Raw genomic sequence first — 144,179 nt, 5'->3', positions numbered from 1 at the left:
TCTACTTCTTAACATGATCCTTTTCGTGTATGAGACTACCTCTAGGAATTATTGTAAACGATAACAGTGGAGGGAGAGAAAACACTCAGTTCTCTCAGCCTCTGAGAGAAAGCAAGGACATAAGAGAGGCTTTCTAGTTTTGGTCTTTTGTATTGAAAATCTTACTTGAGTTCTGCTTTCACCTTAGTTATTTCAAATATTAGCCAGACTTATTTATATCATTCCATTAGAATTTTATGACTTTATCCCTCCTTTCCTGGTCCATCTATGTAGGAAAGTGTAGACAATCCTGCATTTGGGAGAGAAGAAGGTTTCTCAAAATTCCGTCTACATGCCAACTCCCACCCAGAAGCAGTCAGTCCTGAGAAGCATGGGTACATAGACTAAGGTTTTCTTTATTCTCCTTATTCCCTTTTTCTGTTTTGACCTGTCTTCTTCCCTGTTCTTCACTTTGTTCCCTATAGACTCCCTAATTGGGTACCTCTTCAGAAACCTAATATTCAAAGACAAATTTCATACTTGGTCGTTTGTCATTGTCAGATGCTACTTATATCTGACATCTAGGTTAGCAGCTAATTTATCTGCATTGAAAAATTTAGGTTAAAATTTCTTTGAATATGGTCAGTATACAGTGGGTCAAAATTTAGATTCCTGGATGCTGTTCTAGACTTACTGAATCAGAATTCTGAGAGCGCCAGGATCCAGAAACTTGTGTTTCTAATCATTTTTCTCCCATACTAAACAGCTGGCTTAGTTAATAACAATTTACAGTGTTTTCCAAAAATAGATATTTGTATTTTAATATGGCAACTCCTAGCCCTAGATGCCATTTTCCACTGGTTCTAGCACAGTCTAGAATGGGGTGTTAACCTGGACATTTAAACCTTTATATTAGGGACCTTGGAACCTTTGCATGAAGATTTAGTACAGACTTCTTTAGCCCTGGAAGCTAAAGTCCTTAGGTCCGAAGGGCTGTGAAGTTGGGCTTCACAATGGGTTGCTGAAAGCAACATTTGGGCTGTTTATCTCCATTCCAGGCAATTTATATAGACCACTGAAATAATGAGGTTGTTGATATTGAGATCTAGAAGTTGTGAGGCTAAGGTGTTTATGGGTTCTTTACAAAAACTGATGACATCTGGGATAGAAATAGGACATGGAGGTGAGTAGAAAACTGGGAGACCAGGGGAAATATAGTTAGTCATTCCTCAGTTGGAGAGTCAGTGTGGGATAGGAGATGGATAGATACCTAGTGTTCCTCTAAGTCTGACCACCCCCAGAAATGTCGCAGTAATTGAATGACCCATTATCAAACATAAATCATTTGAAAACTTCTTCTGATTTATGTAAAAGTATTATGGAATTCAGTGGTTGCCAAATATAGCAGCAATCAGAATCATAAAAAGTGCTGATAAGAAATATGAATTATTGAATCTCACTCCAAATTTACTGAGCAAGAATCTTTGAAGGTGAAGCCCTGGAATATCTATCTATCTATCTATCTATCTATCTATCTATCTATCTATCTACCTCTTTTATCTATGTCCACTTTTTAACTATTTATTTTGAATTTATTGTAGATTCATAAGTTGCAAAAAAACATTAAGGGAGATCCCATGTATGCTTCAGCCAGTTTCTCTCAATGGTAACATTTTGCATAACCATAGCACAATATCCAAACTTGGAATATTTATTTTTATAAGCTCTCCAGATAATGATTAGTCTGTTAGCTGGAAATTGATTGAATAAATGAATGAGTAATTGTTCAAGGAAATGGGATAACTTGGCTATTTTAATCCTGGAAAATTTAGCAACCTGATTATTTACTCAGAGATTAGGCAGTTCATTCATTGCTCTAATTAGAGTAATAATTCAGAATGGTTTATTGAAATCCTTTAATTAGTAATCTCTTTCTTCTTCTTCTTCTTTTTTTTTTTTTGAGGCTTTGTAACCCCTCATTCAATGAACAGCCTGTACTGAAGTATTTTCTGAAGTTTCATTTTCACCTCCCCCCAATACTTTGCAGACTGATGGAGATGTATTAGAATAGTGGATCTGTTTTGATCAGCACTCTACAGATAGCTGCTGAAATCTTTGCTCCTTTCCTTAAGAGAGAAATTAATTATCTCTTAAGGAAATTTGTCTCATTCCATCTTCCTCTTTATTCCCCCATGTTATAATTACATGTTAATAGTGGCATTAAATTAAAATGACCCCTCCCACCCCACAAATCACTCAACTATTAACTAATTCAGTTCTTATCAAGTTGGTATAATTTTAAGCATTAGGAGACATGGATGCTTATCTTAGTTCTGCCATTTGCTGGTTGTCTGACCAACAAACTCAACCCATCTGATGTAATGTTATTTTTATAAGAGAAAATAAATGCCAACTTCCCTGCTATTACACAGACTTATTTTGTGTCATCCATAACATGTTGTGTAAATGATGAAATAAACTAAATAAGCATTAGATGATGAGTTTGAGAATAATAGTAGTAATGGTTAGGAATTTTCAGCAGGTACCTCTTTACTTCCAGGGGTGGGAGTTCTGTTATTGCTGTTTCTTTCTTTTTCCTTTCCCATGTGTTGAAAAATAAATAAACTTGAACTAGAAGTTCTTCTGAACTTTATGGCATGCAGTTTTGGAATAGAGTTTGGAATGCTATTTAAATTATTTTAGTACTGCTTCTCTTTCCCGTGTTATGTAAAGCACCCATTTATTTAGGGATTCCTTCCAGTTGGTAGTGACAAGAATGGTCATGAGCGGTTAAACTTCACAAAATGCCTAAATATTATTCTACTGAAGATACGCCTTGAAAGCTGTAAGCTGCAACAAAAATCTTTTCAGGTAGCATGTTAGGAAACTGAGTTAGTACCACTCTCGACATCATTCTGATCATCCTCAGTGGGCACCACAGAGGCAAGGGGATGGTTTCCTGAAGCAGCTGAGCAGTGGCTTGCTACTTGTGACTGGCCTCTGATACTAAATTGAGTTCCTCTGCACAGAACATACCAGAAATTTGTCTTTGCCACCTCCACTAAAATTGCTATCGGTGTGAAAACACTGAACATCTCACTGATCATTATTTTAGGAAGAAGAAGCTTTGAAAGCCCAGATACCAGGAAGGTGAGATCTATGACCCAGGGATACAGAGCAGCACAAAGTTGAGCATAAAGCTATGGACTCACAAATTCTGCCAAAAATAAAAGCTGTTCCTCTATTCCAGGGCTACCTCTGCTCTGTGGTTTCTCTCACAAATGGAGTTTATCCTCACAAATTGGTGTTCTAAATTTCTTGCCAAGAACCTAATTAAATAACTGATACATGAAAAAAACAAACACGAGGGTATAGTTGATAGTATTCAGCAGATTCATTCTTTCTTTACTGGAATAAGAAAGGAGCCTTAGGAGAGGCAGTTAGGTGGAATGACTTTGAAGCCCAAGAACTTGATAGGTTAGAGGAACATGTGAGAAATATTTTAATCAACAGTACATTTCATGGTTACCACTCATGGAAAAGGTGGTGCACCCTGTTTCCTTAAACGGATTCCCTGCTTTCCCACTTGCACCATAGGTCCCAGGCACAATGATGCCTTAAATGCCTTCATGGTAGATGTTCTCATCATTCCGTGAAAACAGCCATGACTGTGGGAGAAGAGCATAAGTGGTATGAAAGGTAGATAAGCATCTGTATACCCTGCTAGGTGTATCTTCTGTGTCTCTCAATCCTTCATTTCACATAAAAATTCAGAAAATGTTTAAGTAGAGGTTCATAGAAATAATCTATTTCTCAGGTTGAAATAAACAAAGGAATAAAAGCAAGAGAATTTATATAATATAAAGATCTGTGATGGTTTTATTTTAATCCAAAATAAACATGAAGGAACTTTTATGGATACCCAATTTTGGAATCCTTTATTCAATAAATATTAGATCAATTATTTCTAACATATTCTTCCATTTATGTATCCAATTGTCCTAAGAAATATTTTATATTTATTTTTTAGTCATTTACTTTAAGAATTTATATTAGTTGTCTATAAATGTATAATAAATTACCCTAAAATGTAGCAGCTTAAAACTCTAAACATTTACTATTTTGATTCCTGAGAATCCAGGATCTGGGTGCAGCTCAGCTGGGTGTCTCTGGTTCGTAGTCTTTTAGTCTTTTCACAAGGCTGTAATTAAATGTCTTCTGGGATTGCAGTCTTCTCAAGGGTTACTTGGATAGTATTGGTGGCTTTCAAGCTCACTCGCGGTTCATGTATCTATTGGAAGCCGTCAAGGGCTCTCCTTCCATCCTCTCCTCCTCTCTCACCTTCTCTTTCTCTTGGTGATAATTTAGATGTGTCCTTGACTGAGACAAGTGATTTTTTGGTCTTATAAGGTAAAAGAGAGATGGTATGGCTTAATGGAGCATTTCCCAAAATATGTTTTGTTAATATAAACATATTTACTAAATAAACAAAAAATACTATAAGAAATGATGCCGAGTTAAAACAAAGTTTTTGTTAGTGTCTTTAATTGCAAGACTTCACAGAACCTTTAATGTGTACACTGTTTATCTCTGGAGGCACGTTTAGTGTGGGAAATTACTCAAATATATTTTAGTAAGAAATTGTTTTTACAAAGACATCTCCTGGAATCCATAGGTAATTCTTTTAAAAAAAGCTGATTTAGTGTTATTTTATCCTGGGCAGAGATCTAATTCTTGTATGTTCAACACCTAACTAAGCTTTACTCTACCTCTAGCCTGTAAATGAAAATAATAAAACCTGGCTTTCACTATCCTCTGAGGGGATATTATAAGATTCAACAAAATAAACACAGCAAAACATAAAAAAAATTTAAAAAAAGGTATTATTCTTGCTCCCTGTTGGATCTTCGATAGTAACATTCCACAGAGCAATATGTCCTAGTGCTACTTTTTAAGTAACCTAAAAACATAAAAAATCAGATTCTAAAATCCACTAAAACTACCACAGTGTATTTAAAATGTATTTTACGAGCGCCTGGGTGGCTTAGTCGGTTAAGCTTCCAACTTCAGCTCAGGTCATGATCTCAGGATCTGTGAGTTTGGGCCCCGCGTCAGGCTCTGTTCTGACAGCTCAGAGCCTGGAGCCTGCTCCAGATTCTGTGTCTCTGTCTCTCTCTCTGCCCCTCCCCGACTTGCCTTCTGTCTCTCAAAAATTAAAAAACAAAAACAAAAACATTAAAAAAATAAAATGAATTTAGAGAGGTAGGAGACAGAGATATACAATTGCATGTAACCCTGAGAGGGAAAGACCAAAAGGAGAGAAGACTACCTCTGAGTGTCTTTTTTTTCTTTAACCAGTTATTTCTGCTTCTCTATTTACTTTCAACTTTAGTTTCTTTCAGAGACTGCCTCAGGACTGAGGAGAAGGGTCACCTTGAAGAACTATATTCTACTGAAAGAGGAGTACTCCTCTCCAGTGCCCATTCAAATCCTGCTGAGGCATTTTGTCTAACAAGACTTCTTTTTTTTTATTATAAGCCTGTCTATTCACTAATGAACTGAGTGAACTATCAGTTGACTTGAATGGGAGTCAACCAATACTAAATCTAGTAACAAGAATCGAAAGCTAAATTGAAAGAATAAGCTTAGAGGTGAAAGTACAATTCTTACTGGCACTATATTTGGAGGTGGTGGAACATGTTTCTATCGTCACCCACCACAGGAAGATTTTGGAGCAATTCAGTAACTGGCTTCAATCTCACTTTGATAGCATTTGTCTTCTATCAGAAGTGAGTCCAATTGTAGCTCTGCTGGTGACTGGGGACTTCATCTCTTTAAAAATGAAGCTTTGCCCACCCTGCAGAGTTGTTGTAAGAACTAAATGAAATACCGTAGATTATCCAAGGGTACTTAGTAGTCATTCCCTAAATGGGTTTTCCTTTAGATTAGACAGGGTTATCAGATAACACACTTCAGGCCTAACCTTTGTGGCAACTCTAAAATCTAACTGCTCTTTGACAATACAAAGGTGGACTTCTTTTCCTTGCAAGTTTGCCCAGTAATTTCTGTAGTAATTATTTCTTGATTAGTGCATTTTTATTTTTCTATAAAGAGTTAAGACTATGATTTCATATGCTTATTATTCAAGTGTGGGCTTTATTTTAATTTAGTCTATTTTGTGTAGCAGAATAACTCTTCCACATGTGTACTTTTTGAAATATGTATGCATTATATGGTAATTATTTTTGTGGTTTTTGCCCAATTAAGGTATTACTAAACCGTGCTCTTGTAATAGACATGCCTTAGGTGAGACAGAGGCTGTGATCTGCACCTCTATCATTTACTGAGACAGAGGGTCTGAGAAGGCTGGAGTTTGATTTTTTGCCCAACCCCAAGGGCCACGCATGTCCAGTGATTGTACTTAAGGAGAAGAAACTATATACCATAGACATGTAAGTGAGAAGATGGGAGAAATTACATAGGTATTGATTTTGAGATATCAAGTCAGTGTGTTCTACCTCCCAGCCATCCCCATTTTTCAGTTGTCCAACTCTCCAAACCACTGAATCAATAGTGTGCATTCCATCATGGAGAAAGTATGGCCCAGTTGCAAACAGGAATGCACTGACTTTGAATTTAAAAATGGAATTTTATAGGGTGCCTGGGTGGCTCGGTCGGTTAGGCGTCTGACTTCGGCTTAGGTCACGATCTCGCGGTCCGTGAGTTCAAGCCCCACGTCAGGCTCTGTGCTGACTGCTCAGCGCCTGGAGCCTGTTTTGGATTCTGTGTCTCCCTCTCTCTCTGCCCCTCCCCTGTTCATGCTCTGTCTCTCTCTGTCTCAAAAATAAATAAACGTTAAAAAAATAAATTTAAAAAAATGGAATTTTTTTCTGTAGTCTGAAAGCAAGCACTTTGACCACTGAAAATGCCTGGCTTACTTGAGAAAGGAGTGATTTTCTCAGAATTCCAAGACAAACACTCAATTTGAAGAGGATCAGGGAATTTATAAGATTGGACTAAAGTATAGGAGAAAAAGGGTGCAATGCAAGGACATTTATTGGCACATGGGAAGAGGAAAACCTGTCTGATTATTGAGAGATGGAGGCCCCGGAAAGAGACAAAATAATAATAATAATAATAATAATAATAATAATAATAATAATATCAGGTACTAGGGTTTTGATTTTCCTTAAGGACAAATCCCAAAGAAGGAATTAATGATATCCAAGCAGATTTGGGGATTCCAAAGACCACTGGGGCTGATGTCATGCTTTCTTGGGCATGGTCTGGGAAAATGGAAAGTTTCATTAAATCCCATGCATTTGAAATATCAGGAGAATTTATACATCACCAGCTGAAGGAAGTATTAGAGGGGGTGGGCCCGAGTGAAGTCCCACTTTGGTGTGTTGTGGAGGAAGCAAATAAAAAATCTTAGGCCCCCAAAGCCATTCATAAGTGCTACATACACTACTGATCAATATGAGGACTCCTGTAACTATATGGACAGTAGGGTGTGAGATCCTCGTGACTGGAGGCTAGGGTGAAGTCCATGGACATCAGCAATGGTAACCAGATGCACTCTAAAGATCAAGCAGGACAACCTAAACTCAAAAGGATACTCAGGGCCACATGATTACATCACTACAGAAGCAGACACAACAGAAGTCAACTCAGAAACCAAGCAGGGTATGATATATCAACTAGAGACTTGGATGTTCCACCCCCATGTCAGCTTCCTTCTGCACCCAAATACTATATTTGGAAGGAAAAGAAAAAGAATTTAAACCAGGAGAGAATCTTAAACATAAGATAAGCATATATATTCTGACTTTTATGGTAAGGGGCCTTCCAGAGCAGATAGAATAAGATATTAGTTATAAAACTAAACTCTGTTTTTGGTAAATGAATGTATACTTGCTAAATTCATACCTTTCCTGCAGGCAAGAGAGCTGTGAAGCTGGGTCAGCCTTTTTAGGATAGAATTTGTCTTTGAACAAGAATCCTGAACTATGGAAAATAAGCTAAAATATATTAGGACATTCTATAACTGATGTCTTTCATTTCCTCCTTGGAATTTTAAAATTATCCACTGTGTGCCAGGGTAGCTGAGGCCTGAGTTTTACAAGGGAAATTAACATCTTCCTACAGGCTACATATGAGCTGGTAGGACAAAGTGAGAAAATGCTGATGCCAACACTATAGTCCATGGAAGCACCTTAGGAACTTCTCCTTTTGTGGAATCTCTTAGAGCTCATATTTGCTCAATCTTGAAGGGGTTTGCATGCTACTTATTAATGGAAGACATTCCTTTAATGGAATGGAAGACATTCCTTCACGGCAATGGTGTCCTCTTCTCTAGCCATTAGAGTAGTACTTCTCTAGCACACTAGTCTCTTGAGAGAAGAGAAGCCAAGAGTTATTGTAATACATAGATGGCCACAGGTCTCTATTGACTAGGAGAACCCAGAAACTGAGGTCTAGTTTGACATAGGGGGTCTGGAAAATAACAGGCCTAGGCAGGCAGGTAAGGTAAAATCTAGAAAACTGTGCTAAGACAGGGAGAAGTAGCCAAGTATTAGGGAAGTCTAGCCCTTAATAGATCTAACTCTAGCTGAGAAATTTGGATAGTGGGCATTGATTTAAATTTAATACTAAGCAAAAGGCTATGGGAAGCAGGTGAACTCCAACTTGCTCAGCTGTAGGGATAGATTGAGTGTGAATGGATCTGAGAGAAAAAATACCAGAAATGAGGCATAAACAGTGGCATACTGTGTACACATGGTAAACGGCATCTTTTTGTTTTATTCCAAATGGTGTGTTTGGAGGCATGAGTTAATTTGCATCCTGCTTGAAGGCAGACATCCTTCTGGACCATTATGATCTGCTCTCCAGATAAATTTCTGCAACCCATTTATACTCTGGTTGTTGACCAGTGCCTGCCCTGTATCTGTTCCCAAGGCTGATTAATAGACTTCCGCCTGTTGTGCCTGAAGCCCTTTATTAGTAACTGCCTCCTCCGGCTGTATTCTACTTCCATAATTCTATTTTGTTCTTGTTCTAATTCTCCCCAGTAACTTCAGCCCAGCCCTCAAAAGTTTTTGTACTTGGCGTTGATAGTGGTAGTGGTGACATGTCCTGTTACCTAATGCTTTCAAACTCATAGTGGTTATGACATTCAAATGAGATTTTACATGAGAGGACTGGAAAACCAAATCACTATATAAATTTTTAATTGTTCTGTGATGTTAACAGATAAACAACAATAGCTTTAAAATTCTGTAACAATAAGCTCGTAAAAACTGAAGATTCAAGTGGTAAACATATCAGGGTCATCAAATAAATCAATGACTGAATAGTGATTAATTTAGACTTTTTTTTCAGAGTTTTAAGGCACCCCTTTGTTTTTTTTCGGAAGGACACTTTTCTTAAAAAAATTAATGTCTGTTGGCTACTCCTAACCCTCTTTCCTAATTGTGAAAGAAAACCCAACAGGAAGTCACAGAACTCACTGCTTCCCTTTGTGCCAACTCTCTTAGACCACACAGAAGCAAAAGCTAGATAATTTGGCAGAGCTATCAGACTTGAGGAGAGATTTGGCAATGTGACAAGCAGAAGAGAAGCTGACGTGGTATCACTAGGCCAGGACTGAAGAGTGGTTACAGGCAGTGCTAGTGAACTGCCTATACCCTTAGTGGAAAGCAGCTGGGTAGGGGATTTGTCCCAGTGGGTGGGGAGAGAAAACATGTTGGTTCGCTTGATGTCAGGACGAAATGGAAGTTGGCATTTTAGGGAGTTATTGAGACCACAAAGATTGCTTGTGGAAGGAGAAGAGGTAGACATGGTAGGATGCTTATGATATATTGTAGGTTGCTTTAAATACCTAATACTGCCACTTTCTAGGATTAAGGCCATGTAAAACAATGTTGTCTGCATATTTTGTTGGGATCAAATCCCAACTTAAAAACAAAACAAAATTTTAAAAAGAAAGCAAAAAAACCTAGATGCCTTCCAGACTAATATATATTTATATTATGATTAACTTTGAAGAAAATAGATTTATTTTAAAAAAATTATTTTTAAAGCAAGGTCATATGTTGGGTAAGGTAGATCCTATAAAGGCATAGCATTATTGTTATGGTTATTAGAAGCAAACCTTGTAAGTTTAAAAAATTTATACTAGCTAACTTTTATTGAACATTTACTATGATCCAGGCACCATGTTTAGTGCTTTACATTCATTTTTTCTTCAAAGTTTAAAACAAAATCTGAGAAATGTACTGTTTTTATTGTGACTTAGTAGAAGGGAAAATTGAGGCCTGGAGAAGGTAAGACAACTTGCTGATAGTCACACATATAGGAGGTCCCAGATCTGGGGTTCAAATCCATGTGTTGACCTATTGACAACCCTGCTTAACTAGGATTCTCAGTTGCTAATCTAGTCCTCTGCAAAAATAAACTGTTTCCCAGAAGCAAATTAGAATCACAATGATAAACCACTACATATTCACTGAAATGGCTAAAATTTAAAAAGACTTACAATACCAAATGTATCTAGAATGTGGTGCAACTGAGACTCTTATACGTTGCTGGTGTAGTATTAAAGGGTACAGCCTGTTTGGAGAAGAGTTTGACAGTTTCATGAATAAGTAGCATATACTTACACAACTCTACAATTCCATTCCTAGGTATTCACCAAGAGAAATGAAAATGTGCTGGTATACAACTGTTCATATCAGCTTTATTCATAATATTCAAAAATAGAAACAATTCGGGGCGCCTGGGTGGCGCAGTCGGTTAAGCGTCCGACTTCAGCCAGGTCACGATCTCGCGGTCCGTGAGTTCGAGCCCCGCGTCAGGCTCTGGGCTGATGGCTCGGAGCCTGGAGCCTGCTTCCGATTCTGTGTCTCCTCTCTCTCTGCCCCTCCCCCGTTCATGCTCTGTCTCTCTCTGTCCCAAAAATAAATAAACGTTGAAAAAAAAAAAAAAGAAACAATTCAGCTGTTCTTCAAGTGGTGAATGGATAAACCATTTGTAGTGAATACTTACAATGGAATATTACTCAGCATTACAAAGCAATGACTACTAATACTTATAGCAACATGGATAAGACTCAAAGTATTATGATTAGCAAAAGAGGACAGGCAAAAAAGTGCACATACTGTATGATTTCATTCATGTGAAGTTCTAGAACAGGCAAAATTAATTTTTAGTGTTATAAAGCAAATCAGTGGTTGACTAGTACTGGAAAAGTAGGGTTAACTTCATAAGGGCATGATTGAAATTTTGGATGATATAAATGTTCTATATCTTCATTTCATAGTGGTTACACAGATTTATATATTTGTCAAAACTCACTGAATCATATACTTAAAGTGGTCTTAAACTGTATGTTTAAATTACCCCCTAACAAAGTTGATTTAAAAGTTTGCTGTTTTGGGGGAGCCTGGGTGGCTCAGTTGGCTGGGTGTCTGACTTCGGCTCAGGTCATGATCTCGCAGTTCGTGAGTTTGAGCCCCACGTTGGGCTCTGTGCTGACAGCTCAGAGCCTGGAGCCTGCTTTGGTTTCTGTGTCTGCTCTCCCCTGCCCCTCCCCTGCCCCTCCCCTGCTCATGCTCTGTCTCTCTCTCTCTCAAAAATAAACATTAATTTTTTTTTTTAAAGTTTGCTGTTTTCTGTAGTTAAGTCCCTACTGCGCAGGGATTCCCAGACTTTACTTCTTTTAATTTGCAGCCTGTTCCATCATATTTATTTAAGCATGTGTATGTGTATATGTATAGTAGTATGTATTAATTTATTTATGAGATCGTGTACCTAACTGCTTAGAGACTACATTACGTTACCAAATTGAAATATATATATTTTTGTTTAGTGTTTTCTTATGTTTGTCTGTTTAGTCTTTTTTTTTTTTTTGCTGACTGAATCAGTAAAACCCTTTTTATTATTCTGATTGTGTGAAAAACTATGCACTTTGCCAGAATTTTCAAAATATAGTGCATAATGCTAAATGTTCAGATGGAAGTAAAATGAAAATTTGAATCCAGCATTCATATTTTTTAACTCTGTTTTGATAAAAAACCTCTTAAACCAGTACCTCACAATGGTGAGCTTGAAGTGTTAGCTTCTGAATCATCATCTAATCATCCCATGCAGATTGAATTGTAGTTTTTCAAGTTTTAGTTTCAATTGAAAGTCAGGATGCCATCGTGGGAAGAATTTAAATGCTGAAGTCGGGTGGCCTGATTTGAATTTGAATTCTAGTTTTACCACTTACCTGCTGGGTGACCACTGGCAACTGCCTGACTTTTGGATTGTCCATTTGTTTAACTGAAAGATAGATATAATCACATTGAATTGTGACAAGTAGGGAGAGTGTAAGGCATATGGCAGATGCTATTATCTAATATCCACGGTTCTTGTCATTTATTGTATTAAACGTAGTACAGTAAGAAGAAATCAAGTTTTCAAATTAGAATCAGTGGTTTAAGCCCCTTTACTCACCAGCTTGGTGCCTGAGGCAAGCTCCTGGACCTCTTTTATATGGACCATTTGTAAAATGGTTATATTAACAACCTTGGTTTATTTTGCAATTTAAATGAGACTTTATAAATACCCAGTACAGGGTAAGACACTGTAAATATTCATCGATTTGAAATCTAGTTTTTATTGAAACTCTCATATAAAATGTATAATAAATCTATTCAATAGAATATTAATAATAGTATTCCATTCACCAACCATGCCTAAAGATAAGTATTTGCACAAAGTTACCTTAAGAAAAAAGAAACACTGAGATCATAGAATGAGCTTTTCTTATTTTATCCAAATCTTCAACACAGCTAAAGAACTGGCCAGATAATGCAGAAGGCGTTTTATGAGCCTGTATTCCAAATGTTTGTTTGTCTCTTTTGTTAGATTTCTATGAAAATCTAGAAGGTGGAACCAGAAGGCAATGCAACTAATAATACTACAGCACTGATTATTTCTTTTGACAGCACAACTGTTTCATCATAACTTGGTTATTAAACAGATGAATTAAGCAGATGTCAAAATAGACTTGAAGCTCTAGGGACCTCAGCTCTGCAAAATTATGTTATGAATTATTCCTCCTCCAGGAATACTTTTTTCCAATTGGATATTTATTATCGCAGGTAATACAAAGCTATGATAAATAACAGATAAAATACTCACTTGATCTTAGCCAAAAGGCCGAGAAGTGATGTATAACAGATAAAATAAATGAACACATTTAGTGAGTAAACAGATAATAATTATTGTTTGAAAACAAGAAAGTAGACTCTAAGAAAATAAGGCATAATAATAAAACTATATATTCTTTAAAAAGTGAACATGAAACTATTAACACACTGTAAGAGTGTAGGTAGCAGCATATCTTCCAAACTTTTGAATGAGGAAACAGTGTATTACCTGGCTTATTTATTCGTCTCTGCATGTCAAGGCACGAGGCCAAGCCGACTCTACATTTCTGCATGATACTCTATCTGCCTACCTGCAGGTTTAATTACTCTGATTTGAGGATCAATATATGGTTCAATGTCAAGATTGGCATTGGATATGGCACAGCCATGATTTTTAGTCAAATACACATGTGCGTGTGACACCTTCTAATTTCCAAGAACTTATTTTTCATATTTAATTAAGGAAATATCTTGTATCTATTTTTTTAAATCTTGTCTGGAAACTTGACTTTATTTCAGATGAAATGATGGAAGGATAACTAGTGGTATTTAAAATAACAGAGGTTCGTTCAATTAAATAATTTAAATTCATTTAAATAAGAATATAAGTCCCACATGTAATTATTTTCTACATAAATTATCAAAATAACAGCTTCCTTCATCAGTTTTCTTACTACCTTCTATTACTTTCTCTGCATTACCGAAAAGGTCAAACTACAGTACAATATATTAGAGAATACAGAGCAGTGTGGTGTGGTCATGAATAAGTTACATAATAAAATAATCATAAAGAGTTAATGAATCATGAAGAGTAATAAATTCATCAGAACAAAATGACTGAATAATAACAAAGCACTAACAAGATAAGAATTTCTATGTCAGCAGAAGTACAAATGCATTAGGAGAAAACCCTTGATTTGTAAATTTGTGTTGTGTTTAATGACTACTTTCCATACAATATCCTTTCAACTATTGTGCAAATTTTGAGGATAATTACTTGCCCCAGAATTGTGTAGTTATAATGAGGTAAATTTTTGTTAAAACCAAAATATTCTGACTTTATGTTTGCTATTCTTTTTACTCTGTTGGGTAAAATTCCAATCACACAGAACTGGGATTGCTTATTTAATCAATGGATTATTCATCTCTCTAAAAATAGAGAATTTATGTTCATCAAGTAATTTTGTCAGGTTCAAATTTACTATCTAGCCAGTAGCTTATTGATTATGCTCATAAACATTCACATTTAACAATCTACCTTTTTCTATGTTTATAGTTTAAATGCGAATGTTTGATGTTGAATCACTGGTGATATTTGAATAATGGAGTTTTATCAGTGAATTAAGTTACCACAGTGAACTCTCACAAAAGGTTCATGAAAGGCTTACCTGCTGTTTCTCAGTACGTTTTAGTGATAAATTTTTATGAATTAAAATCACCCAGCTGTTGTCTAGACCTGAGAAAAATGACTTTTAATAGTATTTAAGATAAAAACTTAATGAATTGCCTATGAACAATCCAAATATAACTCAATAACCCTGACTTGCACCTAGTTCCACAAGATTTTAGAGTACGAGCGTAGCAGATAGCTATTGCGTGTTTACACATCCAGTATCCATGCCCCTTTCTTCTGGTACAGTAGCATCTGGATTTTCCTTGGGGGAGTCACCCTTCCCTACTGTAGTCTAGGCTCCAGAGGTGGGCACTCCAGGCCTGCTCACTAAAAATTCTTCTGGTGCTCTTAGGAAAGAAGAGCTCTTTCTCACACTGGGCTTGCAAAGATGGAGGAAACAGCCTGAAGCTGCTGAGGCCATCTTGCTACCAGATGTTGAGAGCTTGCTAGTAAATGAAATCAACACAGAGAATAGGAAAGCTAAGAAACTGAATAATATAGATTCCTAGTGTTATATCTTCACACCAATTATAGCCAGGTTTTACTTTTGGACTTCAGTGAAGTGAGCCAATATTTCATTCATCCATCCATTCCTTTAGTTATTTCATAAGCCTGTCCAATTTGTGTTTCTGTTACTTGTAACTGAAAATGTCCTTTGGGCACCTGGTGGCTCAGTCCGTTAGGCGTCCGACTTGGGCTCAGGTCATGATCTCGGGGTTCGTGAGTTCAAGCCCCGTGTCGGGCTCTGTGCTGACAGCTCAGAGCCTGGAGCCTGCTTTGGATTCTGTGTCTCCCTCTCTCTCTCTCTGTCTCTCCCCCACTCAAACTCTCTCTCAAAAATATATAAACATTAAAAAACAATGAAAGAAAATGTACTGATTATTACAACGTGTGGATGGATTATTTTAGTCCAAGACATTATTGAGTTCAAAGTGAACAACTTTGAAAATTTCGTGAAGGCATGTTGAACCTCAAATATGAATTAGGGCCTTAAATATGTTTTTGTGCAACAAGAGGGACTCATTTACTCAACTGTAGCTTCCAGTAATGAGATACATGAATACCTATGCTAGTGTGCCTGTTTAGTGTTACACACACAAAAATAGGAGGATTTCCTTTCAGAATGGCAGGTGAAGTAGAGAGTGATCAAATTATATGAATTAAGGATGAATCAAGTCTAGTGAATGTAATTTATAATTAAAATTATATGAGGTTTTTTCTGAAAGTTAAGTCCAGGCTTACTCTTTATATCAAATAATATGAAAGAAATATGTTCCCCTAAAAAGGCCAAAACTTTTTTAGAACATACCTTTAATTTCTTCTTTAAGATAGTGACAAGAGATTTGCTCCTTTAAAAGTGACAGCCTTTTTGGGGTGCCTGGGTGGCTCATTTGGTTAAGTGACCAACTTCAGCTCAGGTGGTGATCTCACCATTTTGAGTTCGAGTTCCACATCGGGCTCTGTGCTGACCGCTCAGAGCCTGGAGCTGGCTTCAGATTCTGTGTCTTTGTCCCTCTCTGCCCCTTCTCCACTCATTCTCTCTCTCTTTCTCTCTCTCCCTGTCTCTCTCTCTCTCTCTCTTTCTATCTCAAAAATAAACATTAAGAAAAAAAATTTTAAAAAGTGGCAACCTTCGTGTTCAATTTCTGAGCCTCTTCTCCTTCCCTTTTCTCCCTCCACAAACATTTATGGTGGTACTGTTTCAGACACTGCTCAGTTCAAGTGTTGCAGGAGCAACAAGTTTGACATGAATCCATTTCTTGTAGATAACTTGTAAATTTTATCATAAAGTTGTTACAGAAAAGGTACAAAAGTGTTCTAAGGTTTACCAAAATTATAGATGCGTCCATTCCCTAGACAAGACCATACTGTAGGTATTTTATGCCAGGCAATGAGGTAGGAACTGCATGACACCATTTGCATTATAGTCAGGTCAGGAAACAAATCCTTAGGAAGCTTCCTTTTAAAAAATAAGATGGAAGTTTCATTTATGTTCCCTTCCCTAACAAATTTAGTACCAAGTAACAACTCTTGTCACTGCCACTGCTTCTGCCTTTTGTCTCAGAAGTCCCTTTTCAAGTATCTGAAAAGTTCTGGACCCTGAAAGGTGGCACGGCTCACTTGGCCATGGGGATTGATGGCAAAGATTGCCCAAGTTACCCTGAAAACACAAACAGAAAGGCTTACCAAGAAACTGACCTTTTTTATTCATCTTTTTAGGAAGAAATTTTGGTTTAGGTGGCAGAGAAGTCACAACTTATTTTTAATAAATTTTGGTACCGATAAGTTTCACCTATTCTATTAAAGTGACTTAAAAGGCAAACAAGAAAGTAAGACTGCTGGGCAAAGTGAAACTTAATTTTTTTAATTATTTACTTATTCATTTATTTTTGAGAGACAGAGAGCACAAGACAGCAAGGGGCAAAGAGAGAGGGAGAGAGAGTATCGCACGAGGTACAGATAGAGAGGAAGAAAGAGGGAGAGAGAGTGTGAAGCCCAGTGTGGGGCTGAAGCTCACGAACTGTGGGATAATGACCTGACTAAAGGTAGGTGCTTAACTGACTGAGCCAGCCAAGATCCCCAAAATGAAACTTAGGTTTATCAAGGATTTGTAGTGTGCTATGTTATTCTTCAGCATTGACTATGTAGGCTATTTCTAGGAAGGGTCATACATAGTTCTTGACATACACAATTGAAGGACAACAGACAGAATGGCTGTCTGTTCTGTGGTGGTCAATCTCATTAGTTTCCTTTGATAGAAAAGGTACCCTGTATATGATAGTGTAAGGGAGTTAGGTCCTTTGTAAAAGATATCCTCAAGGATTTCCTTTGAAAATGACAGCTTCAAGGGCACTTAGCTCATGCCTGGTGAATGGTATCTCTAGTCTCTTGACTAAATCTGTGCCAATTGACCTTTATCTAATCGTGGGTTAAAGTGTTTTCTCAATTTCTCTGTTTACATTAGGACTTCTCAGATAATTAACTATGTTGGGGCACCTCAGTGGCTCAGTGGATTAAGCGGCTGACTTTGGCTCAAGTCATGATCTCACAGTTTGTGAGTTCAAGCCTCACATTGGGCTCTCTGCTGTCAGCACAGAGTTTGCTCTGTCCCCCTCTCTCTCTGCCCCTCCCCTGTGTGTGCATGTGCACTCTTCCTCTTTCTCTCTCTCAAAAATAAACATTAAAAAAAGATTATTAAATATGTTAACACAAATAGTCAGTGACCAATAGAGATAGTATGTAGCATTTCCCCAAATTATTTGACCAATGACATTACATTTTTCTCTTGGAATTTATTAGTACTAGTGCTCTGCACAATGATTTTCGTGAAGTTTATTGCTGATCTAGAAATGAGCATTTTCTCTGCTAAAATCAGTCAACTGGTTTTATTTATTTTTTAATTTTTTAATGTTTATTTATTTTTGATAGAGAAAGAGAGAGAAACAGAGCTTGAGTAGGGGAGGGGCAGACAGAGAGGAAGACATAGAATCTGAAACAGGCTCCAGGCTCTGAGCTGTCAGCACACAGCCCGTCGCGGGGCTTGAACTCCTGGAGAGCGAGATCATGACCCAAGCCGAAGTCAGACACTCAACCGACCGAGCCACCCAGGTGCCCCAACTGGTTTTATTTCAAATAGTGTCTGGAGAATTGTCACATTTAATGTGAAAGTTAATAGACTGTATGAAAGCAATGGCTATAATTTCTTTGTTATTTTTTTTCAGCTTTATTAAGAAAAAATACACATGAAACGCTATGTAAAATTAAGGTGTACAGTGTGATTTGATATACACATATATATGAAATGATCACACCAGTAAGGTTAGTTAAAACCTCCATCACCTCACATAACCTTTTGTGTCTGTGTGTGTGTATGGTAAGAACATTTAAGACTTATTCTCTTAGCAACTTTCAAATATATACTACAGTATTGTTAACTATAGTCTCGAAGCTATACATCAGATCCCCCAGAACTTACTCATCTTACAACTGGAAGTTGTATCCTTTGACCAACATCTCTCTTTTTTTTTCAAACTGCAGCCTCTGGCAACCACCATACTACTCTCTGTTTCTATAGGCTCGACTTTTTTTACTCTACACTTAAGTGAGATTCTTCTTTAAGTCTCTGTCTGACTTATTTCACTCAGCATAATGCCCTCAAGCACATCCATGTTATCCTAAAAGGCAAGATTTCCTTTTTTTTTTTAAGGTTGAATAATATTCCATTGTATACATACACATTTTCTTTATCTATTCACCTGTATACAAATACTTAGGTTGTTTTCATGTCTTGGCTACTGTGGATAATGCTGTACAGAACACAGGGGTACAGATATCTCTTTATGCATGTGATTTCATTTCCTTTGTATATATATAGCCAGAAGTAGGATTGCTGGATTATATGGTAGTCCTTTTTGAGAAACATCTAGATGGGTTTTTATAGTGGCTGTACTAATTCACATTTCCACCAAGAGTGCACAAGAGTTCCCTTTTCTCAACATCCTCTTCAACACTTGTAATCTCTTGTCTTTTGATAATAACTTCTAATAGGTGTGAGGTAATATCTCATTATGGTGCTGATTTGCATTTCCCTGATGATTACTGTTTTTGAAGACCTTTTCATGTACCTGTTGACCATTTATATGTCTTTGGAGAAATATATTTTCAAACCCTTTCCTATTTTTAAATGAAATTGTTTCCTTTCCTTTCCTTCCTTCCTTTCATTTTTGCTATTGAGTTGTGTAAGTCTATTATTTATTTTAGATGTTAACCCCTTATGAGATATATTATTTATAATTATTTTCTCCCTTTACATAGGTTGCCTTTTCGTTCTGTTGATCGTTTCCTTTGCTGTGCAGAAGGATTTTAGTGTGAAGTAGTTTCATTTATTTTTGCTCATGTTGCTTGTGCTTTTGGTGTTAACCAAATATTATTGCAAAGTCCAATGTCAAGAAGCTTTTCTCTGTTTTCTTCTAGGAGTTTTAAGGTTTCAGGTATTAATCCATTTTGAGTTAATTTTTGTGAGTGGTTTAAGATGGAGGTCCAATTACATTCTTTTGCATGTGGATATCCAGTGTTCCCACTACCATAACTAGGCTCTTTAATGAAGAGTCTATCTTTCCCCGTTGAGCATTTGTGGCTACCTTATAAAATATTATTTGACAATATTTGCATGGGTTTGTTTCCACACTCTCAGTTCTGTTCCATTGGCTTGTGTGTCTGTTTTTATATCGGTGCCAATTTCTTTTTATTACTATAGCTTTGTAGTGCAGTTTGAAATCAGAAAGTACAAGTTCCTTAATGGCCATCTAGAAGAAACTTTAACTTTGTTAAGGGACCCTTTCTTTGGGTTGTTTCTAAATATCAAATCTACTTTAAAAAAATGTTTATTTTTTTGAGAGAGAGAGAGTGAGTGAGTGAGGCAGGGGCAGAGAAATAGAGAGGGAGAGAGAGAATCCCAAGCAGGGGATGACAGCCCAGAGCCCAAAGCAGGGCTCCATTTCAGGAACTGTGAGATCGTAACCTGAGCCAAAACCAAGAATTGGATGCTTAACTGACTAAGCTACCCAGGTGCCCCTCAAATCACTTTTAAAAGAAAGATTTGGTTTTCACTTCTCACCAATTTGGAAAAAGAGGGACCAGATTATTTTCTCACCTGCCTGGAGCTTATTCCTTCTGATGCTGCTGCATCTGGACTCTCTCCCTTCTGCCTCTGTTCCAGAGTGCTATCTTTTTCCATATTTAAAGTCTATTTTTTCTTGAAACATAAGAAAAGCAGCCTTAGCAACCTCCACACTAAAGCATTTCACACACAAGCTCTCTCTCATTCTTCTGACTTCCTCGCTAGAATGGAGGTAGGTGAGAAGAGATGGAGGACGGGGCACCCTATAGTTTCTTAAACACGGTAGATTGAAATGACCTTTTGTAAAGAGGAAGAATAAATAAATGAGTAGTAATAAGGTAATACTTTTGACCCTTCTTTTAAACTATTTTTGTATTTGCATTTTTGGTCTTGCCCTTCAAACTTGTTTTGGCTATGACAAACAATGAGCCTTGTCCTGCTGATATTCCATTGTGTGTGCCTGTACAGGCATACAAAGCATGAGCAGGTCCTCAGAAATTCTAGCCTGTCTTTCAGTTTCTGGTCTTTGTTATTTCCTCCTTGTAAAATATTCTGTGCCTCACTTTTCACTTACCAGCTCCTATCCTTCCTCCAGATATCAGCTCAGATATCACTTCCTCCGGGAAAACTTACAGCTTAAGATTGGGATAGATGTTACTCTTGTGTGCTCCCAAAATACTCCCTGGTTAACATTGCCTATAGCCCTTAAAATTCTGTATTGAAATTGCGTATTCTTTTCTGATTCTCCTGTTAAATTTTAAACTTCTTTGGGCAAGGATTATATCTTGTTCACTCATGTGTACCCAGTGCTCAGCATGGTGCCTGGAACATGAAAGCTTCTCAAAAATATTCTGGCTATTAGTCCAGGGTTACATAGCGAATGAGTGGCAGATCTGGATTCAAATCTGTGTACCTATGGGACATTTGTTTTGTGCTGTTATCCCTTACTCCCATACACACGTAGCTATTAAAAATCTAGTCTTAAAAGTACTGCATGGTACAGACTGACAGTTTTTGTTAGGGAATGATCCACAGCTAAAGAAAAATTTTCTAAATACCTTCACTGAAGTGTGACAAAAGTTGGCACCACTTGTGGTGTTTCTACTACAGTGTGCTTTGTCCAACGAATGGGCCCTGATGCATTTCTCATGTGATGGAACAATAATAATCCTACAATCGAGCCATTTGGAATGAATAGATCATGGGTGAATTGCACAAAATCTCCTTCTCCAATCAAACAATGTTATTGCATAAAATATATCTAAAAGTTAGCAATGTGTTTATTTAGGTTAGGAGGAATGAACTGTTTTGTGAGTGTTTCTAATAATGGAAGAAATTACAGTTTAAATCTTTTCACTTAAGTATATTTTAACTGAATTGTCATTATGTGTTGTAATTTATAATGTATTTGTGCTACAAGACAATGTGTCTTTCAGTCCCAGCTGCAATGATGAATTATGCAAAAGTCTCCAAGTGTTTTTTCTTCTTAATCATTTTGGTGTTCAACTTTTAGATTATGGTAGCATTACAGGCTGCTGCAGCTGAAGAGAGAAAAGAGAACTTGATAATCATTCCTACAGCTGTATGCAGTGTATTTTATACCCTTGTTACTGAGAAAGTTTATTTGTAATTCAAGTGGCACAGGCTGAACACATAATCTATTCACTGTATTTATTCACCCTTTTTTAATGGTTTGTTGTTTGAAGGCCTTAATTGCCAATATCTACCTAGAGTAGAAGTAGTCAATCACATGGTGGTTTAAAAGCAAATGAGTTAAAATTTTTAAATCGAGAGATTTAGTCTCAAAATACATATTTCTGAAGTCTGAAAAACCAGGCAATCTGGGACAGATGCCTGCCTGTGCAGCATAATCTCTTGGAGTGATATAGCTGCTGCCTGGTTCCTTTCAGTCACCAGTATCTCTAGTCCCTTACGCCCACACATTTCCCCCTTTTTTTGTTATCTCCTTGGCTCTCTTGACATTGATTCCTTTCTTTATTTCTTTTTTTTTTCCTGGCCATAAACATTCTTTTTTCAAGTTTGTATTTAAATTCCGGTTAGTTAACGTGGTGTAATACTAGTTTCAGGTGTAGAATTTAGTGACTCGTCACTTACATACAACACCCAGTGCTCATCAAAAGTGCCCTCGTTAATCCCCATCACCCATTTAACCCATCCCACCCACCTACCTCCCCTCCAGTAACCATCAGTTTGTTCCTATAGTTAAGAATCTGTTTTATGGTTTGCCTCTCATGGTTCCCCCTTATGTTCATCTGTTTTGTTTCTTAAATTACACATATGAGTGAAATTGTATTGTATTTGTCTTTCTCCGATTGACTTATTTCACTTAGCATAATATATTCTAGTCCATCCAGATCATTGCAAATTTCATTCTTTTGATGGCTGAATAATATTCCAGTGTGTGTGTTGTGTGTGTGTGTGTATGTATATATATACATATATACATATGTGTGTAATACATATATACATACATATGTATGTATGTATGTATATACATACACATATGTGTGTATACATGTGTGTGTATATACATACACACATATATACGTATATACGTATATATATACATATATACATACATATATACACACATATATACATAGACACACCATATCTTCTTTATCCATTCATCAGTCAGTGGACATTTGGGCTCTATCCATAATTCAGATATTGTTCATAATGCTGGTATAAACATTGGGGCTCATGTATTCCTTCAAATCAGCATTTTTGAATCCTTTGGGTAACTATCAATTAGTGAAATTGTTGGATCATAGTGTAGTTATATTTTTAAATTTTGAAGAGCTTCCATACTGTTTTCCAGAGTGGCTGCACCAGTTTGCAATCCCAGCAACAGTGAAAGAGGGCTCTCCCTTCTCCGCAACCTTGCCAACATTTGTTGTTTCCTGTGTTATTGATTTTAGCCATTATGACAGGTGTGAGGTGGTATCTCATTGTGGTTTTGATTTATATTTTCCTGATGCTAGGGGATGTTGAGTATGTTTTCATGTGTCTGTTAGTTTTGGATGTCTTCTTTGGAAAATGTGTATTCATGTCTTCTCCCCATTTCTTAACTGGACTATTTGTTTTTTAGGTGTTAAGTTTGATAAATTCTTTATATACTTTGGATACTAACCATTTATCAGATGTCATTTGTAAATATCTTTTCCCATTCTGTAGGTTACCTTTTAGTTTTGTTGATTGTTTCCTTCATTGTGCAGAGTTTTTTTATCTTGATGAAATCACAATAATTTATTTTTGCTTTTGTTTCTCTTGCCTCAGGAAACAGATCTAGGAAGAAGTTTCTATGGCCAACATCAAAGAGATTGCTGCCTGTCTTCTCTTCTAGGATTTTGATGGTTTCCTGTCTTGCATTTAGGTCTTTCATCCATTTTGAATTTATGTTTTGTGTATGGTGTAAAAAAGTGGTCCGATTTCATTATTTTGCATATTGCTATCCATTTTTCGCAACACCATTTGTTGAAGAGACTTTTTTCCATTTGATATTCTTTCCTGCTTGGTTGAAGATTAATTTGCAATATAGTTGTGAGTTTATTTCTGTGTTTTCTGTTGTGTTTCAATGATCTATGTGTCTGTTTTTCTGCCAGTACCATACTGTCTTGATGACTATAGCTTTGTAATATAAATTGTGATGCCTCCAGCTTTACTTTTCTTTTACAAGTTTGCTTTGGCTATCTGGGATCTTTTGTTGTACCATGCATTTTTAAGGACTGTTTGTTCTAGCTCTGTGAAAAACGCTGGTGTGGTATTTTTTTTTAATTTTTTTTTCAACGTTTATTTATTTTTGGGACAGAGAGAGACAGAGCATGAACGGGGGAGGGGCAGAGAGAGAGGGAGACACAGAATCGGAAGCAGGCTCCAGGCTCCGAGCCATCAGCCCAGAGCCTGACGCGGGGCTCGAACTCACGGACCGCGAGATCGTGACCTGGCTGAAGTCGGAAGCTTAACCGACTGTGCCACCCAGGCGCCCCTGGTGTGGTATTTTGATAGGGATTGCATTAAATGTGTAGATTGCTTTGGGTAGTACATACATTTTAACAATATTTGTTCTTCCAATCCATGACTACGGAATGTTTTTCCACTTCTTTGTGTCCTCTTCAATTTCTTTTATAAGTGTTCTATAGTTTTTAGCATATAGAACCTTTGCCTCTTTTGTTAGGTTTATTCCTAGGTATCTTATGGTTTTTTCTGTAATTTTATTTTTTTTATTTTTTAAAACTTTTTTTTTAATGTTTATTTATTTTTGAGGGAGACAGAGACAGAATGCAAGTGGGTTAGGGGCAGAGAGAGAGGGAGACACAGAATCCGAAGCAGTCTCCAAGCCATCAGCCCAGAGCCCGATGCGGGGCTCAAACTCACAGAGCTGTAAGATCATGACCTGAGCCGAAGTCAGGTGCTCAACTGACTGAGCCACCCAGGTGCCCCTTTTGGTGCAATTTTAAATGGGATTGATTCCTTGATTTCTCTTTCTGCTGCTTCATTATTGGTGTATGGAAATGCAACAGACTTCTGTATGGTGATTTTGTATCCTACAATTTCAATGAATTCATGCATTAGTTCTAGCTTGTTTTTGGTGGAGTCTTTCGGGTTTTCTACTTAGAGTATCATGTCACCTGCAAATAGTGAAAGTTTGACCTCTTCCTTGCCAATTTGAATGCCTTTTATTTCTTTTTGTTGTCCAATTACTGAGAATAAGACTTCCTGTATGATGCTAAATAGCAGTGGTAAGAGCAGACATCCCTGTCTTGTTCCTGATCATGGAGGAAAAGCTCTCAGTTTTTCCGCATTGAGGATGATATTAGTTGTGGGTTTTTCATATATGACCTTTATGATGTTGAGGTATGTTCCCTCTGTCCCTACTTTCTGAGGGTTTTTATCATGAAGGGATGTTGTACTTTTCAAATGATTTTTCTGAATCTATTGAGAGAATCATATAGTTCGTATCCTTTCTTAATGTGGTGTATCATGTTGCTTGATTTACAAATATTGAACCACCTTTGCAAACGAGGAATAAATCCTACTTGATAGTGGTGAATGATTCTCTTAATGTACTGTTGGATTCAATTTGCTACTATTTTGTTGAGAATTTTTGCATGCATATTCATGAAAGATATTGGACTGTAGTTCTCTTTTTTAGTGGAATCTTTATCTGATTTTGGAGTTGGGGTAGATTGAGGTGGGAAGTTTTCCTTCCATTTATATTTTTTGGAATAATTTGAGAACAAAAGGTATTAAGTCTTCTTTTAATGTTTGGTAGAATTCCCTTGTGAAGACTTCTGGCCCTGGACTTTTTGTTGGAAGATTGTTGTTGTTGTTGTTGTTGTTGTTGTTGTTGGGGGATTTTTGATTACTGATTCATTTTCTCCACTGGTTATCTGTCTGTTCAACTTTTCTGTTTCTTCCTGTTTCAGTTTTGGTAGTTTATACGTTTCTAGGAATTTATCCATTTCTTCCAGATTGTTCGATTTGTTGGCATATAATTTTCCTAATATTCTTTTAAAATTGTTTGCATATCTGTAATGTCAGTGGTTATTTATTTTCTCTCATTTGTGATTTTATTTATTTGAGTTCTTTCTCTTTTCTTGTTGATACATCTGGCTACAGGTGAATCAATGTTAGTAATTTTTTTAAAGAACCAGCTCTTGGTTTCATTGATCTGTTCTGTTTTTTTTCACTTCTATATCATTATTTCTTCTTTAATATTTATTATTTCTATTCTGCTGGCTTTAGGTTTTGTTTGTTGTTGTTTTTGTAGCTCCTTTAGGTGGAAAGTTAGGTTGTTTATTTGAGATTTTTCTTGCTTCTTGAGGTAGGCCTGCATTGCTATATACTCCCCTCTTATGACCACTTTGGCTGCATCCCAAAGGTTTGGGACCATGGTGTTTTTACTTTCATTTGTTTCTCTCTCTCTCTATATATATACATATATATATATATATATATATATATATATATATATATATATATATATTTAATTTTTCTTTAATTTTCTGGTTGACCCATTCATTCTTTAGTATGATGTTCTTTAACCTACATGTATATGTTCTTTCCAAAATTTTTCTTGTGGTTGACTTCAAGTTTCAGAGTGTTGTGGTCAGAAAATATGCATGGCATGATGTTGGTCTTTTTGTACCTGTTGAGGGCTGATTTACAACCCCATATGTTATCTATTCTGGAGAATGTCCCATGTACACTTGAAAAGAATGTGTATTCTGCTGCTGCTGCTTTAGGATAAAATATTCTAGATACATCTGTTAAGTCCATCTGGTCCCGTGTGTCATTCAAAGCCATTGTTTCCTTGTTGATTTTCTGTTTAGATGATCTGCCCATTGTTATAAGTGGGATGTTAAAGTCCCATAGTATCATTATATTATTATCAATGTGTTCCTTTATATTTTTATTAATTGTTTGATATATTTGGATTCTTCCAAGTCAGGGCATAAATATTTACAATTGTTAGATCTTCTAGTTGTGTTGTCTTGCTGCTCTTAGGATTTTTTTCTTTATCACTATATTTTGCAAATTTAACTACAATATATCTTGGAGTTGGTCTGCTTTTGCTGATTTTGTTGGGAACTCTCTGTGCCTCCTAGATTTGGATGTTTATTTCTTTCCCCAGATTAGGGAAGTTTTTAGGTATAATTTCTTCACATAAACCTTTTGCCCCCTTTTCTCTCTCTTCTTCTTCTGGGACTTCTGTGATATGGATATTATTACTTTTGATGGAGTCACTGACCCCTAAATCTACTTTCATGATCCAAAATTTTTCATTCTCTCTTTTTTCAGCTTCATTATTTTCCATAATTCTGTGTTCTATATCACTTATTCATTCCTCTGATTCTTCCATCCTTGTGGTCACTCCATTCAGTCAGTTTGGAATCTTGGTTATTGCATTTTTCATTTCGGCTTGGTTTTTTAGCCCTTTTATCTCTGTGGTAAGGGTCTCCCTGATGTCTTCCATGCTTTTCTCAAGCCCAGTGAGTAGCCTTATGTTTGTTGCTTTAAATTCTGTCTGCATTAGGGCTGGACTTAGGCCTGGCCACGGTGACTCTGACTCTGGCTAGCATTGTCCTTGGACTTGCCAGGAGACATCACACTGCTTCCCACCCTGTGATATGCCCTGTGTCTGTTTCCTAATAAAAGTAGAAAGTGAGAAAAAAATTCTGCATCAGGCATATTACATCTTTTTCAATTAGATCCCTGGTTGTAACCTTTTCTAGTTCTTTTTTGGAGGGAATGGATTCTTCCTCTTGGCATTTTGTCTAGCTCTTTGTCTTTTTTGTGTTAGAAAGGCCTGTTTTGTTTCCTGCTCTTGAGAATAATGACTTTATTAAGAAGAGGTCATATAATGTTCAGGACCTGGCACTTCAAGCAGTGTCTCTGGTGTGTGCTGAATTCACTCTGCTGCTGTGTTTTGGCTGCTCTATCCTTCAGGTCAATTGTCTGCAGAGATTCTCCTTGCCCAGAGTGGGGAGTGTTTGGACCTTGTCAAGAGTGTGGTGAGTTTTAACTAGTTGTGCTCTGATCTGCTTGCTAAAAGAGACCTGATGCTATTTCCCCTAGAACTGAAGCTTTGCAGAACACTATGGTTAGTAGACATGGTATCTGTGGGGGCTTGTGCTGGTTTCCTAGGGAAGGACCCTGCCACACTGGTTCTTAGGCACACCTGCCCGAGAGAAGCAGTACCCTGGCAGAGGGTAGGGGGTCAGGACTTGCTGTAAACAGGTTAGGCAGCTAGCATAGGCACTGTACTATTTAGTGAAGTTAGCTTATGCTGAGGGGTAGAGGAGGGAAATGATGCCAGCCGGAGAAGATGTCCCCGGAGAAGGGTCTCTGTGTTTGCTACTCTCAGGGAAACACTTTCAGAGGAGAGAATACTTTCCTCTCATGCATTATAGGCATTTATCAGATTGCTGTTCTCACACTGTCTGTTTCCGGGTCACTTGCTTGCCTGGAGCCCTGCAGCACACCTTGGGCTCTACCTTTGCTAGCCTGCTGACTTTTAAAATTGCAAACTTTAGGGGCCTGCTGTGGCAAAGACATATGCTGATCCTCTGGGAAGTGGTCTTGCCACTTCTGGTCATGCCAGAGCACAAGGCATGGGCTTTGGAGCAAAGAAGGCTGAACAGACAGTGTCTGGGTTAGCTGCCCTCAACAGGTGTCTCTGTGCCTATGCTGAGGGATGGGGAAGAGAAATGGTCCCTGCCAACCCTATTGTCCCCATAGAAACAATGCCATCTCTCATAGATGGACTCCAAAAAGTACAAACAGTCTCTCCTCATACAACTTAGGTGAACCTCAGGTCACACAGTTTGCCCTGGGGTTGTTTCTTGCCTCCTCCACAGAAACAAGGCACTGTCCTTAGGTCTGTATCCCAGCCATGCCCAAGGCCCTCTAAAACTCTAGTCCTTGAGCCCTACTGGTTGCAAAAACTCACAAAAATCAACCTTTCTCATTTTCCCAGCCAATGCCTTTGGAGAAGTGTTCTCCTTATGCCCCTGTACACTCAACTCTTTCTCACCTCTCTCTGTAACAAGGGCTCCCTCCCTCCACAGCACCCATGATCACTTTCTCCCCCAAATCATGTCTCTGCACTTCCTTCCTGCCTTCCTCAATGTGACCTCTTCTCTCTCTCTAGTTGTGCAATTTGTTCTATCAGTCTTTAGGTTGATTTCGTGGTTATTCAGAATGATTTCATAGTTATCTAGCTCTGTTTGAGGAACAAGGTAATCCTAGGGCCCTCCTACTACACCACCATCTTAGCTCTATCTCCCCCTCCCCTGCCTTTTTTTTAAGTAAGCTCTATATCCAAGGTGGGGCTTGGTCAAATCATGGGCATTGATTTCTTAATATCTGGGCTAAACTATTCCTGTTTGAGTAAATAATAACTTTGTCAACCAATCAAATGGATGCAAACAAAATCTATTTTCAAGACAAATAGTTATTGAGTTCTTTAATTTGTAAGTGCTGGGGGGCATTTTTTTTAAAAGAAGAAAGATGATATCATCCCTCAAATAAGTGAAATTTTGGCCACTATTATTTTGTATATGACTTACCTTACTCCAGTAAGCATGTATTGAACATCTATCTATGAAGCCCTGAGGATGTAGCCGTCTTCTTTCAAGGAATTTATAGATTTTCTGTACCTGTATCAGTCAATCTCAACAAAACAGTAAAAAGACTGTGGGTTTGGGGTGGGATGGACTTCAGCCTGTTCAATAAAACAGGGTTAGAAGAATTCAACTTTTAAGAGCTATTTAGAAACATGTTAGTTCATAAATAAAGGTCATGGAATTTTCATTAAAGTGAAAGGAAACATAAATCTTTAAATGATATTCTCTACCCCCACTTCCCACCTCCCCACCACTCCAAAAAAACCTAAATGTTTTATAAGTAATTATTTTTCCTCTTGGGGAAAAAATGGAGAGTCCTTGAAAAGTAAAGTTCACTTGTGCTCTCACGGAGCATAGTTGTAGAAAGTAGGTCATGCTTTCCTCACCAAATTAACTAAATATGTTAGCCCTTGAACTTCAACAACAAAAAAAATCACATTGTTAATGCTAGAACAACCATGGTGTTCTTCAAGAATCTGTTCCCTAGTTAGGAAACAGCTGTTTACATGTTCTTTGTCCCGGTTATTGCCTTCTAAATGCTTCAGTGTTTCTTCCACTTTCAAGACCGAAGGACACAGAGATTTGCCAATTCCTGGCACCAACTCTCTGGTGATAGCCCTAATATGGCATTTTGATTTTGACTTCTCTTATTAGTTTGATCTAATTCTCTACATTCATGGTAGCATAATGAAATGAATCCAGGATGAAAAGACAAAGTTATAAATCAGTTATCAAGCTTCAAGTCTATGAGTTTATTTTTTCCTCCAAAACTGCTTCTTAATTTCCCTTAAAAATCCTGTGATTTTGGGGGCGCCTGGGTAGCTCAGTCGGTTAAGCATCTGACTTCGGTTCAGGTCATGATCTCACATCTTGGGAGTTTGAGCCCTGCATCGCGCTCTGTGCTGACAGCCCGGAGCCTGGAGCCTGCTTTGGATTTTGTGCCTCCCTCTCTCTCTCTGCCCCTCCCCTACTCACACTCTGTCTCTCTCTCTCAAAAAATAAATAAACATTAAAATTAAAAAAAAATCCTGTGATTTTTACCACCAATAAATACCACTTTTAAGATGGTAGTGGTCTCATAAGTAAGTAGAAATTTCATACTTATTGGTTTTGCCCTATAGCCATGTTGACTTTCTTGAAGTCTCTACCAAACTCTACACACACAAATCAGTATTTTTGCTCCTGAAGTGCCTCTAAATGAAATCTCAGTACCTTCTTTCCATTCGATGACTTCCTAACTTTCTCAAACTGTAGCACCATTTCTGCTTTCACTATTCCATCAACAGATCTGCTTTAGCTGAGGTCTCTAAGGAGATGCACATTGCCAAATTCAATAGATTCTACTCAGTCTTTACATCTTTCTGCAGTGTTTGACTCTTTCCTTGGAACTGCTTTACCTTGTGACATAACACTACAGTCTCCTAGTTTCTTCTTCCTTTCCTACTTAGTTTCTTTCACAGATTTCTCTTCCTCTGCCTATTCCTTAAATAAAGCAAAACACACTTTATTTTTGGAACTTTCATGTACTTATGTGTTCCTGGAGTGACCCACTACATACTTATGTATGGAGACACACTCTTATGCCACTAGCTCTCAAAGCTGTATCCTTAGTATAGATCTTTTTTTTCTTTCCCACACTTTAATGTCCAACACTTGAATACGCATATTCACTTATAAGGACTACAGTATTTCAACTTCAGTTTACATTTTTGCATCCAAGCCTAATCCTACTTTTATCCCTTACCATTGGTGCCTTTACATATGCAAAACCCTAAATTAAAACCTGAGACTAATCCTGATCTGCTTTCTCTTAATATGGAGTTCAATCATTTAATCCAGGGAGGTGGAAAAGAGTTCCAAAGACCATTTGCTTCTGTTCCAGTGACCTGCTCTTCATCCTGCCTGTGGCCATCTGGGAATAGGCTCCCAGATCTTTACTTGGGTGATCTAATTATTCTTAGGATCTAATCTCAGGCTCCTTCTACCTCTACTAAAATCTAGTCAATGACTTCTTGAAACGTAAATCTGTCCAAATTACTCTCTGAAACAAACAAATTTCCCTTTCACAAGCTCATTGCCTATAATAGAGGTTTAGAAACCTTTTTTTTTTTTTTAATAAAGGAAATGTTATTTAGAAGCCCAAACAGTTAAAAGCTAAGAAACTTTTACTTCCAGGAAGCCCTAAGGAGACTCTATTCTATACCTTGAAAACCACTGGCTTATAGTATAGAGTCCAAATTCTTCCATATGGCAAACAAGCCCCTCTCTATCCAATCTTCCCTACCCTCATATTGTTTTTAACCTGCTGTGCACTGAATTGATCTCCCTACCTTTCCTTAAACTGGTCACTTTGGTTTGGGGCCTCTCTGCTGTTTCACATCCACTACTGGATGCCTAAATATTCTGCCTCAACTTGTATGACTGGTAATGTCTGGCTTATCTTTGAGACCCAATTAAACTGTCCCCTTAGAGGCATATTTCAATGCTCCCCCGTCCTGCTTATACCCTATATCCCCAGCAGCATAGATTGCTCCTGCTTCTGAGCACAGTAGTGTGTGTGTGTGTGTGTGTGTGTGTGTGTGTGTGTGTGTAATTTTTATGTCTATTTTATGTCTATTTTACATATATTTCAGGTTGTTTGTGAATTAATTTCTCCCTTGATACTATAAATTTCTTGAAAGTGAGCGCTATACTCATCTTTGTATTCCCAGCCTTTAGTGGAATGCTTGGATCAAATTCAACATCTGTTACTTTTTGCAGTGATTTTAGGTAATTTTCCTTTTTCTGGAAAAACATCTAATCTTTATCTTTAGAAGCACAAATGCACTTACCCCCTTCTGCACAATTCTACAGTGTCCTACTGTGGTTCCTTTAGTTACGACAACAATAAGTACCAGCCAAATGATTCACCTTCATACATTTTCATTTAAAATTTTAGAAGTTTTTTTAAGATCTCTCATTCATTTGTTAATATATCCAACAAGCATCCATTAAGAATCTATAGTATAGTAGGTACAGAGGAGAGAAAAGAAATGGGGAACGAAAGAGAAGCAGGGATATCCATTTTCCTATGTTAAGTCTTGCTGTCCATGGTGATAGCTTTCAAACTTAACACATTCTGGAACCTTTGAATTTGGCTTTTAATACACTAATCCTTAGAGCACATGGTGAAATTTAAGAAAGAAAGAATAAAGCCTTCACAATTCAGCCTTTACTTTTAATGTATCTACCATATTGAAGTCATTATCACTTCAGAAAGGTATACTTATATGATGTGAAACTATAGCCAGAATTCATTTTCTATCTGAAAATTCTGTGATGTCTTCCTTATATTAAGGTAACTATGGAAGTTTCTTTGACTTTCAGTATTTCATGTCTATTACTTGTGTAATATATGTGTAAAGTGGTTTTTCTCATTTGAGTATATTTGATACACAATGTTACATTAGTTTCAGGTGTACTGTTTAGTAATTAGGTAAATTTATACATTATGCTATGTTCACTACAAGCTAGCTACCTGTTACATTGTGTTACAATGTCCCATTATATTGCTATTACAGAACAAAGGAATTTTTATCCATTTGGGAGGCGTGTGTGGTTTGGTTCATGTGGCTGCAGGTCATTAAACTGAGAATCAAGAAGTGATTATATTATCTTTATAAAAAGTCCTGAGTTTATTATTGGGGAAAAAAAAAAAGACACTCTAATTAAAGATAACTCATGACTGCCAAACTCAAGCTATTTATTGCTTGGAATGTTCAAATTTTTATGCAATACACATAGAAAACAACTTGGCTTTTCTTGGATTGCTTTGCATTTTTAAGAAAGGAAAAAGGGAAACTAATATTTATTGAATGTCATTTATGTACTAGGATAATGTCAGATACTTTTCCTTTAATCTTTCCCATGAAACTTGAAGCAAGAGGTGTGACCTACATTTTTGCCAAAGTGGGAGATGGATCTCCGGGGAAGTGAGTAATTTCCCAAATTCTTCCCTAGAAATTGACAGAGTCTGATTTAGAATTCAGAGCTCCAAAGTCCATCCACGCTCTTTCTGTACGCAATATTGCCTTGGACACAAATGTTCAAGGCCTGTGATGAATAATATTACCCAAGAAAATGGGAAAAAGTATGCCGTTTTAAAGTGATAACATTTTAGGCCTGACCTTTTGCTATTTGTTTCAGTGGCACATTCTATCTATTTGTAACGATGACTCACTTTTCACTATTCATAGCTCATTTCTAGTTCTTTCCTAAGGCTGGGAAGCTATTAGAGTTGTTCTTATAGTGCAGTATACATGACCTATAAGTCTACTAACTAGAAATAACAATTTAAAAAATTATTTTGGACATCAGCATAACAAGCATTTGTTTTTCTTATTGAATGGAAGGGAATATTGAGTGAACATTCCCTTTTTCTGCCTTATTTGACCCTGATGCAAAAATTTCTTTCTAATTATCTGTTCTTTTAAATTATTATGTGTTTTGTGGTTACTGAGGCTTTCAGAAGTCTCACATTCTTTTGTCATTATATGGTACAATGTAGTCCAGTTTCTGTATATTATGTAAAGAGATTCGCTGTGCAAATATAAGATTGCTGCAAGGGAAGTCTGTTCTAGAACAGCAGACTTGGAACTAATGTGAAGTTTGATACTTTTTTATTGAATTAGAAATTTCATATTACAATTTTATCTCAAAGCTTTAAAATACATTGCAGTTATTACTTGAACAGTGGAATACTGTGTAAAACTTTTAAAAGATGTATGTTACCATGATTTCCATTATTTCTCTCCAGATCATATTACAGGTTTCTACACACTCAGATGACAACCAAATATACTTCATTAAACTTATTCACAAACTTACTACAGTGTCGTACACTTATCATAGCAGTAAGATGGCTACAGACTTTTCTTAGGCAAGCAAAAAATTAACAAATTGCAGCTTGTGCTTTTCAAATGAAGGCAGCCCATTATTAAAACAAATTGCAATCTAAAACAATGGAATAATGAATAGGAGGAATTAGATCTATATTTTAATATACTCACTTTTATGTTTCCATAAGCTTTAATAAAAGCTAAATTTAGCAATACTTCAAATTATAAATTAATAACAATATTTGAAATAACTGTATGACAGTTTTATTATTTTCTACAATTTCAATTAGATTTTGCTTTGAATTCTTACCAGTTTTATTTTGCAGAACAGAGAATCAAAAGAGGAAACTCGTATTTTTAAAGTAGTAACCGAATAACAAAATTGTGTCAATGCTTATCCTGTCCTGTATGCTAATCTAATAACTTCCTGGGTGTAAAGATTTCTTTAAAGACACTGGCTATCTCCCTGCCACTTCTCCTGCCCATCCCCCCACAACTCTATCCCATGAAACAATCTGAGTTTCTTAATAGACACTTAGCAAGAAATAATTTTTGGTGAATTGAATCAAACACAGAAAAGAAGATGCTTTTTTTTTTTTAATCATCTATGTCGTTTGACACAGATGAAAGCCATAATCTCTGCCTACATTGTTACATTTGGTGGCAGAACCAAGTCTAAAATCTAAACCTCGACTGATATTTATGCCACACCACACTGTTGCTTATACTGAATTCAACTAAGGATTTTCCCATGGTTTGTGCTGTGCATATAAGTATATTGCCTTGACATCTCACAGATTTTAGGGATATTCATTCATCCCACAGGTGTTTATTGAGTATCTACTATATGCTAGAGATACAGTTATGACTTAGATGAACAAATTCCTCGTCTTCATAGGGCTTACATTCTAGAAAGGGAGATGGACAATAAATAAACTGTCAGATCTATAAGATAGTAATAGGCATTCAGAGCAAGGTGGGGGGATAGAGTATTTTGGATAGTAACTTTGTGAGTGCATTGTTTGGGTAAATTACTTTTTTCAATGTTTATTTTTGAGAGAGAGAGTGCACACATGAGTGGGTGAAGGGCAAAAATGGGGGGGGGGAGGGAGAGAGGGGGGGAAAGAGAGAGGGACAGAGGATGCTAAGCGGGCATCTCTGTGCTGACAACAGAGAGCCAGAGACAAGAGAGCCTGAAGCAGGGTTTGAACTCAGGAACCATGAGTTCATGACCTGAGCTGAAGTCGGACACTTAACCCAGGTACCCCATATTAGTTTTGCAAGTAAGGATGGAATTGAGACTTTTGGGGGAATGTATTGACAGAAGGTATACTTTTAACAACTTTAGCCTTTGTAATCAATTCAGTATATTTGCATACTCATGGACACACACACACACAAAGTGGGTTAGTTAGATTGGCATGGCAATGGCTTTTCTGAAGAATTGTTAAAATGCTATTTTTAATACAGAATCATCTCTTTCATTGTGAGTGCTGCCATTCTCTTTTACTCCAATTAATTTCTTTAAAGAAACTTCCTTGTTTTTAATTTTTTTTTAATGTTTATTTTTTTGAGAGAGAGACAGAGAGAGAGAGAGAGAGAGCGAGCACAAGCAGAGGAGGGACAGAGAGAGAGGGAGACACAGAATCTGAAGCAGGCTCCAGGCTCTGAGCTGTCTTCACAGAGCCTGACTCAGGGCTCAAACTCATGAACCGCGAGATCATGACCTGAGCTGAAGTCAGGCACTCAACCGACTGAGCCACCCGGGTGCCCCTACTCTAGTTTATTTCAATGGAATTGTTATCTAACAATGTTAACACACCTAACTGTTGATATAAAACTTGAAAGGCCAAGAAATACAGAAAAAATACAACAGAATGACTTAACAAAACAAAAACCACACTGGGGTCTCTTCATACAACTGTGAAGAAACTTTTCCCATTCCTGGGGGACTCCAGTGTATTGTGGAGAAGAAAGGCCTTATGCTCCCTCTCATCCTGTTTTATCAGGAAAGAGTAATGATGCTATTCATAACTTCTGAATGTCCATAAAGCAAGTAGCAAATGTTTTCTTTTTATCTCCTCTACTTTTATCAAATATCTGAGTTTCCTTCTGCAACTGAAAAACAATCATAAAGTTGGTAATGATAATAGCTAACATCCAGCTAATATCAAGCTCTTACCACATTCTTAACATTAGCACTAGGAATTACTAATCACTAATAACTTCCTGGCAGTACATATGCAAGCATTTACCTGAATTATTTTACTGAATGAAAACAAAATCCCCATGAGCTAAATATTATTATGTTCATGTTGTGGGTAGTAGTCCTAAAAAGATTAAACATTTTGCTCAAGGTCACACATATAATTGGGGGAGTGGACACGGACCCTAGCAATTAGACTTACATTGTTAACTCTTAAGCAAAAGCCATCTATGTGAATCTTTTATTCTGATAAATAAACTTGTGGTTCTGGTTCTAAGTGACAAGTGGGGAAAAAATGAACTGCATGCCATTAAGCACAGAATGTCTGAAGGTGCTCACTGGTCATGATCAGTGCGTGCTCCACTGTGGTGAAAGATTGTGGTTTTTCTAAGTATCTGTCCACTTTTCCTGAGGGTGATCCCCATGAGCACTACAGAGTTTTTAAATACATAGGTTGATAGAAACAGAAACCTTGGAGAAAATTAGATAATTTTTTCCCTGTTGTATTTTAGACAAGTCCTCTGGGTAAAGCATTTCTAGAGTATGTTTGGAAAGACCAGGGAAAAGCCTCACAAATATCAACCAAAATCAAAAGAGTACTTGTGGTTGGTGGATACATGACTTTCTGGTTTCTGCTTCTTCTTCTTCTGTCTCTTGTGGCTACTGAGAGTGAAATTATTCACATTTGCAGACACTTTCCTGATCATCTATTTATTTATTCAACCAATATTTATTGAGCACCTACTCTATGTGAAGCATGGGGCTACAAAGTTGAGGTTTATAGAGATTCAAGAGCAAATTCCTACTTTAAAAGAACTTATGGAATATTCCTTCTCTCCTTCCTATAGTCATTAACACATCTTATGAGAGTAAATCATATGCAATATACTGCTTGGTTCTGGCTTACAACCAAAAACAAGGGAAAATATTTACCTGAGCTTGTACAGTAGGCATTCTAAAGACAAGACAAAATAATCAAGTAAACAAACACAGGCAGATTATGATTACTGCTATGAAGGAATTCAGCAGAGTGCTGTGAGAGAAAATAATAAAATGTCTCACTTTATGGAGGGGAGATTAAGAAAACCTCTCTAAAGAGGTGATATATAAGCTGAAATGGAAAGATGAGGTAGAGACAGTAATGGAGAAAGCCAGTCAAAAAGAAGTCCAGACAAAGGAAATGAAAGACTTAACATGGGAAGTAAGAAAAATAGGAGGAGGGGAATTTAGTGACTTAATATACATTAAGAAAAAAAATATTTGCAGAATCAAGAAAATCAGGTTTTCAGAGACTTATTCCCATGATTTCTGTTTTCCTCTCCTGTTTCCAAGACAGTAAAATGAGCATTAAATGGACTGAGGAGCCATGAGGAGGAAAAAATTCTTTCAAATTTTAGCTGGTCTTCAAGATACTAAGGGACAAATTATACATCCAGAGAATTAATAACGCTTCATAGAGTAATAATCAAGATAAAATCCTTAGGTTACACATTCTTCACTTGCAAAAATATGTTATTTCCCAATAGTTAATTGAGACAGTGGGATGGTAGATGTGTTGTAAAAAATTTTTTGAAACTTCAAATAAAAGGTTTTATTGAAAATATTTGTCATGACAGTACCCCACTTAATGCTTTAGAAAAGTCATTGTTGAGGTCAATATCTGTGGAAAAAACTGACGTTATTTTTGTTTCGGCTCAAAAGTAGCAGAAATAAGTTTTCGCTAATGATTACTTCCTTATTTTAACGAGGTACTTTTTTAGTATTGTCACCCTAAGGTGCTGACACCTCATTACTTGGCAAATTTATATGGTTTTCAGATCTCTGAATTGTCGAAAGAAGACTCTGTGAAGCCCTAATTTACTCAGTTTCATTATTTATATGACTGGTTAAAAATGAGGTCATGAGGGAAGCACTAACAATGTGACTGAAAGCCTGTGGTCAGCTGCTAGACTGTCAAAAGAATCCAACATGCACACACACGTATGCGGGCACACACGCCCAGACACACATCCTTGGACACAGACACACACACACGAAAGCCATGTTTTCATTGAGCGTGGGCATAGGAAGGACAAGACATTCACAAGCGCAACATTACTTCTTCATGCTTATGCTAGATGGTCCGAATACTCTTTCATACTTCACAGAGCATTGGAATGTCCCCACTCCCAAAGAGGAGTGCTTCAGGGAATCTTGTTTTCATCTCTCCTTTCTTTGCAGCCCCTTCAATTTCATTCTTTCTTTCATACCTAATTCTTTATATCCTGGCTTCTTAAGGTGAGATCTATCAACCAGCAGCATCACCTGAGAGGTTATTTGAAATGCAGAATTTCAAACCCCACCTCAGTCCTGCTGAATCAAAATCTACATTTTAACAACAAACATTATATGTATACTAAAATTTGAAGCTCTCCTCCTCTACATTCAAACATGCACAGATTTTCCCTGACAAAGCTATCATCAGGCCTTGCCCCCTTCTCTTTGCTCTAATTATATTTTTCCTTTCTCTTGGGATCATACTTCCATGTGCTGCTTCATATATTCCAATTCCTTTTTGCTTTCCCCTCCATAGGACCCTGGAATCTTCCTTCGTGTCCAACAGTAGTGCACACATAAACATCACAGCCCCTCTGCATCCTTTCACCTTATCTCTCCTGGCCTCCACTACTGCTCCCTTCTCAGACTATGGTGTTCACGCCCCTCCCCCAGGGTACAGCATAGGTCCAGGTTAAGTCAAATAGTCAACCACATTCCTCCCTGCCAAGATGATTGATGCCTACGATGGGACGGGCTTGTGACCACTTAGAGTGATTGAGGAACAACCAGACTTTGTTGGGACTCCTGCAGAGGGAGATTTCTTAGTCTATTTCTGTGAGGTTTCAAGATGACAGGATGTGAGTTCTTGAGCTCCTTCTGCAATCCATCCTGAGTTTAGACCCAGGTAGAACTGGCGTCTGACCTGGACCTTCATGCTCTGGTCTTCCCCCAGCTGTGCTTCTTAACACCAATCAAGGAATCTCTAAGGCCATGGGGAGGGATCAGGTTGTGCCCAAGACACCCCCTTATCTAGGAATCCAGGACTCTGGAATTCACTTTGACCCTCAAGTTGGCCTGCAAGGCTTGTGCATAAAGAAAAGTGCTTGTACACTTCTTGGACTATTTCCTGAAATGTATCTTGCTGCCGCTAGTGTTTGTACTTATTAGCATGAGTGGTGTCCAGGGGAAGTTTTCTGTGAGGGGTGTGGATAGAGCTTGCTCTTGTGGGCTGTTTGAATCAAGTCTGTTTGAATCCACTCCCTGCCCCTTCACCCCCTGCACCGTGGTGTAGGGTGGAGCCAGAGATGAAGAGTGGAATAGCTGTTAACAGCCATCATATTCATTTGCTGTTGGTAGCAAGAGATCCCTTCCACCATTTCTGCTCTGGAATGCCACCAATGACTTCTATGTTGCCACAACTTTCCCTCTGTTTTCATTTTCTTTGTATGCTTTTCCTCTTTTTATACTATTGACTCTCTTTAATCTTTGAAAACTCAATTTTGAAGTATTTGTATTGTGTACATGTTATAAGCCTGAGTGTTGGGTCCGGTCCTCACCTTTAGGCCCTTCCAATTAAAAATTGTTTTCAATCAGTCACATCTTCACATTCCTCACTGTAGATGTCATGTATTAGTTACTTCCTTAGATTTCAAACCAGCCCCATTCTTCTCAAATGCATCTTCTGTATAATCATGAGAGTGATCTTCTAAGAGGAAACTATTTATATATTTTCTCCTACTTATTAATCACCAGTAGTTCTTTTCCACCTATTGAATATACACAGTCTTTATGATGGCTTACAAATCCCTTCAACCTCTGTCCCTTGATTATATGTCCAACCTACTTCATTCATTAACCAAATATTTATTGAGTGTCCACTTGATGGTTGGCAGAATTCTAGGCAGTAGGATACTGTGGTCAATAAGATAGGGTGCCTGTTGTCAAGGAACTGTTAGGGTCAAATAGCTTGTAAACAATGAGCTAATAAGGGAAATTAGAAAAAAAAACAACATTAGTACACTCTCCTAACATAATGAAAATAGTTATTTGCTCTAGAATGACAAGGGGCTAAATTAAGCTATGTGATCTGTCTGAGAAAGTTTTATAGAGGTGTGACATTTAAGCTGAGACTTGAATGGCTAGAATGTATGTGCACCTGAAGTGTAGCTGAGCGAACCTCCTACACAGAATTCATAAAGAGTGCAAAGGCCCTAAAGGACCCCAAACCTGCAATTTCTCAAGCATGCCAGGCTATTTCAAGCCTCTGGTGGTTTTGCATATGGTCTATCTGCCCAGAATGCCCTATCCTTCATTCTTCCCAGACAATTAATAGTCATCTTTCTAATTCAACCCACCTGTTACCTCCTTTGTTAAGACTGCTTCGACCACCACCCTTTGCCAAACAGATCGAGGTATTCTCTCCTCTCTACTCCCGTCTCCTTGCATAAACTCCTGCTATAATAACCCTGTTATGGTATTGAAATTCTCTTAAAGGCAGAGAACATGTTTTATCACCTTGTTTTTCTGGATCTTTGCGTATGTTATTCACTCAATGAGTATTTATTGAAGTTGAGGGAGGAAATTTTCATTTCAAACTGTCTCATTTATTCAGATCCCCGTGACACTCTGTTTGATTTTTTTTTAAGAACTCCCAGACTTCCTTATTTTTCTTCTTAGTGGGCTCTTCTTTCTTTTTCTCCTCCCCAGCTAGTCTTTATGATTCTCTAGTACTGACGACTTACAGCTTTCTGGTTTGGAGATCCATTGAATTTTCAGAACTTGAACAACCACTTCTGTGTTGATTTAAATTTTTTTTTAACTTTTGATGAGATGCTAGTATTTTTTTTTTAATTTTTTAAAAATGTTTTTATTTATTTTTAAGACAGAGAGAGAGCATGAGCAGGGGAGGGGCAGAGAGAGGGGGAGACACAGAATCCAAAGCAGGCGCCAGGCTCTGAGCTGTCAGCACACAGCCTGACGCGGGGCTGGAACTCACGGACTGTGAGATCATGACCTGAGCTGAAGTCGGACGCTTAACCGACTGAACCACCCAGGCGCCCCAATGCTAGTGTTTTCTTTAAAAAATATGTGTTCTTATTTATTCAGTTGATTTTCATCTCTTTGTTTTATTCCTTGTCCTTAAGATCATAAACATTATTGAGAGAGGAAAAAAACAGATATTAGGCATAAATCAAACTCAGTGTGTATTTTCAAGGAATCCCTGATGTCTATACATGTGATAATTGTCAAACAGCTTTGAGTTAGACATCCTAACTGCTTTATAAGTGTGCACTTAACTTTCTCAAGGGTCTTATCAAGTAGGTACTTTTATTACTTACATTTTCCAGATACGTCAAATGAGGCTTAAAGAGATTGAAAATTTGCTCTCAGCTACCAGTAGCCTGTATTCTGACTCAAATCTATCTGATTCAACATTCAGCTAGTAGACCAGAAGAATACATAGGATGTGTTGTAAATATTAACCATTTTATGACAGTTCTTTATCTCCTCAATTTATCATTCTATAGCTATCTTTCAAGTAAAGCTAAGAATGCAATTCATCTTAAATTCCTGCAGCCATGGGGCAGCTGGATGGCTCAGTTGGTTAAGCATCCAACTTTTGATTTCTGCTCTTTCCGTTCAGGTCATGATCTCATGGTTTGTGAGTTCTAGCCCCGCATTTGGCTCTGTGCTGATGGTGCAGAGCCTGCTTGGGATTTTCTGTCTCTCTCTGTCTCTGTCTCTGTCTCTCTCTCTCTCTCTCTCTCTCTCTCCCCCTCTCTCTCTGCCCCTCCCCTGCTCTCTCTCTCAAAATAAATAAATAAACTAAAAAAAATAAGTTCCTACCACTACCATATCTATCTATCTATCTATCTATCTATCTATCTATCTATCTAATGTCTTTCTGAATCCAGCCACAATACTTGTGTTTCTTGAATACACTGAAACATTTTTACTACTGAAAAGGGCATGAATATGACTCAGATTGTGGCTTGGTAAAATACTTGTTATATAATTTAGAGGTTAGAAATTTGGAATTCACCAAGACTGCTAAGACAGGTACATTTTGTAAATCAAACGATGCTATAATCAGACTTCAAGTACACCAAATGGCTTCTTCCAGACAATATTTTTTGAGATAAAATATTTCTCCCCTGGAGAACTGTACTGAAATCTGACAGCAATCAGATTCCATGGCTGGTTAAATACTTAGTGAGCTTCACAACTTCACACTTAGCTCCCGGACAGGCAGGATGGAGGCTTATGTGGGGGCATCCTAGCAGCTCTCCTGAGAGGAGAAAGGCAGTTAGGCCATACCTGGTCACTATAGTAATTCAATTACACACTGTAGTAATTCAATAACAACTAACATTTATTAAGACATCGCCATCACATGCCAGACACTGTTGTAGGAACTTGACGTGTGTTAACTCTGCTAACCCTTGCAAAATCCACATGATATAAGTATTATTGTCATCACTTTTGAGATGAAGGCACAAGAGAGACATAGATCATGTGGATCAGGAATCAGGCAGTGCTGTGCAGGACTCCGACTTTAACCACTCTGCCATTTTGCCTCCCCAGCTCTGCAAGAACAACAAAATTCCTTCCATTTGAGTAGCAATTTATAGTTCTTGATGCATTATTTCATATCGGCACAAAAGAGATGTATAAATTAGAAGCAACAAGTATTATTAAGAAACTAAGGCTGAGCTTTGTATTCTGTAAGGTTCCACAGCTGTTCCACAGCTCTTCTATGACATGAGCTGACTTTGAGGGCAAATACTATCCAGCCTAGAAAGTGCTTACTTCTGAGTAGAGAAAATGAAAAATCCAAAGGCGAGTGAATCACAGAATGGAGAAGCCAGAATACAATCTAGGAAGTGTGAGTTTTACTTCCTAGATCTGCCAATAGACCAGCAGCTTCTTTGAGGTCTAGTCCTTGTGAGAGAAAGCCACTACTGATAGACCTCTCCATAGAACACAGTTTACCCTACAGTTTATCAGGAGTATAAATGTATTCAATGGGATTGAATTGAAGGAGAAAATGCTGCAGAGTTAGTGGGCATACAACTGCTTTGCCTCTCACTGCCCTAGGTGATCTGGCCTTGGGCATGCTCAGAAAATGAATCCATTTTCTCTGTTTTGCCCCAAGGAAGTTTTCTGGGTCACTTTGTATGAAGACAGAAGGGAATGACCATCCTTCTTCACAAAATGGGTTTAACTAACATTATATCTTTACTGTTATTATGGTTTAGTGATTAACAAAGAAGTGTACAAGAAGATGGGGGTTCACCCATTTATTCAACAAATATTAATCTCTGGTAAAGTGTAACATTTAAGAGAACGGGCTCTGGAGCGAGACCATGTTCAAGTCCTGTCTCTGGTTTTTACTGGCTGTGAGATTGATCAGTGTCACTGTTTCCTTACTTGTAAATTGTGGCTAATAATAGTACTTGGATCGCAGGGTTGTTATGAAGATAAGATGCCTGACACATGAGTGCCCTGTTCATGTGAGTGTACTATCTAGTGTCTACTCTGTGATGACACTGTTGTAGGAACAAAGTCATAATCAAGAGAGATAAAACCTCTCACTTCCCTTGTCCTGCATTCAATTATTCTAGTCAGAAAGACAGATATTAAGCATCAAGTTCAGTATACATTTTGATCTCAAGTTGTAATCTAAATTGCATAATGGAAGTACATATTCATATGTTTAACAATATAGATAAAATTAGATGGGTCACCTAGGTGGCTCAGTCGGTTAAGCTGCCAATTTTCACTCAGGTCATGATCTTATGGCTCGAAGGCTTGTGAGTTCGAGCCCCGCATTGGGCTCTGTGCTGACAGCGCAGAGCCAGGAGCCTGCTTTTGAGTCTGTGTCTCCCTCTCTCTCTGCTCCTCCCCTGCTTGGGCTCTCTCTCTCTCTCTCTCTCTCTCTCTCTCTCTCTCTCTCTCTCAAAAATAAGCATTAATTTTTTTAATATAGGTAAAATTAGATAATACTCTACAGTTTTCAGGCACCTCCCACATCTCTTAAGATCATTGCAGTTATTCATTGGCCAAGAACTTATTAGGTACATATTATTTTGAATCCTCCTAAATTCTAAAAGTAAGAAACTGAGACTCAGAGAAATTCACTGTTATGGTAAGTAGTCAAGATAAAATCCAAACCTGCATTTGTATCACTTTGAAGTCAAGGTCCCACACCTGACCTGTGCTGCCTCACAAGCCTGAGATTTAATGGGATGGAAATTACACCCATTTCCAACAGAAAATTGTGGTTCATGTTAAGTATTTTGGATCAAGGTCAAATAGCTTAGTAAGTAGAAGAGCTAGGACATGAATCCAGGTTTTTGGATTTCTTTTTCAGTTGTTTTATCTACTATTGCAAAATTGCAAAATTCCACAAGCATTTGAAGAATGGCTGAAAATGTTATCTAGTTCCTCAAACCACTCTCAAGCTTTGTTGTTATTATTCATAGCATTCTAAGGCTTAAACCATGTATACTTCAAAAAATCCCTATCAAATGTGCCTGGGTCAGTTTTTTGGAATGGGAATGTAGCTCCTCAAAGCAACAATGTTCAAATAGTGGTTGGGTTCACAGATCAGCCCACAAAAGTATTAACAACATTTAGGGGCATGCAAATACAAGGTTAATGAAACCACTAGATACTTATGATTTGGATTTACATAAGGAAAGTTTTCTTTCTGGGGCAATCTTAAAGGCGTGGAGTCAGTACTCAGTTGGGAAAGGGAATATGGAGGCTGATTGTAGAGAGGGATCACTCTGTCAACTGATGAGTCATTTTGTTAGGCAGAGAAGACCTGAATCTTCATTGTCCTGAAAAAATCCCATGATAGAGCGAGCATAGATGCTTCTGACTTTTGTGTGAGACAATAGTCATATTCTCTATAGTCCTTAATTGTTAAAAACTAGCATGACTGTATTCATGTCCTTGACCTCAAAGAGATTATATGTAGAAAGAGTCTTTGGAAATAACCTTCAAATTTACTATTTCTCTAGCACTCGCACAGTCTCAATGATGTTGGAAAAGGTGGCCGAAAGAGAGAACAATAGGCAAATCAATATCAGCAGCAGGGATATAAAAGGAAATTGTGTGGTGACACCACAAACTGTCCTCCTAAGGCTGTTAAATTGGCCAGAAACATTCTTTTATATTATGTGGTTTACCTTTTGGAAATACAAGCAAATGTATCCAGATGAATCCCAGAACTCTTTCATATTTGAGAACTTTTACTTTCATCTACCCACCAGTGAATATGAAAGGGACTTTTCTCTGTTTAATTTCTTCTTTGGAATCCTAAAGCATTTCCCTATAGTGTTTTTGATCCTCAAATACTTTTTTGAAAATTATTTTTCCCTTTTACTAAATGGTTCCTTTTAACCACTTAGATAAAAACATTTATTTGAAAGTAGGCAGTATTATGGTTTCCAGAGTGTTGGAACATTGACGATTCCAGGAAGATTATATTAAGCATCATGGTAAAGTGGAAACAACACTGAATTAAGAGCACAGAAAGCCAGTGTCCAGCTTGGTTCATCCACTACCACTCACTTAAATGCTTTGAGTTTATTTGTTTCAGTACCTACCTGATACATTTTTGTGAGTTATATGAATAAATAATGTAGTATGGGTTTACAAAATAAACATAGGTTTTGGTCTTGGATGGAATTGTTTCTCTACATTGTACACCTGAAACTAATGTAACACTGTATGTTAACTAATTAGAATTAAAATAAAAACTTAAAAAAAAGTAAAGGTAGTCTTAATTCTGAAAAATTCTAAGTAACTCTTCAATGTTACTAATCTCTTTTTAGACTCTACCCTAACATCTTTCTAATAATTTTCATAATACCCACAATGACTTGGGCATCATTTAAATCATGTTTGGCAGGATATTTCCGAGATAACTGGCAAACTATTATTTTTCTGCAAGGATGAATGGAATAGGAACAATCTATTTTATAAATTTAGATAATATCTATTTTATAGGTATAGACAACATAAGCAAATAACATTTTTATAATAGCACTAAAATTCACTGATTAGGTGTCTCCAAGAAGTTAATGCTATAAAGTGCTAAGGGAAGTTCAGAATAATTTAATTACACAGAGTAATTAATGTGAATAATCTCTGATTTTAGTCTCAAATTTGATATTTTGTCCTTCTTACATATATTAAAATTATTTTAGTCATGTTCATTTTAAAATGCCTTATTGATGACACCTGGGTCTTAAACACAGATTTGAATCTTAAAAATGTAAAATTTCTGTTGCTTAGTCCATTACTGAGGAATTGATTAATCAACTTCAAATGCAAATTATACCCTTTCAGTGAAAAGAAGCATTATTAGTTAAACAGCGTTTAAAATTCTACTCAAAGAACTTTAGTAACTTAAAAGAGTTAATATATGTCTAAATTAAGATAAATTATCTCCTTCTTACTGGCAGCATCAGTCCCTAGGATGACACCAAAAATTATCACCTTGGAATTTAGGGTGACACATTGCTTTAATCACTTGTGCGTGGGGCTGTTTAATTTCATTTCCCCGAAATACGATGAAATATGCAGGCCTGTATTTACTTAAAATGGCATCCATGACTTTGAACTCTGCCTTTGGAAATTCATAAATTTCTTTTCAAATGGAAATGGGGGGAAATCACTGTAACAGTGTTCCAGTTAATTATTTTCTTTCAGCAATGGGCATCTGGAAATGTGTCTACTCTCTACCCTAAGTATCATGTTAGGGGAATGTCCATGACATGTAATTTGGAAAAGATGAGCAACTGTGCCTCTTTTATCACTAATAATCTCATAAACAAGTACATTTTAGCAAAAACCTCATCTAGTCCAAGAAAAAAAGGATTTCTTTATAAATTTCCCTCCTAATAAAGACCTCACTTCCTCTCTATTTTGGGGGACAATTTTAAAGAAAGATATAAATCTTGTTTCCACTAAAATCTAGTATACAAAAGAATATAAATTCACCATTCAGTCATACATTCAAACTATGGTTAGCAAACACCTGCTGTATCCCACACACCAATGCTACCTGGGAAATTAATGGTGAAGAAACACAAAAACGGACCCTGCCCTCATGAATTTTCCCTGAACAATAAATCTGAAGCTTACCTGAGCAAGAGAGAAACGTTGGTTATGATGAACCTGAGGTTTTGGGGTTTTTTTTTAATACGTGTTAAAATCTGCTGAGAGATCAAGAAAGATGAAGACTGAAAAAAGACAATTGATTTTAGGGAAAATGGCCATAAGGAGAGCTTGATGGTAGTAAAATTCAGATTAGAAAGGGTTGAGGACTGAGAAGAAGGTAAGAAAACTGACAGCAAGTATATAGAGTTTCTGTCTACAGCTTATCAATGATGAGATGCAAAGATTATCACAGTTTCTTGGCAACAAAGTTTGCTGTTTTTGTAAAATGGGGGAGACTTAAGAGGTGTGTGTGAGTGAGAAAGGATTCTAATGAGAGAAAAGAGGTAGAATATGAAAGAAAATGCAAGAGAAAATAAGAGATAATTGACACTGAATATTTTTGTAATATAATAAATAACCAATGAAAATGAGTGAAAAAGAAACAATGATGGAAACTTTATTTTATTTAGTTAATTTCATTCTTCTGTTTTGTTCTCGATGCCATCTGCAAGAAAAGGCAAATTCTTAGCTCATCCTCTCCATTATGAGACTTTGGTATATTTAGAGTTAGCCCTAGGCAAAACTCTAAGTAATCAATTTCGTATTTGACTCTTTCATTAACTAGGCTCTTTCATGTTGCAAGAAATACAACACTGAGGGTGTGTTGAAAGGATAGAGAACCATGAAGGAACACAGGAAGTCACTGTGACATTTGTATGATTAAATGTAATTTGGGGCACAACTCAGTATACAACCACCAGAATATAGACACTATGAAGACATCGACTTCTGTCTGTTTTCTTCTCTGCAGTATTCTTAGCTCTTAGAACAGTCCCTGGCACATAGTAGACACTCAGTTAGTATTTGTTGAATGTGGGAATAACGAACGGCTCACCTTGCCTTGCCCTTATAAATGGGTATATCTCATAACTTGCAGTCTGTGATTCTGCCATTCCTGTGACTAACCTCTACTTTACTCTGCTTCTTTCTTTCTGTCACTGTCAATCACCACCCCTCCACCCTGCTGCTCTCTACTCCCACAGTCTCTGCATATTACTCAAGCTTTTGACTGGTTTGTGGTTTCTATTTTCCGTCTTGTCAAGGTGTTTATCTTGGTCTTGCAACACTCCAGAGCCCGAAGCTCTAGTTGAAGTTTTTCATTTGCATTCCATAAGAGAGATGATTTAATTGGTTAGTTAGTTGCAATCATATATGTGTGTGTGTGTGTGTGTGTGTGTGTGTGTGTGTGTGTGTGTGTGTAATTGGGCATAGCTCTCATGCCAGAGTACCTCATAAGACCACCATTTAGCTAGGTAGTTTTCAAATTTGCCCACAGGAAGCAAAACAATTTATATTTGATTCAATATTCAAACCCTCAAACACATGCACACAGACAACACTCACACACACTGAAATGAACACTTAATGAAATAACACTCACCATTTTTAGTTCAAGGTACTCACATCTATTCTTTTCTAGTGTCTTCTATTCATTCCATGCCATTTATCTGATCAATTTTATTCTATTTCATTTCCATATACTGTATTTCACTTAAAAATGTTGACAAATTGATTCATAAACCACAAACAGGTCAAACATAGGGTGTGAAAAAATGTGGCTTAGCTTGCATATGGACAACTTTGTTTGGACATCAATTTTCAATCCAGTCATGTATAATCAGTCATCGATGGTCGGTCAGAGCAGTCGAGACATCTGTTAAAAGGCATGAAAAAGTATATCTGGGGCTAGATTCTTTCATGAGACAGGAGAGACACTCCCCTTCTACATGGGTGGGAGAGGCACTTTGTATGGTATCTCTGATACAGGCTAACTCCTACTTTTTAATTTAAATCTGCCTTTAGTCCTCTTGCACTCTGTCCATTTCATAAACCATCCCTTACAAAATGTTGGCTAATGAATCTTTGTGGTGGCAATCCCTCTAAGGCATATTTCCATTTTAATATGGTCTTATTTAATTAATTGAATTTAATTGTTCTTGAGAGCAAATCACTTTTAGAACTGAATCATAGGTCTCTCAAAATTAGATAATGGGTGACTGCTGAGAAGCAGGTGATGTTTGGGTGGGGGTGGCTCAAGGCCTTTCTTTATGCCTCTTCAATTATATATCTTCTTCTAAAATTGGTTCTGTGTGCAAATAAAACTATTTTCTTTCAACATCAGTGGGAAGTCTGTACAGGGTCCAGCTCTAATCCGAAAATACTATATAGAATATTTCCCAAGGTGGTATACTGGTATTATAGCCAGAGTAATGGCCCCTCCAAGATGTCCACACCCTAATTCCTGGGACCTATGAATATGTTACCTGACATGGCAGGAATAACTTAGCAGATGTGATTAACGCTCATACTTCACGTCGGGGGGTTGGATATCCTGGGCTTCTCAGGTGATCTCACTATAATCATGGAGTCCTTTGCAGAGTTGCTTTCCCAGCTTCTGAGAGAGAGTGAGACAGAGAAACAGAGATAGAGTCAGATAGTGACAGAGAAAGGCAGACAGACAGAGACACCAAGAGTGGCAGAGAGACAGAAACAGAGATAAAGGGGATGCCAAGATTAGAAAGTTGTCACTTGTGAGGACTCAACCTGGTGTTACTGGCTTTAGAGTTGGAGGAAGGGAATCTAAGCTAAGGAGTGTGGATGGCCTCTGGAAGTTGAAACAGGCAAGGAAATGGATTCTCCTCCAGAGTTTCTAGAAAAGAATGTACTCTTACTCCCACCTTGGTTTTAGCCTAGTGAGATTCATGTCAGCCTCCTGACCCCCAGAACTGTAAGATAATTAATTTGTGTTTAAACCACTAAATCCGTGGTGATTTGTTATGGTTGCAATGAAAAACGAACACACTCAAATGCCCTTGTTGGCACCAGCCAAATGTGTGAAAATATAAGCAGCCAACATCATATAGGTTCTGACATCCCAGATGGGAATCCTTATAGGATAGTGGATAAGTGACTTAAGGCATTCCTTGTTTTCTATGTGAGAGAACACTGAATTTTTGTACCTTGTATAAACCTGTGTCTCTCTGGATTTCAATCTCTTAACCCCAAGTTAGAGAATAGAGACTGTGGTTCAATACTTATTAGGAACATGCAAGATAAGAGGCAGTATTCCCATTGTATGAAATATACTGCTACTTTATTACAGAGCTTCAAATTGAGAGAAAAATTAAACTATTCCTGAAAAATGCCAATGATGGTGTCCATAGCACATAGTGGTATGTGGATAGATCTTAACATTAAAAAATGTCTTGCGTTGGGGTGCCTGGGTGGCTCAGTCAGTTAAGCCTCCTACTTTGGCTCAAGTCATGACCTCATGGTTCATGGGTTCAAGCCCTGCATTGGGCTCTGTGCTGACAGCTCAGAGCCTAGAGCCTGCTTGGGACTCTGTGTCTCCATCTCTCTCTGCCCCCCTCCCACTTACGCTCTGTCTCTCTCTCCTTCAAAAAAAAATAAACATTACGGGGCGCCTGGGTGGCACAGTCGGTTAAGCGTCCGACTTCAGCCAGGTCACGATCTCGCGGTCTGTGAGTTCGAGCCCCGCGTCAGGCTCTGGGCTGATGGCTCAGAGCCTGAAGCCTGTTTCCGATTCTGTGTCTCCCTCTCTCTCTGCCCCTCCCCCGTTCATGCTTTGTCGCTCTCTGTCCCAAAAATAAATAAACGTTGAAAAAAAAATTTAAAAAAATAAATAAATAAACATTAAAAGAAAAATTAAAAAAAAATGTTTTGTGTCTTTATGTAAAATTTAGAAATATTCAAGAACAGGGGTGCCTGGTTGGCTTAGTCGGTTGTGCATCCGACTTCAGCTCAGGTCATGATCTCACAGTTCGTGGGTTCGAGCCCCGCATCAGGCTCTGTGGTGACTGCTCGGAGCCTGGAGCCTGCCTCTGATTCTGTGTCTCCCTCTCTCTTTGCCCCTCCCCTGCTGACGCTCTGTCTCTCTCTGTCTCTCAAAAATAAAGTGTAAAAAAAAAATAAAAAAAAAAGAAATATTCAAGAACACATATATAGTGAAGCATATTATATAAACCATATTAACAGATGAGATAGGAATATTTGCAATCCCCTTGTCTTGGCTTCTAGATTGTAGGTTTATAGAATAAAATTAAAAGTTGATATTTGACTCTCAAATAACTTACCATCTGGTATACCAGGAAGTCAGAGTAAACTCTTTTTCCCCCAAAGTACGCGTGCGCGCGCGCGCACACACACACACACACACACACACACACACACACACACACACAAAGTTACCTATTAAGTAAATGCAGAAAATCACTCTTTTAATCAAAATTCTACATTATTCTTAGGATTTAGTGACAAATATACACATATATACTTTGGAGAATTTCTGGAAAATCATGTAAGTTTGAGGGAAGTCGATGGAAAAACTGTTGAAGATTTTAACAAAAAGTGATTATGGGATAAAAGTGGCAATTGTGCCAATAAAAATATAGAGGAGTCAGCAAAAACAACTCTTTAGATTATGGTTAGGAGGCAAGTAATCCAAAGACATTCCAGAAAAAAAACTGTACAGAGGGTTTTCTGTTGTTGATTAGTAGCAAAAGGGCAGCATGGAAACATCTTATGATCATGCGAACAGTTGGCACATGTTTTTCTTGTGTGTTATCCTGAAAGCAGTGAACAAAAGAAAACAGTGATGAACTTCTCAACTTCTAAACTTCTACGGCTTGGTGGGGGTCAATTTATGGATGATTCATCTTATGGTTCAATAAGGAGCCAGAAAGATGTAATGAAGGAAAATATGAAATTGTAAGGACCATTTGGCTCACTTAATCTAGGGAAATAAGATCAATCTGACCTAAATTAACTTTGGCTGTAACATTTCACTATGATTGAGCTATTCACTGAAATTAACTGGTAAAGGCACAGTTATTAACTATTTTTGGAAAGTTACAGTGTGATCATGACTCAGGGACAAAGTGACCCAGAAAACGGATGTCACAGGCTGCCCAGGGGTCTGAGAGTTAGTACATACTGAAAGACGACAGAGAAAAAACTCCAGGGGGAACTTTCTTCTAAGCTTTAAATGTGGCCTTTCTCTCCAAGATAACCTCATACTGGGAAAAATCTAAGCATGTGGGGAATATGGCTGTTTCCTATCACTTTTTTCTTGTATATTTGTCCTACTAAGACCAAACATGAGTGACATTTAACATAGGTCATTGAAGGATACCAAGAAAATCCCCTTTTGATTATTAAGTAACACCCTGGGCATATTCAAACCACTTTTTGTGTTTGATTTCCCCCTCTGGATGCAGGAAATCACTAGCTATGCTCTCTTACTAGACACAGAGAGGGGATAAAGTCTAAATTCCAAATCAGCTGAAGAAAAAAAAATTAGCTTTGCATTAATAAGCTACTGACAGCTTCCATGTAGTCAGAGAATTATAAAGTTAGAAGGAACTTTAAGCAAGGCTTCCTTATTTTACTGGTCAGTTTAATATAGGTCAACAAATGTGTACCATGGCCAGGCACTGTGGAATTTTTGGTATTTAGAAATTAAATTAGATCCAGTCCTTGATCTAATGGAGTTTAATAATAGTAGAGTAGGCAGAGGTACTGTCTGTGTCATTAAAGTAAGAGCTGTGTTAGGTGTATGTATCAGTTGGAGTTTTTGCCTCCAAGCAATAGCAAATGAGTTTGGCTGATATAAATTGAAAAGTAACACACCCACCCCATAGTTTCTAGGAAGGCTGGAGAATCAGACACACAGCTTGTGAAGCCAGAGCAGCAGCCAAAACAATGCCACTGGATACATTCATTGTTTCTGCTAACCCTAGAAATCACAGTTTGTATGATCAACATGAAGAGTTCTGGACCCTGCTTTCCATGGCCATTACAGCCACATTCAGAGTGGGACAGTGTTTACACTGCTGCCCCTGTTCACCAAGAGAGTGGATTCTTCCCTGTTCCTGATTCTTTTTGTCGCCAGTTCCTAATCCCAGCTCCCAGATGGCTGTGTCTGATTAGGTATTCTAAGTGCTCTGCTCTTATCTGTCAGGATGGCTGGGTCAATGAATAACTGGCACTTCAGCTTCCATGTCGATTGTCACCATTAGATTGTGGATGGGGTGAAGCATATTTTAAATTCACAGTTTAGGACATCACAATCTTCAGCTTAAATATTCTTTTGGGTGACTCCTTTTAATTTTCAATTGCTCGTTTTCCTTAGTCTCGTTTTCTTTCCAAAATGGTACCTGAGTGTATGGCAGGAGGATAGACATAACATTCTGGTATGGTGAAAAGAAGGGGGGGCTGAAGCCCATGTGATGCTACTGGGTCTTGTCTGCTGCTGTGGAGTCCGGCTTGATTCTGGTGCTTGACCAATGGGCCTTTTGAGAACATTGTACAAGCATGGCATCCATCAGTGGATGATTCTTACCATTTTTCTAGAGTCGTAAAGGCATGGTGTAGCCTCTTTGCCTAACCCCTGGCTTCTGCATGTCCGCCTGGCCTCTTGGTACCTTCACATTTCCACATTTAAGGACATAGGTAGGAGCACCTGGGTGGATCACTTAAGCACCTGACCTCGGCTCAGGTCATGATCTCGCAGTTCATGAGTTCCAGTTCTGCATCAGGCTCTGGGCTGACAGCATGGAACCTGGAGTCTGCTTCTGATTCTGTGTCTCCCTGTCTCTCTACCCCTCCCCCACTCACACTCTGTCTTTCTCAGAAATAAATGAACATTAAAAAAATTATGAAAACAAAAAAGTATATAGGTATAGTTAGTACCTGCTTAGCTCTCCCAACTTGGGCAAAGCAGTACCTACCAATATGTTTCTATTGAAGCTTCCCTTAGAGTTCCATTCAAGCCTTTGTTTTGCTTTTTCACCACACACTGGGATCAATGGGGTTGGCTTTCCGTTTTCTATCAGTCAGGAAATATCATTTGTCCACATTCTACTTATTTTTTAGGTACAATAAATATCATGGTTGCAAGTGATGATGATTTCATGAGTAGATGAAAACGTATTGGATTAGCATGGGCAAAGTATTAATCCAGGCAGACATCTGTGTAAATCAGTACAAGAAAAATGTAAGGAGAAAAATAAAGGGTGAAGAGGTCAGAAAAGACTCTCTTTCTTTCTTTCTTTTTTTAAATTTTATTTATTTAATTAAAAATTTTTTTTATTAATGTTTACTTATTTTTGAGAGAGAGACTGAGCATGAGTGGGGGACGGGTAGAGAGAGAAAGAAGGAGACACAGAATCTAAACAGGCTCTGTGCTCTAAACTGTCAGCACAGAGCCCAAAGTGGGGCTTGAAAGTGGGAACAGCAAGATCATGACCTAGGCCAAAGATGGATGCTCAACCGACTGAGCCACCCAGGTGCCCCGGAAAAGACTTTCATAAGGAAAAAACACTGAGGTATGTGTTGAGGATGAACTCTGTGCCCAACTTTAGATAGCTTAGATTATGTTCTCATAGGGAGGTTAAGGGACTGACAGTCCTTATGACGTGCTAGAGGAGAGTAAAGAAGACTTTTCCAGACAACAGTCACCTTCACCAGCCTGCTTTTGTGTCTGATGGTCCGTAGACATATCATTATGTGTCAGCAGGCTCTAGAAGGTTTACTTCCTCTACAGTGGCTGATAGCTACAAGACACAGTAGCGTGTGGGGACCAGGAGAATCCCGTATAAGCAGAGGTGTAAGGAACTAACTACTGCTGAGACACTTCCCTTCCTTGGGTGAGAGAGATTAGTGATTAAGAGCTATTTAAAGTAGTCCCAAGTTCACAGCTATTTCTTCAGAGTGGGGAGATTAGATTACAGGAGAAATGAGCATGAGATTCTGGAACTAGTGATCAAAAATCATAGATGAAGGCAGGGCCCAGTCTCCAAGATGCAGTCATGGGGCTGAGGGCCAGTCTTTGGGAAGGTATTAGGAAAATCAAGGACATGACAGGGCAGAGCTGGTGAAACAATGAGTGCTGATCCATGAAAGCCTTTACTTCAGGAACTGTCAGTAGTTAAAATGATAGATTTAATACCTTACCTTTTTGCAAATAATGATTGTGGAAGCCACACCAGACTAGACCATGTGGGGCGGGGTTGGGGGGGGACTCTGATAACAGTACTCTATAGAGACATTTAGAAAGTTCTTTAAATGCGAATGTTTGTTTTCTGGGACAGATAGAAATGGTATTGGTATTAACATCCAGCTTAGAGTTAATAATATCTCATTATTTCAGTCACTGATTATTTATCTGAATTAGTAAAGGAGGAATAAAACAAGGTCTTGCCTTCATATTGGAAGGTAAGACTGCCTGTGTACACACACACACAAAACAATGAAACGAGGTATAAAACGTGTTATGACAAGACTAGATAGAATATTATGTAATTTATTAGGAAGGAGAGAAAGAAAGGAAAGAACTGAACATTTAAAGGTGGGCAAAGCATATTTTAGGGAGAAAAACACAGCACGGTAAACAAAATATATAGGGTTTGGGGAAGTGGGAGAGCCATTTGTTCTGGAAGGAACATAAATGACAAAAAGGAAAGTTAGGTTCTAGTCAGGAGATTGAAGGACCTGTGACAAAGGAAGGTAGAACATCTCAGTTTGGATTGTGGGACCACCCGAGGGGAAAGTTCAACAGAACTCTGTGTGAGTGAAGTGGCTTGGGCACGTGGAGCCCCAGTGTTCCCTAGGCAGGTAGCACATAGAAAGGGTAGAGGGGAAATGCAGAAAAGGGAAAAGAAATTTCTCTTTTGTCACCATTCAGCCACCTGCTTCCCATTATGTTTGGAGGCCCAGACCACTCCAGGGCTTGTCTATATCCATTTTCTGGATTTTGCCTGATAGGAAATGAAAGGCTAGAAAAAGATGCTGTATGAGCAAATGGAGGAAACACATTTCTCAGCTTTTGTGTGTTTCTCTTAACATTCTCTCTTCCCAATGTTGGAAAAAAAAAATGAAACCGTTATTGCACCTTTCATTTTACCCAAGTTTAAACATTTATTTTTCTTTTTTTCCCTTCAGTTTTCATGTTCTTGAGCAACCGGAAATAATGTGGAAACACACAGAAGGAAAACACAAAATTAGAAAACGGAAGGAAATATCAAAAAGGGTTTCATTTTGCTCACATTAAAAAAAATCCAGGGGATTTTTTGTAAGATGCAAAGGTGAAAGATCTCCACTGTGGCTGTAACATCTCTGAGTGACAATCACAGGGCTGATGTAGGAGAGGCTTGTCAGGCCTCCCCAGGGAAGTTCTCTTCACCTGCTCTACCAGGCAGTGAGGCATCCTTACCTCTGACTCACTCAAAGAGAATCTGGTGGTGCAGGTTCCACCCCTGCACGAGGATTTGTTTGCATGAGCAGCTCTTAGTCCTTGCCTACACCGAGGGAGCTTTCTTCTTACCTGGCAAGCATCAACCACTTTTGTTTCCTTTTATATAAATAGGTCAATATTTATAAATTATTCTTACATATACCCACCTGATCTGATTTTTTTTAATGCTTTACTTTACTGCTTTGCTTTTCCATTTACATACCCCTTTTTCCTAGGGTGAAACTGTAGCCATCCACTCTCTTCTCCCAGTTTCAGGTGAGAGGTCTGAATTGTGGGTATTGTAGTTCTTTTGCCTTTTAGGGTTTCTGGTTGGACAACCTTGGAGTCACAGTGGGAGGACTTCTAGTCCCAGGTGGCTCCATAAGCAGCAGGTCAGGCACCATACACAGAGGGAGACACGTTGGAAGAGAGTTCTTAGTTTTGGAAGAGTGACTTCCATTCACTAAAATAATGTTCCTGAAATGAAGAAGCTGGGGTTCATTTCCACAACTGTAAGTGTTGTTTTTTTAAAAAGGGAAGGTACTTGATATTCTGTGATTTTGTGGGACAGGGTTTAGAATAAACCTTGAGACAGAATAGAGTAATGCCTTGAGAAATGATTTTGAGTAAAATAATTTATAAAAAGAGGGGAAGAAGATATGCAACATTCAAAGTCAAATTAGAAACACACACACACACACCACTTTGGCTTGCTTCAGATACTTCAGATGGTTGAAATGCTCTAAAATTGTAAGTATTTCGAAAGACAGACAGGTGTATTAAAGACCGTGGGCATTGAAGTCAGATAAAGTTGGATTTGGTGGCCCCACTGCTTTTTAGATGTGTAACCTTTGGTAAGATGCTTCACCTTGTCAAGCCTCAGTTTCCTCATTTGTAGAGTCAATATGAAATCCACCTCATTGGGTTAATAGGGTGAAATTAGCATAATGTGCTGTACTAAATAGATGATTTGACAATAACTGAGGGACAATAAGCGTGGCTTTTTTAAATTAAGTTTCAACTAAGCCCCAAAAACAGATTAAAGAAAAAAAATACTGTATGATTCCACTTGTATTGAGGTATTGAGAGCAGGCAAATTCATAGAAACAGAAAGTAGAATGGTGGTTGCCAGGGGTTGGGGAGGGGAAGATAGGAAATATTTAATGCGTACAGAGTTTCAGTTTTGCAATTTGAAAATGTTCTGATGATTGCTTGTACATAATGTAAATATACTTAATACCACTTGACTGTACACTCACAAATGGTCAGGCTGGTAAATTTTATGTTACGTGTTTTTCAGCAGAATTTTAAAAAATAGATCAAAAAGCATATAGTAAAAATTCTGGTGCCTTCAATTTATTAATGTGTCCTTCATTCTTAAAAAAAATGTCTAAGTCCATTTTTATAGGGTCTAATTTCACGTTTGATATTGGATCACCTATGTTAGTATCTGGTAATCCTCTCCTTAACTTTATGTGATTATCTCCAATTTGTAATAGTGATGTTAAATATGATTTTATGGGTATTGTGCAGAATTTAGGAATTATGAAGTCAACAATTATTAGTTACAACTCAAATGCATTATTTAATTAGGTTTTCTCATCTTCCATGTAGTTAATTTATTTATTTTTATTTTTAATTTTTTTTAACGTTTATTCATCTTTGAGAGACAGAGACAGACAGAGCATGAGCAGGGGAGGGGCAGAGAGAGAGGGAGACACAGAATCCGAAGCAGGCTCCAGGCTCTGAGGTGTCAGCACAGAGCCTGACGTGGGGCTCAAACTCATGAACTGTGAGATCATGACCTGAGCCGGAGTCAGACGCTCAATCGACTGAGCCACCCAGGTGCCCCCCATGTAGTTAATTTATAAACAGATTATTTTTATGTGTCTCAAGGCAGGATCTGTTAAACGCCACCTTATCTTAAAATGTATTGGCTAATTTGGAGGACAAAAGATAATTTGGAATTATATTGATTTGAAACTTGAAAGTTTGTCACTTTTGAACTTTTGGAAATCTTTTCTTGAAAGACCATATGTATACACGCTGTCTATTAAGACTATTCCCTGTGGTATTTGGTGATAACTGAAAGTGAGAGCGACAAGTGTTTGTGACAAGTGTGTGAAGTTTTGCATGTGATATACCACATGAATTTAAATCCTCTCGGGAGCTATGTCAGCAAGTCCAGCATAGTACCAGAATAAACTTATAGGAGAAGAAAAGTTGCAGAAGCATTTGATAAATACCACCTAAAAGAGCCACATCGTTTTTGCCCTTCAATGCCATCTATGGCCTACTTTCTCTAGGAGGTGTCATTTACTTATTTAACAACTACTTCTATCAATCCTGCAATGTTCTCCCCCGGGCAAGGCCTGTAGTTAAAGAGTGACTGATGCATAGTCCTGAGGGAATCCTGACCTATTAGAAGAGAAATGTATTAATCCATTAATCATGCATGCCATTCATGCCATCACTGTTCATTAATTCCCCCTCCTTAGAAGGTGTGATGCTTAGTATCGGGAGATTAAAAAGAACTCCATAAATCTTTGCTTGAACTGTAATCATTAGAGATTAGAAAAAAATAAACTTCAAAACTTTTATGTAAGTCGGTCAATAGCAAAATGGAGTGAAGAGATGTGTACAGAGATTAGCCGAGAAAGGGGAGGCCATGCTTTACTGAATATTGAGAGAACACTGTGGGAAGTGCTGAAGGTCTGGCCCGGTCTGGAAGGATGTGCAGAGCTGAAATCTGCAGAAAAACATGAAGAGACTATCTCATCTAGAGCAGTATTTCCCAACTTTGCACGGATGAAATGATTTGGGACGATAGATAGACTGGACAATTAATAATATTGGGTAATGCTATGGGAAAGTTAGTGTATTTTAAAAATTTCTTTCCATTTTTTTCACGGACAAAATTTTATTGTTGTTAATATGACTTTAAAATTCTTTCAACACTTGTTTTCCATTCTCCTTTATAAGAACTATAAAGTAAGTAGCAAGCTCAATGATTTTAGCAGGCAAAAGGTATTTAGTTGTAATTTGCCTATTAGAATAACATTTATTTTTATACTTATTGCCCAATAATTCCAGTAGATGCTGTTTTTTCCCCATTTAAGATACTGCTAGAAATTTGCTTTTGCAATACTTATCTTAGCTAGAATGAGAGTGAATTTACAGAGAATAGTAAGTAAAAAATAGTTCAGATGGTAATTGGTAATGGAAAAATAATGACGAGGTGCCAGAATCCCTAAAGTTTGGGAAATATTGAGGTAGTAACTCCACTGCAAAATTAGGAAGTGAAATTGAATTAGTTATTTTTATGTATAGCTGGGAAGGAAGAATATCTGGTATTCTATGATATATTTGGATAATGATTCTGGAATAAAGTCAAATGTAGAAGCTTTAAAGAGATTTGGACTTCAGCTTCTATGTGATGGAGGGTCCAAAAGGGCCCTGACCCAGGCACATGTTGAAAATTGTGCTTTAGGAAGCTCATCTAATGGGGTGCTTGAGTGGCTCAGTTGTTTAAGCATCCAATCGGCATCACACAGTTCGTGAGTTCAAGCCCCGCATCAGGCTCTGCACTGACAGTGCGAAGGCTGCTTAGGATTCTCTTTATCCCTCCCTCTCTGCCTTTCCCCAACTCACTCTCTCTCTCTTTCTCAGAATAAACATTTTTTAAAATTAACGCCCAAATTAGTTAGCATATAGTGCAACAATGATTTCAGGAGTAGATTCCTTAGTGCCCCTTACCCATTTAGTCCATCCCCCCTCCCACACCCCTTTCAGTAACCCTCTGTTTGTTCTCCATATTTATGAGTCTCTTATGTTTTGTCCCCCTCCCTGTTTTTATATTATTTTTGTTTCCCTTCCCTTATAATAAACATTTTTTTAAGGAAAATAAATATATAAATAAACTTAAAAAAAAGGGAAGAACATCTAAGAAATGGCATATAAGGGGGTTGGAGCACAGGGAACATGAATGCAAACAGAGTACTTTGAAAATAAGTCTCAATTTTCTGAGCATGGGTAAATAACAGCTGATGGGACAAAATGGAAAAGAAGACAGAGGTGAAGAAGTCAATCAACAAAAAGAAAATTAAGTCATAATTATAAAAAGACCACCAATAAATTGCTCTTGAGTTGTTAAGTTTTGTGGCCTAAGAGAATTACAGTGACACTGAGGCAAAAGAGAAAGAGCTATTTTGTTGGGGAAATGATCCTTTGTGCTACAGCAGTTCGAAAATAAGATGAGTCAACCTCCCAGTGGAAAAGGAAACTGCATTGTTAATCACATGGTCCTGGAATTCTAGAAAGCCATCAGTGTTGGCCAGAGAAGTGGAGAAAGCAAGCGCATACCTCCTTAAAATGAAATTTAGCCCTGCTCTCTTTCCTGCCCCACTCAAGGACACGTGAAGAGAATCTTCAGGTATCTAGGGAAGGGAAGGGGAATGGAGAAGAGGTTGACTATTTACTCCCCAAATTTTATTTTCTCTTGAGAATCCTTTCTTAATTACTATAGCCACCACCTTGCTCAGAGATGGGGCTCCTTTATAGGGTATTTCCTGAGAATAAACAAAAATATCTTCATCTTTAGCCAGGAAAATAGTCAGTCAGTGGCTTGAATTTCTAGGAAGGGTGGAGTGGAGGTTTCTGTGGGAAAGGCACTTAATTTAGGTGTTTCCCTAATATGTCCAATACATAGTAGATGGATATTGAAAGATAGATATCACATATCCCCAGCTTAAATAATAAAATATTAGAAATTAAAAAACATAAAGCACTCTCTCTGATCCTGTTCCCCATTTTCCCAACTCAGAGGTTACTACTATCCCGTTTTTGTAGATTATCTCTCCATTATATGCTTTTATTCTCTCTGCCACTATGTGAATATGTCCAAATATATATATAACATTGTTCTGAGTGTTTAAATTTGTATACAAACATTAAATATATTATTCATCTGCAACTTGCTCTTTTCTCTCAACATTGTACTTTGGAGATTAATCCATGTTGATTTTGTAGCACAACTTATTCATTTTCATAGTTGTATGGTATTTTGCTGTGATAAGTAGCACTATAATAAATATTCTTACATATGCACCTACGTACAAATGTAAGAATTACTGTAGTGACTATATTAGGGAATAGATTTTCTGAGCCATAGGTATATGCATCTTCATTTTATGAGATGCTGATAATAAATTGGTATCCAAAATATTTACACCATGTTATATTCCATGCCAGAATGAATGAGAGTTCCTATTTCTCTCCATTCTCAACACATTTATTTATCTTAAATGTTCCACATAAATAATCTTTCCACATACAGCTGAAAACCAGACTCTTGTGGCATCTGAGAGAGTAAGATATATTTGGAACATTCCAATCTCTAAAGTATAATGCAAAAGTTTATTTCAAATTAAATTTCTTATTTTTTAACCTATGTGAAAAATTAACTGACTTGTCCATTTAACATTTTCTTTAGTATTAATTATATTAATAATAATAGTGATAATAATATTAACAACTGTTGATGTCATTGAATGCTTACCGTGTGCTAGGTGCTGTCCTAAGCACTTTAATTACATTGTCTTTTTAAGTTAATTTTGGAGGGCAGATAATGATATTATACCAATTTTAGAGATGAAGAAACTGGTTCACAGAAATATTACATCAATAGTCAGTATGTAGGGTTGGTGGCTTTAGTATATACTCAGTGCATTCCAGCTAGGACAGGTGAGAAAGGATAGGTGGGAACAGACTGGGAAGAGAGACATTAAAGTATCATAATCCTTAACTCCACAAAATTTAGAAACCAGTTAATATTTAAATTATATCAAAATAACATAAGTAATAGGGAGTCTCAAATGAGTGCTACATTTGTAGTGGGAGAATTTAATTTTGCCTAGGAAAATTGGAAAATGATTCTTATGGATGATCAAACTTTACTGAGCCTTGGAGGTGAGAAAAAAACGTTAAAGAGGCAAAAAAAGGAAGGGAGTAGCTTTAAAATTATTTTCAAATGTTGGTTTGTTTATTTATTTATTTATTTATTTATTTATTTATTTATTTATTTAGAGAGAAAGCGTGCATAGGGAACAGGGAGAGAGAATCCCAAGCAGGTTCCTCACTGTCAGCCCAGAGCCAGACATAGGGCTTGATCTCACAAACTGAGAGATCATGACCTGACCCGAAATCAAGAGTTGGATGCTTAACCAACTGAGCCATGCAGGTGACCCAGAATTAGCTTTTTATAAAGTATGAGGAAGTAGAAAGTACAAAATATATTTGGTACCGTTAATTTATCCAATCATTAATTCAACAAATAACTTCTGAACATCTGCTCTGTGTGAGGCACTGAGCCAAGTTTTGGGATACAGCACTAAACAAGAAAGACACCATCCCTCCCTATAGATAGGTGTGCTTGGAGATTTGGTATTTGGAGAAATGGAAGCAAAAATATGAAGATAATAAGACTGAAAAGACAAGTTGCCTCTATTACAGAGGATTTTCAAATATCAACCCTAGACGTATGCACATTTTTCTGAAGGCAGTGAGGAATCAGTATGAGTCACTGTGAGGTGAGTGGCATTATTCACTAATTTATTCAGTAAACATTTATCCTACCCATGCTTTGATGAGTGCTGGACATGTAGAGTTGGAGGAGGTCATGTGACAAAAGAAGTGACCAATAAGTATATAAAATTGATAGTACAGTATGAGAACTAAAATGGGTTTGCATAGGATAGAGATGCCTAACCCAGGCTGGGAAAGTGTAGCAAGGAGTGGGAGGGCCAGGGGGGGAAATACTTCAAGGTGGATTTGGGGATAAAGAAAATTTCCTAAAGAAATTGAATAACTATATTTAGACTTTTTTTTTTTTTTAATTTGAGTAGAGTTGACATACAATGTTACATTACTTTCAGCTCTACAATGTAGTCTTTGGACATCTCTGTATATTAAGCTGTGCTCACAAGTGCAGCTACTATGTGTCACCATGCAACCCTATAATAATACCATTGACTATGCTGCACCTTTTGTTCCTATGACTTACTCATCGCATAACTGGAAGAAAACCTGTGTCTCCCGCTCCCCTTCACTCATTTTGCCCATCCTCCACTCCCCTCCCCTCTGGTGTTCTCTGTATGTATAGGTTAACATATACTTATTTCACTTAGCATAATACCCTCTAGACCCATCATGTTGTCACCAGTGGCAAGATTGCATCATTTTTATGGCCAAGTAATATTCCTCTGTGTGTGTGTGTGTGTGTGTGTGTGTGTGTGTGTGTGTACTACACCTTTGTTCATTCATCTCTGAGTATAGTCTTTTATAGAATAGCATTTATTTGTATTTTTTTTCCTGATTTCAAAACTGTTGCATGTTCACTGTAGAAAACTTAAGAACCACAGTCATACCTAACAAGGATGTGCATCTTTAAGAATTGTGTGTATATCCTGTCTTGTTATGACTATAATCGGTATTAAGAACGAATAATTTATAAAAATGTTATGCAATCATTTTAGTTCACCTAATAATATAGTACACATTTTTGTGTCATTGTATATTTTTCTATATAATATAATTTTAAGTTGCTCATTTGTCGGTGATATTATAATTTAACCAGTCCTTTAGTGTTGAAAATGTCTGTTTCCCCCCATATTCGCTATTTTGAATAGTGCCACATTGAGCATTGTTGTACAAAAATCTTAGGACATATCTGAGTACTTTTAAAGATAAATTTGTAGAATCTGGATTATAGGTCATAATACCCACTAAAACTCCTGACCATATCATGCAAAAGAAGGAAAGTCCTCATATGATATTTAACTAGAAACTGAATTGATAAAACCTGCATTTTAGAAAGATTATTTTTAAAATATTGGGAATGGAGAATAGCAAAGATTGGAAGCAGCAAACCGGGTAGGATTTATTGCAGAAACCTAGGTGAGGAAAAAAATAGAGCCTACACAAATGAGGTGTAGTGTTGGGAATTAGTGTTGGAATATGGCAGACATTTTTAGAGATATTAATTTTGCAGCAATTAGCAGATTAGGGGGAGTGGCTAGGGGGCAGGAATGGGGTAAAATTGTGGATTACCTCCTTGTTTCTGACATAGGTAACTAACTGAATGGATGGTGGTGTCCTTGTTCCCTTAGATAGGGAAGATAAGAGAAATAGATTTGGGAGCATAGATAGGTGAATTCATTTGAGGCTAGTGGACTTTGACCTGCCTGTGACTATTCACATAGATAAATTTTAAACAGTAGGACAGGTCTAGGAGTCAGGGGTATAGATAAATCAGAGAAAGATGTGGAAGTCAGCGATCCTTAGACATAGCTACAGTCATGGGTCAGGGTGGGATCTCCCAGAGGTATTGAGGACTGCACATGAGAAGAGTAGGAGGTTCATGGTGGTGCATTCTGACATAATAACATAAAGGTTTAATCAAAGGAAGAAACAACCATTATGAAGACTGTGGAGAGGCCAGAGAAATAGGAGGAAATTCATTGGAGAGTAGAGTGAGTGAAGACAAAGGAGGAGAACTTCCAATAAAGGAGAAGTTAGCAGTGAGTGTCACATGTCAGAGTAAGGCCTTAACAATAATGAAAGGTGGCCTTTAAATTTCAGTGGATGTCTTGTCTAGAGCAGTTTCAATAGAGCAGCAGGGACAGACACCAGAACGCTAAGACTAGACCTGTGTTTCAATGACATGACTTCTATGGCAGTGGGCAGAATCATGCAGGAAGGGGAGAGACAAGAAAGTGGAAGACTAGTGGAGAAGGGATTGAGGTTCCAGAAAGGATGTAATAAGGCCTACCTAACTCAGGGCAGTTGCCATGGCATTAGTTAGAAAGAGAATGTGGCGGTAAGGTGTACCAAGTAGATGGATGTGATGTGTGTGAGAGATGATGCAGTTCAAGGGGGCTCCAAGATTTTAATTTGATATAAGTGAGAAGATTGCAAAACCATCAACAAATGCAGAGTTCCTGAAAAAAAGTAGGCATTTTTTTGGTGGAGATAAGGAAGGAGAGACGAGTTCAACCACGGATATGTTTGATCTGAGGCATGTATGGGAAGGTATAAGGCTATGGCAGTATTCATACTGAGATATTCTGAAGGTGGCTAATAAGGTTCTGCAGCTCATAGCAGAGCTCTAGTTTAAAGACAAAAATAACTGAGTTTTTCCCATAAAAATGGGACATTGGAATCATAAGGAAGGCTGGAATAGCTCAAAGAGATCACTGAGAGTGAAAAGAACAACACTAACAACGACAAAATAAAGGGACAATATTTAAATAAACAGGTAATGCAAGTGGAGCCACTGAAGAAAACATGGAAAGCAAAGCAGGAAAACCATGAGGAGACTAATTCAAGAAATTAGAGAGTTTTAGGAAGCCAAGGTCATGACCAAATCAGCTGCAGGAGGACAAGCAGAAAGAAGACCAGGGAAGGCCTTCGGGATCTGGGCTACTTCTAACTTTTGCGTTATCTTGAAAAATACATTTTAGAATATTTATATTTTTCTGATACAGGGACTTATGCCGTCTTCTAGGTGTTTTTCCCTTCTTAAAAATTTTTTTAATGTTTATTTGCTTGAGAGAGAGAGAGACAGAGAGAGAGAGAGAGAGAGAGAGACAGAGAGAGAGAGAGAGAGAGAGAGAGAGAGAGAGAGAGAGAGAGAGAAAGAGACAGAGAGCATGAGTGGGGCAGGGGCAGAGAGAGAGACAGAGACACAGACCCAGGAAGGCTCCAGGCTCTGAACTGTCGGCACAGAGACGGGCGTGGGGCTTGAACTCACAAACTGCTAGATCATGACCTGAACCAAAGTTGGACGCTTAATCGACTAAGCCACCAGGCACCCCCGTTTTTTTATCCCTTAATTTCTGTTTTTCCTTTTGCATGGAGTTAAATACTTAACTTTGTTTAATTCTATAACACACCTTTTGATTGCTCTTCCTGACTGAAGTTACAGGAAGTATTTTATGACCTCACTTACGATACTAGAAACTAAACAGTTTTGATCTCATGAAAATTTATCAAAGGCAAAATTTTATGCGGGTTTCTCTTCTTTTGCCATTTTAGAGAAAATAAGTTGTGTTAATTCACATATCAATTCATATACCAAACTTTTTTTTTATTTACTGAAGTTTCCTCCTTGATGTCTATAGCTAAGTTTAATTCTAGACCCTCAGACTAAACTACTAGGAGGGTCCTCTATCCTTGTTTGATTGAAAAATAGCAAGTCTCCAGCAAAGTGAGCAGTGTCTGCCCACTGGGTGATTCTCTTTTTGGATTATTGCAATAAACTGAAAATTCAGTAAAAAAAATTATTTGTCTTTGAATATCAAGAATCAAGCATCATTTTCCAGATGTAAAGTTAACTCCTCCGTATTTACACATAGCTTACAAACTTAAAGTGTGAATGTGGTTTTATGTTATGCCTATAATACAGTCTATTTTTCTGTATCCTCCTGGAAAAAGAAAGCATGCTTGTTATAGCTCACCCATTTGCTAAAAAATACAGACTCATTTATTCTGTCTTTGGTGTTTCAGTCAGGTTTCCAAAGGTTGATGTTATAAATGAGCTGGTTGGTTTATTTTAGGTAGCGCATTTCACTCTGATTAGCATTTAGACAAATCTGTGTTAGGATGCCAGGGCTAAAAAAAAAAAAAAAAAAAAAAAAAAAAAGTGCTAGAGACTGTGCCAAATGGAAAGACTTGAGAATAGTATTTTTAAAAAATTGGACAATCAAGAGAGGCTTTAATGTCTATTCAAAATGTATTTACAAGGATATTTAAAAAAAAACATAAAGTGATTCTTCCCCACAATGAAAAAATCCAGGTACTATATAAGCTGGAGAATGAAAAGTAAACTGAAACGCCAGATTTTGGGTTCCTAGTCTACAAACCCTCTCCCTGGAAGCACAGCATGGCAGTTTTCAGTTTCTTTTGAATTCTTCTAGGAGTAGATATTCTAAGCATATGGAGTGTTTGGTGCCCTTGATGTTTTTACTTAATATTTTGATGATTGACTCATATCATTGCATATGAAGATACCACACTCTTTTATTTTTTACCACAATGATCACAGATACGTCAAAATTTATTTATTGGTCTCCTATTGGCAGTTTGCACGTACCTCCTAGTCTTCAACTGTAAACACAGCTGCAGTGATCATTTTTACACAGTAACAGGATATTAAACTGGAAATTTTGGCTAAGATTCTAAGACAATTGATTTGAGATGCCAAGAAGAGGTATCTGACTAAAATTCCACCTGGGGATATTTTCACAGTTCTTGAGCTCCTCATTCACTTTCAGGTTATAAAGAAAGCTATAGGGAGAAAAAAAAATACTTGGAGGATTTTGTGAGAATGATTTTTAGAGAGCTACCCCAATGCAGAAGGGTAGAATATGAGGAACAGTACTTTTTATCTCAAGCTTTGAGGAAGTGGCTGTATTGCAAACTCCTGGAAAGCTTGATGTGTTTTTCTGGTAGAAAAACAGAGCTGAGGGAGGAGTAACTGACAGAAGAATTAGATGCATTGCTCATTTCACAAGTGGTGCAGTCATGAGTTTCTCAGGATCCCTTAGAGTTCACTTGCATGCGGATGCACGCACCCACATACCCCCTCACACACCCCACACAGTATCAGCAATAAATATCAGCAGAGACAAAACTAGCTTCCAGTCATACCAGTAGGGTAAAAATGCTCTGTTTTCTCTCTCCCTTTCTTTCCCCATTCTCTAACTTTGGAGACTTCAGTAACAGGAACTTGTAAGTTGGTGATGGAGGAGGTGAGGCTGGGAAAGAGAAGATGTGCACTGAACTCCCTCCCACAAAGGCTGTTAACCTGCAGGGCTAGGAGATCTGTTTTAAGATGGGAGATTAGTGTACTCATGAAAATATTGGATGGGACATTTTAATTTATGAAACAAAACTGCATTTTGCAACTTTAAGTAACCACAGGATTTTCTTTAGGTCAAGAGTGACCAGAAGATGCACGAGGCTAACTGGGGGATTTTTATCAGTGGTATTGGAAAAAACTCCCCCCAGTGAATACATTTTTAAAAGGAAAGTGGTAGACAGAAATGCAGTTGCATTCTGATTCATCTCATGATTGTATTTAAAATGGTTATATATCTATCATTGCCTATATATTAGGAACCATTCTTAAATAAGTGCAATATACTAGTTTATGGATTTCCAGAGCAGAGTAGAGTTAACTAACTTTAAAAAGGAATAATTTAAAGTAAAACCATATTGTAGGGTGCACTTTCCAATATGGTGATCACTGGCACATGTGCCTTTTAATTAAAATAAATTAAATTAATTAAAATAAATTAAAATTAAAAATTCATTTCCTCAGTTGCACCACCATATTTCAAGTGTTTAATAGTTACATATAGCTCTTGACTACTGCTCTGAGAGAGCAGCTTTGGAACATTCCTAAAACCACCAAATTTTTGGACCTTATAGCAGACATTAAGCCACAGAATTCTTAAAAAAAACACAGCAGCAAAGGCATAATTATTATTTCCACTTAATAGATGTAAAAATCAAAGATCGGAGAGGTTTAAGAACTTGATCAAGTTCTTTTATTCCAGGTCCCATGTTCTTTCCTCTAAAACACATTAGTCAACCCTCAAAACAAATATAACATATAAAATTATTTTCACTCTACTTTAAGAATACAATGGGAATATTCTGAAATCTAGAAATCCCTAAGGGAAGGAGTCTTTGCCCTTCTCTCTGTCATTACTATTGGTGGCAAACACCAATAGTATTTCTTGTTGTTAATACCTGCCATTTTAATATCCATAAAATTTATTCACAGAGATTGATGCAACTAAAAGATAGTTTTAATGAATGCAAAAGGTTTTAGTAGCAATAGCAAATATTAAATATCTGCACTTATCTATATTATCCCTTCACTTCAGTAGGATTCTCTAAAAAGTTTCTCACTGACTTGGATATGTATAGATTGTTTTGACACTTGCTTTCTGTTGTTTTTACAAATGAAGATAAATGAAATTTATAATGAAACTGCTTCACACAAAACATCTAGTAGTGTGTTGGAGATGACTGTTTGGGAGGGAAATACAGGAGCATGGGGGGAAAAGGATAATTACCAGTAAGTGAGGTATGAACACACACACCCTTCTTTTATAGGAGGCCAGAAAGGTCCAGCTGGTGCTTGGACTAAGGGGGGTTATCCCCAAGTTGCACGTCCTTGGAGGCCGAAGCTCAAAAACGGAATCTAAGGAGGTCAGTTGGGCTCTGTCTACTCTCCACTCTCATGACCATTTTCCTAGTTCAGGTCGCTGCCACTTCTTGTCTCTGGTTCTGCTCCACTTTTTCTCTCCATAGTTCTACAATTCAAATCATAAATAGGATCACATCATTTCTTGATTTAAACTCCTCTGTGTCTTTCTTTTAGGCTGAAGTTCAAGTTCCTCAGATGTCTTATAAGGTCATTCACGACCAGCCCTGCTGGAGTCCATATCCTTTCCTCTTGCCACTTCTGCAGCCCTCTCACCAAACTCCAGTGTGGCTGGCATTTGAACACAGATATCACAATTTCGTAAACACTACAGGATACTATGGGGCAGACAGGCCCAGGAACCTCTCCTGTCCTTATGATCCCAGCTGCTACTTTCCTCCCTCTCGTTTATTATAACTACAGACCATGTCAGCCTTCTTCTGGGTTGACCAGCATCCATCAAGATCATCTCTACATTTGATTCATCAATTGTGATCACTCAGTATCACTTCTCTCTCTTTAGAATATCTATTTTCAAATAAAGAAACATAAAAATAGACATCCATTCTACTAAATAATACCCAGTCATCTTTGAGGACTTCAAAAAGGGAAATGAACAACTAGGTTGGGTAGGCTCAGATTGACACTTACCTGAGTGCAGAATGATATTCCATGTTTCTAGGCTATAATGGCAAGGGATACCTTTAGGAGCCTAACTACACATAAAGGGGAATATTTCTCCTGGCTCAAACAAACAGGAAATTAGATACTAATAGTTGTATGCATTGCTTTGGCTCCCTTCTTATGCAATTACATTGCTTGATCTCTCATGTCTCAAGTTGGGTTTGGCAGTTTCCTAAAGTTCAAATTCCCTGTGATTAACCTATGCACTCTTGCCTGTTGCAGTTTGACAGTTTATTTTCTATTCCAGGATGTGTCTTTGTGACCAGTAAGTTGGTTGAGAATGTTGATAACAGAGGTCTCTCAGTAACTTCTTTTCCTCTTGGATGCCGTCCCATTTTTTCTTTGTTTTTTATTGTTATTATTATTTTGAAATACAACTTAGTACTGTTTGTTAATGGAGAGGTGTTTTAAAATGTATCTGTAGCTATCCGTTTCTAGTACTCTTTTAAATGAGCATATACGTGTGCATGCATGTGTGTGCGTGTGTGCACACCAAATGGTAGAGCCCCTAGTTTTTCTTTATTCTCTAGCTTGCTAATAATTGTATAGGATATGGCTTAATCCCAGCCACTTTAAAATTCTGCTCAAAAGACTTTTTTCCTTTATGAAAATTCACAGCTTTCTTATTGACTCATTTTACAGAACATTTAGTTTTATTTATTTTTGAATTAAAAATTTTTTTTAATTTTATTTATTTTTGAGAGAGAGAGCCAGAGTGCAAGCTGGGGAGGGACAGAGAGAGAGAGAGAGAGAGGGAGACACAGAATCTGAAGCAGGTTCCAGGCTCTGAGCTGTCAGCACAGAGCCCAATGTGGGGCTCGAACCCATGAGCTGTGAGACTGTGACCTGAGCCGAAGTTGGATGCTCAACCGACTGAGCCACCAAGGCACCCCTTACTTTTGAATTTATTTTAAACGTTATTTTTAAATAAAAATAACTATTTAGTTTTAAATTAAAATGGTCTTTTTTTTTTCTGAAAGAAGGTGGTAGGATTGAAAGTAGTTTCTCAAGTATTATTTTGGATGACACTTTCTGTATTCTTAACTCACCTCTGTGATTTCCTCTTCATTCATTTTGGTGTTTAATTCTCATGTTAATAAGTGCTCTGTTGTCACTGTGTGCTTCCTATTTAATTTGAGCAATTGTACTTATTCCCTTATTCCAGCCTTGTTCAGAGCATGGTTCTGAAGTGATTACTTCCTGATAGTTATGTGATGATCTCCCTAGGGTTGATGGAGTGTGTGGAGGGGGAGGGTGGTGCTAGAGGAGGGGACTGGCTTCAGGATGCCAGCGTGTCCATCCTGCTGAGCAAGGAAGACAAGCCCTTTACCTGTGCACTTCACTGGTATCGCTTGGGTTGAACTGCTGCCTCCGACACTCTGACACTCCACCACACACTCTCAGGCCCCTTCTCTGTGTAATCCCCTTTTGCTTCCGATAGCTTTGTGTGGGACGGTGCCTACTTTTTGATATGTCTGGACAGGAGAAGGTCAAATCTGCCAACTCTTTATCTGTGGACTACATTCCCACCTCTGTAGCTAAGGATTTTTCCTTCTACTCCCAGCTTCCTTATGCAAGCCTTGTATAAGCCACACACTCTGTGTCTCAATGTCTTATCTGCAAAAAGAGCTCATAACATTGGCTACTTTTCTCCTAAGATAGCCCTGAGGATTAATAAGCTGGCATTCAAAAGCACAAGTGTCTGAGATGATAGGCCTTCCATAAATTCAAATTACCATTATTACCCTCCTCCCTTTTTACTGCCAGCAGAATAATAATTCATACAAGATCTAGTATTTATAGAGAGCTTTGCATTTTTAAAAGTATTTTATAATGTTTAATAATTTAGAAAAGCCTCCTTCTGCATAGTCGCATAATTGTACTTTTATGGACAAAGCATTTACTGAGTCTTCTGTAGATCTCTCTTTTTCATGAACTCTTCATTGTTATGCCAATTGATATTATTCTTTTATAGTCCTATTTTGTCTCTCATTTGAAAGATTTGTTTTATATCAAGGCTGATTGGGATGCATGGGATTGATTATTCTGATTAACTGGATAATATATGTGTAATTTGACTTATAAATTGGTGACCCTCATAAAAATCTTGCTTCATTAGAGGAATACTGAAAAGATTTAAAATGAGGCTGAGATTTGAAAGGAGAACCCCAAATGGAGGCTAGGACCAGGTGCAGACTTCAGGAGATTATCAAGACGTGATTGAATAATCAAAGGGTGGACCCTGGACAAAATGTTTACTCGTCTGGGTAAGCCTTAAATGTTTACACTGACGAATTGATCCCCTTTCATCCTTTCATGCCCGCTAGGAGACCAACATCCATTAAACTCAAGTCTTTGGCAGTCCTGCTTTGTTCATTGTTTACATCCTGAAATAGCATGATTCTCTTGGCTCTTTATCCCTCTTGATCTCCCATGCTGCATTTGGATTCAGTGGCTAATTCTGGTTCAGAAAAGTCCCTGGGACTTTACTTACGCACTAGTTTAATTACTGCCAGGTTTTCCCCAGTCCTCATGAAAGGAGATCAGACATTGCTTTGATCAATATCTTTTCGTCAGGGGTTTGCTTCCTTTCCCACCATTCTCCTCCATGCCTCAGGTATCCAATGCTCTCAGGAACCTCTAGATGTTGTAGTCTTCTTGAGGTTTCATTGCTAATACCCAAACTTCAGATCTTCCTGTTATTCTCTCGACCTGAATGAGGCAGTGCCTGTCAGACAGGCAGAAGTCTGCCTTCATGACTTTGCTGTTTCAAGGTTTCACCGCTAGAGACTGTGGTTTTCTTCGTATGATCCTTGAAATTGCTTATGTTGAAATGGTTTTTATCAAATAAATATTTCTATAAATGAAATTGCTTATATGTTCTAGTTGAAAAAATAAGCCTGTATATTGTAAGGAATAAAAATGAAAACAAAGAGTAATAACATTCCTCCTAAAAGCCACTATGTTAAGTCTCATATTAGATGACCAAAATTTATTCTGTTTCACCTGAAATTGAGTGTGAAGAATTGTGATTTTGAATTTTGCAGCTCAAATATGGCTTTTAAAACTTTCCATGGCATATCCAGAGTTTGTCTAAAATCTTTGTGCATAATGCAATGACATTCTATTTTCTTAGTTTTTGTCTGGAGACATTTGTAAAACCATGCTTCCAAGTTAATTCATTCCTCAGTTAATTCACTCCTTAGTTCATTGATGGTGTCTACATAAGAACATGTATAGGTTTTTCTAAATGTACAAAAGAATTTGGTATGCACGTTGTTAAAAATCAAAGTCTGGCCAACTTTAAAAATGCCCAAGAAAGAAAAACAAGTTGTCACTAAGATTCCACAGAATCTTTATCTTAGCTATGCTTATTTAATATACAAAAAAATGCAGGGCCACATGATTCTTTACTCATAGGGTCAAAATATTAGATCTATTGGATTTGTACAGGGAACAGGCAAGTGACAGAGCCAGTGGAAAGCAAAACTGGAAAGAAGAGAGAGCAGCTCCTTGCTGGATAGGCCTGGGAGGATGAAGAAAAGAGAGAGAACAGTGTTTGCTGCCTCACTGAGTTTAAGAAAATCTCAGAGTTTCTTAAATTTTTAACAAAATCCCAAATCACTCAACTCTTTTCAAACACCACAATTTTGGGGCGCCTGGGTGGCTCAGTCGGTTAAGCGTCCGACTTCGGCTCAGGTCATGGTCTCGCGGTCCGTGAGTTCAAGCACCGCGTAGGGCTCTGTGCTGACAGCTCAGAGCCTGGAGCCTGTTTCAGATTCTGGGTCTCCCTCTCTCTCTGCCCCTCCCCTGTTCATGCTCTGTCTCTCTCTGTCTCAAAAATAAATAAACATTAAAAAATTTTAAAAAAAAAAACACCACAATTTTAATGTTAATCCAAGATTGGGATTTATCTTTCTGTTGTAAAAGAAAATAAACATCTGGAAATCAGAGAACCTGAGATCTGGTATTGACCTTATTACCAACTAGGTAAGTGTTTTTAGATAACTCACAACTTCAATGTCTCAGTTTCCATATTTATAAAAGAAGACAAGTGAAGTTGAACAATAAGTGTTTAAATATGTACCATAGAGAACTAGGAATTCTGGAGAGTGACTCCAGAGTCCCTGTTACAGTGAACAGGGTGGATAGCAAGGTGAGGGTAGTGAGCTTTTATCCCCTTACCTTTCAACCAGATGAACTTTGCTTTTATTTATTTATTTATTTATTTATTTATTTATTTATTTATTTATTTATTTATTTTACAGCTATATCTTTCTAAGTTCTGGACACTATTTCCTTTAAAGAAATAGGTTATCCATGCATGAGAGAACTAAGTTAGAAACCATTAGATTAAATAATCAATAAGGTCTTTTCAGTTCTAAAGATATGTCTTCTGTGACTATTAATGATAATATATATTGCATACAACACACATGCATATACATGTGCCAGTACACACTGTTACATGTTTATATATTAACTTTACCCCATACAACTTGAAGTATCTAATCATAAACATAGACACAGAATAAAATTGAAAACCATTAACAATAGAAGCTAAGCCTCACATAATAATGACTAAGTATGGTGGATTGGGGTTGGAGGAGATAACGTATCAAACAAACCAACAAAGCATGTACAAACTGCACAAATTTCAAACATGTCACATCTCATCAGTACCATGAATAAAAAACCAAGGAGGTAATGCTGAGCCATCACTCTGTATAGGCCATTTTGATAGGAGCCTGGAGTAATATACTTTACTTTTTTTAAAATGTTTATTATTTTTGAAAGAGAGACAGAGTGCAAGTGGGGGAGAGGCAGAGAGAGAGGGAGACACAGAATGTGAAGCAGGCTCCAGGCACTGAGCTGTCAGCATAGAGCCTGATGCGGAGCTCGAACCCACGAACCACAAGATCATGACCTGTGCCAAAATTGGACACTTAACTGACTGAGCCACCCCGGTGCCCCATGCTTTACTTTAAAAAAAAATATTTATTTTGAGAGAGAAAGAGATAGTGAGCAGCAGAGGAGCAGAGAGAGAGAGGGAGAGAGAATCCCAAGCAGGCTCCACACTATCAATGCAAAGCCCCATGCAGGGCTCCATCTCATGACCCATGAGATCATGACCTGAGCTGAAATCAAGAGTCAGATGCTTAACCGACTGAGCCACCCAACCTTCCTATGCTTTGCTTTTAATGCTGCTTTTTGATTGGAACTAATTTAGGGATAAGACTAGAAGAAGACCAGTGTGCTGTAAGTGATTTGCATATCCCCTTCTATTGTAAGTGTGGCTTTTTAATGGAAGTTATGTGGTAGGCAAGTTTAAATTCATGATGTGAGGACAAATCTGAAAGGAGGCTTTCCTTATTGCTCTTGAATACAGCAAAATGATGTGTTATGTGGAAGTAAAGTTCCTGAAATGGTCTTGCCTGCATAGTTGCCTCCTGAACCTCAGCCAGAAGAGGCCATAGGTTGAGTTGGCTTAGAGCCAGCACCTGCGTGAGGTACAGTGAAAAGAGTGAGGCCTACTTACGAGGCTCTTTGTACTTCTGCCACAGGGTCAGTTTAAAATGTCTTTCCCTGTGTTACTCTAAAGAAAACTAAAAGGAAAGGACACGGGAGGGGATTGTCTAGGATGTACTGTTTTCTAAGTTTGGGGAAGAGATGAAAAGCTGGGTTCCCTGCCTGTGTCACCACTGAACTGTGTCAGAGCCTGGTTTTCTGTGCCGTTCTTTTCTAGCGCCTAAAATATTATCATCTGAAATTTGATCATTTAAAACTGTGATATAAAAAAGAGATAAAACCCACTCAATGGTGTGGCTTCACAAGCTCCCTACCTTTTAAATGTACCCCATTTCATTTATGAATAGAGTCCGATGGTGGTGACAGCAGACTGGATCTTGGTGATCACACCTTGACGATTCCTCCGTTTTACAAATGGAGACATGAGGCTCTCAACAAGCAAGGAGTCACTGCAGTCATATAACTGGCCAGCCACAAGCCCAGAACTGGCCTCCAGATCCTGATGTTTCCCATACACCATGCCACAATATCCAAAAAATTATTACAAAAACTAATGGTCTCTTTAAATATGTCTACTTGAAGGTGTATCTGTGTGTGTGTGTGTGTGTGTGTGCGTGTGTGAGTGTGTGCGTGTGTGCAGAACCATTCCTGTTTGTGTAAAGATGGCAGATATGGAGATGGCAAACAGTGTTGGCTTTTTGATTTCTGACTCCTCTAACAGTTTTATTTTGCCATTCATGAGAACAAAGGGGAAGAGAAAGAAGACAAACTTCCCCAAGAGTCTGAGTTTACCTTCCTAATGACAAATTTATTTTCCCACATCACATTTTGCAAAGATAGGAGAAGTGGCCTTCTACAACCCAGTTTGCTTTCCTGAGATTTGGGCGTTACAGCAATTCCATGAGCTTAGCCACAGCTAATATCTCTTATTAAACCTCAGAAGCTGATTTCTGAGAGGGCTTGCATCAGTTACCAATGACCATAATGGGATGTGACTTAGAAGAAAAATGTGAATTAAAAAAAATTAAAGACTAAGTTGCATCTCATGACCATCACCTCAACATAACCCATTTTCACTTCTCCAAATTTCTTTCCAGTTTTTATCTGTAATGTATACATTTCTATACTTGCAATCATAGTTTACATAAACTTTCCAAATTAGATTTTTCATTTAGCCATACTATAAACAATTTCTCATGTTGTTAGAGATTCGTAACTACTTTTTAAAAAGATGACATTGTGCCCTGACTTGGTAGTTTATAATTCATTCAATTATTCATCTATTGTAGAACATTTGGGTTATTTTCAGTTTATTTTTCTATTATATATGATGCTGTGAGAAAGAGTTTTATAAACTTAGCCGTCCGTCTTCCTTTTGAACTATTTTCTTGGGTAAAATATAAATTACTGAGAAGGCTAAAAGAGTTTTAGGATTGTTAATGTGTATTCCCCAGGGCAGACTCTATTTTGTGGGGCCTGAAATTTATACAATTTGGGAAGGGGAACCTTTGATAAAAATAATACAAATTAAAAACATAAATTTTTAGGGGCTCTCCCAATGCCTTTAAGGGACTCATCACATTGACGGGCCATCAGCTAAACTTGTATCAACTTCATATAGTCAAAAGAGTTTCCCTCAAATATTGTATTAATTTTCAAATTCATCATTAAGATATGACAACACTTCGGGGCGCCTGGGTGGCTCAGTCGGTTGGGCATCTAACTGTGGCTCAGGTCATGATCTCGCAGTTTGTGAGTTTGAGCCTCGTGTCGGGCTCTGTGCTGACAGCTTAAAGCCTGGTGCCTGCTTCAGATTCTGTGTCTCCCTCTCTCTTTGCCCCTCCCCCACTAGCGCTCTGTCTCTCTGTCTCTCAAAAATGAATAAACGTTAAAAAATTTTTTTAAAAAAGATATGACAACACTTCATTCCTGAATACTATGTTTCTTGACTTAATTACATTAGCTAGAATAACCTGGTTACCAAAATATGAATAATTTGCTTTGTGTGCATGTTTTTGCTTATTAGAAAGACCATGTTCCATTATCTCTTGCTATGTAACAAACTATCCCAAAACTTTAGTGGCTCAAAATAAGCATTTTATTATATCTCAAAATTTGATAGCTGAAAGATTTAGGTAAGGATTGGCTGGGTGGTTTTCTGCTCATCGTGGTATGGGCTGTGGTTCTCGGCTTGCAGATGGGCTGGTCTGGAGGGTCCAAGGTGGATTCACATTCATGCTTGGAACCTTGCAGGGGCTGACTCGGAGTCGGGGCTCAACTGGCACTGTTGACAAGATCACCCATACATAGTCTCTCCAGCAAGGTGGCTTCAGGGCAGTCGGACTTTTTACATGGCAGCTGGTTTCACCCAGAGTAAGTTTTTAAGGAAACCTGGGCCCAGGCTGCAAGGTTTGGTGTGATTTAGGCTTGGCAATCCCAGCTATCCAGCAGAGCACAAAGGCTAATGTAGATTCACAGGGTTTCGCAAAGAGGAGACTAGAAAAGAATAGAATTAGAGGTCATCTTTTTTTACCAAAGTCTAATAATTTTTTTTTTGTTTGCTTACCTCTTGCATAAGTTATCTGTTCATGAACATTATATGTTGGAATTTGAACAGGTTTAAGTAAAACATTAACATGGTTTCGTGAAAGTAAGAAAAGATAGATATCATTTTGTAACTTGGAAAAATTGACTAAATGTGCCTTTATTAAAGTTGAAAAATTGGAATTTTTTTAATAGTAGGCTTAAATGGGGGCGCCTGGGTGGCTCAGTTGGTTAAGCATCTGACTTCAGCTCAGGTCATGATCTCACGGTCCATGGATTCAAGCCCTGCATTGGGCTCTGTGCTGACAACTCAGAGCCTGGTGCCTGCTTCGGATTCTGTGTCTCCCTCCCTCTCTCTGCCCTTCCACCACTCACACTATGTCTCTCAAAAATGAATAAACGTTAAAAAAAATAGTGATAGTAGCTTAAATAAAGTCACTAGTTTATTATCATATATTACATATTACATCCTTCTGTTATGTCTTCTGTTTAGAGCTCTCTTTATCTATCTATCTATCTATCTATCTATCTATCTATCTATTTATGTATTTATTTATCTATCATTTTATTCTTTTGGTAAGATGATAAAAGTGAGATGCCAAATTCTCACTGGCATATTTAATATAACTATTTTAAATAAATATTACAGAAAAAATGTCATGGAAGATAGAAGTGACAGCCATTTGCCTGTTTTCCTTTGGTTTCTCTTTTTGCTCTTCTGTGCTCTTCTATGTATTGTAGGTTTCTGATACTCCACAGATTACCTTCCAGGTTTTTATTTCCAGCAAAATTCCATTTAGGTCTTCCCAATGTGAGATCCTAGCAAAAGACTGAGAAATGAAGGAGGAGAAATGTAACTTACCTCCTGTTTTCAGCTTTTGGGCTCCATCTACATCAGTAAAGAGCTGTGGATTCCAGCATCCTCTGGCTATTCCAGTTATCCATAATACAGAATTCTTCCTTGGTTTCATGACTAATGCCACCTCAGATATCATAGCACTTGCCAGGTGGTGCTCCCCTTGGCTATCCCAGAACCAGCAATCAGATCCTGTTTGTAACAAATAAACATCATTTGTTTCAGGTGAGTCTACCTCCAAGTTCGTGGTAATGTGCCAAGAGAGGACATCATTCCCTTATTTCTAGAGGCCACAAACACTGACCACATTGTTGCAGACCTTGTCTTAGAACTGGCAAATTCTCACACGACTAGCTGGCTGCTATAAGTCTCTGGTTTTTGAAAGGATTTTTGTCCTTTGTCTCGATGTTTCAGGAAAGCCTACCTGACGAACATGTGAGTAGGTACCATGTGGTCTGTGTTCAGCAATGAGTAGCTGTGAACACACGTGTAAAAAATTCGGATTCTTTTCTAAAAGGTAGATTGAAAATTGTGCTTTGCTTTATGGAATAGTCACAAAAAGAATGGGAGTGAGTGGTACCCAGCAGTTCTGGGTATACAGGGCCCAGCCATGTTTTCAGACTGGTGTGTAACACACCTTGCACCAGCTTCCTTACCTCCAGCTGAGGTATGAAGGACCTCATATGGTTTCTCTTCTCCTTACAAGACCCTGTAGGTGTTGTGTTACTGCCAGTCATTTGTAGACATGCATAAAATGTCTAAGGAAGAATGTTTCAATTAGTGCAGCCGGTGTGACAGAAAGGCGAGCAACTCATTCATGAAACATTGGAGCTTTGTTTTTTGAGTTTTTAATACCCTCCCTTGTTCATAGGCCTTGTGTCACAGTACCTGTTGTGTTTTGAAGGAAAGACTGTATTTTCACAAAACATTATTGGGAGTAATACTCGTTTTTCTTGTCCATGTCAAATTGAATTTTGTAACTGCAGAAGTCACAGGAATATGTCCACTGATCATTGTGTCATTAACCGTTCACAGGTGGGCTCTCAAAAACGAAAAAGTGGGTTATTCTTAGGAAAAAAGCTTGTGATAAAAACCTTTCCTTTTTTTCTGGTTGACAAAAACTAACAGATTTTGCTTTTGTTGCCATTTGAAGAAATGAACTGCTTTAGAATTTTCACGCTTTGGAATTTAATCTGTGTTGGGGCGCCTGGGTGGCTCAGTAGGTTAAATGTCTGACTTCAGCTCAGGTCATGATCTCACGTTTCGTGGGTTTTAGCCCCGCATCGGACTCTGTGCTGACAGCTCGGAGCACAGAGCCTGCTTCAGATTCTGTGTCTCCCTCTCTCTCTGCCCCTCCACTGCTTGTGCTCTGTCTCTCTCTCTCTCTCAAATATAAATAAAAACATTAAAAAAAATTTAAGGGATTTTATCTGTGCAGTCTGTTGGACTGGAAAAAGACACTTCTAATTTGTTTTTGAACAAAAGGATCAACAGAGTAATGTTTATTTGTTAATAATGTTTATCTTATTGACTCACGTCCGTTGTTAGTTCTTCAAAATTTGAATTGAGCAAAATTTTTTATTTATTGTCAAGATCAACTAATATATTAGTGGTTTATTAGTTTATTAGTTAATTTGTGGTTTCAAATATTATACATATGCTAAATAATAGTTAAAATAATACAATCAAAATTTATTATTAAAGGAAGATAAGAGTAAAGCTCCTTAAAATTAAACATTTAATTTGGCATTATTGTAATTATCTTTGATATTCAGCAGACAAAAATAGTATGGTGTGCATACATTTGAATAAAAATATAAAGTTGTCCTGATTTACTTTTTATCATCTTAAGCCTGGTCTTGTGACTACTAGTTGGATATTTATCTTTATAGTACAACTTATTTATAATTATTCCATGTCCTAGATGCTCTTCTTTAATTATTAAGTCACTTTGGAATACAAAGGACTGGCCTCAGTCAAGCTACCAGTTAACTTATGAAAGCCAGTTGTGGCTTACTTAGTACGTCACTTCATGAGACTGTTTTGTGAGCTCGGAGAACAATGCTTAAAACTAATAACGAAAGTGGGTCAAGAATGAGCTCTTCCAATCTTTACAGAATGAGGTCTTAGGATGGATGTAGACTAGAGAGAATCTAGACATTTACTAGCTCTCAAGCATATGAATCTGCAGATCATATAAGAAAGTGAAAATATTTGTGATCGTCTAGTCTACTCGTAATATGTCACTTTAATCCTCTCATATAGCATAGATCAAAATATAAATGAGACTGTAGAAGAATAGCGGTCAGAGTTTCATGTACTTTCTGGATCTCTCTCTCTCTTCGCTCTCCCCCTCCATCTCTCTCTCCCTCTGTCTCTCTGCCTGTCTGTCTATTGGACTGTCTGTCTGTCTCTGTCTCTCCCTCATCCCCTATTTGCAGGCAGTCTTTCTAGAACTCATAGATGGTGGAAATTAAATATGTCATTTCTTAGTCTTCTCAGAGCTTTCACACTGTGATTGGCATTTCTTTCAAAAAGGCTGTTTAGTTAACTACCAAGAGATTCTCAAATCACCTAGAAAACCTTCACAGACTTCTGTTGATTTGTTGCACATTACTTCTGGTCTGTTAATCCAGCTTGTTTCTTTCTCAGTTTTCAAGGGGGGAATGAAATCTGTTGAGCATTCACTCCATAATTATTTATTGAGCACCTACTAGATATACTAGAAACGGTTCTAGGTTCTAGGGATAGAAAAGTGGACAAAAGAGACGAAGATATAAATCTTTACCCTTAGGTTGTTTGCATCCTAATGTGGAGAAATGGGATATAACAAAATAAATTAGTCATATGAATTGATTATTAGATGTTATAAGTAGTATGGAGAAAAATAAAGCAGAGAACTGCTACAAGGAATGTGTGTTTGGTTATTAATTTTAAATAGGGAGATCAGAGAAGACCTCATTAATAAGGGGATATTTTAGTTAATATCTAAAGATGTTGAGGAAGTCATCATAGCTATGTGGGAAAAGAGTGTCTTAGGGAGAGAAAACAGCAAGTATGAAGGCCCTAAGACGGGAACATGCCTAGTGTGTTTGAGGAAAAGCAAGTAAGACCACTGTGAGCGGAGTCATGTGAGGGAGGAGAGGGTATTAGAAGATGACCTCATATTATACTGGCACCAAGTATTATAGAAAAGACCCATATAGGCTGTATGGCTTTCACTTTTATTTGGTTGTGAAAGGGAACCATTGTGAGGTTTTGAACAGGTAAATGATATGAACTGAGTGATATGGTCTAAATGTTTCAATAAGGAGAGAGTGATAAGCTATGTTGCCTGATACTGGTAGGTGAAATAAGATGAGGAATGCGAATTTTCCACTGAATCTGGCAATGAGAGGTCATAGGTGACCTTGAAAGTAGCATTTCTCGTAGAGTGGGGGGATTGGGTGAAAAAGATTGGAGAGCATGACTGAGAGGAAAAAAATATTTGTGAATAAGGAGACAAGGTGTTTTGTGTGTGTGTTTGCTATAAAGGGGAGAGGAAGTGGGATGGCAGCTAGAAGGTGAAGCAAGGCCAGACAGGCTTGTTTGTTTGTTTTTTAAATGTATCAAAAGCATCAGCATGTTTTTATGCTTATGGGAAAGATGCAACACAGAGAAACACATTTCTAATGCAGGAAAGACTGAGGAGAGTTTTTGATGTGTTTCCTCTGCCTTGGTGAGCAGGTACGGGACCTGGGCACACATGGAGGGGAGAAAATTGTCTGGCAGCACCCGCAGCTCATCCACAGTAATAGGGGAGAAATCCCAGTATACGGCTCCAAATACAGGTAGTTCAAAAGATGTATATGTAGAAACAGGTAGAGTTTCTCTCTGATTGCTTCTTTTTTTAAAATCCTCAATAAAATATGAAGGAAGATCATCAGCAAAAAAAAAAAAAAAATGAGAGCTGAGAAGGGTGTTAGAGATTTGACAAGAAAGGAGAGGAAAGTGTATGTGCCATTGAGTAAGATATCCTGGAAACATTAAGAGCTCACCTGGTTAGTTCTTTAGTTACAACCAGATTTCTGGATCATGATGAATAGATGAAATATTGCATTTGACCAAGGTATGGTCCCACTAATTGGTAAAACAAGGATGTAGAGTTAAGGAGCATGCAGGAAGGCAATTGTAATGACTGTCATTTAAACTGTGAATAGAGTAGGAGAAGGTTTGTGGGGGTGGCAGGTGAAGGGCAGTGAAAAGGTGGTAAGATTGATTGGTTGCTGGTCCTTTAAGGTGGAAGGATTATTGGAATAGAGGGATTGCCAAGAAATACTAAACTAGTAAGTTTTTGGTTAGGAAACGTTTTCGGGTTTTTTTTCAAATGTTTATTCATTTTTGAGAGACAGAGAGAAAGAAAGAGAGAGAGAGCAGGGAAAGGGCAGAGAGACAGAGACAGAGACAGAGACAGAAACAGAGGTTCCAAAGCAGGCTTTGTGCTGTCAGCATAGAGCCTGATGTGGGGCTCAAACCCACAAACCATGAGATCATGACCTGAGCTGAAGTCCGACACTTAACTGACTGACCCACCCAGGCACACCAAGGGATTGAGATGAAATATTAATTTATGCTAGAATTGATCACAATTTTAAGAAATTTATTTTGTTCTCATTGTGATTTCTTCTTCATCCTGTTTTACTCTGCATGTATCCCTCTTTAGAAACAAACTATGATTTAATCACCATGATCCATTTTATGTAAAACATTTTTCATAAGAGAATATATGTATCATCAAACATTGGAAAATAGAGAAAAAGACAATGAAAATCAGTATTATGATTCTTACTGCTTACACACATGTACTATGGTACTTTTGACTATGTTGTTCCAGTCTTTTTTCCCTTCCTCTGATTTTGTAGAACATGATAATATAATAATAATTTTATGCATTTGATTTTGTTCAACATTTTTAAGTTTTCCATCTTACCGTCTCATAAGCATCCTTTATGCTATTACATAGTTTCATCAAGATTATCTTTAATGACTACATAATATTCCAGTGAGGTGGTGTTTCATAATTTATTCAATTTTCTCTGTATTCAGGATATTTATGTTAATTTGCTTTGACATTGAAATTGTATAGTGATGAATATATTTATGCATAATTAAAATATTATTATTAGATTCCTTTAGGAATCTTTATAAATTCATTCTCTTTTTTTAACATTTATTTATTTTTGAGAGACAGAGAGTGACAGAGCATGAATGTGGGAAGAGCAGAGAGAGAGGGAGACACAGAATGCAAAGCAGGCTCCAGGCTCTGAGCTGTCAGCACAGAGCCTGATGCAGGGCTCAAACCCATGAACTGTGAGATCATGACCTGAGCTGAAGTAGGACGCCTAACCAACTGAGCCACCGAGGTGCCCCTCTGCCCCGTTTTTTTTTTTATTCTTCCTTTTTTCAAACAAAATCATCCAAATTCTTCAAATAGATTCTTAGAAATTTTGGTTTCTTTATATGAATCTTCTCAAAGATTCCACATCGCATTTTAATAACTTTCCCACTGGATTTAAGTATAGCAGACTGATCTTACATTTTCAGTATTTCTGGCTCCTGTTTATTTATTTTATTATTTTACCCACTTTTAGATATGATTCTACATTTTTTATACTTTCCATTCAGACCATAGCCATAAATTCTCATGTTGTTAATTAAAACAATAATTTATTTCAATTTTTAGTTACTTAGCACAGTGAATAAATATTTTATTTTTGGACTAATTTTTTTTCTGGTGAGTGTTTCCAGAACTGTTTAGAATGTTGTTGACAAATGCTTCATTTTCCTTATATTGCAAAACTCAAAATTAACATCCAGTTAGCAGGTTCCTTTCAGCGTATAAGAATCAAATGTGCTTTGAGATTGCAAGGAGAGGTGGGTGATATGAGGAATAAGAAAGAAAAACAACCCAACAAGCCAATGAGCAAGGCTTTACTGAACTAGAACCCCACTGTGGATGTAACAGGATCTCAGGCAACATGGCAGTCATTCTTGTAGTTGTTCCCTCAGAAAAGCTACTCAAGGCCTTCTGCATTAGGGTCTTCAGGGACATTCCCTACAGATTACTTTGCTTGTGGTCACTGGGAGTGTGGACTCTGGAACAAGATTCTTGGGCTTTGACTCCTGTCCCCTTTATTTCCTACAGTATGATGTTGGATAAGTTAATTAATCGCTATGTATTTAGTTTCCCCAACTGCAAAAAAGAGACAATAGTATTACCTATCCCACAGCCTTGCTGTGCAAGTTAGAAGAGATGACAAAGTACTTAGAACACAGCCTGGCACAGGATGCCCAGTGATTGTTAGCTATTAGTAATTACTATAAATTTAGGTTAATCTACATGAGACAGTCTTTTCCTTATTTCTGTCATGTTTCTCATGTCTTCCGTGTCTTTCTTTTCTATTACTGTATTTTATTCACAGTGATTTAAAAATATTAAAAGTGAATTTGTCTTACTGTCCTCTATTTTCATCCTCTTCTCTTTGTAATTAAGCAGAATTAATTTTCTTTTTAATTTTTATTCATGGTTAAAATCTGTCTACAGGAAACTTTCTATTCCCTTCCATATATTTTATAAGTGCCATTTCATTTTCAGCTTGGACATCTAAATCAGTTTTAAGAATCTTCCTTATTTCTTGCCTCTCTTCTATGATTACATATCATTTTCATTTAGTTTATGACTCTCTGACTTTATTTATTTTTTTCTGTTCAAGTTTAATTGGAATGCTCATTTTGTTTATTGAATGTGCCAGGAGATATACTTTGGAGAAATAAATGTTTTAATACATTCTTATAAAAGCTTACAAGAAATAAGTGGCAAGGATGTTGGTAGAATTTTAAAGAGCATTTTGTCTCTTATTAGTTCTTCTAGTAGCAAACTGTAGGCCTCTGTACGAATAACCATTTTTTGGTGACTCAGATTCAGTTTTTCTGCTTCTTAGAGAAGACTGATACTATTTGTCCTCTACGGTCTTACTGGGAAATGAAGAGAAATATATGTTCAGAAATGGGGAATAGGGAACATAAGGGAATATTGAAAATTTTATCAATCCAAAAGGAGGAGAAAAATAAAAGCAAATTTGTAAAACACAACATAAGATGGTAGGTAGAAATAAGTAAAAATCGTGAGGTTTTAAGTAATTGTAAAAGGGTAGCATTCAACTACTTAAAGACAGATTAAAAGTAAACATATATTTTTTTTAAATCCAGCTATTTTCTGTTTGTAGTGGCATACCTAATAATCAGCCAGAGGTGTTGAAATAAAGAGGTAGAAAAAGATATGCCAGGAAAATGCTATATTTCTTTGAATTTAAGATACCATCCATTTTAAGACCCACCCTTATTTTGTGTAATAACAAATAGGAAAAAAAGCCAATTAAAATCTGACATCAATTGCATATGCATCTTGATTCCTAGAGATTTTAAACTGTGTAAAAAAAAAGTGTCTTAAAATTGTAAAGTACAACAATGAAAAGAAAGCTGGTATGGCAATATTAATATCATATAAAATAAATTTAGGTCAAAAAGCATTTACAAGAATAAATAGAAACACTAGAGGATATTAAGAGAAAATCTATTAAGAAAACATAACCCTTGCATACTTACTTGGTCTTAACAACAAAGCCCTGAACCTTATAAAGCAAAAACTGAGTGAATTACAAGAAAATTTAGCACCTTCAAAATTATAGCTGGAAATTTTATCACATCTCCTACAGAAACTTGTAAATCACACAATTGTAAAATAATTATAACAATGTAGTTCAAAAACTTCACCTAATAGACACAAAAGGACTCAGGGAGTTTTTACCTAACATCAATAATTTTTTCTTTAACTTCAGATATTTTGTGTTTTTGTATTTCCAACTATTTAAATGAGAAAAGTGATAATACATTATTATATCACCCCAAACCCTCAACTCCTTTCCTAAAAATGTTTTAAAAAATACTAAAACAAACATACACATTAAATACCACACAGTTAATGCAGTCGTATGAAAACCAAAAACTCATTATTGCTTACTGCCAGTAGCTTCAAAATTCACATGTCCTTTATTTATACTATCTTCATTTTGAAATGGCTACTTATGTTTCCAGTGTTCTACTGGCTGAATTTGAAATGAAACTTTAGGTTTTCTTGATATTGTTTAGCTAAATATGTTCCTTTGAGTTTAAGGGAATTTTTTTTAAAATTTTAAATACTTTTATTCCTTAGAAAGACAGTTGGCCAAAATATTGTAATGGGAGATTCACATGTTCTATAAAGTTTATGTATTAAAAACTAGAAGCCTTTTTACTGGGAAAATGTTAATCAGAGAGATATTTTTTGGAATGTGCATGTGTGTGTGTGTGGGGGGGGGTATGTCTAGGGAGAAAGAGAGAGCTAGAAAATGCCACCTGGAGCACAAGTAAACTTTCTTCCTAAGCTACAGGTAAAACAAAGGCTTATGCTAAAGCAGGCATTTACATTATCTCAATATCAAGAAGTGTCTCCATCTAGATCTTATAATTCTAAGAAAACACAAGGAGATATGAACCGTTGCAAAGCAGTGTGAAGGAGAGAGTATTTGTCCCTAATCTAGAACAGAACTGGTCTTAGATATCATTCCTGGGCTATGCTAGGAAAGGCCACACCACCCACAGGGAAGAGAGAATCCTGCAGTTTTCATGTATCACCCTGAAATCCCATGTCTAGTACAATGTCCTAATGCATGTTTTTGCCCCTGGAAGTGTTGCCATGTCGGGGTGAGCATCTGGAGCTGCCATATATTTTATTATGTCCAGTAATAAGTTTGTCTAACAAACCAAATGAAAAAAAATATTTTTATTACCTTATAATTATGTTAGTGGCTCTCAATCTTTGTTGTACATCAGAATGTCTTGAGAGCTTTTTATAAAAATAATGATACCTGGGCTCCACCCCAGGATCTTGGGATAGGTTTTGGGCATCTACATGTTTTTTTTAAAGTTCTGAAGTTAATTTTGATGCAGAGGAACCATTGGGAACCACCATTTTATACTAACTTGGTTAGGGTAAATGGTCAGGGGACTAACCTGGACAAAGCTCCAGAACAACAGTCCGGGAGGACCCTGACCTGGCATCCGATGGTGCTAGTGACAAAACTCTGAGCCTCCATACATTTTACCCATCTGCACAGGAGAAGCCCATGGAGCCCACAAAGCAGGATGGGTCTCAGCTGAGGGAAACACAACTCCTAAACCTGAGTATTACTCCTCTATGTTTATTTATTAATGTTTATTTATTTTTGAGAGAGAGAGAGAGAGAGAGAGTCCAAGTAGGGGAGGGCACAGAAAGGGCGACACAGCTCCAGGCTGTAAGTTGTCAGCACAGAGCCTGACACAGGGCTCAAACCCACAAGCCATGAGAATCATGACCTGAGCCAAAGTCGGACTCTTAACCAACTGAGCCACTCAGGCACCCTGAGTATTACTCATATTTTAAAAGGAAAGGGTCATGGAGAGGAAGAGAGAGAAAGGACTTCTTCTTAAAAAGGTTTGCAGTCCCTTTGGGCTGCTAAGTGAGGGGGTTCAATTTTTTAGTCTGATTTAAGGAAATCAAAAGGACAATAATGGATAATTCTATTCATTCCATTCTAGATGATTTTCTTTGTTTTTAAGTTGCTGTTTTCATTAGAATTTAATACCTGAAAAGAGAATAAAAAAATAGAGTTTGAACATTAAAATTAATCATTCCTGTACGACTTGATTGTATAGATATTTGCTTCTCTTTTTCACGATAGTTTCAAATGTTTTAAAAATGTGTACAGATAGAAGGGATTTACATTGAATATTTCACAATATCCATTTGAGACCATGTATTTATACCCTAGTATTTGTAATTACAGTGACCAACCATCCTGGTTTTCCCTGGACTGAGAGATTCAAAACTGGATAGCCCTGGACAAACCCAGATGGATGATTGGTCTACCTACTTGTAACCCGTATTTACTTGGGAAGCTGTGTTTTCCCGTTATTCGTCCTTCTAAGTAGGACTCAACACCTCTTATTATTCAGTATAATTATTTTTGCATCAGTAGGTCATATGGACATTTCTGAAGATTATATGGGAGAACTAGATGGTAGGATTGGCAACGGATATGCCTAAGTGTTTCAATGAGAATATTGTCATTAGTTACATCTTCTTATTCCCCATCTCCCTTTTAGGCTGCAATCACTTGCAGTCCCAACTCCCCACCCCATTTTACCCAGGGAAATTTTGGGTTTTTTTTAGCTTCCTTCTTCAGACTTCTAGTACAATCCACGCTACTTGATACTATCTTCAAATAAGTGAAATTTTGAATATTTAATTGTCTCTCAGAAAGGAAAGAATCTAGTTTCCAGTATTCAGTGAATAGTGAAGCATTACTAATAGTAAAAAGATTTCTTGTTTGGCTGAATTATATATTATATATATTATAATTGTAATATATAAATATATTTATATATTCATCCATCTCTGTCCATTCATCCATCCATCTGTCTCTCTGAGTAGGCCCACATGTTAGTATTTTTCAAGTTTGTGCTTTGATAAACACTTCATACTTTCCATGGTGTTCTCAGTTTACACAATTGATAAATAAAAACATGGTAATTCCCTAAAACATTACGAATTAGACATGGAGAACTTAGGGGAAACTCCTGCTTTACGCATTGGATGATGTTGCATAATGAGTGTTCCTTTTTTAAATCTTACCAGTTCTACCAAATTTTGTCCATGTGCTCATTAGTTCATGAACACTCTGTTCTCATTTAAAAGCCACTGAACGTTGAAATTTACTTTCTGCCAAGAAGGTAGACTTGTCAGATGATATGTAGATGATTCACAGCAGTGTTCTAAGTTCAAACCAAGGAAGACTGTGGGTGTACACAAAATGTTTGTCAAAGGGTGTTTTTCTTTTGGCAAAGAATATTGGGAATCTTATAATTAATTCTGTCCAATAACATTGGGGCAACGGGTAGCTGAAAAACGTTAGATTTTTGTTGAAAAGAGATTGATAAACTCTAGTTGGAAAATAATAGAGTGTTTTTCCAATTATTCTCTTTAGAGAGGTGAAAAGAGCATTATCAGGTTGAATAATCAATTAAGCTAACATGGCAGTTAAACTTCCACGGTCCCTTTATTGTTCTCTCTTTTCCAATATTCCTTAAGTATCTTTGTCAGTAGCCACTCTTACTTCATAAAACCAAGAGAAATGACACAGATGTGAGAAAATAAAACAAACAAGAACTATCATGTTAAACAGTGATTAGTTTTAATTGGAGATTTGTGGTATTTGATTTGTACAACAGCTTTAAAAAATAAAGCTTTATAGAGATGTAATTCACATGCCATTATGACAACTACTTAAAAGCTATATTTTTGCACTCTATCAATGAGAAAAAGTGATGCCTAGACCACTGTATTCATTTGTAAGCTTTGTTTTGAACCCATCTTCTAATTTAGAAATCTGTATTGTTTCCACCATACCCTCTGGCAGGAGCAATGAATATAGGGGTGCCTGGATGACTCAGTGGTTAAGTGTCCGACTTTGGCTCAGGTCTCATGACTTGTAGGTTCGAGCCCCGTGTTGGGCTCTTGTGCTGACAGCTCAGAGCCTGGAGCCTGCTTCAGATTCTGTCTCCCTCCCCTCTGCCTCTCCCCTGCTCATGCACTGTCTCTCTCCTCTATCTCTCAAATATAAATAAATATTTTAAAAAATTATTAAAAAAGAAAGAAAGAAAATAGCTGTTAAAATCCTCTATGGAGAGTGAAGAAGAGACGATTGAGCCCCAAGATACAACTGGTCAGTAGTCTTTTTTTTTTCTTCTAGGGAGTGAGGTCAGTGTCTCAAGCCATCTGAGGGAGAGGAACCCAAGCTTCCCAAGTGGGTCCAGTGGGAGAACTTGTTTCTACATGCTCAGGAATAATAGAAGGGAGAAATTAGAGGAAAAGAAAGAAAAAGGAATCAGCTGGTTGTGCCACTTTTTATACGGTATTCCATTTGACTATTAAAGCTGCCCTATGAAGATTGTGGGCTCATTATAGAATAATAGAAGTAATACATAGTAATGTAATTCTTGCTATTGTTCTTTTTTACAGATGATAAATAACCCCACAGAAATGTTCTGTAACTTTCTCAAGTTTATACCCAGGGTCTAAAACAAGAGAATTCTAATTACAAAGCCTGTGTTCTCTGCACTTTGCCAAAATGCATTTATATATAAGAAACAGAAAAACAAATACTGTTGATAGGTGAAAAACAGTGAGATCTCACAATGTCAAATATTCTATTAAATGATGGAGTTTTGTAGGATATGAAGCTTACAAAAAAAAAAAAAAAGACGGAATTATGCCCAGGGCCTTGCAAAGGGCTTTGCAAACAAGGGTATTACAGGTTCAGCTTCATTAGCTACCTTTAAAATCTGACTGTGGTTCCACCCCTTTTGAACCACTAGTTGATCTCTGTATCTTTTGAAAAATACAAGCTAGGAAGCTTTTCTTGCACTGATGGATGCAAGAAAAAGAGTCTTAGGGTCACTGTTACACAGTTCTTGTATCCAAGAACTTGCTCAACAATTGAACTTGTTCTGTTACTAGGGACAGGTTTTACAGCTAGTTTATCTTTGAAGGTTTGCTAGGAGCATACATCGTTTAAACTTAAACTTGAGAGGCACATCACTGAGACTATTATATGACAACAGGGGGAATTTGATAACAAATTTATTAAGTGTTTCCACAATGAAAATACTAAAGCCTTGCTCTGTGACTTAGAAAGTACCCATACACTTTTGTGGGAGAGCAATAACACAATTGTATTCTGGGGAACATTTCAGCCCATGTCACAGCCACCAGATACAGAGGTAGAATGATCTGTTCAGGCCTACATTTGAGCTATTTGTCTCAAATTTCAGAAGAATGTAACTCTCATTTTTAACTGAGTTGATTGTTTGGGTCTTCAAGAGAAAGTGCTGCTCTCAGTCCTCATCAAGAGCTAGAACCTCTAACTCCATGTGGATTAAGAACTAGAAACAGAAACTCAGTTGAAAGAACTAAATATGGTGGGTTTTACCAGATCAGATGATCTATCCTGTCTTTTTGTAACCTAACATGTATTTTTGTATCTGGTTAAGGCGTCAGATAGCTGCTTAGCTACTGCTAAAGGATCTGCTACTTTCCATCTGATTTGACCCCATTGACCTTGGGCAAAATGCCATCAGGACACATTAAGAAAGAGTTCCATGAAAGAGACCCCAGTGCTGAATACAGGATAAAAGACGGGGTGAGGATACTGTTCCCAGCAGTCCTGGTGAGGCTGGTGCTTCTGCCAAGTGGTTTATTTGTATGGTATGGTCACTGTGAGGCTTGTAACTAACAATGTATTCCCTGCTGTGATCTCTTTGAGAAAGTGAGAACCAAATTTGTGGCTTATGCTAGCAATAAATGGAACTTAAAGCATGATGTTCATAGTTATTTATTTTGGGTTTCCTACTAACTCTCTGCAACTGTCACCCAAATCACTTTTTTTTTACTTTCTCACTGAAGAATAATATACACTTGCTTGTTGTTTAAACACACCATGTTTTTTGAGTATTTGTAAGCATTTTCAAATTGTTTTTAAACCAAAGGAAGGTATATGTGTGTGTGGTTGTGTGTGTGTTCATCCTTAAAATAAATATAATGAAAACGAATATTCAAGTTAAAAATATATCTACTGATCATCAATTATATGCTTAGGTCATTATTAAAAGATTCCTGATTTACAATGAATATTTATCAGAAGCCTGTAATACTCCCTTAAGCACTTCGATATCCATGGAGTATCCCCTGAACTTTCAAAAGATCCCTTACCTGTGTTTTTGGATGTTGGTTGTGCTCTGTGTGGTGGAAGAAGAGATGCTGTGAGACTGAAGTAAAGTCAGGATATAGAGGGCTGACCCTACCTATGGATTTGGTTCTCTCTTGCCTTGGCCTAAAAGTCATATTCAAAGACTCTGTTTCGTAGGAGGTATGATACAGGAGGAGCATGAGGTTAGGGCCACTTTATTTCACTCTCATTGAGTTAAAATGTTTATCATTTTTTGCTTTGAGGTCTTAAAATCTATACTACTATTACTTTTGACATTACATAGCACCAAAACTTAAAAGGATCTCATTTTTAAGTCATAGCATCCATCAAAATAGGTAGAACTATTTTTATACCCTCCTTTTTTTCCCTATAGAGTTCAACTTAGGAGATGACAATTTGAGTCCTGAACTGGCCAGTGATGAACCTACTACTTTGAGCAGCTCATTTTAATCTCTTGCTGCTCATATTTATCATCTGTAAAATGAACATCCTTTATCTAAAATAGTACTTTTCCTTTCTTCATGGTAACTTACAAATACAGTTATTTCTTTGGGTCTGAAGGCTAAGGGTTGCCAACTCTATGAACCAGGACTGGCTACGTAATTGCAGTGCCCAGTCCAGAATAAAAATAGGAAGCCTCTTGCTCAAAACATATTATATATTTTAAGATTTAAATAGCAGAGGTTCTGTTAAGCATGAAGACCTCCTGAGGGTGGGGCTCTGTGTGGCCACACAGGTCACATACTCATGATGTGGGTCCTGCTGTGAACTTGGTGAAGGTCTCAGGGATTAAAATAAAGGCTTGATGCTACTCTCCAGCAACAAACCCAGGGTATAGTCTCAGGTCTCACTTCCACTGGAAGGGAAGGTCTGACCAATGGGTAGGAATCACAGAGTAGAGTTCCAAAGCTTGTTCTCCAGAGTCTGATATCCCTGTGTTCAACCATTAGCCCTGGTGCTTAGTACCTACCAAAATTAGGCAAATAAACTCTGTGAGCCTCTATTTCCCTACCTTTATTTTTTTTTAATTTTTTATGTTCATTTATTTTTGAGAGAGAGAATGTGTGTGAGCTTGGAGGACAGAGAGAGAGGGGACACAGAATCCAAAGCAGGCTCCAGGTTCTGAGCTGTCAGCACAGAGCCTGACATGGGGCTCAAACTCATGAACTATGAGATCATGACCTGAGCCAAAGTTGGATGCTCAACCAACTAAGCCACCCAGGCGCCGCATGAAAATATTTTTAATACCACATAGTCCAAGAGTTAAATACAGAACAAAACATGGAAACATGTAAAGGAGATCTGAGGTGTTCAAGGAATAGTTAGAAAATACTTTGAACCTACTAAGTGGCTACAAGTAGCAATTTTCACTATATAATAGCTACTATAAGCACTTCACAGGAACATGTTATATTTTACTTTCTTTGGTATGAGCATAACTTCATATTTTTACAGTGTTATATTAGTTTCAGGTGTACAGTAAAGTATTTAAACAATTCTTGCCTGTGCTCATCATGACAAGGGCACTCCTAAATCCCCATCACCTGTTTAACCCAACAAAGAAACACATTTTAAAGAAATTTCTCTTTTAGGGGCACTTGGATGGCTCAGTCAGTTAAGCATCCGACTGTTGATTTCAGCTCAGGTCATGATCTCACAGTTCGTGGAATTGAGCCCTACATCAAGCTCTACACTGACAGTGCAGAGACAGCCTGAGATTCTCTCTCACCCTCTCCCTCTGCCCCTCCCCTGCACGTGCACACACTCTATCTCTCAAAAATAAATAAACATTGAAAAATGAAGGAATAATTCCTTTAAATGATATTGCTTCCCTGGCTACTCTTTTGCAAATGTTCCTCTCTGCCCCCCAAAATTTTCTGGGATCTTTTGCTAAGTTGTACAGTTGGCAAATATTCCCAGGTGCTTAAGGCCTAGTTTAAATAGTAAAATAAATGTAAAGCAAAACTTTGTGCATTGGCTCTTTAAGAAAAGAATAATGCATCATGTAAATCAAAATAAGTGTGTTGTAAAAGGCATGTTTGACAAGAATATGTCCCCAATTAAGTGAGTAGTAGACTGCTCTTTTCCCACTTACTCATTCTAGCCAAGATTGACTCATGCTTCTTTAGACAAAATTTTTTTTTAAAAAATCCCCTTTTAAGAAAGCAATTGCCATTGAGTATGACATTTAATTGTAAGAAAACACAGGGGAATGATAAATATGGCAAGTGCTATTTGCACCTGTGTAAACAAGCACTGACCTCAACAGGTCACCATCATGGTCATTTTAGTCAAAGGCTTTTCCCGTACACCACCTCTCCTCCCTGTATTCATAGAACAAACTCATAGGGTGAAGCCCTGTAAGACGTGGTGTGTGTGTGTGTGTGTGTGTGTGTGTGTGTGTGTGTGTGTGTGTGTAAACAAAAAGATTGAGAGAAGGAAGATTTGTTGGAGGATAGTGGGAACAGGCAGAGAATAAGGAGAAATCTATTTGGAAAGAATTTAGCATGGTGGTTTTTAGAATGTAGTTCTCAAAATGTGCCCCTCTCTCCCCAACCCAGAGCCACAGCATCACATCACTTGGCCACTTTGTTAGAAATGCAAATTCTCAGGTGCCTCCCCAGCCCTTCTGGATCAGAAATATAGGGTAGGTCCAGCAAACTGTGTTTGATCAAACCTTCCAGGTGATTCTGGTACCACTGAGGTATAGAACCACTGGTTTAAAGGACAGCAAAGATTTACTTGAGCATTTGGAGAAGAGGGCTACCTCACAAAGAATTCCAGCTAATGACCACCTTGTGCCTTTGTTTCTGAAATGTTATGATCCTCCAGGACCATAGGTGCATAAGTCACCATTCTGATTCTTAGGTTGTTGAGGACTTTTAACTGCATTATTCTAGGTTATTAACTATTTTCTACACTAGGGGTTGTTAGCTTTGAAGGAATCCTGGATATAAATTGTTCCTTTCTGCTCTTTCCTCTACAAGAAATTAAGGGGTCTAGGGAGCTTTCTGTCTACATTGATTTTCCATTTAAAATGTACTTTATCTTTTTAAAAAATACTTGTTCATGTAAGGATTTTTTTTCTCATTTTAATTTGATTTGCTCAATGTTGCTCAAGGATGTGTACTTCGTTTTCTATTCTAAAGTTTTGGCTACCTATGGTGTGCCAAGGACTTTAGTTTTTGACACTGTATTTGGTAAAATCAACCAGAGAATTTTGAAGATCTGCCAGGAAACTTGAGGCTTCAGTTTAAATTGCATATTGCACAGTTTGGCTTTTCACCCCAACTTTCCATGCAGTTTTGCCTATCAGGGGAAAAAATTGTTATTTCACCATTTGAATTTTTTAAGTATGCCACATTATGAGATAATTTTTGCATTTGTTTATCCACTATGTTTGGAAAACATGTTTTCCCCCTTCTTTTCTTTCCTTTCCCTGCCCTTTCCTCTTCTTTCTTCATTTAATTTTGTTCATTTTCTTGATACCAGAAACGGCTTTTGATTCCTTTCAAAAATAGAACGAATTTCTTTGAAATAAAATGTCAGGAACTTGAAAGAAGAGTATGACAAACATAGTTAAAGGTGAAGGAGATGTGGTTAATGCCTAAAGGAGAACAAGAAGTAAAAGTTTAGCATGACTAGCAGTTTGAATTAGAAGGTGGGATAGTCTGAGAATGTAGTATTGGGAACCTCGAGTCTGAGAAGGGGCGTATGCATCCTGGGTCACGGAATTTATGGAGTAGCAGTAATGTGAATGAAGAATTATGTCAGGGTCAGTTACTCATCAGCTGTTTGACCTCATAGGCCAGTTATGTTCCGTTGCTGAGATTCATTTTTGTACTCTAAAATCTTACTGAAGATATTTATTTTTCAGTGTTGTCATGGGACAAAGAGATAACATGTATGTGAAGAAGGGTGAGTCACAGCAATGGGATGCTTCCAGTTAGTATATACCGATGCTTTTAATTGCAATTCTCCTGTTTTCATAGTTGCACGGTACTTCATTGAATTAAAACACCATATTTATTTATCTATTCATATGGCAAAGGATAATTGGGATGATTCCAGTTTTTTGTTAATATAATGAACATTCATGTATATCTGTTCTGATGTACATATTCAAGGTTTTACTACATACAACAAATGTGCTAGAACAAAACAACTGAGATAGGAATTGCTGGGTACTAGGCTGTAAGCATCTTTCCTAGATAATGCCAGATTGATTTTTAAGTGATTATACCAATTGACACTTCCACTAACAGTGTACATGAGTTCCCATTTTCTCCACCTCGTTGCCAATAATTTGTGTTGCAGGTTTTTAAATTTTGGCAAATTTGATAGGTATAATTGTACCTTAAGTGGTCTCACTTAGAATTCCTCTGGCTTCCAATAGATTGAGCATATTTTAATATATTTGGAGATCATTTGTGTTTACCTTTTAAAGAAATGCTTGTTCAGGTCTTTTCAAAATTGTCTATAATTTTGTTTTTATTTTGCTTATTAATTTGTAGGAGTCTTTTACAATCCAATCCTTTTTTGCTTTTTTTCAGTCATATGTAATGGAAATATCTTCTCCCACTTTTTGGCTTATATTGTTATGTTTTGTAAATGATGTTTTTTGATCTATAGGACTTTTCATTCTTTTAAAATTTTTTTTTTGAGAGAGAGAGAAAGAACGAGTGTGTGTGTCATGCACAAGCAGGTGGGGCAGAGAAAGAGAGAGAGAGAGAGAGAGAGAGAGAGAGAGAGAGAGAGAGAGAGAGAATCTTACACAGGCTCTACACCTAGCACAGATCCCAAAGCAGAGCTTAATCTCACAACCCTGGGATCATGACCTGAGCCGAAAACCAAGAGTTGGTTGCTTAACTGATTGAGCCACCCAAGTGCCCTTCTTATTCTTTTTAAATATGGTTTGCATTTTGTGTGTTTGTTCTTTGCCTAGAAATTATCTACTTCTCAGAAAATGTAAAGATAATTCCTTAGACTCTATTTTCAAGTTTTCAAGTTTTGCTTTTCAGTCTTCAAATGTCTTAGAAATGATTTTTGTATAATCAATGTAATTTTGTTTAAGCATGAAAACAAATTGTATCTTTACCATTTATTGAATAACCCACCATTTCTACACTGCTCTGAGTGGCCACTTCTGTCATATAGCAAGTTTTTGTGTGGGGATGGGTCTGTTCTAGGGTTATTGTATGTCCTTAGTTTATTTCTCTTCCAATTTCACATTGTCTCACTTAGCACATATTGATAATAAGTGCTAATATCCGGTGGCACACTTCATTTCCATTCTGTTATTTTTCTGGATTGTCTTGAATATTAGCCCTTTGCTTTTCTGTAGAAATTTTTAAAAAGCTTAAGAAGTTACAAACACATACACATACATAACATCTTGTGATTTCCCTTGGAACTGCACTGAATGTATAGAACTTAGGGGAGATTTTCCAGTTTTGTGAATGTTTGTCCTCCAATCACCAAACAGGGATTTCCGATTTATTGAAGTTTCAACTTACTATTCCTTTTCTCTTGTCCTTGGGATTTTCATTAATTACTTTTTTTTATGGGATCAGTAATACATTTTAGTTTAGAATCTGAGCATTTTTCAGAGAAGTACTAATATATATTTCAGGATATCTAATCTAGCATCCTACCAGAAATAGAGGACCTATGTAGAGTATTGTTATATGAAAGTTTCTATTTAAGGGTATGTGAATACTTTAAATTTAGTTTCTTGGCCACCTTGTACATGTATACTTGTAAAATATTTATTTGTTTGTTTGTTTGTTTGTTTGTTTATTGTCTAGGTGGGAAAATGTTAACCAATGAAAGAGCCCATTTTTGGTCAGGAAGGATTTCACGAAGTAAGTCTGAGGGAAATTTATGTGACATGGAAGATCAAAAATCCTCAAGAAATTTCCATATTACAGGTACTTAAGTATTTTACCCATTGCCAATAACTATTGGAGGGATACCTCTGAGAAGAGCTACAAAAGATTAAAAGAATTATAAAATTATTATAGAAATACACTATCATTAAAAAGATGAGCAAAACGAAATAGCCCAGGCAACAGATTATGTAAATCTTATGAGAAGGCAAAACTTTATTATTAAGTGAATGATATTTCTGGTACATATAATGAATTTGGAGGCTAAAGAGATCTCTAGAGATTGGAGTGTGCTAGAAAATCTTTATGGAGAATAAAAGAGTTGAATTGATCTTCAGAGGAAGAGTAAGTTTTAAGAGAGATGAAACAAGGTTGAAGCAACAAGGAAATAAGAGAAATGCAATTTTTATTGTTCAAGTGCATCTTCTAATTTTTAATATGTGATACTGAAAACTCATTTCAATCAAGATATAGCTGTATACATATTAAACAAAAAAGTCTGACTGTTTACTTGAACTCATTTGCCAATTTTGGCTGGCCATTTGGCTTTCATTTTCTTGAAAGCAGTACTAGTTTCACCAAGTCCACAGAATCGTTACCAGTATTTATTGGGAAATGACCAAGTATGAGTTACTCTAATCATTAAAAAATGACTTTAATATTTGTGAGATATATAGAAATTCCTTACGGTTCATGTGTAAATATTTTAATGTGGTGGTGATTCTTAAACTACTTTCCAAAGAAATAACATGTTTTCATTTCATAGTGGTAAGCCTGTTCTTAGTCATTTTAAACTTGGAAAAGTTCAACGAATCCTTTCAAATAGTAAATCTAATGGTGACCAATTTTTCAATATTTATTGTCATGAAATGTTTATTTTTCTGGAAAAAAACTTGAACATTATTAAAATTCATCAGTGCAGTTATCAGGAAATAACCTAAGACATGCATTACTATTTAATTTGGCATATTGTTTTTTAAATTTTAAATACAAAATTGCTTTAGCCGTTAACAGATACACTTGATATTTTTACATATGGAATATTATCAGAAAAGAAAAAACATCAAATGAATAATCTAGGTATATTGAGACCAAATATTCAGTGTTTAGAAAAATCTGGGTAGTTGACTGAATTATTCTGTTTGTTCAGGGGTTTTATTTTGTGAAAATAAAACATAAAACAATAATGCATAAGTGTAGGTAGTCTGGGTAATTTTCAAGGAAATGTGTTCAACTGATTACTGTATAAATTTTTGAGCACTTATTTGTAAATTATAGTGACTTAAGGTAAAATAACATTAAACATGGTAAAAAATAAACTGGCAGGACAGTTTCTCTTTTCCTGTAACATCAAAATTTGAGCAAATTTAACATTAATTTTGTAGTAGCTGTTACACTGGAGATCGAAAAGCAAACTAAAGAGTCTTGAATTGTTAAGCAATAGTGAAAATTACTCTTGGTTGTGTCTCAGAACGCCACTTCATCTTTGTTTTGCTTTGTTTTTGTCTAAATAACAAGAATGTCCAGACCCAGGATTTCTTCTCAATTGGCCAGATGCTTTCACCTGTCATGGCAATAGTGCTTCCAAAATTACAAATCCATTCTGGAATGAATTGTCTGCTTCTAACCCATTTTTGGATGACATAACTCAGCTAAGAAATAACCAGAAGAGAGACAATATTTCCATCTTGAAGGAAGATCCTTTTCTCTTTTTTAGAGAAATAGAAATCGGAAATTCTTTTGATTCCTCTGGCGATGAACTGGATGTGCATCAGTTGCTTAGGCAGTCTTCCCCACGGAAAGCTGGAAGATCTAAAAGTGTTTCCGAACTTTTGGACGTTTTAGATGACACAGCACATGCCCATCAGAATATACATAACTCTGACCAGATACTAGAACAAGACTTAGAATGGCTTCAGAATGACAGAGAGGCTTATAAAATGGCTTGGTTAAGTCAGCGCCAGCTGGCCCGTTCCTGCCTGGATTTGAATATAATTAATCAGAGTCCTGGATGGGCCCAAACACAAGTTGCAGAGACTGTGACAGTTTGTAAATTAAGCCACCAAGGAGGATCAGTACAATTACCTGAATCAGATATCACTGTTCATGTACCCCAAGGCCATGTAGCTGTGGGAGAATTCCAAGAGGTATCTCTAAGGGCTTTTCTTGAACCTCCACAAACGCTTAACCATGATCTTTCATGCACCGTAAGCCCACTGTTGGAAATCATGTTAGGCAACCTTAACACAATGGAAGCCATTTTGCTGGAGATGAAAATAGGGGCTGAAGTGAGAAAGGATCCTTTCAGCCAAGTCATGACAGAAATGGTATGTTTACACAGCTTGCGTAAAGAAGGCCCTTTCAAAGTGTTAAACAACTGCTATATTTATGAAGACATTATTCAAGTCAAGCTAATAGACTTGAGCCAGGTGATGTATCTAGTGGTTGCTGCACAAATTAAAGCTACTCAGTCACCAACTGCCACCATTTGGGATTGTATCCACAAAACCATGTCAGTTGGAATTTATGGGCCCAGATATATTCATCCCAGTTTCACTGCTATTTTTATAGTTTGTGGACACAGTTATATGCCAGGAAAGCTTACAATCTCTGATATTAAGAAGGGTGGTAAAAACACATCTCCGGTTGTGTTTCAGCTTTGGGGGAAGCATTCATTCTTCCTTGACAAGCCACAAGATTTAAATGTTTCTGTTTTTTCATGTGATCCTGATTTTGAAGTGAAGGCAGAAGGAGAAAGGAAAGAAATTAAACAAAAGCAGTTGCAAGCAGGTGAAGTAGTTAATCAACAATTTTTATTTTCCTTAATTGACTCCAGAGAAATGCACTTGTTTGTTTTCCGTGTTCAGGTGGAGCCTCCCAATGGTAGAGCACTTACACAGTTCTTTATCACTACACCTGATCCAGCTCCTAGCCTAAAAAGGCTCTCAAATCTGCCAGGTAATTTGCAGGAAGAGAAGAAAATCAGGTCTGCTCCATTGTTACCATCTGTGTGTGTTAAATATCCCACATTTCAGGACAAAAAAATGAACTTCACCAACTATGGGGTAACCTTGAAGACAGTGCTAAGACAAAAAAAGATTGATTACTTACTTGAATATTTCAAAGGGGACACAGTAGCTCTTCTTGGAGAGGGTAAGGTAAAAGCTATTGGGCAGTCCAAAGTGAAAGAATGGTATGTGGGAATCTTGAGAGGTAAGGTTGGACTTATACATTGCAAAAATATCAAGGTGATTGCCAAGGAACAAGTAATATCTATGTCAGATAATGTCTTCACAACCAGAAATCTTCTTGAACAAATTACCCTACCCTTTAAAAAACTGACGTACATCTACTCAGTTGTATTGACCTTGGTGTCAGAAAAAGTTTACGATTGGAAAGCTTTAGCCGATGTCTTGGGTTACTCACATCTGGCACTAGAAGATTTTGATCAAATACAAGCAGACAAAGAATCGGAAAAGGTTTCCTATGTTGTAAAGAAGTTAAAGGAAGATTGCCATGCAGCTAGACACGCCAGGAAGTTTCTTTATGAACTTATTGTGGTGAGTATTCCTTGATCACAGTAATATATTTACCATAGAGAACTTTATTAACTTAGCAATATTTACAACCAAACATATGAGAGAACTTAACAAAACTCTCAGCAGTCTCAAATAAACTGAAGTCACGTTATAGCAAATATAGAGATTTTCTTACAAGATAATATAATTGATTTCTAAGTTTTAAAATTCAAGAGTGATTTTCCCAGAAACTAGGCTCCAGAGGATCATCTTTCAAAGGAAGATTAAAGATTCTGTTTGTGTTAGAGTGTAACAGTTAAGAGATCTCTTCTCCTCTCTCAAGTAGTTGAATAGCTCTTAAAATATCAGAGAAGCTTCAATAAGATGAAAGTAAATAAAAACAAACTGAAACAAGATTGATTAACTTGTCCATTGCTATCTGTCCACTATTTAGTGTTTTTTTTTAATTTTCAGCATTGCTTTTAAAACATATCATCAGAATTTTAAAAGACCCATATCATCAATGTCCTTCATATTATCAATTTGACATTTTTCGTATGCAATGCATCATAAGCCAAAAAATGATATTGCTAATTCTCTAATCCTCATGTTTTAATAGAACTCTCAGGATCGTTGTTTTGTTTTCTTTTTTTTTTCAACATAGTATTTACTCAATGGAGTAATACAGGCTCAATGGAGAGATACAAAGTAGATAAACTGTCTTGCCTTTAAAATAGAGATTCAGTATTTTATAAGAATAAAAAGAGAAATCAAGAATATATTCCTAAAATTAGCTAAAATATGAATTTATAAATAATAATAATGATAGCTAACACTCCTGTAGGGTTATCTATGTGTTTGGCCCTATGCTGAACTCCCTATACACACTATCTCAGCCATAAACTCTATGGAGTAAGTATACTTCATATCTTCATTGTACCAACAGAGGAAACTGAGTTTTGGGAGGCTGGCAGACTTGCCCAAGACCCCACAGTTGGTTAGTATCAAGAGGGCACTTGAGACCTTTCTGGCTCCAAAGCACATTTGAAACCACTATACTTTCCTAAAACAGTTATAAATGTGTGTGTGTGTGTGTGTGTGTGTGTGTGTGTGTGTGTTAAAAGTTTGTGTGAATATGTATATTGGTCTGTGTAGTAAATACCATTATAACTGGTCCTTAGGAGAGATGAGTAAGATTATACAGGCAGGTTGATAGAGAGGACAAAAGCTTTAATCAAGGTGCACATGGAGGAGAGAGATTTTTAGAGAGGAATTTATTCTGTGACATTAACAATAAAGAAATAGTATATATAAAACATTTTCTTTTCTTTATAATTTTTTTGATTCAACAGTGATACTGAGAAGGTTAAATTTTGAAAGCTCCAATATCCAGTCATTAAGTGGATAGTTTTATGATGGTGTGCCACATTCTCAATCTAGCCATTTAGAGTCATTGGCTGATCTACCTGGTTGAAGCTGCATGTGCATTTTGCAGTGATTCATTACCTTTCATTACCTCTGCCTTAGTTCACGTTCACCGTGGACCCATAAAATCTTGAATTGAAAATTGCTGTTTTTGTTTCTCTTAATGGAAAAAAAAAGAGTTATTTTGGTCAGGTGGTCTGGAAGTTTAAGCCTCATCATGTCTACACTATATTGGTGTATGCTAATGAATTTAGTGGCTTTGGTGACTACCTAAACAGTGCTGATGAAGAACTCATTCAAGGGAGTAGTTCCTAAAAATTCATGCTGTGCCTGAGCAGAGGCTTCAGGATTTCTGTATGGAAGGAGTATAGAGGCCATATCTTGAAACCTTATTTGCATAACAAGTACATGTTTCTCTTGGATTGTATATTAATTTGGAGTAGCTTGATGGGAAATAACAAAGATTGTGGGTTCTAAAACCCTTAGTCATATCTTAGACATTGAGACTGGTTGTCTTTATGTACTTGACAATTCCTAAAGTACCTGAGTATCTGATTCGATTTTCATAAAGATTATGGGCAGCTACAGAAGGTGATATCACCACTGTATCCATTTTAAAAATCACTAAACAGAGATATTTTGTTATCTATCTAAAGGCCTATACTTTGTGGAATTGGATTTTAAACTCAGATTATGTAACTCCAGGTGTAAATTTCTTTTCCTTAAAGCAAGAACCTGGAATAAGCATTGCTAAAACCATTCCACAACTTACTAAAATCATCTTCAGGGGCCTGCTAGCTCAGTACTGCTTTTCCCTGAGGTCCTAGCTCCTCACCATAAATGTAAGGATGAATACAGTCAATGTATAAAAACCATGGGTGGTCTTTCTGATGCTTCCATAGGAATGAACACTCCATGGACTTTACTAGTTGCCTTACCTGGCCATTCATTTTTACTTATTGTTTCATAGTGATAGATAAAACTTTGAAATGCTGTTAAATGATGAGGCACTACTATCTTTATTTGCTTATTTGAAAAGAGAAGAGATAGATAGATAGATAGATTTAATCCTATTTTAAAAAACATATTCAAGCCAAAGGGGAACTCATAGATTTGTTTGAAATATGCATGGTCATTGACAAAGCTCAGACACCGAATTAAAATGAAAGAAGGAAGGAAGGAAGGAAGGAAGGAAGGAAGGAAGGAAGGAAGGGAAGAAAGAAAGAAAGAAAGAAAGAAAAAGAGAGAGAGAGGGAGGGAGGGAAGATGGAAGGAAGGGAGGAAGGGAGGGAGGAAGGAAAGGGAAAACTGATGTTTTCCATTTTGCATTGTTGAAGACTGTTTTTAATACTAAATGGTTTATATTTAACACAATTACAATGGGGGTGAAGGCAGAGAGTTATTTTTTTTTAAGTCATAAATATAAATAGCTTTGTTCAAAGTTGTAGGAGTATCTTATTTTATGCAAGAGGCATCATTCTGGGAAGTTTTAAGTCACATTTTGAAGAAAAATAGAATAATATTTACCAGCACTAGTATGCTTATTTTTTTAGAAAAATCCTGTAGCCAATTCTCTGATAAGGAAAGGAATTATTTTTTGTAGAGTGAATAATCATTCCTGGGTTGAAAAATTATAGACTGCTAGAACCTCAGGGTATCTTTGGAAGTGTCTAGTTGAACTTCCTCTTTTTCCAATTAGGATATTAAAGAAACATATTAGTTGAGTGGTTTACCCAAGGCCTTATAATTAGTCATTGAGTTGGGCTTAATTCTCCCCTAATTTTGGTCTAGTCATATCCTCTGTACTTTGCTGGTTGGATTTGCTTAAAAGTAAATCAGCGTTTTGAATTTTAGAAACCTCAAGTATACATGTGGTGAGAAAGAGGATACCAGTTTCTAGAATGTATAATGAAAAATTAACTTATAGGAGGAAGCCAAAATTAGTTGATTTTAACTATGGTATGTAATTGTTGCTGCAGGCTCTGCTGAAGATGGATTGCCAAGGGTTAGTAGCACAGCTCATCCAAGAGGCTGCTATTCTGACATCAGCTGTCAAACTTGGAAAAGGCTGGAGGGAACTAGCTGAAAAGTTAGTGCGACTCACAAAGCAACAGATGGAGGCATATGAAATTCCTCATCGAGGAAAAGCTGGAGGTATTGCTGTTGAGGTAAGATTTCTATTTGTCTAATTAAATAGTGAAAAATTGCAGACCAAGGAAATCACACGTAAATCTATATACATGGATTCATTGAGGCAGTCTCCTAGAGGACTCACTAATTGAAGTCACTGTAGCTATAATCATCAATATTATCTGAACTAAACCTACATCTCTCCTTAAAGGCCTTGAGAACCTTTAAAATATATTGATGTTTCTCCTATTGGATTGCATTTTAACATGGTCTTTGAGCAAATAAATTGAGCAAATTAGATAGCTAGCCATTGAGTAGGCAGGGCTATAAGAACTTGAGGCAGAGAACGGATAAACTTTGAAGACAGGAAATGGGGCCAAATCAGAATAAAGGAGGAGGATATAATAATAAGTATTTATCAGCCTCAGTTATAGACTTAGTAACCTATGATAAATAATGTTTGGTGACAAACATTAAGGAGGTGGATGTTGTGGGGTTGCTGGTAATGAGAGCCTGGTAATGCAAGCTAGAAGTACCTAAGAGCTTCATTATTTCCTTTGTAATTTTCTATACAGTAAGAACTATAGACATCAAATATAGAATAACAACACTTAGTACAAAGTAAATACTTACTATGCAAATATTGTTTTTATTAATATTAAAACAAATGTACACTGGTAGGCCTAGATTAGGTAAATATTTTCTCTATTTACCATAAAGAAAGAGAATCCATTTTTATTGACTTAAATGAAAATATTCTAGTGATAAGCACATATAAAATGTCCTGTGTCTTTCTCTCACATGAGTGAAAGCATTTTCAAGATATTTTTAGCTAAGGAAAGGTTATCTCTCTGATTAGATGATAACTTGGTAGGAGGCAGAAGCTATGTTCCCCACTTCCTATTTGGGCATAGAGCTGGGTTTTAATTTTTTGAGAATTTTTTCTTATTTTGAAACAACTATGCCAGCTGGGTGAGCACAACAAGACAACTTTTCCATGAAGCTTGAAGAGTCAGATCAAGTCAGGTAAATCCCAGCAGCTGCGCTGGAAGCTTCAGCGTTCCTGGAGCCTGGCTATCCAGCAAGGACTCCAAACAGACTCTTGAGGCAAGAGCATCCAGGACACATCCCCCCCTTTTAGATTACTCCCCCTTATAGACTACATTTACTTACATATACTGAGAAGGACATTACAATCTACAAATCAGTTTTTACTGAATGAGCTAAAAGATGACATACCTTTAATATGGAAAAAAAGAACAACATTCTGAGGGATATGCTATTCTGATATTTAAGTGAACTTGATTCATACATTGTCGATTGAGATACCACCACCTATCAAAATGGCCAAAATCCAGAACACTGATGACACCAAATGCTTTGGAGGATGTGGAACAATGGGAATCCCAAGTCATTGCTGGTGGGAATGCAAAATGATACAGTCACTTTGGAAGGCACTGTGGCTGTTTCGTACAAAGAAAACATACCCTTAACTTATGATCACTCGATCACACTCGCTGGTATTTACCCAAAAGAGTTAAAAACTTTTGTCCACACAAAAACCTGCACATGAATGTTTATAGCAACTTTATTCATAATTGCCAAAACTTGAAAGCAACCAAGATGTCCTCCAATAGGTGTCTGGGTAAATAAACTAGTAGATCCAGACAATGGAACATTATTCAGTGCTAAAAAGAAATGACTTACCAAACCATGAAAAGACATGGGAAAACTTTAAATACATATCACTAAGTGAAAGAAGCCAATCTGGAAAAAAAGCTTCACACTGTATGATACCAAATAGATGACATTCTGGAAAAGGTAAAATTATGGAGACAGTAGAGAGATCAGGGGTTGCCAGACTTTCAGGAAGGAGAAGTGAATAGGCAGAGCACGGAGGATTTTTAGGGCAGTGAAAATACTCAGTATAATATCATAATGAGATCTATATTTGTCGAAACTCATAGCATATACAACACATGGATATGCAATGAATATACAATGAACCCAAGGTTAACTGTAGACATTGAGTATTTATAATATATCATTGTAGATTCATCAATTCTAACAAATATACCCCTCAGGTGGAGGCTGCTGATAACAGGGTAGGCTATAGGCTATGCATATATGCATATGCACCTATGCATAGGTGGGAGATATATGCAAAATCTCTACCTGCAAAATCTAGATATATGTGAACCTAAAACTGCTCTAAAATAATTCTTTTTTTAAAAAATGTTTATTTTATTTATTTTCAGAGAAAGAGTGCAAATGAGGGAAGGTGGGGAGAGAGAGAGAATCTCAAGTAAGCCCCATGCTGTCAGCACAGAGCCAGATACAGGGCTCGATCTTACAAACTGTGAGATCAGGCTCAGTCTCACAAACCATGAGATCATGACCTGACCTGAAAACGAGAGTCAGATGTTCTATCAGCTGAGCCAACCAGGCACCCCTAAAAATAATTCTTTAAAAAAAGTTGCCTAACTGAAAGCCAGACTTTTTTTTTCTTAGTAAGGCCTTGTTTTTAGAAGGGTTTTCTTGAGAATTATTTACCAGAAAGTTTTTATTCTCTCAGGTTTGTTAAGCATCTAACTTCTCTATAATTGTGATTGTTTATATTTTGTCTTTCCCTAAATCTTGATGGAAGCCAGCAAGCTTTGTCTTTCCCTAACTCTTGATGGAAGCCATTATTTACTTTTGCACAGTCCAAATCACAAATGACTAAGTGCATGTCTAAGGTTGATAAAAATTCAGAAACAGAAAGGAAAGTCCCTAGGTGTCTTTCTGGAGGTTATCATTCAATTTACTGTGGCTAATGCTGTGATTCATGTTATTAAATGCTTAGAATATTATGCATGACATGGGCCTGAACCCATTCCAAATAATCTATGGGAGTCTAGACCACTTAAACTAAAGGGTAAATGTATGCTAAGTTTTATCCCCCTGGAAAAACAAAACAAAACAAAAACAAAAACAAGAACAAAAACAAAAAAAAAAGCTGTACAGTTTTTTTTTTTCTCTCAGGAAAGAGACTACTCACAAAAATGATCAATTTACAAGTCAAGAAATGATTTTAAAACACACTGATACTAGTTCTGGGTAGGGCATGCAGAAGGAGGGAACCAGAATTGGGGCACAGAGATAACAAGGCCTGGTGGTTCCCATGCTGCTTTTGTTTCCTTTATCTCACTTCCTCAGAGGGCATACTTTCCAACATTTTCTCTCTATGTGTGCCAATGTCTACAATCGGGCTCTTCACTCACTTTCATTCTTTTTCTATTTCTCTTCTTTGCTTTTGTTCTATTTTTATTTTATCTTAAAGACAGTTATCTGGCTCTTATTCTGTTCCAGGCACTATTCCAAGAGCATTACAAAAATTAACTTTATTTAATCCTTTCAACAAAAACTTCTGGGGCAGATATTACTACTATCTAAGATATAGAGAGGCTGAGTAACTTGCTTAAACATACATAGCTAGGAAGTCATGGAACCAAGTTTGGAGCACAGACCTTGACTTTGGGACCTTTATACTTTAACCATTATTCTCTGCCCACCCACGCCAAATCCAACATGGTAGCTGAGTGGCAGTGCCACGAGGTGTGGTCAGGACTGGGGGTTTAAGCAACTCATTTCATTTTTTCTTTTTCTTTTTTAAGCCATTGTACGATACTACCAAAATTTGCCTTAGTATCTTTATCAAGCTTCAATCCAGTTAAAGAAAAGAGATTATTAATAGCATGTCAGGTATTTCTTGAGTACTTTTGGCCATTTCTTATTATTTTATAAGGTGAAAAGAAAAGCTTCTCGCTGGAGACTTCTGAGAAAGTCACTTTTTAAACTAACCACCTATCTAAGTGAAGTTATAAGAAATGTTAGTCAACTTTTCTGATGATATTGAATTTCTAACATAAAAACAAAACTATAAAATTTTGAGTCTGATTTTAAGCAAAATATGTTTTTGGAGTATTGCCTTTGAAAAAGAAATACATTTATACTATACAAAGATGTTTAATCATTGCCAAGGTTTTCCAGTGAATGTTAATGAAAATTCATTGGAGTTTATTTTCCTGACCATATTCAGAGCTTTAATTTAAAAACCAGAATCAATAAAATATTAGAAAAATAGCCCATTAAAAAATTGGATTTTATAAGGAGAAAATGCTGGGGATTTCAGGGCTACGATGTTCTTAGGCCTAACTTGGATACTCTTGACTTAAGCTTCTGGGATTAATGGTATGTGTGACAATTTTCCCAGTAACTGTCTTCCATTGTCCCCTGACACACAATACAGAAGATACTCTCTCCATCTTATTCAGTCAGGACACTTACTTACCAAGGACACTAAACATTACTTCTTATTAAGTTGCCTTCTACCGCACTGAGCTCCACCTCAAACACAGGCACCAAAAGGCCTGTCACGGCTGATTTCTTATCTGAACTGCCAGAATGGGCCACCCTAATTATGGAAGCCTAAGGAAGTCAATGTTGTTAATTGTGATATAGTTTCATCTCAGAAGCCACTCACCTATAGAGAGTTATGACTGGAATGGTGTGTTTGTAAGTCTTTTTGCTCAATCAGTGAGGTCTGATTTTCTGTTTTGTCTTCTAGCCATATATTTGTCCCCCCTCATTTCTGACTGGCAGCTATAGTGTTCAGAGCACTTTATTCTGGGTCTAGATTTAAAGTGAGAAAGTAGGTATTCCTCAAAAAGCTAACTTTACTTATTTTTTATACACGAATAAAAGTTCTGTATGGAATTCTTCCTACTTATTTAGTATCTTCCCTCTGAATCCTTGCTCTCAGTATTTAATTCATCTGTACTTTTAACATATTTACTAGGACTGTCAGTTTCCAGCATTGGAGCTTTAGGAGCTATAAAAATCGCAAACAGAATGAAAAATATGATTTTTTTCTCCCTAAAGCCACATTTTATTTGGCCTGGGAATTGAGATAAATTGTTAATAACTTGAATTATTTTATTTTAAAAAAAGTATATGATTAGATGCTGAAATAAGTGAAAATAATGAGAATGGTAATAGTTGCAATTTATTGTGTGTTTACTGTGTCAGCTAATCATTATGAGCATTTTATTTACCGTATTTCATTTATTTTAACAAACTTTGTAAGGAAGACATTATAACCATTCACAATTTACAGATATGCAAACTAAGAGTGAATGCATTTGTGTAAATCATCCAGAATTACATGGTTATTAAGTACAGAACTGGGTTCCAGACCCAGGTATGTTTTACACACAGTCCTATCCAATATGCACTTTAAGTCCTTTCAGAATTAGCTAAATAAAAGAAGATCAAATTGGGAAGGAGCTGTCAGAAGACGCACCCTAGTCCTGAAGGATGGATAGCATTTGGATAATTGGAGAGGATTGGAAGGAGATTTCAGTGCTTCTGGATACCAGTGACTTCTAGAGACCATTGAGGAGACTATGTGGGCTGGAGGGGAGAGGTCATTTTAGTAATTACTGGGAGATATGGTCATATATGTATATATTGGAGACGATAGAGTCTTTAATGACTGCCAGAGCATAGAGGTTAAGATTGCTGGTCTGGATTCCTGATATAGTCTATTATCTATTAGTTTTCAGCAAATAAACTTTTTTTTCTAGGAATACTTTTTTTTTTTTTTTTTGGAAAGTGATGTGAATTATACTATCTTGCTCATCGGATATTTGGAGGATTAAATGAAATAATATACATGAAATATTTGGAATAATGCTTTGCACATTGTAATAACTAAATATATATTATCTATTATTTTAACTAAGAGGAAGAGGTGAATTTGACAACTGTGTGACATTGAATGATTTTGGAAAAGGAAATATAGTAATTTTTTAGTAATATGGCTGCAAGTAACTATACAAAGAATGTAGGCAAGGGAAAAGTCACCAATGATTTCAAGGTTTCTCTTCTAAAAACTGGTGGAATGGTAGTGCATGGAAAAAATAAGAAGAAAAAAGCCTTGGCTGTCAGCTTTTTTACTGGTTTAACAATGTTTATTTTCCTTGGAAAATGTCTCTTGCAAAAGATAAAAGGAAGTTCTTGAACTCTTATGGTTTTCTGGCTCACACAGCAAGTCCTGGATTCTGCAGGGACATTGCATTGCCCACTTCTAGCCTTGGTACTTAACTGTATGGTTTGCTGGGCTTTTACAGTATGAGATACATTTACATTTTTTTAAAGATGGGAAAGTATTATATGGAAATTCATCTACCAGTGGTAACACGTATAGACTAATTTCTCAGTTCTTCATTGTTTGGGCTACAGATTTGACACAGTGACATAATATTTAGATTACCATAGTCTATTTTGTACAATACTATAATGCTTGTTGCTACAATATTTAATTCCAGAAATTACTCCATTTCTTGAAATGATGAAATAAAGAAACAATGACATCACAGTGAAATTCATGGGGTAGCACATTGTAGTCATATGATCTTCTACATTGTATGTCTTATTACCTACCAAAAATCAAATAGAAATAATAATCATATTAATAAATATTATAAAGTTTAAATATTATAAAGATATCTTAAATTGGATTTAGAGACACAAATGTTTTATTTAGAGTTTAGGTTTTCTTTATTGAGATTTATTTTGAGGAATCACAAACAACCAGGAATTTTAGAAAAACCAAACCCCAGCTAAGTATAAGACTTAAATCAGCATTGATTAAAACTGCTTACTACTGAAATAAATCCATGGCTATACTTTAATGAAATGACTCTGGATTTATAGCTGGGTGACCTGAATTCTCTTCCTAACTAGGAGTTAGTGAGGATGGCTCGTCCAGCCAGTTTTCCTAAGATGTTAGATTGTTTTGAGTAGATGCAGGAGCAAAGTATGAGTCCTCTATCTTCCTCTGGGTTATGCTTAACCCCTGATGTTCCAAGTGGTTATTCCTAGAGGAAGCAAAGCTGGCTGTACCCAGAGACTTTTCCAAGAGAATCTTATGTCCAAGTTTCAAACAAGTCCATGTCCCTTCTAAGGAAATAGGGACTCTCTGATAGGTTAGCCTCCCTTCTTTTCTGAAGATAATGGTAACTCTCAACACTATTTATGTACTTACCATTTAAGGTGATAGAAGACCCACCTGGATATTGTAAATGATGTACTGAAGATAGAACATATGTAATAATCATTAATAATGCAAATTTGCCTTAATACTTCTTCAGCTAATTGTACTTAAAATGAAACATTGCTCCTATACTTTTATGAGGAAAGTAAGGGGGATATGAATCTTTTAATGTGGAAAAATGTAATCATCCAATTGTAGTTAACCAATTGCATCCTTTATGCTATTCGTGTTTTATGAGCTAAAAAAAGACATAGAGTGCTAAGCTCAAATCTGAATTGCTTTTATTCATGTTGCATTTCATTATCCAGAGCATTATCTAATGAGTCTTACTGGCTTCTGGGAACAAGCGCTCTAAATTTGGAAAACTATTTTTTAAATTTCTATTCCTGTTTCATTTCTTTTGACATCTCACCACTTCTTTTATTGCTCTTTTACCATTTTCTTTGTCCTCTAATGCCTGGAAGATAAACCAAAGACATTTCACACAAATGCTAGGACTTTGGAAACTGCTAACCTTTAATAGATTAAATACTTACTGATGCTTACTGATGCTCCCTTATAGAAGGAGATCAAAACACACAGTTGAGAAATTAACAACTCTATGCTTTTGTCAGCCTCGTGCTTCCTATTCAGAGATGAACCCATAACATCGTGAAGTTAATATTTTAAAAAATCTCAGAGTATAGGAGTAAGAGTAATGCCTGTGTGTCAAATAATTGTGTTAGAGGTGAAGAAGACTGAGAGAATTTGTTTTGTGGTTACGAGTATTTCAACAAAAACAAACCCTCAGGAGCATGCTTTCCTTTGATTTATCTACGCATTAGTGCAGAGTTTCTGCATATCATCCCTTAAATCATAACACTGAACAAGAACGGAAGAACTATTTTAAACCACTAAATAGATATATAAGATAACATAAACCTGTAAGAGATCATAGCAGTCCACAATCACTTCCAGCTTTCAGAGGACTTAGGTCATTGTGGAAAGAAAATTGTTTATTCTACTGATTTTATTCATTCAAACATTTCCAGAAAACGTATGACTTTGTTTTCTCTTTAATTATTACAAAGCTGAGAATACTTTGTGGCTTTTTTTAAAGAAATTAATGTTTATTTTTGAGAGTCATAGAGACAGAGTGTGAGCAGGGTGGGGGCAGAGAGAGAGGGAGACACAGAATCTGAAGCAGGCTCCAGGCTCTGAGCTGTCCTCACAGAGCCTGACGCGGGTCTCAGACCCACGAACAGAGAGGTCATGATCTGAGCCTGAGTCGGATGCTTAAACGACTGAGCCACCCAGACACCCTTCCTTTGTGGCTTTTAATGTGTATTTTTGGACCTAATTTTGTAAAGTCTATAGTTAATTAATGTATGCCAGTTTCCTCTTGTGTCTTTGCCTTCGATGGCATATGTTCACTTGCTGAATAAGAAAACGTAGAATGACAGACAGAAAGAAGTGCTAAAGAAACAAAAGTAAAATATTTAAGGACTTGAGTCAAATATCATATAGCTCTGTAGCAAAGGACAACAAAAAACTGATTAGACTATTTACTGCATTGATGAAGGCTGGGCTTTTGTCATGCTTTGTTAAAGCAAATCTCAATATAGAGAAAGTTCTATTTACCATACCTGGCAGAGACTTATTTATTTCTCTTAATAAAACATACTTTTAAAACCTAGTCCCCGAGGGGCGCCTGGGTGGCTCAGTTGGTTAAGTGTCCTACTTTGGTTCAAGTCATGATCTCACAGTTCATGGGTTCAGGCCTGCATTGGGCTCTGTACTCACAGCTCAGAGCCTGGAGACTGCTTCAGATTCTGTGTCTTCCTCTCTTTGCCCCTTCCGTGCTCACACTCTTTAAAAAAATGAACAAATGTTAAAAAAAAGTTTTAAAACCTAGTTCCCCAAATTTAACATTTTTCATTTGTACCAAGTATGCAACTATAGCATATGCTTTAAATCCCATTTATTCTCAATTATTCTTGATATTTTCCCTGTTCATTACCCCAACTCCATAATGATTTTAACATTTGTGTGAGTTTATGTGTTCTGCTTAAAGGAAGTTAACTTATCTTCTTGAGAAATATGCTGCCTCCTTAATCTTCATCAACCCTAAATTATCTGGCTAGGGTAGGATTCAAACCAACCTCTCCTTTCAAATGTAAAATATTAGTCTTTATAGATTTTTTTCCTTTTAAAAATAATTTATTCTCCACTGCTTCTCCTTCTAGCTTTGTCTCTCTTCTTTTAACTTTCAAATTCCAAATGTGACCCACTTTTTCTGTGGTTTCTAGTTCCTTGTCACCTGCTCCTACCTGCAGTCTGTCCTCTACCACTCTCTTCAAACTGCCTTCTCCATGGTTACTGGGGTCCTAATAGTGCCAAAATCCTGGATTTTTCTCACTTTTGCTTCATGTTTCCATATTACTTGACATTACTTGACATAAGAGAGGGGCTAACAGAGAAGAGATGCCCTCAAAGAGTGGCATGCTGGCACACGTTTAATAGCTCTTCAAGGGAGAAAAAGCCCTAAATTATACCTTTGCCATCTTCCGTGGTGTAAAAACTCCTAACATTGATGATTTTAACCTCCTAATGTGATGTCACTGAACGTGGAATTGGGAGGCTATGTGAACAACAGGCTCTGAGAAGCTGGGGTGAGCTGAATGTCCTTTTTGGAATGCTATCAATCCTTGACTTTTGCAACATGAAGTACCCTGCTTCATTTTCTATGACTCTGACACCAGCTTCTCTCCATACTTATATTGCTTCTGCTTTTTTCTTTTTCTTTTTTAAATATTTATTTTATTTTTAGAGAGAGCTTGCACACGCAAGCAGGGGAGAGGGGCAGAGGGAAATAGAGAATTTTTTTGTTGTTGTTTATTTATTTTTGAGAGAGAGAGAGAGAGAGAGAGAGAGAGAGAGAGAGCACACAAGCAGGGAAGGCGCAGACAAATAAGGAGAGAGAATCCCAATACTCAGCACAGAACTGATGCAGGGCTCTATCCCACAACCCTGGGATCGTTAACATGAGTCAAAATCAAGAGTTGGATGCTCAACCGACTGAACCACCGGCACCCCTCATTGCTTCTATTTCTTGTTTGTGGTCCCTAATTGTGGACTTAATTGAAGGTTAAATTTTCACCCTTTCATTTTCTTCCTTGGCATTTTCCTCTACTCTCATTTTTCCTCATCACTTTGGCATGATGCTAAACTCTTGGCTGCTTCCTGGAGGTCATCTCTCTATTCCAAAGTCTTACTGGAGATGGAGATACTCATGCCTTCACCTCATATGCATTAGGGTTAAAACTAGGTTGCTTATCTTTCTCTCATCCGAAAAGTACCCACTTTCCTTCATATCCTATTAAAAAGTATTAAATGCAAACTATATGCCAGATACTTTAGAAGGTTCCTTGGACATAGACCTGGGAAATTATTATCCATATTTTAAAGATTAAAAAATTCAAAACTCAGATACTTTGATTTACCCAAATTGACCCATCCGATAGGCAGTGTACCTCAGATGGCAACCCAGAGCTCTGACATCAAAACCCATCTTTCTTTCTATTACACCACACTGCTTCTCAGTCAATGAACTCTCAGTTTTTATTACACTAAATGAAAACATGAAAGTAATTTTTGAGTTTTCTTAAACTGTTAATTACCAAATGCTGTCTAGTTATACAATGGGTCAGTGTTTGTGCAAGTATCTATCTCCCTTCTATGCTATAAGCTTCTAAAAACAAGCCATGCTATATTCATCATTTTATTCCTTTGTGTAACAAAATTCTTTGTAGTGGTAGCTACTCAAAAACTCTTAATTTAATAAGTGAAATAATTAATGAACAACAATGTGTTTTGAATATATTCATTGTATTTGTGCTACAATAGTGTTTCTCTGTCATCTGTATGGACAGCCACACATGATGTTATATATAGCAGATCAGATTTTGCACTGAAGGAATATTCAGGGTTAGTTTGCTTCAAAGAGAAACAGAACTGGAATGCAATAGATACACATTTTAGTATAAATCATGAAGTTTACCATTGCTCTAGTGTTTTCAGCCCCAAGCTATTGTAACCCTTTCTATGTAGCTTATGGATTAGACTCCAGGGAATCCCCAATGAGTTTAAAGCAGTATCCCTCCTTGCATTTCTGACTAATTCAGAGTACTCCTGGGGAGTCCTTTCACACTATCAGGTGTCTTAATTTGGGTTCAGGACTCAGAAGTCTATCCAAATTTCTCTGAATTGCAAGAACTGACCGAAATGTTCTGCTATCAGTGAAAACTGCCAAATGTGAGAGTGTTATATAGCTCTCTGCATAAGTGAGTAGATAAATGTATCATTGGACTTCTGAATCTGTAGTTCCCAATTCCTGCATCACCTTGGTGTATTTCCTATTTCAAACAGCACCAAAGGACTGCTGCATGATTGAGTATGCCTCAGGGCTTTTCTATACATAGCAATCCACTGTGCTGCAGCAAGATATGTGGTGCAGAGTTGTGTGTGTGTGTGTGTGTGTGTGTGTTTTGTTTTTACCAGGAAAGGCAGTGGAGCCATTTTGGCTGCCTCTATGATGTTACTTTGAATCTGCACACATAGTAGTGCATAAACTGAAAATTATCCAGATGTGATTCTTTAAAAGACATCTGGTTTTTATGAGACTATGCCATCATCTGGGTACTGAAATGCTCTTAGATGCTATTTATCATAAAATATCTTCAAATACATCTATTTTTTTAAGTTTATTTACTTATTTTGAGAAAGAGAGTGCACGTGAGCAGGAGAGGCGCAGAGATAGAGGGAGAGAGAGAATACCAAGCAGGCTCCACACTGTCAGTACACAGCCCAATGCGGGGCTCAAAGTCGTGAACTATGAGATCATGACCTGAGCCAAAATCAAGAGCTGGATGCTTAACCTACTGAGCCACCCAGGCAGCCCTCAAATACATCTTTTTATCATTCAATTACTAAAGGACTTAGCATAAAATATGAGAAGGTTTTAGCTATAAACACCATTATTTTAAACAATATATGGCAAGCTGAAAAATAATGTACCAACTAGTTGAGCATCAGGGAATTTTAAATGAATGCAACATAAAATACAGGTCTCAAAGCTTTTACAGAGGGTTAGTATATACTCACTACAGAATAATTTACTTGTTTAGTGCATCTTTGCATCTGAGAAGTGGCAGGCAAGATTGAATCTGGCAAAAAGCGTCTGTTAATATGCCTCAATTCATCTTCCATTGCTGAGATATTAGTGGTGACCAGCAACTGGGAGGTTTGATTTCAAAGTGACTATTCAGAAAAATAAACAAGAGGACATCTCATTCATAGTCTTATCAGTGATGGAAGATGCAGTTCTTTGTAAATCAGGTTGGAGAGGGTAAAACTTATATATAAAAATCTGGGATCATTTGGGATGATGCATCATAACCTCCTGGATATAGTATAATATTGATAATTATTTTCCATTCAATACCTTGCAGAATCAAGCTTCATCAATAGAGACAAAGATATGGGTGTTCATGGCTTCCCAGGAATGCCAATTTGGACAAAATAACATCAAACTGTTTTTTGAGTTCAATGCCTATCCTTTTATGTAGATTAAATTGATTGAAACTCTTTATTATGGTCTTTCATTCTTTTAATTTCAATTGTAGAGTATATGAGGCTATCAGAGGAGGGTGAAAAATTATATCCCAAAGCCCTACTTCATGTGATATTACTGTTAATGGAGGCTCTATTTAAGAGGGCAGCTCTGCATAATATTGAGCTCACAGTCTGTGTTCCTGCATTTGTGATAAAATCACAAATGAATTAGTTTAGTGAACCCAAATAGGTAGAGGTAATAAAGTTTATATTCCAAATAGTCCAATTATAAGTAGTACATGGCTCGTTTTTTCATTTTCTTAGAAAAATTTATTTTAAGCTCATTGTGTTTCTGTGTGTGTGTGTGTGTGTGTGTGTGTGTGTGTGTGTGTGTGTGTGTGTTTATTCTACAATTTATCTTCTTTGGTCGGCCTTTGTCTTTATTCTCTCTGAGCCTGGTTGCCTTGGTTACCATTACATACATGCTCGAACATGAAGTTCCTCTTTGACGTACATTTATTTCTATGGAAACAATGATGTCATTGGTATTGGTAGGTGCTTGGGGAAAGCATAATAAAACATTGAATATTGATCTTTCTTTTGGTTATAAAATGATTCATTAAATTATTTTTAAATTAGAGAACTGTATTTTTACTTTCCTTTTAAGATTTGATCATGAAAGCACATCTTTTCTTGTTTCCTTGCTCAAATAAAATGACTTAAAGCATTAAATACACTGTATAGCTCCTTCTTGTGATATGTCGTGTAATAAAGCTCACCATAGATAGTATTAAAATAAAAGAGTCATTATTTTTACCTTAAAAATCTTTCAGAGAGTGAAAAGTTTATCTCAGTAACATCAAAAAATTACACAAAGAATTTTATATCATATCAAGGCAATGAACAATGTTTAGATGATGGATCAAGAAAAAAAAGAGGCACTACTTGTCATTATTTTAAAATTTTTCTAGGCATAGAAACACAAAGATATAAGATGGAAGTGATAGCTATTGAAACGTTTTCTATGACATTAAGTAAGTCCACGTATAATTGGTATTCCAGTTTTTTTATGTCCTGAGAGGCTTTTAAAACTTTTTTTAAAAGCATCTATTTTCATCTCTGTTTGTCTTCCAACTACTCCAGTCTAATTTTTTTCCTTTATAGATGATGTGGAAACCTGCTTATGATTTTCTCTATACTTGGGGTGCTCACTATGGAAATAGCTACAGAGACGTGTTACAAGACCTTCAATCAGCTTTGGACAGAATGAAAAACCCTGTGACCAAGCAGTGGCGAGACTTAACTGGAGCTTTAATACTGATACATTCCTTAGAGTTTTTGAGAGAAACTGCATTCTCTACTTCTGAGGAAGTATAGGGTATGTTTTGGGGAAGAGGGAGAATGGTAGGAGGGAAATGGAGTGCGTGTGTGTGTATGTGTGTGTGTGCATGTGGTGTGTGCACACACGCGTACATAAAGAATCTCAGAAAAGTATTACTTTTTTTTCATTTGTCAAAAAGTATTTTTTCCTGGTGAAAGCACAGCTTAACACAAAGTCCAAGGATACATTTTATAATTAAACATGTAATTTTATATGTTTCAAATGCAAACATTAAGCCATTTTGTTGTTGAGAAAGGACAATAAAACCCTTGCCCCTTTCAAAGTTGCTTTAATTTCTTTAAGTCAAAACAAATGGCTGTTAGCATAATTACCTCACACAGTTACCTAGATAAACTAGAGGCTCCCAGCGTGAACACTGGAGTTTTACTTGTAGTGGGTCTAGAGAGAGGAGAAGCAAACACATACTCTGTGCACAGGCACAGAGCCACAAGCTTTCTATATTCCATCTCTTTTATTTATTAGTGGAGTTTGCTAACATTATTCCCATTTTTCATCTGAAAAGACTAAGGACTGGTGAGGACACTCAGGGAAAATAGCCAATGGGAAATAAGTTTTCTGTCTGCAAAATCTGGTTTTATTATTTTTTTAAACATAGCACATAGCAAAATAGTAAAAAACTAAAAATGCACATTAAAACTTATAGGGACATAGTAGCAACTTCATTTTAAGTGAAACTGGCTGCACTTTTCCACCATCTATTGAAAGACTGCCAGAAAAAAAAAATTTGACTGATCATCAGAAATCTGTTGTTTGCATCCATGGACTAGAGTTTTCACCATCTTCCTTCCCCTAGCACCTTGGGACATAGCTAACCCTGCCTAACTTGGATTTTTTCTTCAGGATCATTGTGCAGAGTAGTTCTTTAACTCTCAGGGATTTTTAATAAGAAGAATTATTTAAAAAAAATTTTTTTATTTATTTTTGAGACAGAGAGAGACAGAGCATTAACAGGGGAGGGTCAGAGAGAGAGGGAGACACAGAATCCGAAACAGGCTCCAGGCTCTGAGCTGTCAGCACAGAGCCTGACGCGGGGCTCGAACTCACGGACCGTGAGATCATGACCTGAGCTGAAGTAGGACGCTTAACCGACTGAGCCACCCAGGCGCCCCAAGAAGAATTATTTTTTTTTAAACCTGACTTATCACTGTTGAATGAAGCAGTCGTAACCACCCAAAACACTGATATCTGTGGGTGTGAATGCTCATGTGCTCAGACAAACACACGTGTGTGTGTGTGTGTGTGTGTGTGTGTGTGTGTTTACCAGAGTGTTTCAGAAAGCTTTTGCAAGAGAGAGATTACATAGGGAATTAGGGTAGTACAAATGCTAACTGCTGGTAGAGTTCACAAAGAGATGGTTTGTGCTTACTCATAGGTTCAATCCTTTGGCCACATGCCAGTGTTTATGTGCTTTGGACAGTCATTCATTTATTGTATTTAATCAACAGATGGAGTATGTGTACCTTCTCTGTGGCAGACACGTAGATGCTTGAGGTTAATAGTGGTGGAAGAAAGAGCATGATTCCTGACTTCAGTATTGCTAAGTTATAGAGACAGGCAACAATTTAAAACACTATATAATTAAATGTAAAATTAGATCTGTAACAACAGTTACAACGGACAGGCCGGAAGGCCAAGGGATATAGATATGAAAGGCCATTTATGAATTCAAAGGGTCAGGGATGTTTTCTCTGGGAAAGAAATGATGAACCTGAAGGAGGATCAAGCACTGCTTTTAGTCCGGGGAAGGTAGAAGAGGTCGTTCCTCAATGCATTGAAGCCCTGAGGCAGGAGGGAAACTCCAGAGATGCAGAGAGCCAGAGAGAAGGGTTTGAAAGGGTGAAGAAGTGAAGGAAGGAAAGACACACCCTCAAAGGTAATATAATGAGCTGAATAAGGATTTTGTTTGGGGATCCTGCATAAAACATGTCCATTTGGCTAAAAAGTAAACGCAGAATCTTTTTAGAGCTTTTAATACACCTACCCTGGGGTATTTCTTATGCTGGCAAAGGTAATTTGAATTAGGTTTAAGAACAGTCTTTAAAGCTTTCAATATTTATATTTGATAATAAGAGAACATAGCCTGCCCAGGGAGTTATGTACACACATTCAAGGACAGAATTTATTTTAGTTGAAAATAAATTCAGGGAGAGGGAGGAAAGAAATAGTTTGTAAGTTCAGGACACAATCATTTTTAGTGGTGATTTTGCTTTCCTTAGAACATTCTTGGAATCTTATTAACATGTCAGCAAACCAGAGAATTTCGGGAAGAGATAGTAAGGAATTAATAACTGGGTTTTTCCAGGCTCCAAGATCTGAGAAGACAGAGATCTTGTTAGCTGATTAGGGTAGTAAGATTAAACAAATCACTTCAGGTTTACATCGCATCATGTGTTGTGACTGTGGCTGGGAAGTTTAAAAAGAGTTTAAAAAATGAAAAACATGAAGTGCAACTTAAGGATGAAGCAATGGCTTAAATATTAATATACACAAAGATATCTTATAGTCTTGTAACAAATCCTTCCAGAGGAATTTTAAACCCATGTCCAAACATTCTGTTCTTATAAATATATTCTAATATTTTTATGAATCACTTTTATTTTTCTGAGTTTTATATTTTTCTTCCTATAATGGATTTCATAATCAGAAAAGATTAACTCAGTAATCATGAATTTCCTTTAATATTTGGCAGCAAATCAAGGGAATTAATAAGGCACTTAAATTCCATCCTTGACATCATTAAAAGCATCAAAAGCCATTAATCTAAAACTTCTTTAAGCACTTCCGATGTGGAAAAATCATAGTTCTTTCAGTACCTCAGGCTTTTTCTCTAATGATGCATTAGGATGAGATTTTAGTTCAGTGCTCAGCTTGCAGTGTAACAGTTTTTCAATGGAAGCCACAGATCCTCCACTTCCTGTGTTAAAGCCTTAATATGGAGGCCAATTAAGGAGGTGCGTGCAACAGCAGATAATTAACTGTTCATACCCGGAGGGATGGATACAGCACATTTTCATGTCCTGTAATGTAGAAAATACCATATGAAGTTTTGACCTTGACAATGCCTAGATTCCTGGAAGGGGCAGAATGTAGTACATCAATGGATGGCATTGGTCTAAGAAATGCCACTGCTAATAAACAGGTTTGAATATGTGATACGAAAATATAATAGAAAAAGAAAAGAAAATACAACAGAGAGAATGTATTCAAATCATACTATGCTGTAACTAGAAGTTTCAAAATTTGAATTTTCATACTGTGCTACTGTAAGTTGTATTTTCCGTAATGTTTTAATGTCTAAGGAATATTTGAGGCAATATAAAGAAAAAGGAGAATAATGAAAACATGTTGCTAGAGGCTTTTCTAGTTAAAATAGATGTTTTTTTTCTTATTCCCACATAATTTGCCCTTCTATATGAAGTTGTTTCCCATGTTAGTGAAGTTCCAAAGATCATATATTACCATTATGTTAGGTAAGGTTAACTCAAAGACATTCTTCAGAATAAAGTAATTATTGAGGGTTGGTTTCTTGCATGTATACACATTAGTGCACAACACAAAATAAAAAGTGACTATGTGTACACAGGAAACTTGAATTTGTACATATCTAGCACCTGATGTTTGTCTCATATTCAAGCATCAAGATTTCACTAAATGTACAAATCTGTGGCTTTTGCATGTATTTTTTACGTTGATTTTCTATTTATGTATACCTAGGCTTATGTAATCCAGAAGGTTTTTAACCTAAAAGCTTTGCAATTCTGAATAATAGTGTCAGTTCATATATGAGGGGGTGAGGATGGAAATATCAGTACTGGGAAATAATTAGTAATGCCAATGGAGAAAATTCCAGAGCATGTGCTGCTGCTGTTATAGTGAACACAACAAGGATGGCTTCTTCTGCAAAAGAGTTGTCCAGGAGTTGAGAGCCCCTGGCTTCTGATCTTTGCCTATTACTTCCTAAGAGACTTTCCACCTGTAACCCAGCTTCCCTGGGCTTCAGTTTTCTCTCATCCATAAGACAAGGTGCTTGAACTAGGTAGCTTCTAAAGTTCCTCTTGGGTTTAAATGTCTGTGAGTATATAATGAGCACGATATTTTATGGGTGTTTTTTTCTGTTCATTTGTCTTGCTATGCAGGAAGTAAAAGTGAGCTAAGACTAATAATTTGAATACTAATTATCTACATTATAATAATGTCTCCTATGTGTGAGGCATAGCACACATAGCACATACACATAAACATACTGAGCCCTTTATGGCACTTTATAATATTAGTCACATAACCTAGTCAAGTTGCTTTTGCAATATGTACTGTTTTGAATAGTTGAAAATCACCCAACTATTCAGACAGACTAGAAAATGGTGTATGAGTGTTGCTTAGAAGGGTAGCAGCAATTTACAAGCAGCTACCTAGAGCACACTGGCAAACATACTCCAGTCTTACTGCAAGGCCTTAGACCAGGCAACCTCTGCTGCAGGGATTCTCCAATTTCAGAGCAGCAGAACTGCCTGGAGGGCTTGCTGGAACACAGACTGCTGGGTCCCACCCCCAAATTTCTAATTTAGCAGGTCTGCAGTTGTTCCCAATAACTTGCATTTCTGGGAAGTTCCCATGTGATGCAGATGCTACTCATCCAGGGACCCCACTTTGAGAACCACTGAATTACAGTTTCCTTCCTCTCTGTGAAAATAAAAGAATCTTTGTTAAGCCAGAAAAACTTGCTTCTAGACAAACAAATTTTTATGTGATTCCATCAGAGAAATAGTTTTTAAATTATTTTAAAAAATCATGTTATATAATAGCTCCATTTATTTATATAGAATGAACTTTTCACAGGAAATTAATAAAAGCCTTATTATTTCAAAATAATAATTTTGATTGAAAAACTAACTGAAATAATTAAGAACTCTGCATTTTATTTGAAATGTAAACATACTTGAATAAAAACAGATTGTTTGAGATTAATAATAATTTCAGTGTGTTAAGATGATTTTGCAAAATATACGTAATGATGCACTTGTTTCTGTATCTTTTGAGAAAATTTTGTTTTACTGGCCAATCACTTGGTACATTTTTCTTGTTGAATTCATTTTCCCTATTGGGGAAAAGTGGTGGTTTTTTTGTTTTGTTTTGTTTTGTTTTTTCTTCATTCCAAGGATACCATTATTTACTTTTTATTTAAATTCAAGTTAGTTAACATACAGTGTAGTCTTGGCTTCAGGAGTAGAACCCAGTGATTCACCTCTTACATATGACACCCAGTTCTCATCCCAACAAGTGCCCTCCTTAGTGCCCATCACCCATTTAAATGTTTTTAACTAACGTGATCACTACAACTATCTATATGCCTTACTTTCATTGTAGAATTACAAAATGATTATAGGCACTCGTTAATAAGGTAGCCAGATGTTCTCTTTCCAATGAGTGTTTCCACATTTAAAGGGATGGTGACTCTGAGAAGGGTGATGAGGCGGACAAGCTCACGTAGATATTATGTATCATATTTCATCCTCTGCCATCATTTCCTTTTTAAATTGTTCTTCTTTGGGTAACTTGGAGAGGACCTATAACTTTTTATTTCTATTCATATAGATGTTTGAGTCTGTCCTTTTGTACCTGGAGGCAGATTGTTAAATAATCTTAATATTTAAGTCTACACTTGAACCCTTGGAATTTACTGGACATTTAGCATATCCATATAAGCATGATTAGTACTTAAAAATCAGAACTTAGTCATGATGAAGTTATGAGTTTTATTTAAACTGGTTCCACCAAGCTCAGTCTTTTAAAAAGAATTTGGGATTGGCAACTTTGGTGTAATGTTGACCTTACATGTATCAGGTTAAATTGTTTAATAGAATTAGCTACCAAACTCCTTCCTAGAAAAATTTATTTTGTGGGAGGAAAATATACTCTTTTGCTCCCAGGAAATATGTACTCAATGGTCACCCAGTCCCCTTACATCATGGTTGAAAGGAAGGAAAGTGTGAAGGGGAGATGGAAAAGAGTTTGATTATGGTCTAATGAAAGGAGACTATTCAGGGACAATGGGAACTTTGTCTGCCTCTGTTTGTGTTGGTCTTTTACTTTCATTTTTCACTTATTTTACAGAGAGAACATGAGCGGGGTAGAGGGGCAGGGAGGGAGAGAGAGACAATCTTAAGCAGGCTCCACATTCAGTGACAGTGCAGAGGAGCCTGAAGAAGGACCTGATTCCACAAGCCTGGGATCATGACCAGAGCTGAAATCAAGACTCAGATGCTCAACTGGTTGAGCTACCCAGCTGTGTCCTGTTCATCTTCTTAAAAATGGAGAGTAGCTTCATTCTTCTCCTTATCTGATCAATAATAAGTTATCAATTAACTGCTGCTTGGTTTTCTCCAGGATAGATTTAATGCTGCTTAAGATTGCCCTTTAAAACTACTGAGAAAGGTCAGCTAAAGCAAACATAGCAGATCTATGTTAAGATTGCCACTTAGCAGTCTATCAGGAGCTAGTGTCAGAAAACCTAGCTCAAACTGCCTAAAGCACAAAGAATTTAATTGTCTCTCACACCTGAAAACTCTAGGATAGTTTCAGGCATTACTGGCTTCAGGACTTGAAGGAGGCAATCAAATTGCTTGTTTCCCCCACTTCTCTGCATTTGATTATATTGGTTTCATCATTGGGCTCCACAGAAGCAGCCCAGGAGTTTTGGGCTATCCTTTCATGGGCCAAGTAAGCTGCATAAACATACTAAGCACTTTATAGCACTTAACACTATTACTCACATAACCTAGTGAAATTGTTTTTGCAGTATGTACTGTTTTCAATAGTTGAACACCACCCAACTATTCAAACAAGTGAGACAATGGTATATGAGTGTTGCTTACAAGGGTAGCAGCATATTGGGAATATTTGAAAGGCCACAGTAAAGCAGCAGCCACTGTGACTCTTGGAAGGTGGGTGTAGTTCAGGCCCTATTGCAGACCCTGACTCCGTTTGTTGGCAGGGTAGGGGTGGAAGGACAGCTGCCTGACCTGCAACCCCAGTTTCCCTAGGTTCTCCTTCCTCCCCTTGTCCAAATCCTGCCCAGGTGTGAATGCCAATCTACAGCGAGAGCGCCATCTAACGTGAGTTATACTCAGCAGTGAGGCTGCAGATTTGAAGTCAGGGAGAAAGCAGAGTGTGTGCCAGGGACAGACAGATTCTAGTTGTACCTGTTCTTCCCCAGTCCATGTCCATCTTTTCTTTCCTTCAGCCTGACCTGTGACTTCAGGTTCAGCGCCAAGACAGTGGAGAGAGCTAGCCAAGACTCTGACCAGCTCTCACAAACGTAGAAAGTCAAATCACCATAATAAATCTTTAGCGTACATCATTGTTGCTGGTTCTGTTTTCCTGAGCAAATGCTTATTAATAGGTAGGACATAGAGCATTTCCTAATAACCTCACAGGAATGGTCCCTCTGATTGGACCGATTTAGGTGCGGTGTTCATCCCTCAGCCAATCAGTGAGATCTGTAACCAGTGGTCATTTGGCCAGAACTGAGTTACAGGCTCCTCCTCTGACAATCATCCAGGACACAAGGTTTGAGCATCATTGACCACCGGGTGAAATCGAAATACTTTTGGAAATGGAAGGAGATGGATGTTGGGGAAGTCAACAGCAATTTTCCACTAAAAATGTGCGGTGAGTTAACCTCAGCACTATTTCCTGTACCAAGACAACTTTCTCCCTCAGGTGTAATTCACAAAGCTAGTCATCGGGGTCCTTCTTATGCGACTGGGTAATGGGCCTGCATCTATAAACTTCTACACTAAATCAAATCCTAAGTGACTGAGTTTTGCCAGCAATATCTATCTTCTGCCTACCACTTTATGAACTGCTGATGACATGATGGAGCCATCTAAAACCCCACCAAGACTATGGGTTCACCTGGCCCAGAAAGTCCAGGGGCAGATCTTCTATTCTTTCTAATTCCTCACTCTCAAAGCAGGGCCCACACCTAGTAGAAACACCTTGCCTGCTGCCAGAAAAAAGCTGACCAGGAGAGAGGGATAGAGGAGTTCCCAGAATGACTGATTGACAAAACTGTAACGTTAGCATCTAATGGCCTCACCTACCAGTGAAAAACAGCATGACAAAATCTTTGAATATTCTCTGAATGCAATTATGAAAGCAAGCCCAAGGTCAGTGGTGTTTCTTTCTCAGCCATCTGACTTTTCATTGGAGACTTTTATCTTCTCTTTTGAATCAATAATGACTTCTAAATGTTGCCCAAGGGGAAAGTAGAACAGCACTATGAACAAGGTGATTTAGATGGTTCCAAGACTTCCGTGAAAAACAGGGCCAAAGGAAAGAGATACACTGACAAAGGTGGTGTGTTTGTTTGTTCTACATACATAGTATCTTTTTAAGATATAATTCACATATCATATAATTCACCCTGTCTGTTTTTAAGAACCTATCAACATTTTCTTTCTTGATATATAGTTCCTATTTAATATATGTTTAGTTATATTCACAATTTCCTGTGTCTGGAGAAGTTCTCCTCAGGAGGGAGTATCATATTTTTCTGTTTTTCAGGGTGGAGTGGAATACTGTGGGTTGTGGTAAAATAAGAGATTAGCAGTCAAGGTTATTTGTGAGAAGACTAGGAGAGAGGACTTGATGTAACATCCCTAAAGCCGTTTTTAAGAGGTTTCACTGATAGTTTGGAAGAAAAAAATCTAAAATCCTCCTTTCACACTTTTAGAGAACCTTTATATTTCTTTCCATTTTGATTGCTGAGAAGATTACTGTGTGCTTAGGGATGAATCCAAGTTCCCATGTGAGAGCTTCAAATGCACTGCAAGTAATTAATCTACCCGCCTGGGTTCCTGCCTTAAGCAAGTTTCTAAATCTATCTTTAATGAGAGCTCTATTTTGACCACTTGGTATATTCTGTGTTTATCTACTAGAAAACTGTATTAATTTGCTAGGGCTGCCGTAACAAAGTACCAGAGATAGGGTGACTTAAACAACAGAATTTTTTTTCTCACAATTCTGAAGGCTAGAAGTCCAAGAGGAAGGTATTGGCAGGGTTGCTTTCTTCTCAGACCAGGAGGGGAGAATCTGTCCCAGACCTCTCTGCTGCATTAGAGATGGTTATCTTCTCCTTGTGCCTTCACAGGGTTTTACCTTGGTCCACGTGTCTGTGTCCTAATGTCTTCCTCTAAGGACATTAGATTAGATTAAGGGCCACCCTAGTGACCTCATTTTAGTTCAATTACCTATGAAAGATTTCATCACCAAATATAATTACACTGGTAGGTACTGAGGGTTAAGAATTCAACATATGAATTTGGGGGACACAATAACAATAAGCTTGTAACAAAAAATTTCTTGGCCATGATTTGGCCAAATTTGTTTTTTTTTTTTTTTAATTTACTGAAATCAAATACATTGTTCAAATGCATTTTTTTTCTTTAAATTTGTTTTCTTTATTAAGTTATTTATATTAATTCCAATATAGATAACATACAGTGTGATATTAGTTTCAGGCATACAATATAGTGATTTAGTTATTCTATACATTACTCAGTGCTTACCATGAGAAGTTTACTCTTAATCCTCCTCACCTATTTCACCCACCCCCCTACCCACCTCCCCTCTGGTAAACCATCAGTTTGTTCTCTAGAGTTAAGAGTCTGTTTCTCTTTTTTTCCTTTGTTCATTTGTTTGGTTTCTTCTGCATTTGAGTGAAATCATACAGTATTCATTTTTCTCTGACTTATTTTGCTTAGCATTATACTCTCTAGTTCCATCCATGTAGTTGCAAATACCAAGTTTTCATCTTTTATGGCTGAGTAATATTCCATTGTGTATATCTTCTTTATCCATTCATCTGTCGATGGACACTTGGTTTGGTTCCATAATTTGGCTATTGCAAATACTGCAGTAAACATAGATGTGCATAGATCTTTTTGAATTAGTGTTTTTGTATTCTTTGAGTAAATATCCAGGAATGCAATTACTAGATAATAGGGTAGTTCTATTTTTAATTTTTGAGGAACTTCCACACTGTTTTCCACAGTGGCTGCACCAGTTTGCATTCACACCAACAGTGCAAGAGAATTCCTTTTTTCTTCACATCCTTGCCAAAATTGTTGCCTTGTGTTTTTGATTTTATCCATTCTGACAGGTATGAAGTAATATCTGATTATAGTTTGGATTTGCATTTCCCTAATGGTGAGTGATGTGGAGAGTTTTTTCATGTGTCTGTTGGCCATCTGGATGTCTTTCGTGGAGAAATGTTTATGTCTTCTGCTTATTCTTTAATTGGACTATTTGTTTTTTGGGTGTAGAGTTGTATAAATTCTTTATATATTTTGGATACAAACTTTTTATTGGATATGTCATTTGCCACTATCTTCTCCCAGTCAGTAGGTTGCCTTTTACTTTTGTTGATTGTTTCTTTCACTCTTCAGGAGTTTTTATTTTGATGTATTCCCAAAAGTTGATTTTTGCCTTTATTTCTCTGACCTCAGCAGACATATCTAGAAAACTTGTGCTTTGGCCAATGTCAGAGAAATTACTACCTGTGTTCTTGTCTAGGATTTTTTATGGTACCAGGCCTCACATTCAGGTCTTTAATCCATATTGAGTTAATTTTTGTGTATAGGGTAAGAAAGTGGTCCAGTTTCATTCTTTTGCATATAGTTGTCCAGTTTTCCCAACGCCATGTGTTAAAGAGACACCATGTGTCTTCTTCCCATTGCATATTCTTACCTCTTTTGTTAAAGATTAATTGACCATATAATCATTGATGTGGGGAACAAAAGCAGAAGAAAAGGTATATAAAATTAAATTGCCTTATAACTGTAGCTCACTGACAAATACTTGAGGCAGGGAGAGTATGACATTCTTCCAGGAACTCCCAACTGTCTTAGCGTTAATGCTTTCCTAGAGGGAAAAACAACCTTAGCTTGACAATAGCCTCCAAGATCCTGTGAGTCTTCTTTAGCATATGAATATAAAATTCCTTTGGAAACTTTCCTTTATCTCTACCTCCCCGCATCTCCCATCTCCCAAGTATATAATCAATCACTCCTTACAATCCCAGGGCAGCTCTTTCTGCCCACAGGTCCTGTCCCCATGCTTTAATAAAACTACCTTTTTTTTCACCAAAGACGTTTCAAGAATTCTTTCTTGGGCTTGGGCATTGGCTCTGAACCCCAACATTTCTACCTCACTTATGGGTTTGTTTCTGGGCTTTCTATCCTTTCCCATTGATCTAATATCTTTTTTTGTGCCAGTACCATACTGTTTTGATAGCTACAGCTTTGTAATATAATTTGAAGTTTGGAGTTTTGATACTTCTAGTTTTGTTTTTCTTTTTTAAGATTATTTTGGCTATTTGGGGTCTTTTGTGGTTCCGCACAAGTTTTAGGATTATTTGTTCTAGTTCTGTAAAAAAATACTATTGATATTTTGATAGAGTTTGCATTAAATCTGTAGATTACTTTGGATAGTATAGACATTTGAACAATATCTGTTCTTCTAATCGTTGAGCATGAAATATATTTCCATTTGTTGGTGTCATCTTCAATGTCTTTCATCAGTGTTATGTACTTTCAGAGTACAGGTCTTTCGCCTCTTTAGTTAAGTTTATTCCTAGGTATTTTATTATTTTTGTTACAATTGTAAATGGGATTGTTTTCTTAATTTCTCTTTCTGTTGCCTCATTGTTATTATATAGAAATGCAACAGATTTCTGTACATTGATTTTATATCCTGTAGCTTTACTGAATTCATTTATCAGTTTTAGTAAGTTTTTTTGATGGAGTTTTTACTGTATAGTAAAACTATATAGTATCATGTTAGTCAGTATCATGTCATCTGCAAATAGTGAGTTTTACTTCTTCCTTACAATTTGGATATCTTTTATTCCTTTTTTCCTCTTATTTCTATGGCTAGGACTTCCAGTACTATGTTGAATAAAAGTGATGAGAGTGGACATCTTTGTGTTTTTCCTGACCTTAGGGGAAAAGTTCTCAGTTTTTTCCCATTGAGTATGATGTTCACTGTGAGTTTTTCATATAAGGTTTTTATGAACTATGTTCCCTTTAAACCTACTTTGTTGAGGGTTTTTATCATGAATGGATGTTATATTTTGTCAAATGCTTTTTTTTAATCTCTTGAAATAATCACATGTTTTTTATTCATTCCCTTATTGATGTGATATATAACATTGATTGGTTTGCAAATATTGAACCACCTTTGCATCCCAGGAATAAATCCCACTTGATCATGGTGAAGGATTTTTAAATGTATTGTTGGAGTTAGTGTGCTAATATTTTGTTGAGGATTTTTGCATCAATATTCATCAGAGATATTGGCCTGTGGCTCTCTTTCTTTGTAGTGTCTTTATTTGGTTTTGGTATCAAGGAAATGCTGGTCTCAAAGAATGAATTTGGAAGTTTTCCTTCCTCTTCTATTTGAAATGGTTTGAAAAGAATAGGTATTAATTTTTTCAATTGATTGGTTGATTGATTAGAATAAATTCTTCTTCAAATGTTTGGCAGAATGTGCCTGGATGGTTCAGTCAGTTAAGTGCCCAACTCTTGGTTTCAGCTCAGGTCATGATTTCACAGTTCATGGGTTCGAGACCCGCATCACGCTCCATACTCACAATGGAAGGCCTGCTTGGGATTCTCTCTCTCTCCCTCTCTCTGGCCCTCCCCTCCTCTCTCTTTCCCACTCTTTCAAAATAAATACATTATTTTAAAAAAATAAATAAATGTTTGGTAGAATTGGCCTGTGAAGCCATCTGGTCCTGGACTTTTGTTTATTGGGAGTTTTTCATTACTGATCATTTTCATTGCTGATAATCAGCCTGTTCAAATTTTCTACTTCTTCCTGGTTCAATTTTGGGAGATTATATATTTCTAGTAATTTATCCATTTCTTCTAGGTTGTCCAATTTGTTGGCATATGATTTTTCATAGTATTCTCTTATGATTATTTGTATTTCTGTGGTGTCAGTTGTTATATCTCCTCTTTTATTATTGATTTTATTTGAGTTCTCTCTCTCTCTTTCTCTTTCTGATGAATGTGGCTAAAGGTTTATCCATCTTGTTGATCTTTTCAAAGAACCAGCTCCTGCTTTCATTGATCTGTTTTTTTTTTTTTTTTTTTTTTTTATGTTTCATTTATTTCTGGTCTACTATTTATTATTTCCTTCCTACTACTGGTTTTGAATTTTGTTTTTTTCTTTTTATGGCGCCTTTAGGTACAAGGTTAGGTTGCAAAAAAGACCTTTTTCTTGCTTCTTGAGGTAGATTTGTATTATTATAAAATACAATGTATAATGCTTCCCTACTAGAACAGCTTTTGCTAAATCCCAAAGATTTTAGATTGCTGTGTTTTCATTTTTATTTGTCCCCATTTTTCTTATTTCCTAATTTATTGCTTGTTTTTACCATTCATGGTTTAGTAGCATGTTATTTAATATCTATGTATTTGTGCTCTTTCCATATTTGTTCTTGTGAATGATTTCTACTTTCATAGCCATGTTGTTAGAAAAGATACATGGAATGACTTCATTCTTTCTGAGTTTGTTGAGACTTGTTTATGCACTAATATGTGATCTATTCTGGAGCATGTTCCATGTGCATGTGAAAAAATATGTATTATGCTGTTTTAGGATGGCAAGTTCTGTATGTATTTATTAAATCCATCTGGTCCAATGTGTCATTCAAAGCCATTTTTTCCTTGTTTGATTTTCTGTTTGGATGATCTTTCCATTGATGTAAGTGGGGTATTAAAGTCCTCTACTATTATTATATTACTATTGATTGCTTCCTTTATATTTGTTATTAACTAATTTAACTATTTGGATGCTTTCATGTTGAGTGCATATTTATTTACAATTATTAGATCTTGTTGAATTGTTCCCTTAATGATTATAGTGTCTTTCTTTGTCTCTTTTTACAGTCTTTGTTTTAAAGTCTATTTTGTCCAATTTAAGTATTGAATTTTGCTACTTCAGCTCTCTTTTCACATCCATTTGCATGATAAATGCTTCTCTATCCTTTCACTTTCAATCTGCATATGTTCTTAGGTCTGAAATGAGCCCATTGTAGGCAGTATATACAGATTGGTGTTGTTGTTTTTGTTTTGTTTTTTTGTTTTTTGTCTGTCATCCTGTCTTTTGATTGGAGCATTTAATTTATTTATATTCAAAGTAATTATTTTTTTTAATTAAAAAAAAATTTTTTTAACGTTTATTTATTTTTGAGACAGAGAGAGACAGAGCATGAACGGGGGAGGGGCAGAGAGAGAGGGAGACACAGAATCAGAAGCAGGCTCCAGGCTCCAAGCCATCAGCCCAGAGCCCGATGCAGGGCTTGAACTCACGGACCGTGAGATCGTGACCTGAACCGAAGTCAGACGCCCAACTGACTGAGCCACCCAGGTGCCCCTCAAAGTAATTATTGATAGGTATGCATTTATCACCATTTTGTTACTTGTTTTATTGTTTTTGTAGTTTTCCTCCATTCCTTTCCTCTCTTGCTAACTTCTCTCACATCTAGTTAGCTTTCTTTAGTGATATACTTGGATTCTTTTCTCTTTATTTTTTGCATATCTATTACTGGTTTTTGATTTGTGGTTACCATTCAGTTTGTATATAATATCTTCCATAGATAGAAGTCTATAATAAGTTGATGGTCACTTTTGTTTGAACCCATTCTTTACTTTTCTCCTCCCCACATTTTAGGTATATGGTGCCATACGTCACATTCATTATTTTGCAAATCCCCTGACTTATTTTTACACGTATACTTATTTTACTGCTTTGTGCTTCCTATTTTCCTTAATCTTGCTTATGGTCTTTTCTTTCCACTAACATATTTCCCTTTAACATTTCTTGTAAAGCTGGTTTAGTGGTCATGAATTCCTTTAAATTTTATTTGTCCGGGAACCTATTTACCTCTCCTTTTATTCTGAATGATGGCTTTGCTGAATGAAGTATTCTTGGCTACAGAATTTTTTCCTTTCAGTTCTTTGAATATATCATGCCACTGCCTTCTGGACTGCAAAGTTTCTTCTGGAAAATCAGCAGATAACCTTATGGGGTTTCCCTTGTTTGTAACTGGCTTTAAAAATGTTCTCTTTATCACTATTTTTTGCCATCTTAATTACTATGTATCTTGGTGTGCATCTCCTTGGGTTGACTTTGTTGGGGGATCTCTGTGCTTCCTGGATCTGGATTTCTCTTTGCTTCCCCAGAAGATCTTCCATCTCTTGAAAGTAATGGCCTTATGAAAAAGAGGTTCTTTAGTGCTCTCCCTTGCAGTGTTCCCTGTTCACCAGAACCTGGCACTTCAGGGATGTTTGCTTGCTATGTGTGTTGCATACATTTTGCTGTTATGGCTGAGCTGCTTTTTCCTTCAGTCCAGACATCTTCAGTGGCTTCTTTTGCCCATTGTAGGCAATGTTTGGTCTCTGTGGTATTAGCGGACCAGTCTGGGGATGCCTTGGGCTTCAATTGATTCAGACCAGGCATTTGCCAGAGATGCAGTAGCACCAAACTGTAAGGTAGTCCCTCTGTATTGTCCCCTGAGAAGCTTTTTTGGTGTGCAGGCCCTGCAGTCAGACCAGTTGTCTGCCTCCAGCCCACTGCTGGGACTTCCATCTGACTGGTGCATGTGGTTATTCTCCCTTCTCTCTGTGGTAGGAGTCACTTTGGAATGGTGATATCCACTGTATGGAGTTGATTGCACACTTCCAGGTCCGTGATGTCTGGCTCCAGTCAAGAGCATATTGCAGAGGGCAGGTGCACTGAAGTACTGCAAGAGAGATGAGAGTTACAGCCTGGGAGAGGTGCTAGCAAGCTTTGTGTGCCCCAGATTCTCTACCTGAGGGACCCTGCAGTGCCTGGACTGAAGCGGCCTGTCCATCTCTGTGGAAGCACAGCATAGCAGGGTGAGGCAGTAGGATGGCCGTGCTAACAATCTTTGGGCATGGTGGTTCCTCTGCAGGAGGGGCCCTGCAGCATGGAGAGTGAGGCAGGCTGTCTGGAGGGGGGGTTAGCTGAAGCACAGCATGGGAAAGGGTCATGGGGTGGCAGTGTTATCAAGTTGGGTATGGAGTTCATGCTGGGGGGTGGGGGGAGGGAAATGGTGCCTATCAGTTCCTTTGTTTCTAGAGGAGTTCTCCAGAGATTTCTGTTCCTCTGGATAAGCTCTGAAATAAATCTCCCTCCCATATGCCCCAGGTGCCTTTCAAACTGTGTTTTTATGCTTTATCTCCACAGGCTGTTTGTTGTGCTTGATTTTTAAGGGTGGGGATTCAGTTTTCTCTCACCATCTCTCTCTCCTAGAGCTGAGCCTGTGTTTTTCTTTTTTAAACTTGTTTTTTAATGTTTATTTATTTTTGAGAGAAAGAGCATGAGTGGGGAGGGGAAGAGAGAGGGGGAGAGGATTCGAAGCAGGCTCCGTGCTGATAGCAGAGAGCCCAATTTAGGGCTCAATCCCACAAACCATGAGATCATGACCTGAGCCGAAGTCAGATGCTCAACTGACGAAGCCACCCAGGTGCCCCTTTTTTTAATTCTAAGTTTTAAGTCTTGCTAGTTATAAGAACTCATGAAACTCAGCCCCTTTGGTTCTCAAAATCAAATGTCATGCGGATTTGTCTTCCCTGTGGGAGCTCCCTGGTGTGGGGGGATCTATTTCTCTCCCCTCTGTGTACCCTTGGCGTTCCCTCCTCCTGTGGACAGTCCTGTAGTTCACTTCCCAACTGCACCTCTGCCCTTCTTACCTTCTTGCATGTGGCCTTTTTTCTAAATTTAGTTGTAGAGATTTCCTACACTGGTGATTTACACTGGTATGAGTTTATCTAGTTGTATCTGTGGGATGAGTTGAGCTAGAGTCCTCCTACTATGCCATCATCCCCAGAAACTCCTCAAATGAATTTTAAGCAATCTCACAATGATCATTTGAAAGTTATGCTTCCTTGTTTCTTGATCATAGGCAAATCTTATCAGATGTCTGAGAAATGATGGGTGTTCCAGAGCCACAGAATGAGCAGAATTGTAGAGAGTTGACAGACCTAGGTCTGCATTATCCTTTTACCTCAGGCAAGATAAAGCACTAATTCTGCATATTAGAACTAATGAAAAATATTGGTATGGATAATACATACTTGTAAGGGAATTATGTAAGAGAATTTCCCTTGGGTTTTCTGTGTTGTCACTAAAGGATCTGAGTGCTACAGATAATGTTTTTTTGACAGGTGGGGAATCTGAAGACAGTCTAAGAACAGACCATCATTGATGGGGACTGTGACATAAATCTGGACTCCTTTATTTACTTGTTTATTTTTTGTGTGAACATGGAGATGCCTGGGAAGACAAATGTCTCTTATTGCACAAACAAAAATATTAGAAGGCTTAGGTCACCCAGAAAGCACACTGAGCAAATCTGGGAAATGTGTCTTGAAGAACGTGGTGGGTGGGGAAGAAAGACAGGATATGGTGAACTCCTGAGAGGGCTAAATAGATCACTATTCCAAACAGGGATTTGAGAGGAAGCAGAAAAATCTCCAACTGGGAACTGCAATTTGAGAGGGAAGGCTAAAAAACTGTTCCCCAATTATCATTTTTTAGAGTCCTTTCAGTGCAGTTAGTGTAAACAACCTTTCCCAGTTTGCCCAGGACTGAGGGATTTCCTGAGACTTGGCATTTTTATTGTTGAAACCAGGAAAGTCCCAGACAAACTGAGATAGTTTTTCACCCCAGGTACAAAACACGAAAGTCACTGATAAAAATAAAAGTGGCAACTGGGAAGGATGACACTTGAAATCATTGTCTAGCATTTTGTGCCATAGCTCAAATAATTACAATAGTTAATCCCATGGTAATGAAGGGACATGGGCTGTTTTTATAGGTGAAGAGAGTCATGAAAAGTAGCAAGAAGGATCGATGACTTGGAGACAGGCTGTTTTGTGAAAAAGGCAAAACTTAAATTGAACACAATGTGCAAAATTTGATAGGGAGAGATATGAGAACACGTCTTGCTAATTAAAATTTCAGCTGGAGTTTTGGAAATTACGGAAAAAGTATTTGTTAAAGCAGTTATTTAGATTTATGAAGACCAGTATTAGGTGTATTCACCTGCACACTAAATTTAAAACATGGAGAAGGTGTGAAAAGCTTTTAAATGTCTAAGTGCGATTTTTGCAGCATCGTTGGAAATCTTTTTTAGGGTTGCCTAGAACATGACAGTGACCTAACATGGACACAGTGATCAACCAGCCTATCAGTTAGCATTAAAGATCACTGATTTGTACCAAATCTGGTATCATATGCACGAACAATGATCCAAATAAATTTAAATGGGAATTGATTGCTTTAATTATGGCATTCTGCTGTCTGTCACCCTCCTCTGCTTTGTCCCCTTTCTTTCTCTTCCTCTTCACCTTCCTCCTCCTCCTCTTTCCCCTCTTCTTTTTTCTCATTGGCAAAAATAATGGAAGGAGGCCTATAACTCTTAATGAAGTAACTATTTCTGAGAAAACAATATTCGTGTTGTTCTACCTTATCTAAAGCACTATGCACAGCATGAGACATAAAGAAAATCTTTCCATTACTACATCACCTTCTATCAAGTGGCAGAGCTAAGCATGTAAACAAATAATTATAAACATGGCAGAAAAAAAAAGCATTGGTCAGCAGTTGAGTTTACATGTAGAAAGTCACTGAATGGATGCTTATTATCTTAAAGGACTTACAAAACATATTAGACATGAAAAGTAGTGAGATCTGTTGTCATCAGTCCTGCAGTTCAGTCTTGCCGCTTCCCTTATGGTTTTGTGGCAAACAGCAGACGTGCTTGTGTTAACCATAAGTTGTTACTTATTATATTTACATTTAGTCTGATTCAAAGCTCATTTGACAGTTAATTTCAACTATTGCACATAGTAAAAACAGTGAACTTGAAGACTTTTTTCTGTTTGGACTACCTACTTCTTAAATTCCATTTTTCTATGTCCTGGGAATGCAAAGTACAATTGACCACCTCTCCTGCCTTCCCAGCCCTATTTGTATATTGATAGTGTCTGTTATTTTGGAGAAAAAAAACACCTTTAAATGGAAAGTTTCTAAAATCTTACACAAGGTTCCTTATTAAATATTACAGTGACAACTACATTAATGCACTCCTTGACTCCTAGATGCAAAGGGTACTTGGAACACTACATTTAAAGCTCTTGGTAAATTCAGGAATCTATCTGTAAGTCCTGACTCAACAGAATTAACTCAAGTTTGCGGGCAGGGCTCTTACATTAATAAAGGAGATTGTATTTCCAAAACATTCCACTGTTTAAAAGAGTTTTAGAAAAGCTACAATCCTATTTAAATAGTGCTCAAGTAGAAATAATTCTGTGACAAAGTACTTTGTACAGGAAATAGACCTTGAGAGAGGCCTAGTTATAATTAACTGTGAAGATGTGACTTTGACAGTTGTTCCTATGTTTAGGAAAAAAACTAAACATTTTAATGATTGGGATATAAAATATAAATAGTTTCTGGATATTAGATAAGGTAGTTGGAAAGAATCCCTGGGACAAGGGATTTGATATATCTCTCTAAAACACTCTACCAAATAAAATTATAGACTATCAAAGCATATCTGTGACAGGATTATCTAAAGTTATATATTATATAGGAATAGTTATAATCATTACGATTTCTAAGATGGTTGGAGAAACTTACCGGTGAAGCAATTTGAGTGAATATCAGTCACATTTATATTGGGTATAATTATCAGAATCAGTTGATCCAGGAAATATATAGTAGCTCAATGGACAGATCAGAGCATAGATCAGAATATCTTAAAATTGAAAGAAAACCACTGTATGATCATCCAGATTCTATTTCATCAGCCTCAACACTGAAAAACTCACCACTAAAAAGGCAGGTCATTCTGCTTTTGATCGTTTTTCCTTTTATGAATAAAGTCTGTCTATGCTTAAGCACAAAGCTACCTTTTGAACACCATTAATGAATTCATTCATTCATATATTCATTCATTCATCATTTAATAAATAGTGAGAGCCTGATCTGTGGCATAAGTACAGGGGATAAAATGATAAATGAGACATCTTTCCTGCTCTCATGGATCTTGCAGTCAATGGGAGAAGCCTTTTTCACCAGGACCATTCTATATTTACTTCTTTCAGACATTTGAGACAACTACACTTCCTTAAATTTAACACATTTCCTCATTAGGCTACATACCCATCGGCTACCTCATTTCAGATAAATTCCAGATTTTCCCCTTCATTTGTCACTCTTACTGTGGTTTGCCCATGCTCTTCTTCAAATATGCTCAGTACTAAACCCAGTCTTGGGGAGGCCTGTCCAGAGTATGCTAATGTATTCAGTCATTCATTCAGAACAGTTATTTAGCACCTGTCATATGTAAGGCAAATGTGAATATGACCATAATTTCTGTCTTCAAGAAGTTCATGTTCTAAAAGAAATTCCAGAATGCGCAAACAACAGCTTCTCTAATACAGTCCCATTAATTCTGCCTGTGCCCTGCAGATAAGGAAGTGAATGTTCAGAGGCTTATGATTTAACTCTTCTTGTGTTAGATTTAGGGATTGTGGTTCCAGATCCAGGCCCAAATACAGTAAAATTCACTGAGAGTTAAACCAGTAATCTGCAACTGAAGAACTGAGAAATAGTGCAAGCTACAAAATAATGAGTTTCTTTAGATATAAAATGGAGTATAAACTTCTTCAGGTTTGTAGTAAGTTATAGAAAACCCAGAGATTTCTAATAGTATTAATTTGAAAATAGAAGAGTATAAATAAATATTTTTGATAAGAGTCAAATAGCCTTATATGTTGCCACCACTATGAAATATTATTTTGTTTTTCTTTTCTCTTCTTCCTCTCAACTAATGACAGCTTCTGAGGCTGGAACATAGCCTATCCATGATATCTTGGATATAAATCTCCCTCCTCTGTTCTAGTCTCTGTAAATGGGAGGACATTTCCTGCCCACTGTGTCTTCTGTGTTAAGGCTTTTTATTTTGAGAATATTTCATATTTGTGCTACAAAGAGAATTAGTGAGCAAAGTGGCTTTGCTAATTTGTCCACTCATACACCTAGTCATATTATTTCATTTATTCATTAAATTTTAAAAATAAATTTCATACCTGGTTCATATTTGGAACTCAGTTAACTTGAATGGAATGAGTGAATGAATGGGTGAGGATCTGGTTGACTCACCCACAGTAGATTAAGATTCATCTGCTTAATAAGGCAGGAACAGCACTTGGGTTTTTTTGCAGCCTCGCAAAGCTTTAAGTCTGCGATGGGGAAATGATGCCAACAGTATCAGGGATATTGCAGAGTACCAGTCCTGTGGGGGACAGGGTGGCAATAATTATGACTTGATCCTGTGCTTCTCAAGTGATCAGCAAGTGTCATAGTGTTATGCCCTAACAAAGCCAGGGCCAACAGGAATATATTTGATGAATGTAAATGTACCTTTAGACCTTTCTTATGATAATTTTAAAGATACCTTATTTTTGCTGCATAACATTAGGTATCAGTATTGATTGGTCTGTGCCTATGCCTTACTTGTTATTAAATATTGTAAATATCACCCCTGCCACCATGAGATCAGCTTTCAGTTCAGACATCATTTGGAAATGATTCTTCCCATGAGGGGTTTATAGTGATCCTCCAATATTCCCAATATGACAGAAAAAAGCACAGGTGCCTGGGTTGGTGAACAGTATTGCTGAGTTGAGAAAAAGTAGGTGTCATTTCCGAGGCAATAAATATGTAGGCAGCCAAGGTTTTAAAAGATGAAAATGCTTATAGACATTTATTACTAAATGTTGTTCTTGTGTACATTTTGGAGAGCTATATAAGCAGAGATTCAGAAGTAAGGATCCAGACGCTGAGAAGAGATCAATCCCCAAATAGAAAATAATAGCATAGAAAACAGAAACTAGATGAAGAGGAATTCAGGCAGAATGAAAACAGAAACTTACCTTGGCTACTGGTTAGCACTGGTACCTTAATAAGAAGGAACTGGAAACTGCAAAGTCATTTCAGAAACCAGACATAAGCAGTTACAAGGATTTTTTTAATGCAAATTTAACTGTATAGTACAGTGAGTGTGGTAGGATAACTTTTCTGAACCTGCTAAAAAACCAATTTAGGAAACTTCTTAGAATGTGTTGTATATCAAAGTTTAAGAAATACAAGTGGGGTTGTTTTATCAGTGGAAATCACAATGAAGAAGTTGATAGTCACATTCTGTACAATGATACCTAGAAGATCTGACGGCAAGAGGTTACTTTTCATGGGAATTTCTGATTATCTTTTAGACAGTGTGCCTGAGACCAGACTATGTAGAGCTTGTTTCTTAATGCTCAGGATTTAAAACTGCTGGGCTCCTATCTGTCACAGGAATCCATGATATAAAGGAAAACTAACAAGCCATGTGCAAAGCCAAAAGAACAGGCAGTTCTTGGTATAGGACAAAACAGAAACTTGGATCTGTAGTTGAGGGTGTTTGAGAACTCAAGACCTCAAGTGATGCTTTCTTTTGACTGCAGAGGAGGTCATTTGGTATACTCAAAGTGTCCAGGACTTATATTCTTTGCTTTATATTAGTTAGCTGGGGATGCAATAACATAATACCACTACAGACTGGATGGCTTAAGCATCAAGAATGTATTTCCTTACAGTTCTGGAAATTGGAAGTCCAAGATTGAGGTGCTAGCCAGTTGGCTTCTCCTGAGACCTCTTTCCTTGGCTGTCACTGGCCTCCCTCTTGCTGCCTCTTCACATGATCATCTCTCTGATACCCATGGTGTCTCTTTCTCTTCTTGTTAGGACATAGTCATATTGAACTTGGGCTGCTTCCTAAGGGCCTCTTTTTAACTAAATTATCTCTTTAAAAATCTTTTCTCCAAATACAGCTATATTTTGAGGTATGGGGCAATGGGACTTCAACATATGAATTTTGAGGAGGACACAATTTAACCCATAACATTGTCATATATGGCATTCAAGACACAAATATAAATAGAGTAGAGAAGATATGTCTAAGTCCCAGACACTGTGTAGAGTTTGTATGGAGTGAGAGAACATTCTGTGGGTGCCAGTGTGTGTATGTGGCTAAGAGAATGAACATTTATTATGGCCCACACCATATTCCATGCCTTCTATCAGAGACATGTGGCTGGGGTTACAGTAGCAAAACAGAATTGCCAGTTTCAACTGTAGATTATTATAGTCTCACCTAATATTTTGTTATCTTAATGCAGTTTGGAATCATAAAATTGTCCAGATATTACAGATACCTAGGTTGATTTGCCCTAATTTAAATATTTCATAAAAATGTCCACAGCTAAG

The 144,179-nt window shown here is 37.1% G+C and overlaps 1 protein-coding gene and 1 pseudogene across 2 annotated transcripts; both read left to right on the top strand.

Annotated features, from left to right (window-relative positions):
• The first annotated feature begins 1,156 nt into the window (after positions 1-1,156).
• Positions 1,157-3,906, top strand: LOC101094493 (annotated as a pseudogene).
• A 52,788-nt stretch (positions 3,907-56,694) lies between these two features.
• On the top strand, positions 56,695-121,701 carry MACC1 (MET transcriptional regulator MACC1). 2 transcript variants are annotated; one of them, XM_045052459.1, is made up of 6 exons: positions 56,695-57,459; positions 70,130-70,225; positions 99,524-99,646; positions 101,123-103,164; positions 106,527-106,715; positions 120,533-121,701. In XM_045052459.1, exons 3-6 carry the CDS (start codon positions 99,532-99,534, stop codon positions 120,743-120,745), a joined length of 2,559 nt encoding a protein of 852 aa, XP_044908394.1. In that variant the 5' UTR covers positions 56,695-57,459; positions 70,130-70,225; positions 99,524-99,531; the 3' UTR covers positions 120,746-121,701. The 2 variants fall into 2 exon arrangements, with proteins under 2 accessions (XP_044908394.1, XP_003982882.2); XM_003982833.5 differs by lacking the exon at positions 70,130-70,225 and having other exon boundaries at positions 56,696-57,459.
• Positions 121,702-144,179: the final 22,478 nt, after the last annotated feature.

This window comes from Felis catus, chromosome A2 (assembly GCF_018350175.1).
Source record: "Felis catus isolate Fca126 chromosome A2, F.catus_Fca126_mat1.0, whole genome shotgun sequence".
In the NCBI taxonomy this organism is placed as follows: Eukaryota; Metazoa; Chordata; class Mammalia; order Carnivora; family Felidae; genus Felis; species Felis catus.
This window is presented reverse-complemented; position numbering and strand designations above follow the sequence as displayed.

What these genes read in the sequence shown, in the direction of transcription:
- MACC1 (XM_045052459.1), top strand. Translation starts at nt 99,532, where the DNA reads ATGTTAACCAATGAAAGAGCCCATTTTTGGTCAGGAAGGATTTCACGA. An exon ending in AAGAAATTTCCATATTACAG is followed by an intron (nt 99,647 to 101,122) that starts GTACTTAAGTAT and finishes CTAAATAACAAG; the next exon opens with AATGTCCAGACCCAGGATTT. An exon ending in TTCTTTATGAACTTATTGTG is followed by an intron (nt 103,165 to 106,526) that starts GTGAGTATTCCT and finishes TTGTTGCTGCAG; the next exon opens with GCTCTGCTGAAGATGGATTG.